Below are 129,122 nucleotides of genomic sequence, written 5' to 3' on the forward strand. Positions count from 1 at the left end.
TAATAAATATAGTGCTTTTTGTAGTAAAAAGTAGCACAGTAGTACTTAACTTCGCATTTGTTCTGTACTCTTGCTGACTACTTGAAGCATGTTACAGTACAATTTGCATTTCAACCATACAATCATGCAGTGCTTTATTCTATACACTTAAAGCACCAACAGATTTAGACCAGGAACCTTCATCCTATGGAGTTACACTGATAATCACTTGTTTTTATCTTATTTTATGCTTAGAAAAAATGAATATAAAAGTTATTTTCCCACTCTTATTTAATAACCAGAACTTACATTTAGTACAAAGGAATAGAGTGGAGTAAGTCACAGATCAGATAAGTGGTGCTTTTTGGAGCTCAGTCTTTATTACAGCATGCTCTTTGCATCGCTACACATTATCATATCTGATGTTAAGACTGCAGCAGGCAATTATTACATGTCTGAGTCATATTAAGATGTCAACTAGTGAAGAGTGAACCCAGAAAAGGACAGGGGTGGAATTCCTTACCCCGTTACCCCTGGAAGCGGAGGAATGAAAAGAATGGGGCCCATTCACGAAGTTCCACTCAAATGGTGCTCCTACACTAACTGAGATTGACACGAGGAAAGCGACAAGTTCTTTTCACACACACTGGCTCCTTTGTCCCCTTTACTAAGGGGCGTAATGCAGACAGTGCGCTCTGAAAATAGGCAGAATTTGATGCGCTTGTTTTACATAAGTGGAAACCAGTGTTTCTTGATTGGAGTGTGTGTGCAATTAGCGCTTTGTTGAATAATGTCATTGTATAAACTGCTAGGGCCATTTACTCGGCTGAGTGGCAGCCGTTTCAGAAAGACAGGAGGGGAGGGGTTATTGATGATATTCTCTCCAATCGCTACTTTGAAAGAGAGTAAAACACTTCACCCCCCCCCCCTCTGCTTTAACATATGTGCACATTTTGAGCACATGTATGCCTTGTTCTTAAGATAATCAATTTCAATGTGTCTTTCAACCTTAGGAGTAAGACATATCTGATGCTATCAAGGAGTGTCTTAATAACAGGACTGCCTCAGTCCACTCGCTGTGAAGCTCTCCCAGGTTGGACTTTCCTTGACCATAGTCCCAAGGCTGCAGTCATCCCTGTTGCTTATGCACCCTTTCCTTCTCTTCTGGTTACTTTCAGCTCTGTGCCAACAGTCACATTTTTCATGAGTCATTATATGTGCTAACTGTCCTTGATGTGAATCTCAGTGACAGTCAGCACTGTGACTGTGGTTAAGTTTACTAAACTAGACCAAGAGATACATGGTATTCATAAAGTTTTAAATAGTTCAATCTGAAATATTCTAATAAACTGAGATGCAGGATTTCTGATTTTCATGAGTTATAAACAATAACAAGCAAACACCAAAACAAACAGCGGCTTGAAATATTTCTCTTTGCATGTAACAAATACAGTTTATCTCTTTGAAATAAGGAACGAAAATGAACTTTTTCATTATTTTTAATTTTCCTTTTTTTTTTTACATTGACTGGTGTTGTGCAATGTAATAGTATTGAACATTTAAGATTAGATTATTATTATTGTGGTAACGCTTGCTTGTTAGCATCAGTGACGCCAAGCTTATTGACTGAATGGTGATACTAGAAGAAGTTGAGCCAAATTTTATGACCAATCAAGAATATATCCCAAATATTTATTATACAGTGTCCAGTTAATACTAAAACTGTGTCCTCTGGGACTGGCTGTCTAAATTCTTCCAGCAGATGTTTGTGTATTTACAGATGAGTGAAATATTTTACTGTCATGGCTTCACCTCGGCCAGTAGGAGCAACACAGAAAGTTGTCTTCCTTTTCTCCTTCAAATTCTTTCTCCATTTACATGTAGGGTCTGTGAACAGTACATAAAATGTTGTACATAGAAAACTGTACATTAAAAACTTTATGATTTATAAGGGAAAACAATCTCACATTTGTTTCTGATTCTCTACCAAGTTTCTTGTATGTACCTGAAACGTTCTCTTGTTAACGATGAGTTAAAGACACCCCCAAAACAAAAACCTCACAACATATTTAAAACCAAAAGTTCTAAAGTAAAACTACCAAACAGGACGTTAATCAACAACTGAATTTGGTACAATGATCCTATCACTGAAAGAACAATTTCTTTACTATAACACAGAAATGCTGATGTTGTTTATCACGTCTCAACAATTATCCTTGGATTTGTCTTTTCTTGTACTGTCATTCAAAGTTTGCCAGTTTTTTAAAGTCGTCATACTAACACTACGAACTTCAACATGATAACTAAGTTTGGGAAAATTATAGTAAATCTTAAATTTACGGATGTTAAAGTCTTACCAATACATCTGTTGGAGTCTGTAGCCTGCAGCATTTAGTTCAGTAGTAATTAGTTAGAAGCAGAACGTATACTAGAAGCACTGTGCAAGCAACTTTATTGCAAACACTTCAAAAGTCCTTCTATCACGTTAGGTGTCACTTTCTAAAACAAACATAACAGAGACAAGACTAAGCAAGAATTCATTATTATTTATCTTGTGTATATTTTACGCGTGTAGCTCCATTTATGTGCCAGAGGCAGAATTTATTAAATATGCCTTAAAATAAGGAAAGTGTTTTGCTTAATTATTAACTTTCAAATTTATTCTTGCTTTTAGTCTTGAAGTAAGCAACAGCAACAGAATTTAAAAATCTTAAAATCTCTTGTTTTTCTGTCTTCCACAGTTCTTAAAGGGAGCTAGTATGCTAACTTCAAGGTCCTTGTGTTTATTCTTGGACTGAAACCAGATTTATTTAGAACATTCACTTTCATTCACAGCAAGCAAAACTAAAAAAAAAAAAAGACCGTCTGAAACTGTTGAGCGGTCTGAAGTGTAAGCATTTGCCTCCAAGGGATTACACACTGACTTTCACTGACCTCGCTATTTACAAGTTTAACCATGTTTAATATGAGCATTCAGTATTGTTGTAGTATATACATGACAGGAACAAGTTGAAGCCACGAGGGAGACCCCAAGCGGCTTGTTCAGCCTTCCATATTTGGGGATAATTAAAATTTCCTGTCTTTATTTGTAGCCAGCTAAGCCCCTTCAAGTGTTTAGTGAGGCACTTCTGTGATTAACAATTAAATGTAGGATATAAACAAAACTAAGCTACAAAGAAGACAAAGAAACTATGGCTTGTGTCCAATTCATCAGTAGGGATAGGAATTGATGAGAGGCATTATAAGAGTCATTATTCAAAAAAGTAATTTATTAAACAGAACAGCTTTCTTAAAAGTAATGCAGTACATTACTTTATTACTTCCAGGAGAAAGTAATTTGTTATACTACTTGTTTCATTACTTTGGCATTTTTCTGTAAAATGACCTTAAATGCATTGTCTTGTAATTAGCATTTCACAATATAAACCTATAGGCTACAGTCCCACACACCAACACTATCATAATGAGGACACACATATGAGCTTTCTCTTAGGATTTAGGTGTGAGCACAAAGCTGATAACAAAAAAATCAAAGATGAAAACCAGCACAAGGAGGCAGAAACGGAGGCTGCAGCCTGACTGCTCATCAGTTTGTTACCTGTTGAAGTTCAGGGTCTGGCTGCAGGGCTGGGGTCAGCATTCACTCAGGTTTACCATCACTCTGGGTTCTTGCTTAGCTGTCTGTGTAGGTGCTTGCAAAGAGCTGAAGCTGTTCATATTTTTTATAGATTTTACAAACTGCATTGATTAAGAAACTATTTTTGTTGTGGATTGTGAAGCCCGATATAGGTTATGCATTCACTAAAACACTGAGCTCTAAAGTAGAATTAAAGAAGATATTTTCAGTGCTTACTGTTGTCTATTGTTCTGCAGGTTTTGCTATTGTAAATAGAAAAAGGTCTATTTGATCCATTAAGTGACTTCATCTTCACTCTAACCCCATACACTCATTCTGTGCAGCCAGAAACTACAAGAAAAACACATCCATTAATTACAGGTGACCTATTTGTTAACAGTTCCCATGATGAATGGGTTTATTTCCAACTGAGACTGTGCACATATCACATAAACAGAGAAGTCAGGCAAGTTCAGTGCAACCAAAACTCCAAACAAGTTAAACATCGTGTCAATGTGTCATCCTCTACTGAACGGTGTCTGAGCCCTGACGTGCGTACTCATATTTAGCAGGCATTGGTCAGTGTGAAATGGCCAGTTTTTACTGGTCAGACTCTCCCTATGATAACTGAATAAACATACTTATTCTGATAATTGAAACTAACATTACTGAAGTGAGTGGGCCCAGTGCCCCTCAGGCTGTGGCAGTGGGTTTTTTTCTTTTGTGCTGTTGTTGATTGCACATTCATTTTTTGTGTTGAAATCTGTAATAATTTTTTGAGGAAATATAGACCAACATTGTTTTTGTTACCTTTTATTATTATTTTCTGTGGGTTTAAATTGTTTGGGTGAGCCAAAGATCATTGAAGTTTAGATTCACAAATCTAGACGGTTTTCTTTTGATCATCTTAAAGGGTTTGAACTCCTCCTCTCCCTTTATACTTTTACAAAATAGGGGCCCCCAAACCGAATCTTGCAAGGGCCCCTGAAAAGCTAGAACTGGCTCTGCTCTTAACGCAATCTTAAACCTACCGACAGGCCGAGCCCATGGGGTGCTGGGCTGTTATTATTCATGCTTGATGAAAACTGTATTGCCAGTATGAGAAATGTACTACTTATAAATTAGTCTCTGTCTGTGCATATGGTAAAGAAGCTGGTGGGTTGTCAGCACCATGATCCTTGCAGTCCCGGGGGTTTTGTTGTACAGAAAACTCTTCTAAGATATGCATGAAAACACACTGACAAAATGCAAGTTCAAAATACCTCCCGCTTGGCACTGTATGCACAAATACATTTCCCCACAAAGAGAACTGGAGCGAAGTGACTCACACTGGTGCGAAAACACAGCGGAGAGGTGGGAGGATGACATCACAACACCCTGCAGTAGAACAAGTGCTTTGGAGTTGGACCCTATTCAAGCACGCACATAAGGGCACGTAGACACATACACCTATACACATATAAGTGCACACAGTACTCCTCTGCTGCCTCTCAATCACACCGGCCGCCCCCGCCACACGTGCACACGAATGCGCTCAGAACATTTCCTCACCAGAAATAACGCTGATTGTCCTGAGGAGACATTTAGTTGTTATGTTTTTGATTTCCAGCTCCACATGGGGTAGGGGGCGTGGGAAGAGGCAAGCTGGTGGTTGGCCAGGATGTGGACATGCTGTGATAGGATTTGGGGGCTTCGGTTAAACAAAAAACACACAAAAAGATGGATATGTATTTTTTCGTAAGGAAAAAGGTACACATCAAGCTCAGACGCTGATGTTAAGATGTGAGGCTCCACCAATCTTTTGTGCCCTTGTATGTGGATCTGAATTTAGCATATGCTCACCAGGAGCGGCTCCAGCTTCTGTGACGATAGCGCGAGCAGAAAGCAAGTGTGATTAATTGTCAAACATACATACTGCATTCAAATGCAAGAACATGCGATGCGATTGAAGGGCGGGGGGCTTCAAGATTAAAGCTTGATCTGTGAGACAAGTTACTGATGCAGTGATTCATCAACAAAAACATTTCACCGTGCTTCCGACAAGCTTTTTTTTCTTCCTTTGCTTTTATCAAGAATTGTTATTGAGGCTGACAAATACAAGATTGAGTCATGCAAACATGGTTGCTTTAGACCAGACAAAGTCAAGTCAATTTAGTAGCACTTTTGGAGTTTTGAATTGCTGTCCTCCTGAGGAAGAAAGAAGACAAAATCTGTTAGAAGTCATGAAACTGCAATATTGTCATTTATATTCATACTTACATTAAACCTGAATTAAATGAAGTAAGCCTAAAGTTAGTCCACTGCTCTGCTCACAATCTTTTCACTTCACACAACAGTGTATTTCAAGAAGCAAGGAGAGAATTTTATTGTATCTACAAATGTTTTACTTGACTTGTCTAACTATTTAACTATGGTGGCCAAAGGTCAAGTTTTGCCCATAAGAAGTCATACCAAAGTCCTTCTAGAAGGGAAACACCTTTTATAGTGTAAAAGGTGGGTGGAGCTGCGGTGACTCTGCAGTCTGAAGCTTAACTATTAGCATTTCTTCCCCTTTCATGTTTTATAGAGTCAGAGCTTACCCTGCTTGGGTGAAAAGATGGAGTAATAAGATATGAGCTAACACTACGAGCTAGCACGAGGTGTGGGTGCAACACACAGACCCACATATCCGGTGATTAGTGATAAATAAAAAACTAATAAATAAAAATACTTCCTCTTAGATGCATATTGGTCTGATAATGGTTTAAGGTCAGGACTGCAGGCAGGTCATTCATCTCTAATAACCCCTGGTCTGTGGGAGCGAGCAGTGTCATTTCGAGGACAGAGTTTGGTCCCAGACTGTGGAGATGTGGGATTGCCACTGGTAGCAGAATCTCATCTCCATGCATTGAGATTTCCTCCAATGATGACAAGTTGTTTTTCCAGTGAGGGAGATGCCGCCCCACACCATCACACTGCCTCCACCAGAAGCTGCTACCCTGTCAGTGCAGCAGTCAGCATAGCATTCGCCATATCCTCTCCATACTTTAACCCTACGAACCAACTCCTGTAGGCAGAATCTGGACTCATCGTTGAACATAATGTTCCCTTACATGTTCAGGTTTCACTGTACATGCTGCCGACACGCGAGTGAATGGGCCTGATGGTGAAGGGCAGTCATGGCAGGCATCCTGGCAGCTCTGTGAGACAGCCCACATACTCAGCTCTGCTGCTCAACCCACTAATGCGTTCTCCTTACATTTAAAGGAAATAAACAGGCTTTCCATTGATATATTGTTACAACAAAGAAAAATTTGACCAAGCATAAATTTCCTTGCTTTTTATCCTAAGTGTGCTCTGCTATGTGTACACACATATTGCTCGATTCATCAGACCTTTCTAGCAAACCCAAATTGGTGCTTCTGGGGTAATCCCAACAAAGCCTGAATGAATCCATGTATCACGTATTCCCTTAGTTTAAATTTCCACCTGAAAATTCACATTCTGTTTCTTTTTCAGACAGAGCCCTATACCTACTGTCACAGCCAATTTGGGATGAATCAGACATTTTATTATGAAATTACATGAGTCCAGGTGTAGCATCTTCCACTTGGCTTGGCATTAATTTGCAGTTTTTCCTTTAAATTAAATTTATATCATAAGATAATATTTATATCATAGTATCCGTCAATTTAACCACTTCTGCAGTAAAATCATATTATACATGACTCCTTTTCATCTGTTAAAGACCTTAAATGATGAGAAAAACACTCTTGTCCTTGGTTCTACCTCTGGTAGAGGGATTTCAGAATTCTGGGAGCAGTTCCCCTGCATTTCATCTAGAGAGGCCAGAATGTTTTTTTGCACCGTGATGTTAACATTCATTTTAAATTGAAGTGGTTCATGGGAGTCTTGGAAATTGTCTCGCTTTTGGAGCCAGCCTCAAGTGGTCGTTAGTGGAACTGCAGTTTTAGGGAGTTCATTTGACTTGATTTTTCATCCGTTGGCTGCCATCGAGAGATACTCCTGCAGACATGTTTGGGCAGTTATTTTGAATCATTCAGTGGTCACTAGGATATAAAACCAACAACAATACACTTCCAGACATTGCTGACTTAGCCTTTTTTCCTCTGATGTTGAACTATTTTTGCTGCAGTGGATTATTTGCAATTTCAGGATCATTTGCACGTCACACCTCTCTCTTAATGTCTATACTAATAATGATAGGCTTTTACATATCCAAAAGCTTGCAACTCTTCTGGTTGGTGAAGGCATACAGGCGCTTTGCTCCAGCTTGTATGTTTCCTGCCACTCTGCACACACCAAAGCTTTGCTGTTGCTCTTATTATGTCAAATATTCCCACTCCTTTAAGCCTCAGAAAGTCTCTTTAGCTGCTAATGCAGATCTGTGTTCAAACAATGCCAATAACAGTGTTTGCCTTTTGGTTTTGCATACTTAGCATAGGCTAGTTTGTTTTCTTATGAACAAATATTGATTTGAAGAACACATTTTCTTTTAGGTGACACTAGCTCTGAACCCAGCACCCACCAATGCTAACCACTGCACCACCAAACTGCCTGCTGAGTAGACGTGCAGCATCTGTAACACTGAAGTCATGTGTGTCCACCTGATGAATCCAAGTCCAAACTCTCCTATTGATGTTTTTATTCTCCAGCAAGCTCCAGTTATTATATCTGTCTGTCATATCAGGTGGTAAGTCTTTATGAATTTAGTGCTATTTCTGACTCCTACCGCATTAGATATAGTTGCACACATTACAGAAATTGTTACTACACATACTCAGTAGCGCAGCTTTAAATTAATCAGCTTGTTGAAACAGCTGCATGTGTTAAATCGTGAAAAGAGAACCATGAAGCATTTATTACTCACAGAGAAACGCACAGTATTTACTCAGAAAAAGGAAGGCGCATCAGTTATGGCATCAATTTACCTTTCTCATCGTGCTGCCTTTTTTTTTTTGCTTTCAGCAGCCTTCCCACTCAGTTTGTTTTTTAGATATTGTTAAAGGGGATAAATGGAGGTGGATCTCAAGAACAGATAGCTTTAAAAAGCACAGCGTAACCACAGGTGGCATGAGAAAAATGGAGGACAGAATGTTTCAGTGTTAGATCTGGCTGTACAAGAAACCTTCAACCTACACTGCTACATCTGAATGTGTGATTTAGAGTTTATTTTCTCCTCTGATTTTCTGGCTCACTGTGACCATAAAGCTTCAGCTCTGTTTGGAATGGATGCACTGGCGAGGATGCTGAGAAGTGCTGAGCAGAGGGAGGTGGGGGGGTCTGGCTGGGTCTGGCTTGGCAGGGTGCTACAGCAGTTAATTAAAGCTGCTGGGCAGGTATTTCGGGATTAGGAGTGGGTGTGTGGAAAGGGCCTCTGGTGGCCTTAGCATGAAGTCATCATCTCATGAGTAATAGTGGCTGTGAACACTTGAGTGTGCCGGTTGTTTCTCCAAATGCTTGTGGTTGTGTCAGTAGAATTTGCTTGATGTGGTGCGTCTCTTTGTTATGACTGGTGCTTGCTTTATGGCACTGATCGCTTTTACCAGTGAGACATCTCATTAATGTGGCGATAAAATGTCATTTTGCTGGACAGTCAATCATGGGCTTATTCAACTAGCGAGTAAACACTCTTATGTAATGGCGCATGTGATTATTTTCCCTACTTTTATTTCTTATCATCACAAATAATGTTGTCATTTAGACAACATTGGGATGATTATTATCGTTATGTAAGATTTGCTTCATCATCGGGAGAAAGTAGCCTGGAGGTATTCTGAAAACATCACAAGACTGTAATTTGCCAAATGAAGACACGAAGAGTAGAAAACAAGAAAAATAAATAAATAATTGGGGATTTGTGATCTTTAAAGAACACATCCACAGGTTGCTAGCTGACATGTTCAGTTAATAACTTTATTTATTTCAGACCTTCTGTCTAACTCTGGGTCACACCACCTACAGAAATACTCTGACGATTCAGTTGAATGCTTACATGATGGGCAGGAGGAGGAGGAGTACAGAGCACTGCTGGATTATTCTGTGGAGCGGGGTGGGAAGAAGTATTTTCTTTTGAATGTCAATGAGACTAGAGAGGTGGTGATCGACTTCAGAAGGAAGACGACGGCAGCACGACTCCTGTCTGTCCTGGGACGGGATTTTGATGTGACAGAGGAGCGCAAAGTACCCGGGCATCTACATTGACAGCAGGCTGAACGGGAATACAAACAGAGAAGCTGTGCACAAAAAGGGGGTGAACAGGTTCTACTCCCAAAGGAAGCTGAGATCCTTCTGTGTGTGCAGGAAAACGATGGAGTTTTTTTTTTCATCAGTGAGTTGTGATGAGTGCAGTGTACTTTATTGCAGTATCAGAGAAAACTGGCTCTGTGACTGTGACTGGCTCCAAACTGGACACCTTTGAAGCTTGAACAAATTGTTGCACATCATGTGACCACCGTCCACACCATTCACTGGACAGGCAGTGGATCACCTTCTATACCAGATGCATACCACAAGGACAGGAAATCTTTCATGCTACATGCACTTTATAATACAATATATCTGTCTGTTACTGTTATCTTATCTTTATATGTCCTGTAGTGTATAGTCCTGGGATTTTGCATCCTATCAGACTGAGGGTGTGCTTGGCGTGCAACAACAGATCTCGGGGCTCGAGGTTTCCCAGCAGCATGGTGTTTTGTAACAAGTGGATCAATGAATTTCACTTGACCTTTCAGGGGTTTTAATGTTGTGGCTGATTGGTATGTGATTGTTATACCTTCTTCCTCCAGGTGGCCGCAAAAATTGCAGTGACACTTTAAATCACAAGCACTTGATCTTTTGACCATGAATGAACTCTGTCCTCTGTTTTTATCAGGGAAGCTTCTCCGTCTTTCTCCTCCACCCCCACATTTCTCCGCACACATATCCATCCAGTTATGTCACTGCAGCTCCCAAACATTCCCTCATTTATGCTCACATACGCTGATACACACACACACACACACACGCGCGCACCATATGGTTGAATGTCAGACAGCTGCAAGACCTGAAGTGATGTGGCAGGGGATTGTGTTGCAGAAAATGATGATGATGAAGATAATGATGATAGCTTCTGCTCACAACAGCAAGAATGAACTGCCTCCGTGTTTGGATGTATACGTTTGTACGAACTGTGTGTGTGTCTGTGTGTGTTTATGTGTGGGTGCTTCGTGTCAGCGTGTAAGCCGACTTGCTATTCTGTACGTGTGTCCGTGTGTCACTCAGCCTTGTGATAGATACCGAGTTGTCACATCTATCAAGCAGACAACAGTTCCACATGCATATTCATCATTATGGTAATTTCACCCAAAGCGCTTTAATGAGTTCACAACATTAACAGCTCCGATGAGGTGATGAACAAAAGCTTTGCAGCTTTTTTCCCCTGTCCCTGTCACTGACTCATAATGAAACATTTATTTGGTACAGTTTTCTTGAGTGTGCTAAACAAATGTGTAGGGCATTGCTGTATAGTAAAGCTGTCACTTTTATTTATTTATTCCTTGTGGTTTAGGAATAATGTGGGTAAGGGGATGTTTCAAGTATTCAAGTTACATTTAATAAGAGTGACCACCAGATGGCGATTACATTCATATGTGGAAATTGACTCTGCTGTTTATCCGCTGTTGTAAATATTCCCTGTGTTACAGTATAAACGACACATTGTAAGGGCCTTACGGTCGAAGCAGGCTCTGGCAAACTAATGGGGTGAATCTGTCACCTAGTGGTTAAATTAGGAGGTGACACAAAAGCAGCTCTTGTTTCATCAGCAGAGATCTAGGGTATTGTTTATGTAACAATGCAACAATGTGAGTTTGGTGACAGAGAGTCTGGAGACACATTAAAGGAAAATCCTGAGTAAATCAGTGGAGACACACAACGAATGCAGATGTTCATGAGTGGAACATTGATTCACCGGATGGTTTGATGAGCATGAAAATGATGTGATTCAGATGTTTAACCCAGTTGAACATCTATGGGAGATTTTGGACTCAAATGTTAGACACAGAGAGATGTCTTTCAGCTGGCTTGGGATTGCTTTGATGTCCCATCAGAAGAGCTGGAGGAGGTGGTTGGGCAGAGTGAGGTTTTTTTGCATGCTTAAACTGCTGCCTCAATAACCTACACTGATGGATGGATGGATGTTTGACCACCCTACAGCAAGTGTTTTGATCCTTCCATCTTGGCAAGTCAGTCACAAGATGCACTGAACCTTTAGTGAAGGTGAACGAATTTGCTAATTTGTGCCTCCCGTGACACCTCCATCTTCTCGGGTCTTCTCACAATCCAATTTTATTTTAAGCAGTCACCTCAAGGCACTGGAAGGTAAGGACCATAAAATAATAGAGCCCCAACAATCAAACGACCCTCTGTGAGCAAGTACTTGGCGACAGTGGGAAAGAAAAACTCTTATTTAACGAGGAAGAAACTTCCAGCAGAACCTGGCTCAAGGAAGGGCAGCCATCTGCCGCGACTGGATAGAGATGAGGGGAAAGAAGAGAGCAGAGGGAGGCAGGACAAAATACCCACTGTGGAAGAGAGCTAGAGTTTAAGAATAACTAATGATTAAATGTAATGTGTGTATAAACACATATAGAGTGAAAAGAGGTGAGTGAAGAAGAAACAGTATGGGAAGCCCCCATCAGTCTAGGCCTATTGCAGCGTAATTAAGAAAGGGTTGAGGTTCAAGTTTATCACAGACCTCTTGGCACCAATACCACAGGAGACCTATTGATGGCCACCCATTTGCATGTAAACTTAGAAGGACAGCAGTGGGGACAGAGAATTTCCTTGGCAGATCCTGCATTTCATGGCAACCTATGCTATGGACTTGAAGATGGCCTCTAGTGTTGTTTGCCACATCCCCACTGAGTTCCTGATAAAGACTCTTAGGGTCCTGGCGATCTTGTATAGTTCTAGGCATTCCAGAATCCATGTGTGGGGCATTGAGTCATTGGCTTTCTTGTAGTCAATCTAGCTGGTGCAGTGATTGGTCAGTCTGGTCTTGCAGTCTTGGGGAACTGGTCTGTCTACCTGGAGCTGGTGTTTTGCTTCTCTTTCCTGCCAATTCCTTTTCTGTGCCCCACTTATGTGCTGAGCCACGTGCCTGTTCATCTTAGCCACTATGATACCTGACAGGAGCTTCCATGTGGTACTGGTAGTTGGATGGGACTGGTCCCTTCTGGGGCTTCTTGGGGATCAGGACTATCCAGGCTTTAGTCAGACATTCTGGGTGTCTCTTGTTGACTAGCAGCTGGTTCATTTGAGCTGCCAGATGCTCATAGAGTGCAATCAGCTTCTTCAGCCAGTAGGCGTGAAACATGTTGGGGTTGGTGCTGTCCAGGTCTTCATTCTGGAGACCCTTTCTTGGATATCTGCCACTGTGATGGTTACTGGACCTTGTTCAGGGATGTTGCTGTGGTCTGCTTTTAGATCCACTAGCCACTGGGCATTGCCGTTGGCTCCCATATGCCCAGTATTGCCCTGTCTCCAGCCTCGGTTGTGCTGTTCTCATATTGTTGCTCTGCCACTACCTTAGATGGTTCCGTGAAGAAGACCTGGTTTATTCTTCTACCTTCTATCTCTCTGGTGTACCTTTTCAATTGACTGGCCAAGGCTGTGGGTCTTTGCTTGGCAGTTTCCAAGGCTCAGATATGGGCACCTTGCTGCGTTTCTTAGGCACCTTTTTTATCGCACCTTTCTGCAGCTCCAATATTTGGTTAACTTTCCTCCGTGCTACCGTGATCTTGGCCTGCTTCTCCTTCTCCATAGAGGGTACTGCTCCTTGTCCCTGTTCATCTTGTAGCCAAGCATCTCACTGATCACTACTGCCGTTGTCTAGATCAGCTGGTTGGTTTCGGTGATGGTTGCAGTAGGGATTGTCTGTAATGCTGCAGTCCCATCTTCTAGTGGACTTTCAGAGGGTACTTCATGCAGTCTTGGTAACCAGCTATGGAGGATCCAGGTTTCCAGCTTTGCCATGATCCTTTCTTTCAGGTCAGCTGCTCTCGCAATCAACACTCCTTCTTCCATCACACTTGGGGTTGGTACCCTATCTCGGGTACATATATATAACAGTTATGAACAATGCATTTTATGTTTACTATGAAACATGTATCTGAGAATTTTAATTCATTGGGCACACCTATAATATGTATCCTTCAGCATTAACTATGTATAAATGATTGCCTCTTGGATTACGGTCAGAGAAAAAGGATGGATAGCTCTATTTTGTAAAAGGAAAAGAATAAATGAGCACACTCAGCAGAAAATACGTTTTTACTAACATTTGAAGGAGAAAAATGTACGTGCGTCTGGTTGTACTAAAATTTAAAGATTCAGTAGCTTGTGCAGCTCACCAGATTTTAACTGTAACTCAATGCCAGTATCATTGTGAGAGGTGCCATGCTACCAGTGACCACCAACACTTGCACAACAGATTGTCTCGTGTTTTAGCTTAATGTGGATTCAGTAATTAACATACTTGTTAAGTAACAAATGCATTAATACTTACAAACATCAGTTCACTGGCAGCATCCTTAACTTGTAGTTACTGGACTGTAATTGCATTTTTTTATGGTTAGGTTTATACACTAGCAACATCTGGCCAACTAGAGGGAAAGACAGTGGTTTGGTTTGATAAAGAAATTTCGAACACAATAAACTGTATTTCAGATCCACTTTAGATTCATTTTCTGTCTAAAGTGAGAGCAATTCAGCATATGATATGATACCATTGCCCACACATTGATAATGATATCACAATACAGCAATTCTATGTTACTTGATACAGTGCAATACCATCATCTGGTAAAAGTAAGAGTAATAATAGGCATTAAAAGACAAAAAGCAGGAAACGTGTCATTTCAGGGATTCTGATAATAATTATTAAAAAGGGGTTAAATGAGCAAAGGTTTTATGTTTTTGCCATTAAAATCTTGTCTTTAGTACCCGAACATTTAGCATAGTACTATGTAGTGCATCTCCAAATCATATTTAGTGATTACCAAGAAGACATCTGGGCACAGTGTCATATATCTGCAAGTATTTACTCATAAACATCAGACATCATTTCTTCAAGGTTAACATGTTGCATGTAATATAGTTACACAAATGCAATTAAAGTAGTCTGAAAGAAAGAGAAAAATAAAGTTCCTGAAAACAACACAGATACGTTGTGTATCTAGAGTGTAGTCCAGAACATCATTCGCTACGACATACCGCCGCTTCACATGTTGCACACGTTAACAATTGTTTTGATTAGCATTTAGTAATACTAAGTTGCAAAAAATGTAGCCAAAGTTCATCTTTCTGTGTCTACTCTCCAAACAGGCAACTCTGGTCAAATCCTTCACTTATATTACGGTTAGGTGAATATTAACTTCATTGAAGTTACAATAAAAAGAAAGGAAAAGAGTGTGAAACGCATGCAGAACCCTCATTCGTCCTATGTTAAATCTGTGAGCAAACAAAAGAAAAGGCATCTCCACTGAACTCTGTACAAAACAGCTATTAAAAGAACAAAATGATCGATACATTATCTTCACAAAGGGAATATTTCAGACCAACGAGAATACCCATGTGGACTTTTTATACAGCCCTCTACAGTGAAGTTCATGACGTACGCTTGCTCATGAGTCTATCAATCTACACTGCTTTTAAAAACATGGTATGTACAATGCAATAAGCAGTCAGCAATCCGCCTGTACTATAGTTTCTTCTATAAACAAACTCTATAAAATAATAAAAATACCTTCTGTTTGCTACAGGGAAACTACATTATTTTGCTCTCAATGTTTCCCTCGCCATAGACTGGTAAATCAGACCACTTGGATAATATTACAAGCTGCAACACTTCCTCTGTAGTCATGATATGCATGAAAACAATGCAAACAAAATGCAATAAAGTGGATGCATATATTCAGAATCATTTCACTCCGTTGAAGGAAGCCACTGCAAGTGCAAATAAAACCAAAAACGAACGGAAGAAGAAGAAAAACAGGGATGTAATGACCGTTGGACATCTCGAGTGCTGTTTTTGCAATGCATATAGCACCCTCTTGTGGTAATTTCTTGTACTGCAGCTAAAGCATTTAAAGGTAAAAAAGGTGATTTCAACCAATTCCTCTGTACTCTACATCTGTGTAGCTTATAAAGAAAACATTATCAAAATTTATTTTTACCTCTTATGGAAGTTTTGTGTCAATTGCCAAATTTGCAGTGGATAGAGATCGCATTTGGTTAACAAGACATGCTAAACTGTTCAGAAAATAGTGAACATTCAGTTGCAAGGAGGCAAACAGCCTTTGTTCAGCAAAATATTTCTAGTTTGACCCTTAAAACTGCTCTCAAGTGACTTGTTAGCACTTTTGGCCCTGCCCCACTAAACTAAATTAAAATACTAAGATGAAACACAGCTGATATCAAAATTACAGACAGGTGAGTCTCATCCTCAGGTGAGAACAAAAGAAAGAAAAGGAAACACATTTTTCCAGGAGTGTGCAAAGTGTGTGGCATGTGTGACATATGTTCAGTCAGGATTCAAGGTTTTCCTCTAACACCAGCAGCCTTTGCCTTGCTCCCCAGCAGCACTGTCACAGAGTCCCTCCTCTTCCTCCAGAGCAGTGAGATTGAGCTCGTCGTTAATGGACATCCGGAGTAGATCCAGGTCCTTTTTGTTTGCTGCCAGCACCTGCTCAGCCAGTCGTGTAAAAGTCTTTGGAGGAGACACAGAGACATGATGAGACACCAAGGAATTTCCCCCTGTGATGCAATTACAGGTACATGCATTTCTGTGCATGGCCTTGAGAGAAGTGTCTCCCCGTGTAACCTCACCTCTGTTATATTATGATTGGTGAAGGCACTTGTCTCAAAGAAGTCCATTCCATAAGCCTTGGCCAGCTGGAAGACAGATTACGGTGAAAATGGGAGCAATTCAATTTATTTAATTAAAGTTTTTTAACGAAATTAGGAGATGCTACTTTAAAATCTCTAAAAGAAGTGGTGACTATGAACTCCCATTAGAATAGAAATGCTCCATTAAATGGAAAAATACTGAGCACGCTGTGTTTCTTTAGTGACGGCTCCCTCTCCGAATAATCCCAGGTATCTAAACCAGCGGTCCCCAACCCCGGGTCGGTGGCCCGTTTGGTACTGGGCCACAAGAGTTGAGGCTTGGGTTTGAAAAGTATGGTTTTCAGGGTTTTTATCGTTTTTTTAAATCGATTTTATCGTTAACTCGGTTTCCCTGGATCTTTTGCTGCGTGTTATGAATAAATCTTCTTCTTCTTTTTTTTTTGGTACCGGTTTTGGTAGTGGTTTTATTTTGTTGCGTTTATCCACGACACCTTAAAGGCCGTACCGTGAAAATATTGTCGGACATAAACCCCTCAAAGGTTCTGATATGTCACCCATCTGTAGGGTTGTTCAATTATGGCAAACCTAGAACATCAGAACTAGAAAGAAATCAAACTTGGTCACCTGTCTGTAGTCAGACTAAAAATAGTCAATAAATAAACAGACATGAACTAAGAGAACTTGCCACTGTGAATCATTTTAAGTACATTTTCTGGGCATTTTGGGAATGAACCTATGAATCTACCTCTATTTTATTTATGTATCATTTAATCTAAACTGAACTCAAGTTCTGCTAGGTACACACAGCCATCGATGCCAGAGTGACCCACCTTGACGCCTTGCTCAGTGGCCACCTGCCTCTTGTCCACTTCATCTGACTTGTTCCCTACGAGGATCTTCTGGACCTTGTCAGGAGCATACTGCAGGAGTTTGCGATGTGGACATGAAGAGATGTTTACAGACAAGGGAGAAGAGCAGAAAACAAAATGAAAGCGATAAGACAGCAGAGAGCCGTTTCAAATGCCAGGAGAATGCAGAGAGCGAGACAGTGTACAGGAAATGAGACCTAGATTAAAAGCAAGTGGGAAGCGTGCCAGCATCAATAGGTGATATATTTGGAGAGACCCATAGAGGAAATTACATTCATAATGACTAAATTAATAGCATAAGATCACCTGGGAAATGATAAAGGGGAGCGGAAGACGAGAGAGCTTTATGAAGAAAAAGCGAACGCATGTGGAAAAACCGTGTTCTTCCCGATATTTATGACAAACGAAACACCGTAAACACGGAATAGCTGTCAGGTCAGTGTGTTTGGTTTCTATCACACCATGCCAGCCATATGTTCTTCGTCAAGCTGGAGCCTCTGCACACTCGGTACATTTGTTACTTCGGGCCTTTCGACAGTGTTGAAGAAAAATGTGCCTGATTTATCGAGTTCTTAAATCCCAAATCACACTGACTCACCTCGTCCACGTCGCTGGCCCACTTCATGATGTGCTGGAAAGATCGCTCACTCGTGATGTCATATACCAGGAAGATCCCCTGAAAAGAGATGGTCAAAGGTTTTAAAACAACAACAACATGCATATTTTTCAAGCACCTTTGAGATTCATGTCTACAAAATGTTCTCAGTTGCTTGAACCCTTTTTGGAGCATTTCATAACACGTTCCTATGATTCCCATAAACAAACCAGACTAGCACTTGGAAAACTGGCTGCCTCTACTGTGTTGTGAGCCACAGTCTGGAAGAGAAATCCACTCAATTGTTTTATAGCACAAAACAGGATAAAGAAACTTTCCTTTCAATTTCATTACCAGTTTCTGGTAAATAGACAATTAGGTTTCAGCCAGTTTAACCTCTTTAGCAGCCCAAAACAAATTTCATGCTGCTGCGAAAGGGCTACACACTCCTTTGAGGAAAGGAAGAAGAACATTTACGCCACCACTAGTCTCAGATAAAATCCTTTTGTTGTGATAACCTCACGGTAGCAGCTCCACTATGATCCCTTTAAGAGAAGTAACATAAGCAGCTGTAAGGATTAGGCAAGGGTTATTCTTGTAGCGGGAACAAATTGAATTTAACACAGATTAGACTTAAATTTGTACTGTGTGTGTGCAGAAATAATATTACATCAATTTATGGCAGAGTAACTGAAGGAGACTTAAGGTCAGCTACCTGCGCTCGTCTGTAGTACTGCTTAGTGATGGTCTGGTACCTTTCCTGGCCTGCAGTGTCCCTGCAAAACAAACATATATGAATATTCATTTTGTAATTATAATACAATGACACGGAGCGCAGGAGGCAGGTAATTAGAAGTGTTGAGGCTAAAGAGGACACTTAGCAAAATCTTGACCAGAGACCTTTTCAGCTTTTCAGACAATAATTTAAAAAAACTGTGGTCAGCGGAGCTTTTTTTAGTGACTCTTGTGCAGCTTTTGCGATGTCACAGTTAAGACTTCAGGTAGATGGATACATGTGAAATGTGGTTTATAGGCTCTCTAGATAAAATGCAAAAAAACCCAGCAGTTGATCTGTGATCTGGTTAAATAGATAAAAGAGTTGAGTGATTTTACTGAGTTTTATCATTTTTTTTGCATAAAAAGAAAATTCCCCCATGCATTTAGATTTCTACTTAATTCTACAACGTCAGTGTGACGCATCAGTGGTTAAATTTGGGAAAATGTCATCACTCTAGTTGTGAGTTACGACAGGGCACAAACTCCAGGTTTGGTGCTACAAAAACACTTTTGTGCTCAGAGCAAATTTACACCATCATCCTTTCAACAGCATCAAGGATTTAATATGCATGAAAGATGGGTGACTAAAATATACGTGCTATCTTCTAGGTGAAGTCAACGCAGGTGGGCTTTAAACCTGGATGCTATCTGAAGGCCGCCAGATGGAGATAGCTGTGGTTGCAAAAAGACATTTTATCCTATAGTCTGTGTTGACCTCTGTAAACACCTTCCTGCTGAGTTTTTGGACTCAATCATTCATTTTTGATCTGGGACACTGGATTAAAAAATATTTTGTAAATCTTGGTCATACTATGTCTTCAAATGGAGAATTATCTGTGGTTTGAAATCACTTGAGGCTTCAAAGTAGAACTTTCATCTGCGGTTGTGCCTTTGATATAATTATCTAACAAATAGCACGGTTTGTTGTGCACTAAAGTTTCTTTCGGCTTCTCCTGTTTAATTTTAAGAAACACAGATGACGTTCCCAACACAACCCTATCAGGATTTGTGTCTCCAGCTAACTGCAAACAAGGGAACTTGTGTTAGGCAAACGTGTTAACCACTACACTGATTTTACTTTATTTTATCACTAATTAGCAGTTATGCAATTTATGAATACACCTTGCTAACCAAGCTTGTTATCTCCACCCTTCAATCCAAATATGGTCCCTTTGTGCTCCAAAAAAACAGGATGGTGGCGGCCTTAATGCCTGACATGAGGTTTCAGAACAGTAGCCCACATATCAGTAGCTGGCATTATGGTTTACATAATACTTTTCTATGGCTAACCCTCCAAACAACGTACAGCGCCTTATAATAAGATTTTGTCTCTTCCCAGTTTCTTACCATATCTGTATGCGAACTTTGATACCATCTATTAGTAGTGTCTTCATTTTAAAGTCGACCCCTGCAAGGGAGAAGATACGATTAGGAAACACAGCATTACATTCACAGAGTAGCTTTATTTGACATTTCTCCCAGAGACAGGATAAATGCTCTGACTGTTGTCAGAATTGTATACCCTCTCCTTTCGCTAAGCGACTAACATTAATTAACCGAGCTTGACAGACGGAGGTTTACCACTATCTGCTCCAGCTTTGCAACATCATAGGAGAGGCACATCATCCCTGTATAATCAGCCTGAGACAAGGTCGAGCTGATGATCCAGTGAGCAGAGTGCTCGTTTAGTTCAGTCCTTTGTATTGACTGCGTGGGGGAGGGGTTGGGGGAGGGGGGGTGGAACAAGAAAAAAAGAGCTATATGATAACTGAGCACAGCATAACAGCAAACAGGAGGGATGGGAAGAAAGAAAAGAGAGCTGGGAAGGGGTTAAGTAAACAGTCACTCACGCTTCAGTGATCTCTGATCTATTTCAGACAGCTGAGTGTGATATTATTCACAGAAAGTCAGACAGGGGCAAGTTTATTTTCTATCAGGAGGACTGTCCATTTTTGAACATATATGAGTTTTGGTTTTTTTTGGCATTTATACTTTGCTTGTAATTGTGCAGCAATTTATGGAAACATGGAGAAACATACATGGAAATACAGTATATAAAGCAAAAACTAGGTTTTGCACAATTCTATTGAGCTTGAAAGTCAATATTTGGTATGACCATTTTAATTATTCAAGGCTCAGACAAGCTTTCTTGTAATTTCTTTAAGCAGATTCAAAACTTTAAAGCTCTACTTTGGATGTTGGCTGCCTTTTGTTCTGTTCTCTGTCAAGATGATGCCATAGTGCTTCAATAATATTGAGGTCTGGGCTCTGGGGAGGCCAATCCATGACTGACATTTGTGCACTGTGGCGTTTTTTATTTACCGTGCATGCATGCTTTTACTAGGTTTGTCTTTTTCATGATGAAAAATGAAGCTTTTGCTGCTTTCCACATCTTACCATGCTAACATATGCGAGGTTTTTCACTAATAGTTTTTTGTGAATCACATTCTTTGTGCAAAAACACTATTTCATTCAATTTTTCCTAGAATTAATGAAAGAAAGCCTTAAAATGCTGAGTTTTTGTTAAAGGCTTCTAAGGCCAAAATGCAAAAAGACACAATTTAAAATTGGTTCTTGGCTAAGTTGTCTGTTAACGCTGGTTCCCTTGAGTTAGGGCTCCTTTTTAATGCTCCAAAGACTCATAGGTAAGTCTTAAGTGGCTTAACAAATTAAAAGACTTTGCAACAGTGAGGTGCAAGGAGTGGACTTCAAATGAATGACAAAGCAACAAATGACCAAAGAAAAACTTTGAAAGAACTTCAGAAGCTGGAAAACTCTTGTTCAATATAGCCTTAAAAATTATAAGAAATTCTGGCTCCTTAGAAAAAAAAAACATATAAAGAAATGTGGGGAAATGAGGACTTTTGGATAGCAGTGTATATGTAATAAGACTGTAGAAGAAGAGCCTGAAGCCAGGATCTCAGAGAAACTGCAGTAAACTGAGTCCTGTTTTGATTGATTGATTGATCATACTTTATTCATCCCGAGGGAAATTGGGTTAAGGCTGCCAGCCGTGCCAGCGCAATACCCCCAAACCCCCTGAATATCAATAATAACAAACAACTGCTATAGTAAGTCTTTAACGTTTGGATAGGATACACTAAAATTCCCAAACAAAGCAATCGGATTTTACATTCAACTACATTCATTGTTTTCCTCATCTCCTTTCTCTATCTATAATCTCAGACTAATGCAGTTAAGTCAATACAAAGCACACCCACAGGATTCTATAGACCGCACTAATCCCTGGGAAATCAATTAACTGTTCATCCCAATTAACCTGACACTCAACACCCCTGTGCCACAGCCAGCATCACGCTCACAGAAAGAGCTACCGAGTCCAATTGATTAACAGAAATGGAAAACGTCCTGCTTGTGTTTTTTATTATGAGGTTCATTTTCTAAGACACTGACATAAGGAAAAGCTGGCATATCTACTACAGCTGGCCGAGCTTGTTTTCAGACTATACTTAGGCTAAGAAGGAGTCCAGTGAATGTTGCTAGAGGCTAGAGTGAACTGGCTTGACAGTAAGGGGCCTCATTTAAAAGTTATACTCAACCTTTGCCTTTGACCAGAGAGATTTCAGACTAAATGAAAGGTCAGCATCACAATCAGCAGCTTGCCGTGCCCGAGGCGTGAGACAAGAGAGGAGACCATTAAAAAAAGATGCTGTCTTCCTGCATTGTATTAAGCAAGTCAGATAGTCATTCATGCAAATTGTGATGATTTAAGCAGAAAATGCGGATATAGACAGAAAGCCTAATGGGCTCTGCAGTTTAACAGTGAATGTCTACAACTAAGAATCTGACCAAATCTGGAAAATCAAGAAAACTAAACTGACAAATCATTAAAGTCGAAGTTCTATTTTGAGAAAAGCAAGTCATGCTTCAGCCTACACTGTCTTCTTCCAGCTGCCAAAAAAAATCAACTTCAGTGGGCTTTTCATCCAGCCAGCCATTTTACAAAACTTATCCTATTGACAGGAAGAAGGGGTTTCATCCATCAAGCTGGAACTGGACAAGCAGGAACCTCTAAAGCTGAAAAAGCCAAAAAACCCCAACAAAAACTGCAGTTCCTAGAATGGCCACTTGAGGCTTCAAAAATGAGACAATCCCAATAGACTTTCATGTTAAATGGCCAACTTTACAGCAGAAAAAGTGTGTTTACAGCCTGGTAGAAAAATTGTTTGGGCCTCTAACGACAGTTTCCCTCAATTTAAAGTTGTTTTATTCACAACTTATTTCTCTGCACACTGGAGTTACGAGTGTGGTCGCCTTAACTTTCAGTTCACCTCTGCTAATCGAAGTTGCTTCTCCAATGTGTTTGTGCCTTTTTGAGCATTTAATGGAATAATCAGATTAATATTGATGCAGACCACCAAAAAGGTTTGTACTTCAGCTTTGCATTGTGAAATTATGTGTCTGTTATGTAGCACACATTAGCCTATATCTATGCCTTTTCATTGCATGTATACAGTTCACTTTGCTAACCAAGCTTGCTAGCATTAGCACCCCAGCCTTCTATACAACTGTGGTCATTTTTAGCTCTAAGAAAAACCTCTCAGCGGCCAAATGGTAACACTTAACCTTCGCTATGCAGAATTCAAAACCCATGCGTGGCATCACAGTGGCGACATTCGTCTTTTATATTAGTTTTGATTCCTTTATAACAACTGTGCGAAATGAGGCAAATTTAGTTGTAGGTGCAAAGCACGTAGAAACAAAGACAGCCTTCAACATAAAAATGTGTTTTCTGAGCTTCTTTTCCCTACAGTTTTTCAGTCTGTATTAGAAAACATGTAGAACGCCCTGAATACTGCTGTTCAAGGACAGAATTTTTAAAAAAAGCATGTGTATCTGCTGTTACAGCCATAAATGTTTTAATCTGCTGCAACTCTCTGCAATCGGTTAAAAAAGCCTTAAAAGGAAAAACACAAATACATTTGATTGACAGTCTGTTACTATTTGATATGTTATTGCTTTTTGTTATATGAACTGGCAAAGTCTATTGTCCTGAGGGAATATATGATAGAGAATAGAGCTGAATCGTGTCCGTGACTTGCACACATTTGAATTAGCGATATGAATACTGCATACTAAATCCTGCACTCAGCTTTTGTAGCTCTGGAAAAAAAAAAAAACATTAATCTTGAGGAACACCTTGAAAAAAATAAAAGCTTCTTGTCAGCTTTGCTTCTTCCCTTCAGAGGCACAATGTGCACAGTATGAGAGACAGCAGTTAATTGAACATGGCAGCATTTCACAATCAGCAGTTTGAGAGCCATGTAAAAACAAATGGCTACACACCCAAAATTGACTTGACTAATTACTGGGATGACTATGTTTGACTGTGCAAGACAGATTAGGCAGTAAAATATGTCAGCGTGCTGTAGGTAATGGTGACAGGCTCACTAACAGATGGATGGACGGATGGATGCTCTGGCACTGACACCCAGTCACTGGGGGATGGATCTGACATGCATGACTAGCATTACTAGCAGAGGACAGACAACAGCTGTCAACAGCTGTTGTCTTTCGGGAACACAAGGACAAGGGGCAATCCTTCTTTGGCAATAATAAACTTGTCATCAATCTGTATTGAAACACAATCTTATTAGGATTCTTCAGTACCCGTACCAGGAACATATAGAGGAAAAAAAGTTAGGGAAACTTTTTTATTTAAGGCTGATAATAACACATGAGGGATTAAAAGCAAGAGCGAGGATGTGAAAGCAAAACACGGGGTTTAGGGATGTCAAGGGAGTAAAACAGTGGAACATGTCTTTTTAAGATGGGTAAAATATCCGAGCCAGAGGAAAACTTCTACAGAATTTTAGAAAAGGTCCAAGAGAAAGGGTTGTCAAAGTGTTTTATGACTGAATACCAAGTTATGGAGCCAACATGTGACTGAGGACCAGAGAAGAAAAAGACACGTCATTAAGTTAGCATTTGTAATGTGTCTATTCATAGGAAAGGGGTTTATGCTAGTTTATAGTTAGTGAAGTAGCTTTTACATTCCTTGGCACCTGTTGTATTTGACAGTTGCAGGATGACTCAGTCTGCTTTAATGGGTTGGAAAAAAAGGTTATCCAGGAAAAATGTTGCTCTAACACAGTATAACAAAAACTGTGGATGATTAATACTGAACCCTTGGAGTGATTTTATAATAAAGGGTCTTCTAAGTACACTCAAGCCAAGTAGATGGCAGAAATGTACCTTACTAATAGATGTCAGCTACTTCAAAGAAGAAGGAGACAAATAAGTATAGAAATGCTGAAGGCAAATGCTGAATAGTTTAAGGAATCTCCACTTAAAACCTTTTTTATCACTACTAAAATGTCACATGTCTTAAAAAAAACTTATTTTAGAAAGATTTAATTAAAATGAAATCTGTTTAAGGATCTTGAGGTGTATGAGTGCATGTATGAAAAACTTCTGCAAAGCCTCCAGAAAGAGTTGTGTAAAACATATTCAATTCATGGAGCTTACTTCAGTCAGCAGTGGTTGAGATTTAACACTATAAGTTTGACAGAAGAAATATTTAGAGTTGCAAAAGTAGTAATCTCACAAACTTCTATAGCCTGTACCTAATCTCTGCTTGAGGGTGGCACTGGCTGTGCACTGTGAATCTTTTTATGTTAGAGGAGCCACTGAAAATGACTCTCAGTATGAAACGTTCAGGGTCAATTGGTCAACCAGTTTATATGATTAAATGGTTAGATTAAAATTCTTGTGCACCTAATAAATTTGTGTCATTGCTAGCACCCCAGATTTACACCAAATTGCTCCCAGTTCCATTGCCTACATTTCCAGTATATTTAATTTACCTATTTACTGTCCAAAAGTCTCGATTCACCCCTTCATTTTTTTATATTTTGCTTCCAAAGAGCTAGACTTATAAGAGACTTTATAAGTGTATAAGTTGCTTTTTTACTTTTTCTTGTTTGCTAAGCCACTTAAACACTGACCCATGATTCCTTCGAGTGTAAAAAGGAAACCTAACTCTACATATAACAGACAGTTTAGGAAAGAACCAATTCTAAGTGGTATCTTTGGGAAACTGGACAACAAGGCCTAAAAAACTAAACTACAGCAAATGAACACCATCTGGAAGACATTCAGAAAGAAGGAAATCATTGTCAATATGTATGCAGGAGGTCAGCAGAGAGGAACATCACTGAATCTCTATAGTTTTACATCTGTAAAACAGAGTGCAGGCTCTGTCATGGTTTGGGGCTGAATTTCAGCCAGTGGTGTTGGGAATCTTTTCAAAATTGATTAAGTTACGAACATAGAAAGTACCACCAGATTTTGTAATACCATAGGGAAAGCATACCATATGGAAAAATGAAGCAATGGCTCCATTTTTCAGCATCACAATATTCCCAAACACTTCAAATGCATTCAAAGCATACGTGGATAGTAAAAGAAGTCATGATGGAACACTATCAGTCATGGATTGGCCTCCCCAGAGCCTGGACCTCAACGTTACTGAAGCAGTGTGGAATCATCTAGACAGTGATCAGAACAAAAGACAGCCAACATCCAAATTAGAGCTTTGAATGTCCTTCAAGAAACCTGGCAAACTAAAAGACGACTGTAGTAGTAGAAATGAGGGTTGACTCAAGACAAAACGCTGTATACTGTGTGTATTTATATCTTTTTCCTGTCTTTTTTAAGAAAGACACATTAGAGACGTGACAGGAAGTGCAGTAAGAGAAACATGCAGTAAAGTCCCCAGCCATCTGAAACTTCCTGACAAATACGACCTCAACTATAGCCACCTCAGCTGACATAATATACTCATAAGATTACACTATCTGTGCTATGGGAAGCTGCAGAAAAGCCAAGTCTATGACAACACCTCTGTTTCGCTGATGACCTCCTTACAATAGGATAGCCATCTGTGCTGGCTGTAATCCATTTCTGACCCTTTAGAGTACGGAGCTTATCAAGCAGCAGCGAGCTACGTGTATAACCATAACACCACCGGGATCAGTACAATGTGGACAGCTGCTTATTGAGCTATGATATAGAGCAGCACAGGGCTGATATTTTATTGGTGTTTTGACAGCCAGGAGGTCCAATGAGGCCAGTGACAAGACTGGCAAGGCAACAGTGAGGAAGATTAAACTCAGCAGTGTGACTGAATACCATTACTAAATCATCTCTGCAGCTGCTCTTTGTCAGACAAGTGTGCACGCTCCAGCCCCCGAACACAGCTATCTGTGAAAATAAAATGAAATACCTCAACAAGAGAGGAAGTATTACTCATTCAGGTGTGATCAGAACTCTTGCTCCAATTACCGTGGCCTTGTTTGACTCTTAATATTCAATCTTTCCTTTTTTATTCAGCTGAAACTAGAAAGCTAAGTCATAGTTTCTCGTTTCATACATGCAGTGGCAGTTTTAATGACTATAGCACTGATTTTATTTCATGGTAAAGAGCCCAAGTGACTCACACTAACTGCCTATCGAACACCTCTTTTAGAAGGTGATGAATCTAAATATGCTGGAACAAAGTATTGTAAAAGATATAGGAATTTTTTTTAAGGTAAGGTGCAGTATTTTGTGAATACTTCAAATGCTTGTGTTAAATCTAATAGAAAATAATATTAAGGGCAAGTTTCTGTGGAGTCTAATGATTTAAAAGCATATTAGAGATGACCCACTATTTCAATTAGTGCATAACATAAAGGAATTAAAAAATGAACTGGACCCAGGCCAGACATGGCTAATTAAGGAAGTGTAAATATTAAGTTCATATTTAAAAGTAATGTGGTGCTATTTTGTATCTAGTGCTTAGATTTTGATTGCTGTGGACGTGTTAAGTGGTTTCCAGTGTTTTGTTTTGCAAAGAACAAATGAGGTTTAACATGGCAACGGTGAATACTAATGAAAAAAGGTATCTTGTCTCAGTGCAAGAAAGACAACAAACTTAACTCAGGAGACGCAAATGAGGACACGGATTGAAGCTTGATTTAGTCTTCTGTGGGAAATCCACGTCCAAACTTACAACGGAACTGCAAACCGTTTTTAATCCTACGCTGCAAACTTCTACGCCATCCAAGTCATTGCAGGTTGCATTGACCCGACGTATAGTTACACTTCTCACAAGGTGCACATCAGGTTACGTGGAAGATTACGCCATAAGCTTAAAAGGGGTTCCTGGGTACGTCGTAAGTTATAAAGTAGATTTCTGGCAAAAGATTTCTAAATCACACATGACGGTCTGCACTGCGTGAGTATTTTGCCTTCAGAAGTGCTTTAATTCTGCATGATACAAAACTTTACAAGTTGCTGGAAACTTTCCTTAGAGATTTTGGACCACACCGACATGATAGCGTCACATAGTACCTGCAGATTTGTCAGCTGCACATCCAATCATGATCAAATCTCCTGTTCCATCACATCCCAAAGGTGCTTTACTGGATTAAGATCTGATGAGCATGGAGGCCATCTAAGTGCAGGATGTTCCCTGGCATGTTCAAGAAAGATGATTGAGCTTTGTGACATGCAATCTTGCTGGAAACAAAAACAGAAGATGGCTAATCGACCATAAAGGGATTGAGGTGGTCAGCAGCAGTACACGCGTAGGCTGTTGTGTTGGTGCTAAGGGGCTCAAAAATTGTGCCAAGAAAATATCCCCCACACCATTACACCACCACCACCACCAGTCTGAACTGTCTATTCAAGGCAGGATCAATCTATGCTTTCATATTGTTTATGCCAAATTCTGACTCTATCATCCAAATGTTACAGCAGAAATCAAGACTCATCAGGCCAGGCAACCTTTTTTAGTCATCTGCTGTCAAATTTTGGTAAGTCCACAGAGAGGTATGCTCAGTTTCTTAGCTGACATGAGTGCCACCTGGTGTCCTCTTCTGTTGCTGTAGCCCATGTGAGGCTCGACGGGTTTTCACAGATGCTTTTCTGCATACACTGATTGCACTGAATGCTTATTTCAGTTACCTTTTCGTTTCTATCAGCTCAAGGCAGCCTGGCAATTCTTCTCTGTTCTCTGACTGTAAACTCTGGAGATGGCTTTGCATGAAAATCACAGCACTTCAATAGTTTCTGAAATACTCAGACCAGCCCATCTGGCACCAACAACCATGCAATGTTCAAAGTCCTTCAAGCACCTTTCTTCTTCTATCTGATGCCCTGTTTCAAATTCATGTCCATTGTCTTGATCATGTCCACATGCCTAAATGCACTGATTTGCTTCCTTGTGATTGGCAGATAGATACTTGTGTAAACGAGCAGTTGAACTGGGTTTTGTAATAAAGTGAGAAAGTGAGTGTATATATAGATTTACAATATGCAAAATTAAACTTCCAATGGTAATTACAGTAGCAGCATTAAAATGACATTAAATAACAGGCTGACAATATTACAGTGCATAGCCAATATTTTACACAGCACAGTATTGTGATGTTTTTATAGAAGGAAACTTGTTCTAAATTACAGTAATTCCACTGTAAAAATAACTGTTTAACGCTAGAAAACCTGTCTGCATGTACTTTACAGTAAATGAATACAATTTGACAGTTTTATACTTATGTATAACTGAAAACTACTTCCTGCAGAAATGGCAAGGACTGACCTGTCATCAAATGCCAAAAAGCATTTACAGGTCACGTGACAACAAAATGCTTTAAAAACACAGGAAAATGTAGTTCTAGAAACAGTGGACATGTTTTCCCAGCTATGTTTTTGTAGTTTTGGTCTGAACCAAGCCTGTTAGTTCAACAACATGTCAACATGACAATGTCCTCCACGCAATGCCAGCTAAACAACAACGGCTAGTTGAAATCCATCAAAACAGCTAGTTTTGATGGATTTCAGGTGTGGAAACACTTAAAATGCCCTGGACCAAAACCCATCTCCCACAAGTCACAGCTGACAACCTTAATTCATGCTCTTGTGGCTATATGGGAGAAAATTGACCGTCTTCAAATGCCTTGCAGCAGATTAACGCCTATGGAATAACAGTTTTCAGGTATCCACATACTTATAATTATATATTCATTATCACTGTTAAGGAGCTGTTAGTGTCTGCATGTTGTGATTGTAGCATTCTGAGTAACAGCAGGAGCATCAGCCTAATGAGAGGCTCAGGTTTTTATAGTGTTTTATGAAGGAAAAAATGAGAAGCTACGGGAGCAGCAGTTTTGGGATAATTAGGAGCGGAAAAATGAATGAGTGGACTGTAAAGGGATGTGATAAATAATGGAGTAACCAATGAGGGGGACAGGGGAGAGAATTTATATCCCTCTGTCAGTGTGAAGGTTGGGAAATGATTCATTGAACCGCTGAAGGAAAGCACTGATGGTGGTCACTCTTGAGCTCCTGCTCTCTCTTTCCCTTTGGAGTTTGTGGGCCCTGTTTATCAGAAGAATTAACTTTTAATTATTTCATGAAAGACCTCTCAGTGTGGCTTATAGGCACCACCTGCTGCCCACAGCTCCTCTGTCCCGTATTTTCACTGCCTGCCGGACGGCAGATTCTTAACACATCCAGCTGTGCTTGTGAACGCTGGGTATGGTGTAACAAAAGCACAAAAAGATCGATATATTCATCATTTTCAACATACACAAACAGCTGGGATTTTCCTTGCAGGAGACAAGAGAAATGCTTGCTGCATAGGCTGTAAGCATCACTCTCTCCAGGGTGGAAGTTTCCTGTGGAGTGCTATAGGTCTAGGACTTAAAATAGCATACTGCAGCCCTTGCAGCTGTATGCATGTGGGCATATATCACATCTGGCTGGAAAAAACATCAAGCAAGACATGCCTTTAAATGAATTTGAGCTTAATAGAGTGTGGATTATTTACAGGAGCATTATTCAAACTGATACAAAGGCATTCATTTACTAAAGGAGTCCAAAAATAAAAAGGAAGAAACAAATAGAGACGCAGTCGTGTTCTTATTCCCTTTTTATATTGGATCTTGTGAAGTAATATCTGCCTGTAAATTCATTGCTTAACACCGGATTCATGATTCACTGCCTCGACCTTATCTGGACAACATGTTCTGTGCGTCTTTTCACTACAAGAGTCAGTTATCACTCACAACCAGCAGGAGCATTTCCTGACTTTTTCTTCACCCACCAGCCACGGCAATGTTTGTATTCTCCCTTCTTCATTTCTGGCAAATTGCAGATCTCTCTATTAACTGAACACACACAGAGAACACAGCCTGCAGACTCTGCAGCAGCATGTGAGAAAAACCCGCTGCTTACTGTATATCCTTATTTCCCTCACCTCAAAGGAAAACACGGTAATGCGCCTGTCGAGACTCTGAATCCAAACTACGAAGCGCACAGCCCATATTAACTATGAGAATGAAGGCTGGCTCGGCTTTGCTGAGTCAATAGTCATCGACGGGGAAGTGGCAAATCTACGAGTTTGTTCTGCAAACAGAGAAGGAGCTGAACATGTCAGAGTCAGCCTTGTCAGTCACAGAGAGAACATCTGATTAGTGCATACCTGGATTGTGTAACTGATATTTAGTGAGTGATGTTTGCAGTTTTAATCATTTGACAAACTCTCACTTTACAAGATTTAACATTTTATTTCAAGACCTCACAGAATGGGTCACTAAATTTGTGCCAGGCATGAACTTTGATCAGAAACCACTTGCAGCCAATTAATGCACACCTGGTGACTCCAGGGCTCCAGTTTAACCGGTAACAAGGATGCTGATGCAAAACGTCCACTTCTCATATATATATATATATATATATATATATATATATATATATATATATATATATATATATATATATATATATATATATATATATATATATATATATATATATATATATATATATATATATATATATATATATATATATATATATATATATATATATATATATATATATATTTGGTTGTTGTTGTTTTTTTGAATGGCACTCGTTTGCATAATCAGTGCCAAGTGCTGGTAGTTGGTGAACTCATCTGCATGGCTGCCAAGTGTTGGCTCTTCCCCTCTCAGGGCTTCTCCAACCAATCCAATCACGCTTTTCTATTTCTGCTGTATGAATTCACTGCTATGGTTAAATAATAACGCAGCACTTCCCCGTTCAACCTTATTGGGTCTAATTGGTAAAAAATTAATTGGCCACAAAAAAAGGGACACACACACAAATAAAACGTTGAAAGAGGGTTAGGATAAATCAGGAAGCTGATTAACATGAAGTGCAGAAAACAGGTAACAAACGAGTCCTGCTGGCAGTGCAGCGTCTTACCGATGGTGGAGATGTGAGATGGGTGAAATTCGTTGTCCGTGAATCTGCATAACAAACATGTTTTCCCAACCCCAGAATCTCCGAGAAGCAGGAGTCGGAAGAGCACATCGTACTGCTTAGCCATAGTGTTGCACGTATTGTTGAAATACAAAAGCCGGAGTCAGCTAACTCAGCGATGGACGAGCGACCCCTCCCCACCTGCATCCCATATCTGCTCAGAAGCTCAGCATAAACGGCTCTGGCTTCGGGTTTGTTTTTTGTTTTTTTTTGGTTTTTTTTTGCTCACTGGTGTTGGGTCGGTGGTTAACAAAACAAGGATGCCCCAGCTTCACCGTCAGCCTCCAGCTTCCACTGGGCGCGGTGGATCGCTGTCAGGTGAGACTCAATGATAAAAAGACACTTCCGGGGATGTTTTTCAACATAAAAGTGCCCCTTTCCCGCTACTAGTTTTGAATCTTAACATGTTCTGTACACGCTGTTGGCTTTAAAAGTTTTGATAGTGACAACAAATTATATACCAGGCCAAAATTTCCCAGACTTTAGCTGTTTATATCTGCCAAAACAAAATCTAAAAATGTTTATGAATTACAAAACATAAAATGGTGATTTAATAAATTGTTTAGGAAAAGACATAAAGCTTGTCTTTTTTTTACTTTAGTAATCGTAAGGTATGGTGCTATTGGTGTCTTGCAGCACCTTTCTGGAATGCAGTAATATAACATTAATAACAATCAAGTCCAAACAATCATATAAGGTACTGCTACTTTGAGTAGATTATTATTTGTAGCATCTACAGGGCTAGGGGCCACAGAGATGGGTTAGATATACAGCCTGTATCTGTCCTGAGACAGGATCTACAACAGACTGTTTCAGCTGTACTGCTACAAGGACAGACGTAGGAAATCTTTCATACCACATGCAATAATTCTCAGCACTGAATATCACAATGTACAGTAGAATATACATGTCTGACAGAGAGTCATCTCTATAATACTAACAATAACAACAACAACAATAATAATTATAGCCCTAAAGTTTTACTCAGGACAACTTTACAAGACCGGGCCTGAAAAATAGAGTTTAGTAAATGTGCAAAAGCTTAATTAAGCCTCTTAACATATGTACATAACATCAACAAACAAATGTGCAGTTAATTACAGCCCTATTATATTGTATATATCGTAGTCCTAGGAACAGCAAGATACTGCGCAGGACCCTCAACCTCCCAGGCCTCTGCTAGAGGACCCGAGCCTGAAGGATAGCTAGGGGCGATAGGGGCGAGAGGGGAATTTGTTATATGTAACCGTGAAACCCTTTCTTAAAGGTGGTTGATTTTACCTTGAATAACTCTCATTTTTATTTTGAAGGCAAAACTGAACTATTTCCGGTATTTTTTTCTTGCCCCCCAGTAGTTTACCATACATACACATACCATAGATCAACGGCAGAAATATTACCTGCGGTTACATTGACTATCAGAATGCCAGTTAATTAAATTAAATTCAAATTGTCAAAATACACACGCTCATAAACACTTTACTTAAAATATATGTTTACCACTTTTTCCAAGCGGCACTGCTCGTTTCTTTACATTCTCGCGTTCAGCGAATGAAACGCCACTAAGACTTTTGTTCCCTTGGAGACGCCGTAGCGGTTATCCACGCAGTTTCCGCCCAACAGGAAGTGAGCGGAGTCCAGCGAAAGTGTGAGTGAACTGTCAAAACAAACCAATAGCGACAAAATTATCTCTTCACTCAGAGCGTCCGCACATCTAAAGAGGTCCCTTCACCACCATGGACAACATGCCTAACCCTCTGCGGTGTTTCCGTGAGCAGCAATCGGCAGAAATGTTCTTGGATGACGGGGTAGAGACGGTGACTTCTGTGGAGCAGGTAAGCACACGAGCGTTAGCTTTTCTTTTTTTTTTTTAGTAAGGCAGTGTGGCTAATGCTAACGTGCGGCTCTCCACTCTGGGTGTAGAAAAGTGCACAGAAACTCAGCTGCCATACACACAATGCGTTATATTGATAAAGTGTCGGCACTTTGATTCAAAAAGTAATCAGAAACTTGTTTGCGGGCATTAGTTCGCCGTGCTTTATCCATTTAGCCCTTGGATGGCTAGCTTTGTTCCTTAATGAGATTAAGTTTGAATGTAGCTAGCTGCTAGCCAACTAATTAAAATAGTTAAGCTTGGGTATGACATAAAGTCTAACTTTGTCTTTAGTTTCTTCCCATTTAAAACATGATAGCAGGAGAGGGCTTTTATTTTGAAAAAACCTTATAACACGCCAATTTCTGACAGCGTCTGAACATATCTGCATCCTGGGCACTGTTCTTGAAAGTTACTCCACTGCAATCATATTAGATCAGATCCAGTAACAGTTATCACTTCAGTCAAGGCACAAGTCAGAACTGCATTAATAAAAAAGGAATCTAGGATACAGACTGCCATTTTTGCTCATTTCTAAAAAGTTCATCTTTCATTGTTTTTGCGAGGGGGGGGGGGAGAGAGCAAACATTATTCTTATGTACATTTTTGCTATTTGGATTCCAGAAGAGATCTTTCTCTCAAGTCTGTGTGGGAAGGTGCGGCAGCTGCTGCAGCATGCACACACATCTCAGTCCAGGGTGTCAAAATCACTGATAGTCTCTTACAGTGGGTATGCACAATTCAGTAATTTATCAATATTTTAGTACCTGAATTTGTTCATACTTTAGGAACACATTTAAAAGTGCCAAGTGAACAAATGAAGCCCTGGCTGTCTTAGGAAATTGGAATGTGTCATTTGATAAAAGTTAAATGTGAAGGTATAGGCTTTAAAGTTACAGTATGTAAGGTCTCACTTCCAGAGGGCAGTAGATAGTAGCTTGTAGTCAGATGACTTCTGTGTTCTTATCCCTGCCAATTCAAGTGCGTAATCCTAACAACATTGGCTGCTGCAGGACAACAGATGTTTAGAAATTAAAACACCCCAGAATCACTTCAGAAACTCTTGCTACTGTTTATCTGTAGTGACTGTAGGTAGGTAGGCTGTCAGGCCACTATTTACATGTAAATATGCTGGGTGTCTAGTGTGTTTACTCTGAAGAAAGCTGTAAAACTTTGTGAAAAGACTCCAGTATGAGTTAATGAGTCAAGGAAGAACTCCACTGCCTTGATGGCAGCAATAGTGAGGCAAGTGGTTGAGAAGTTTTTTGTCAATGACACAGCTGTTAGCGGCGTTAGTGAAACTTTTGTGAAGTGGATATAACACTGTTGAACTTGGACACTTGGCAAATAAATTCTCATACCATGTGGGAATGTAATAAACTGTTTATCAGAGGAAAAACTGGATTTTCAGGATACTCAATGTTAGCTGACCTGATGTTAGCTTAACTAGCTGTTGTTGTTTAGCTGGCTCAGCTGCCTGGAGATGAGACAGTCACGTGTTTAATCTGCTGACAATTCGTAATATGAACATGTTTATTTATACATGTTACAGCACTGACTCCAGTTCAGGAAATGAGCTTTGAGGTGAGGAAGAGGATGAGGTGGAAATGAGGGAAGCGAGAGCAGTGATGGCGGATCAGGCAGATGAAGAAGAGGAGGAGAAAGATGCAATGAGAAAAAGATAATGAAAATATACAGGTTACAGGTACACTGTTAAATGGTCATATATAGTTTAAAAGAACTATTATGAGAACTATTTAGAGTTATGTAACTTATAAGATGTGCTATTTATGTTTCTGGTCTCTGCAAACATACATAAAACTCGATCAGGTGGAACGACAGTGTCCATCTAGTTGCCTTGTTGCTTTTGCTAATTTTGCTGATTTTTACCCCTTTTGATGACACCATACAGTTAAGAAAACAGTACAATCAGAAGTATATGCATATTGTAGCATATCCCCATAGCAGGAACAATAGTGACTATTGGTGATGTGACAAGAAATTTCACACGTTGCAAAGCCCTCAAGAGGGCCAAATCGGACCCTTTGGCTGGCCTTTTTCACCCACTTGTCATATGTTTTACATCCCTGGTCTAAATGAAGCTATACATGAACAAATAATGTCAAAAGTTACCCATTTGATTATGATAGAAGTTTTAAATATTCCTGGTTGCTAACTTTGATAAAGTAGTTCCTGCTCTTTCAGTCACTTTCCATAATATAGGTCATGTGTAAGGCACAAATATGAGGTTATATGTTTTGAATTGATTGAGTTGACAGTTTTGACCACGAAACACACGAGCTGTTAATGTTCAGGGGTTTACACATCAATCCATATGAACAGGTGTTTACATGTTTGCACCTTTTCTGGATTTTGTGGCTGATGCTAGTCCAGATTTTTACATAGGAAATAATTCTGTTTTCTGAAATGCCTGAAATCTGTTTTTTTCCCTCAAAATAAGCTTCCCAACAACCAATCACATTGCTGCTTTTTTCTCTTTTACTAGAAAAAGGTGGAACAATCCATTCAAGAAGTCATGAGTGTTTACAAGCAAATACACAGCTTACCACAGTAAGTATCCGCAGTGTGTTGTAGAATATATGCTTGCTTCAATGGAGCAGAGTCTGTGAGCTCGTTCAGGCAGACAGCTCAGCCCACTACAGCCTGTGATGTGCCTCGTTCTCCTCACTTCGTATATCAAACACCACCTTCAGATTTGAATGTTAATTTAACTGCAAATCCCCGTCTCTCCCTCTGACATGTTAATGCTGATGCTGCCATGTGTTGCTGCCAACATTTTCAATCCCTCCACTGTACCAACATCTACCTGTAGGCTCCAGAATTTTAATCATCTCCCACTAATATCTATGTTTATCCTGTTTGTGAGGAGTGATGAGCTCTCATTATAGATTAAAGACATTTTGGATATCCGCCAAAGGAAAAAGCACAGGCCTCTGTTAAATAGGATAACACTGACTTTTTGCCTTTGAGGAAAACGTACTATAATCCAAGTATGAAGCGTAAATGTATCAAATCTAGCTTTTTTATACCCAGTATAAGGATATCACCAGCACACCTACAGCTAGCCTCTGAGATAAGAATGACGTATTATTTGTAGGGGTGTACCAACTTGTTCTTTGCGTTTAAAATAGAGGAGAGGGGGTTGTTTCTCCTTTTGTCCAAGGGGAACAAAGAAACCTTCATGACAATTAACAATTTGAAGTCCTCCTTCACACTGCAGTACATTTTTAGAATACTGCAAATACAAAATGAGGAAAATGGATCACAGATGTAAGGATGTAGGTGATAAACACTGCCATCAGTGATTGGCAATTTATTTGCCAATGGGCCGATAGCAGACAGTAAGGAAAATGTCGACCGAACCAATTTTCAGTGCATCCCAAAGTATTTTCACTATATGTGAGATTGAGTCATTTATGGGTAATGTTGATGTTTGAAAAAGGAGGAGACAGGATGGGTTCTTTGCAGTTCTTTGTCGGGTGACTCTTCTGAAACAGAAAAGTAGAATTGCCTCGTGTCTTTATAAAAATCTCAAAATGATCCCCCGGCTTCCTACATTGTTACAGTCATTACCTGAAACCAGGACACTAAATCGGCCTGGTTATGACTTATAGAATTGACTCCAGAAAAGTGTGCATTTTCAGACTCATGCTGACAAGTAGGCCAGACTTTTTGTAGCCATAGCAATAATAATTGCCTATTCATCAGTCACTCATAAAGGTGGCTACATGAACAGCCATAATGAGGCATTTACAGGAACACTGCTTATTGGCCGTAGCTGTTATTATGTTTTTTTAATCACAAACACCTGCTGTTTGTTTGCTATTAGAGAAGGCTGCACTGTGAGGCACGATGGCTGTTATCTTAGCGGCGAGTAGATCTGCCCACGTAGTGTGCTTCTGCTATCAGCTGCCGTCGCTTCTCAATGAGGTGACTCATCTCATTTCTATGACAACTGCTAGATGTGAATGTGAGCGGTACTGCAACCAATGGAGAAATGCATTTTAGTACTACTAAAGAATCCGTGATATTCATCAGCTGAGGTCCTGCTTTTAGTGGTGATAATTGTTTTCTCAGCCTTGGCCGAGACTCGACCTCGAACAGATGGGAGGCAAGATTTAAACTTTTTAGATACGCTTTTCAAAACATAGTTGCAAAGTGCTTTACAAGACATAATAAATGGATCATATGAAATATAAAAGCAGTGAGTGATTTACAGGACGGGTTAAATAAAGTATTTAAAGAATAAATAAAGGAGGAGGAATAAGAACATTTTTATTATTAAAAATACTTTCTGTAAGAATAAGTTTTGAGGAAGGATTTGAAAGTAGCATCTTAATCCTCAGCGCCTCTGGTTAAGGGATCCACAGCTACAGGCTCTAACAGAAATGTCCCGTGGGGGGTACAACAAAGCAAGTTTGGCAAGTTGTTTGAGTTAGCTGGGTCGACAAAACCTATAATCAATGTAAGCAATCTGTAAAAATATCTTTTTGTTGTGCCTTCATTTTTTGTTCCACTGTTTGTTTTTCTTTCCTTCATTAGTTTATTTCTTTTGATAATTTGCCTTATTAGATTTTTCTTTCTTTGTGCTTTCTTTCTTTTTCTTTCTCTTTTAGTTCTTCTATTCTTTCTATCTTGTATTGCTCTCCTTCCTTTATTTACTTAACCATTAATTTTCTTCTTCATTTTTCTTTTCCATAGCTTTTGTCCTTTTATTTTGTTCTTTCTTTTTCCTTCCTTCATTTGGTCATTTGTTTTCTTTTGCTCTATTTATTTATTTGCTCATTCATTTATTTCTTTAATTTCTTCTTCCCCCCTATCTCGTTTAGTCATGTTTTTGTTTGTCCATTTAGTATATTTTGTTTTCTTTCTTTCACTACTTTTTGGTTTCGTTCTGTACACTTGCGTGTAGCCTGTCGAGCTCTCAGCATTTAAAAGGGTGGGTTGAACATATATTTGGTGTGGTGGGCAGACCGGCTTTTAGATGTGGAGCTCTGCTTCTGTCATGTAGTGATCTGTGACTCATTCTGTGTTGGTAGAAAGCGAATATTATAACAGGTGTAGCGAACACTGTGTGGAAAGGTCAAGCAGAGAATCAGAGTGGGTGGGTATCAGTTGTCATTGATGCAGATATATAGTCAGACTTATGTTTATGTAGCGCTGCAGACTGAATTTCCATTCAAACATTTAAAGATTAACTATGCGGCTCCTTAGTTTCTGTCATTCTATTATAGTGTTTTAAGGCATTCTTTCATTCATATGTTTATTTTTATTAGTTTTTGCCTTAATTTCCTATATATTATAATATGTGTGATTATCTACCTCAACTTAATTTGATGTTTATTAGGGACAAGAATATGATATGGACCAGTATCACATACCACAGCATTAATGGGCGGTTTGTGGTGCTTTTCCCTAGATGGATTTTTATGCCTAAAACTCTTAAAACTATCGACAACAAATAAAAAAACACAGTGCAGAAAAATATGATAAACATGGTGACTTTTTTTTTTCTTTCTTTTTTTTTTGTTAGTTTCATTGAGAAATACTTTAAAACTTGAAAGGCTAAGCTGATGTTTTGGTTTGCCTGGCTTTGGTTTCTTTTTTTCTTTTTGTTCTTAATGAGGACAGGCCTCAAAGCTCTCCTAATAGAAAGTGAATAAAAAATAAGGAAGAAAATAAACAGAAGTTGCTAATTAGACTGCTGAGGATCTGAATATCTAAAAGAAGAGTGAATAAATAATGCAGAGTTTGATCACTCTTGTGTTTCTCAGTTTTTGGGCTACCTGGTGAATAATTAATTTTTGACACATAAATCAATTTTTCTTTTTTTTAAATTTAAACTTACAAATGTTAGAAAAACAAGTGAATTGTGTGTCTAAATTTTTAAATTATGAGCACTGACACTTTTCTGATTTTGTTTTTAATTATTTTTTTAAAAAATTTCCAAGTTGTCTGACATTTAACTTTTTGTCCTGCGTTTGTTTTTCAGGCCAACGTTGTTGCGGGAACAACACTACCAGTATCTCAAGAAGGGCTTACGTCATTTATCAGATGCTTATGAGGTACAGTAAATTACTAATAAATAAAAGAAAACACGCACAAATTATGTGTTGTAGATATGTAGATGTAGTTTAAATTTTTCTTATAAACCTGTATTTCAATCAAAGTAGACGTTGTATTTACACTCATCAGCCACTTTATTCCTTTTGCGTTCTGAACTGAGCTGTTCAGTGCTGGAAACATTGCTGTGATAGCAATGTTAGCATCACACAATTGCTGCAGTTTTGTCTGTCGCACATCCATGATGAGAATCTGCTGTTCCCCCACAGCGCAAAGGTGCTCTATTGGATTCAAATCAAAATCAAATCACCTTTATTGTCACGTCACATGTGCAGGTACACTGGTACAGTACATGCGAGTGAAATTCTTGTGTGCAAGCTTCACAAGCAACAGAGTTGTGCAAAATACAATAACGTGCAACAAGCAAAATATAAAAATGGCTAATCTAAAAAGTAATAAATATATGTACCATGTATAAAGGTATATACATTACTGAATGTGTGTACTAAATATGTTTTTCTACGTGTGTGTGTGTGTGTGTGAGTGTGTATATACATGTTTTACAAATGAAATAGAGTAAACAATAAAATAAGATATATAAAATATAAAATATACAGAGGTAGGTATGTGCAAAACAGTGGCATTAATGTACAGTATGGAGTGCATAATGTTGAAGTTCCAGTAGTGAGGGTGAGGTGTCTATGACGTGTTCAGCAGTCTGATGGCCTGGTGGAAAAAGCTGTCTCTCAGTCTGCTGGTTCGGGACCGGATGCTGCAGAACCTCCTTCCTGATGGAAGTAGTCTGAACAGTTTGTGGCTGGGGTGACTGGAGTCCTTGATGATCCTCCCCGCTTTCCTCAGGCACCGCTTCCTGTAGATGTCTTGGAGGGAGGGAAGCTCACCTCCAATTATCCGTTCAGCACACCGCACTACTCTCTGGAGAGCTTTGCGGAGCTTGAGATTGAGATGTGATGACTGTGGAGGCCATTTCAGTACCATCAGCTCGTTTTCATGTTTAAGAAAGCAGTTTGAGATGATTTGAAGTTTGTGATCTGGTAAATTTTCATGCTGGAAACAGCCAGCAAAAAAGGGTGGTGTGAGATCCTAAAGGGATGGACATGGTCAGTAAGTGTTCTTCCTTGGAAGGAAAAGCCTCTGGACTTCTTTAAGTTTCTTGAAGACATTTCACCTCTCATTTGAGAAGCTTCTTCAGTTCTAAGAGCAACTGGTGGAGAAACCCAGATTTTTAAGCCCTGTTGGGAGTGTCCCTAAGAGGGTCGTGGAACTCCCATTGATCCTCTGCCTAATCACACAAGCCATGGTGTGAAAACGGGTCTGGGTCACAATCAGCCAAGTTTTCGGGTGAACTCATTGTGAGACCTTGCCCCACCCTATTATGTGACTTACTGAGATCAAATGGCCCAAAATGTGAGTGGGCGTTAAGGCGCCTGGGAAGGGATCTCGACACTGGATTGTAGATGGCAGACAGTTGGTGTTATAAGCTACAACTTCTGCTCAAAGATGGTCGTTCACAGTGGACATAGATGGCTTGTTTCACTCCTCTTTCAAACCATCTGTCTTCTCTGTCTAAAATGTGAACAGGTGCTCAGGTGGTATTAATTGGATCCCAGTGTGCCTACGCCACCACTACCAGCCCAAAGTGTTGATACAATGCAGGATGGAAATGTCTCAGCAGAAGTTGAGACTCATCAGGCAACGTTTTAGTTATCTTCTGTTGTCCAGTTTTGGCGAGCCTGTGTGAATTGGAGCCTCATTTTCCTGTTCTCAGCTGATAGGAGTGGCAGCCACTGTGGTCTTCTGCTGCTGTAGCCCATCTACTTCAAGAACCAGCTTGTTGTGTATTTTGCTTACCTGCTATCAGCTCGAAGTAGTCTGGCCATTCTCCTCTGACATCAACAAGGCATTTCCACACAGAGAACTAGTGCCGACTGGATATTTTTTCTTTTTGCGACCATTCTCGGTAAACTGTAGAGATGATCTCAAATACTCAGATCAGCTGGTCTGGCACAACCATCCCACATTAGGTATTTGCATTATTAAGCCGATAAGTGTGTAACTAACAAAGTGGCTGGTGAGTGTATGCTTAATATCGTGTGCTGAACAGTAGGACACCAACTCTCACTGCCTCTGGAAAAATGCCGAATTGTTATCCTCGGCTTTAAATAGAAATGCTGCAATTTTAAATTGGCCAAAAAAATATAGTTGTCTGCTTCTGGCAAAGTCACTGCTTTTTTATCTTTTACTTTTTTAATGTGTGTGCTTTTTGTTACTCTAGCCAGAAGAGAGAAAAGCTTTTGTGTTTCTCCTTTTCTTCAGCTCAGTAACTTCATTATTTCAGTGGAGTTTCCTTTGATCACATAAAAGCAGGCAGACAGCCAATTTATGTAGTTAAGTGTACGCAGTGTTAAAGAGAACAAACCGAGTTTGAATTATATGTAATAAAATCAGCACAAAAAGCATCACATAACTAATATTTGCATCATAAATGGCAGACATAATCATAAAGTCCATTTACCAACTGCAGAAAATGAGTTGGTGTGATGTCTCTGTGTGGCTCACTCCCATCATTTTCCTCCTCCTGCCCCTTCTGTGTCTGGCAGAATTGTTTTTCTCTCATCTGTGCCTCTGACTGACTGATCTCACAATCTCATTTATAGCTGTAATCGGTCATATGATGCCCATTTGATTTTGTGTGTGTGTGTCTGCGAGTAGTGTCTGGATGCTAGCCGACCGTGGCTTTGCTTCTGGATTCTTCACAGTCTGGAGTTACTACAGGAGCCCATTCCTGCTGCCGTCGCCTCAGAGTGAGTCACACACGACAACAGAGTGGAGCCAAATAATACCCGTGCACTGCCAAAGAATTTTGTTATTTATTGCTTTTTGCATGGTTCTCATAATTATTGCAGTAAAGCAGACACTACTGCAGTGGAAAAAGTGTGTGATGATAATGAGGACAGACACACAAATATTGTTCAATATTTACTATAAAATATTCACCCATTTGTTGAAGATCCCACCCACCAATAACCCGCCGCCCTTTCTTTTTAAATATCCATAAATAGTAAATGTATAAATATGGTATAGTTGTGATATGCTAGCTTTACTTAACAGTAAGTTAACAGTAAGGGTTTTTTAGTGGATTTCATTTTGGTTTATTTTTTTAAAGATTTCCACACAGCATCCTTGATGACTGCAGTTTTTTTTTTTTTTTGCTTTGTGCTATACAAAAGAGAAAACTAAAATCTAATATATAATAATTTTCAGGTCCACCTCCTGGTAGCTAGGCAAGTGGTGTTTTTCTGTTATGGTTGATTATTGGTGGTTAGCAGACGGCTTATAGACACATTACCGCCCCCTTCTGGTAGTAGTAGCAAACTCTTACGTTAAACGAGTCCCTAAAAAGGAGACAGTTTACAGTTTTGTGCAGGATATTCCTCCTTTCTGGCTCCAATAATGAATATAATGTAGTGTATCTTATTCCGTGTGATCTGAAATTACCAACCAGCCTATAGGTTCAGTGGTAAATGTCACAGAGTTAGGAACCTGAGGGTGTTTTCCGTCAGACTTCTCTGCAACCTGTAAAGGCCATTGAAAAAGAATGCAAGTTTAGGGCATCTGCTTCAGTTCTCAGAACCAGGGACTATGCACATTTGTATAATTCCTATGAATAAACCCAAAATTTCAACATATTTTTCTAAAATGGTCCAGGTGTGTTGAAACACGTTATATTGCTTAAAACAAGTTAGAAGATCAGACAGCATCTGTATAGAATACAGGTATACCAGCTTTTCCTATGTCTCAGGTTATACACAATAAAAAGAGATTATTAGCTCAATTAAAATGTCCTTTATACTTTATTCCTTACACTACAGTCACACTTTGGCAAACAGCAGTTGGATACTGAGGCACAAACAAAATGAGTGTGAACTTGTGATTTCGTTGCCTTTGAAACGGTTGCTTTGAAGATGCGGGCCAGGTCTGTGACCACTTGCGGTTATTTTTCTTCTTCAAAGCATCCTTGGCGTATCAAGATGGTGATGAAACAGCAATAAGATGGAGTTGGTCTGCAGTCATGATTGAAGTTGGCAGATACTTAAAATTCATTTGTAACTGTGACATATTGTAAACACTGCAATTCTGTTCCCATCTACCTACAGAAAAATTCATATTAACTACTTGATTTACAGTTTAGCTGGAACCCCAAAGTAGTGATGTAGTTCCTGCAAGATGGCAGTTTAAGTGCTCAGCAACCTTGCTTTTATATAAGCAGAATGCAACGAGTTGGCAGTCAGTTCAGTCGGATCCCCGATTGCAAAGAGCCACGTCACACATGGGATACACTCATTGGTGCAGACTGACTGACTGACTGCAGCGTGTCAGGAATCTGACTGTTATGAATTAGAAGGCGATCATGTGCCAGCAGTCCGAGTCAGACTGCAATTGTTTGTAAGGTTTCTCGCACCGGGCGACCTATTCAAGAGGCTCGCGATCACAAGTGGTCCACCACAGGTACAGGGTGTTGAACGCCAACATTATACTACATTACATGTACCAATGTTATTGTAAACTCCCCCTATCCTCTGGCTCCCTTCCTAAAACACAAGTCGCCGTTTTATAAAACCGAACCAGAAGTGGTAAGAGATGAAAGCTATTTATTAAATTACCATATAATGACCAATAAAATGCTTTTTCCAGTCCAGCTGCAGCATTGGCCAGGGCTTTGCTGTTAAATCATTCCTTGTCCTTGTTTCCATAGCTAACTTCAAGAAGTTCAATTTATCCTCTGTAATAAAAAACTCGCAGTAATAAAAAGCTGGGGTGTTGATGTTTGAAGCAGTGAAATGAAGGTTTTTCCAAGAGTTATTATGCCTGATAAGTGTGATTAAAAGTGATGACAACGTTGTGCACGACTGGCAGGTGTACTTTTAAACATGTTTATGCTGACACGGCTTCAAACACTGTTGCTCTCACTGCCACCAAAATGTCATTTGATTAAATTACTGCCAGTCAAAAGTAGCACTCTGCAAACCACGTAGCGAGTCGCCGTTCCAGGCTGCCAGCCCACGCTCTCATTATAACCGTGAGGCGTGCCAGCACACCGGCTGGCACTGCCCGGGCGCCAACGTGATGGCTTTGTGCTCACACACACAAAAACACTGGCCCTGTTCAACGATCTATAACAATGCAACCTACAAGAGATTGCTTTCTCTGGTTTATGAAGTGTACACTGTTCTCAGGTCAGTGTTGGCACCAGACTGGTTGGCCGAAATTAAAGTGGGCTTCCCTTCCAACTCACTTGGCTCAAGGCACTCTTACAGTTTTATTATTTTTCTCCATGGCGGAGGATGAAGAGGACATTTGTGAGAGAAGCAGCGTGGTGCATGGAGGCTGGAAAGAAAGGGACCTGTGGTAGAGTTGGTCTATGCGGTGTGACACGTCAGCTAAAGTGAAATAGCCCAGTGGAGCGTGTTTTATAGCCTGCCAACTTTCTGCATGTCTGAGATAGAAAATAGGAGCTGTGATGATTTAGTAAACGGAAATTGTCTGTGTAGCGTGTAGAAAAAGTGGTTTGTTCAAGTCAGGTGAAATAATTAGTGTCAAACTTTCAAACAGAAAGAAAGCTGTGGTACGTACATTTTTCTTTTGTATGTACTTATACAGACTGGAATCTGTATTGTACAGGATTACTTAACTCTCAGATGGCCAAGTGGAGTAATTTTTGACGCTATTGTGTATTTTTGTGCTTATCAGCCTCATACCACAAACTTTATCTATGAAAGATATTCTAAAAATATGCTAATGCAAGTAATTATGGTTTCTAATCATTTCTATGCAAAAGCAACTTGATCATCACCTTCATATCATTTTCATTGTCACATTGGGTATTAGATATCTGCAGCTGCTAACAGACCTTTCTACTGAAGGTCTGTTAGCCTTGGTTTACACCAAAACATTGCAATGCAGTGATTAGAAGCAGAAAACTGCAATAAGATTGAAGACTATAATGTTTAAAAAATACACTATCCATGCCACAGTAATGGGCCAATTACTGTTTTTAAAAAAAGCTATAAAACATGTAGGAGAACTCAGTGACAAATTACTGGTAGTAAATGTTTTTATGATTAAAGATGTGTAACTGCAACATATGATATGGCTGTGTTCGCCATTTCTTGACACCTCTTTGAATATTTGGTTATAAAAATAGTATTTAGATATCAGCATTATTTATTTTTTTTAGAAATTGTGTCAATATCTTGTGCAACTCAAGGAAGTGAGCATCAAAACTCATTATCTGTGCAAACATACATTTCTGCAGATTGCCTAAACGTGCCAAAAATTGTGAACCCTTTGGGTGTTGACACAGATCTGGGGGAGTCCTATGGATGCTGATGTTAACGTGTTTAAATAAATGTGTTTTTTCAGCTTTTTTGTAAAACAGTGAATTTGAAAATTGATTAAAAACAGTAATTATATTTTAGCGTTATTGCTGCTGGATTAGCTTTTACAAACATAAATGTAATTTTTGGCAATTACTGTTAATTTAGGGCAGCTGTGGGGTAGACCTTTGGGTGGTGGGCTAATACATTTGTTCAAACTATCAATGCAATTAATGAGTGTTTTATTGCTGCTGTGCAATTTCAGCAAGTAAGAAAGAGTATGCTGGCGTTTGTAGTACATTCATGTAGTACCATTTGGCTGCTCTTTGTGGTTGTCAGTTTGTATATTAAATAAATAATGAAATCATAACCTCTGTATCTTTGCTCTCCAGTGTGTGTCAGTTTCTGGCACGCTGTCAAAGCCCAACAGGGGGGTTCGCCGGGGGACCGGGGCAACACGCCCACCTTGCACCCACCTACGCTGCCGTCAACGCCCTCTGCATCATCGGCACAGATGAGGCCTATAATGTTATAGACAGGTATGATCACACAGTGTGCTGCTAGGGTGGTAAAATTTGACATTACAAACACAAAACAGCTTCTGTCAAAGCAGCTCAGTTTGTTTGAAATGAGCCATATGTCAGACAACCCCTAATTTATATCATGATATTTATTGGATTTCTTTTAGACTTGCATACTTTATTACAGTGCTCTTATTGTATCTTGGATATTTAATTGTATTTTATAGGCTATTTAATATTGTGTCCACATGCCTGTGGGCTTTAGATTGAAATTAGCTTGCAGTTATCCTGTGAGATGAATCTTTTTGTGCAATTTGTTCTCTCACAAATAAAGATGAAACTAAACGGTGGCTGTGTAATTGAAATTCATAATTTATGCCTTTAAATTTGTTTGTGTAACTGAATTTCCCTCCTATGCTATAACCACTATAACACATTTTCTTACAGTTGTAGGGGGTTGTCGCAGCTACGGATCATGTTAATGTTATTTAACCAGCAGCTCATTATAAGAGCGTTTCGAAACGCTGTTTACATGAGTTGTTTTTCTCCTAATTGACGCTGCGTGACGGAGAAAAGGTGAAGTTTCGCGTGTTTACAGTCGAGCAGCGATTCCCGTTTCTTCGCAGTGACGCAGATTTAGACAGCGGGTGTTGACTTTGCATTAGTGCTTTATTAAATTTGCAGCAGTTACTCTTCCACCCCCTGCCCTCTTTCTCCTCTGTTTATTCTTCACTCCATCTACAGCTCCTCCTCCTCTTTACACCATGAACTCATCCTTGTTTCTAATCGACCCTTCTCCTCCTTCTGTTTTGACTTTCTCCAGGGAGAAGCTGCTAGATTTCTTGTGGTCAGTGAAGCAGCCAGATGGCTCCTTTGTGATGCACGTCGGTGGAGAGGTGGATGTCAGGTGAGGCCCCAGAAGATAAATTCTGATTCCTCTATCCTTCTGTTTTTCTCAGGTTCTTTTTTATGTTTTTAGAATTTGCTTTTCACCACATAAGAAGATTTATATAGTTAATTACTTAGATGACTGCTTTGACACCAAACATCTTTGGTGTCCATACTGTGTTGATCATAGTACATCCTACTCAATAAGTGGGTCATTTTTGAAGGCTAATTTCCCCTTAAGCACACTCTCCTTTGTATTTATATTCTCCTGTGTTTTCTTTTAGTGTTGATAACAGGGGAAATAATGAGAAATGCCCACATCTCTTTTACATAAGAGTGGATTTATCTCATTTCGGTTGTGTGTGTGTTTTTTTTTCCTCTTTGAGGCTGCTATGTGGGGCTGTTTTTTTTTTGTTTTGTTTTTTTTGTTATGTTTTTGTTTTGTTCTTTGAGGTTCAGTTTCCTTTGAACAAAGAACTTCAGAAGGTACTTTTTCATTCTCAGAGGAGCCTGATATCTGTTTCCAACCAATTAGCATCGAGGTGCCATTATGTAGTACTGAAACTGTCTTTCTCTTAGGCAGGTTTGCTATTCAGTTTTGAGTCACATTTCTGTAAACTGTCAACAAACTTATCCTTGTTTTAAAAGTTTTTTTAGGGGTTTTACTTACAGGATTTTCTGAAAGACACTATTGATTTTAGTGTAAGTGTGGTCATATACAGTGTTATGAAAAGATTTAATTACCTTATTCATGTAATCACTGTTTTCTGCTATTAGCAGAATTAGCTTTTTTTAAAAACACATTTAATTTAATTACCATGAACAAGTCTGGCTGCTGTCACTGTTCACGAGCAGCACTAAACGTATTTTCCAGATGAAAGTACTCCAACAAAAAGTGGCTTATACATTCAAGGGGAACTTTTTATTAGGTACAGCTTGCCAGTTCCAGGCTGGATCCTGTTTTGCCTGTTTTGTTTCATAGATTCAACAAGATGCTGGAAACATTTTCCATAGATTCTGGTCCATATTGACATGATAACATCACATAGTTGCTCCACATTTGTGTTTTGTTTCGACATCATAACAGGGAAAAAAAAGTCACTTGTCCTTCTACAAACCTGGTTTAAGGTTTTTCCCAGCACACATAAGCACATCAGTTTATGCACATTAAAAGCAGCAATCCTGTGTTATCATATTTGAAAGAAATTGAAATCAAATAAATCCCAATTATTAAAACAGTCTTTCTTGCATTACTGGTGATTATTGTTGGTCTTTGGCTTGAACCTCTCAGTAGTTATTTAGTTAACACAGTTTTTGTGAACCCACATAAGTACAGCCAAAGTGTTCATCATAAAGAAATAAGATTATTTATGTGACAGTTTTGAGTTTTTGGACGATCTCTGCGACCAAATAAGCAGTTTTATTTACGGCCAATACCTGAGCTTTTCAAGTGATTCATTGACAATATCAAAGATTAACCTTTCTTGAATTTTTGTTTAGTTATGATTCCTCGCAGTCTCAACATTGCAGGAATGCAAAATATGTAACAGTCAAAATGACTGTGACTGAACAGCAGGGGAACATAAATGGCAAATTAGATGTTTATGTTTGGTCTGCTGGCAGCCTCAAACTACAGTAAGATAATGTTTAGCGAGAGCAGACTTCCTGCTCCCCCTCAACTTTATCGTGATCTTTATCAGCCTGATTTTTTTTTTTCTGCTTTTTTAGGAGTGCATATTGTGCAGCTTCGGTAGCATCGCTCACAAACATCCTCACACCTAAACTGTTTGAAAACACAACCAACTGGATTCTCAGGTACAACAACCGACCACAGCACTCTGAGTAAATTATTAAAGAGCATTTTTGTCCTGCTTCTTTACATAATCCAATGTATGGTTTTTTTTTTGTTTTTGTTTTTTAACTACATGGTTTACTGATTTCTAGCTGTCAGAACTGGGAGGGTGGTCTCAGTGGAGTACCGGGTTTGGAGGCACATGGCGGTTACACGTTCTGTGGTACAGCCGCCCTTGTCATCCTGGGCAAAGAACACATGCTGGATCTGAAAGCCTTGCTGGTGAGCACATCCTCCCTCCCCGCCTTTTCCTCTCTATTGTAACCTCAAATGCTCAGTCTGTGTCCCAACAGCAGAAAAAGATGCTATCATTGTCGGTCACAACAGGGGCTTTGTGCGCAAGTTTTATCGCTTTCAAAGTTGGGTGCTCAGTTCTATGACGAAGCTAGCAGAAAATGTCATTACAAATCAAGTACAATGTTGCAACTCACAACGAAATTTCATCTTCTGAAAAATTTGGAGAAATCTCTCTATGTCAGTCTTTCCTTCCCTTATTTGACAAACATTAATCTGATCTACTTATTGTTAAGCTGTTCTCATACTTTGCCTAAAAGTTTGTTTGGCTATCTTTGTGATTATATTTACTGACTTTAATGCATTCACAGGCCTCTAATTCCCAAGTTAAACATTCACAAAAAGTGCCAAACGTCAGGTGCTGGTTTAGCTCAGTAGTTGAGCAGGCAAGCAGATGATGCAAGACCAAATGCAGCAGCCTGAGTTTGATTCTGACCAAAGGCCTTTTGTTGGGCACCTTTCCTGTCTCCTCTTTACTGAAAACTATCTAATAAAGGCGGGAAAAGCCCAAAATTAGTCACTCAGGAACTGTCCTTGTCCTTGCATACATCGTTACACTACACGTTACTTTTACTGTGCACTATCGCACAGTAACACAAACTTCTAAAGTACTAAAAGGAAATAAGTATTCAGTGACTTCAAGCAACAAAATAACCACAGATTACATGAAGTGAGCAGGTCCCAAGTTAAAGAGTGAAAGTTACTGCTGATAAATATATAATTGATGTCACCTAGGTTACCATAGTGACTGTAATTCCCACTGGGCTTCAGTTTAAAAAAAAAAAAAAAAAAAAAAGCAGCCTACAAATGTCCAACTTTTACAAAATTCCTTATTCTGATGGTTTGATTATAATGTTTGGTTTCTGTGATAAATTACTCATAATTTGTTTGAAGCAGTTTCCAGGAAAACTGCAACCTGCTCTTTCTTCACTGACTCGTTTAAACTGGCACAATTACACAAACGCATTCGCAGAGTCCTTGTAGCTGTCCTCTTTACACAGGAGTAACTTAATAATGACCTGCATGTGAGCTGTTTAGGAGACATCTGTAAACCGGAGCTATAAAAAACACGGGTTACACTCTTCCTGAATCTACTAAAACTGCCGATGTTCCTTTTATGACTTCTTTATGTTGTTTTCCTGCACCTTAATGTGCTTCCGTGTATTCAATCACTCTTTCTGTACTGTAGAATAAACATCTGTGCATGTAGTTACTCTCGGAGCGCTCTGGAGGACAAGGTTTACATTAGTTTTTGTTTTGCAACTGTTGGATGCTTTGTTTCTCCCCTCAGGGAAATCTCATTTTCCTTCTTCCTTAGTAGTAAAAGGTTGGGAGCAGCTGCCCTTTAGCTTTGATGCAGGTTGAGCTTTTGAGTCATGCTCGGGGAAGCTGCAGTGGGGCAGATGCTCGCTGACACAAAGCTTGAGGTCATCCTGAGAAGATAAAATGATAAGGCTGTCACCAGAAGGCCAGTCTGCAGCAGTTTTTTAATTTATTGAGCTTATAAAACACTTGATGTCATCATCCCTTAGCTTTTATTCAAATACTATGTGATTACATTTGCATGTAACTGTTAAGTAAACCTGTTTCCACACCTGCTTGCACGCTGCTAAAAAGTCCCTCCACCTTTAAACAACCTTACAGTTATTTTCACCCAACACCCAGCTCAAGTGGCAGGTCAACAGAGCGCGCTCTCTAAGTTGTTGTGTGTCCGTCCCTCAGAGACGCCCGGCATATGGCTCTGACTGAAGGCGGTGGGTCAGCAAAGGTTGTAAGTTGAAACCAGGTGGAGAATATCAAAAGCAGCAAGACTTGCTGCACAACTCGAGTCATAACCTAAAAATTGTATGTGAGAGAATGCATAAATCATTAACGCTGAGATACATAGATAATTCACAATGAACAACTTTCACATTTACGTGATGTCATGGTTTATTTTCAAGGGGATCTATTAATGATCTTGTGATGATCATAGTCCAGATTCTCATTAGGAATTCATTAAATTCGTGAACAACAAGGCAAAAATGGTAAATGGCCTGTAAATGGCCTGTATTTATATAGCGCTTTACTAGTCCCTAAGGACCCCAAAGCGCTTTACATATCCAGTCATCCACCCATTCACACACACATTCACACACTGGTGATGGCAAGCCTCGTTGTAGCCACAGCCACCCTGGGGCGCACTGACAGAGGCGAGGCTGCCGGACACTGGCGCCACCAGGCCCTCTGACCACCACCAGTAGGCAACGGGTGAAGTGTCTTGCCCAAGGACACAACGACCGAGACTGTCCGAGCCGGGGCTCGAACCGGCAACCTTCCGATTACAAGGCGAACTCCCAACTCTTGAGCCACGATCGCCCGTGATATATAATACTAAAAAATACTATAAAATACTCATTTTACCGCAAGCCGCATTGTTTCTTTGCCTTGCATTTTTGTTTCTTTGGTAAAGGCAGCCACTTCTCACATGATTAAGACATTTAAAACCTTTTGAAGGTGCACTAATTAAAATTTGCCTCTGTGGCACGCAAACACCCATTAGTTCCCTCCTCCTTTGGATGACTGCATATATGGCCAGTCTCTAACCTTTAAAGGAGAGAGGTGGAGAGCTTGTTCATTCAGGTGACTCTCCTCCAGTATCTCCTGGGTGACTCTGAGGTGAGGTGTTCCAACATGTCCTAAGAGGGGGAGGGGGCAGAGCAGACCCAGGACATGCTGGGGAGATTACATCTCTCAGCTGGAATGCCTTGGTGTCCATGCAGAAGAACTGGTGGAGTGGGTGGTCTGGAAGACTCTGTTTAGGCTGCTCCCCCAATAACCTAGCCATTGATAAGCAGCTTTTGTGTTACAGGGCCTACGTATTGTCACATTATTAACTCTTTCGCCCTCGGACACCCACTAGGACTAACCCTTGTTTCTCTTTTCTGAACTGAGCAGTTTCTATCATATTTCAGGCCTGCTACCAGAACAAAACAACAGGTTTTCTGTGTGTGTGCACAAAGTTGAGAGCAAATTTGCTCCAAAGAGCACTTCAAATAAAAATGGGTTGCAGTTTACAGTTTCATCTGGTGTAGAAACATGCAGAGGTACAAATGGAGGCTGGAAATGTTACAAGCGTCACTGCTTCTGTTACCTCTTGAAGGCTCTGGCTGCTGGGCTGGGTTCAGGACACACTCACTCTGTTTGTAAGCACCTGCAAAGACAGCGTGCTAACACAAAGTTCAATTTTGCGTTTTCTGGCCTCGGTGTACTTTGTGCTTCACTGATACGTTCTTGTCCTTTTGTGCAATAAAAATGACAGTTATGTAATCTCCACTCCTCAAAAACTGCAGGCTGCTCAACTATTATTTTCTGCTCCATCAACATGAACGCCAGCTGCTTGTAGCACAAGTGAACAGAAAAGGGGACACATCGTGATGTTTTTTTTCTTAGTCTGCTCTTGCTGGTTATTAAAGAACACAAATGATATTTCTACAAATGCAGCAAAGCTTAACTTATGCAATGCACATCATAAATCAAATACATTGTGATAATTTGATGCAGTTTTAACACTCTCCACCACTGCAGCAAATCAAAGTTTCATATTTGTAGCCAATAAAAAGCATTTTTTTCATCTCAGCCCCCAGATGCAATGAAATTAAAGCTAAAGCAGTAGCATGTTTGATGCATCTATGATACCCTTTGACTTAATGAGAAATTATGTGAAAAAAAAATAACAGAAATTTGAATTGAAGGAAATTTGCATTGAAAAAAAAATAGTCCAAAATACTTAAAGGCTAAAATCAGCTGCTTTCGCCATGTTTTAATGCTGATTGGGATGACTCTTACAGTGTATACCCCCCACTCCACTACTCCACTCAGGCTAAAGGGACACAAACACATTGTAACATACAGTAATGCTTTGTTAATTCAGTGTATTTTAAATGTGTGTTTGTCACCTTTCCTCCTCAGCGTTGGGTGGTCAGCAGACAGATGCGATTTGAAGGAGGTTTCCAAGGCCGCTGCAATAAACTAGTGGACGGCTGCTACTCTTTCTGGCAAGCTGGACTCCTGCCTTTACTCCACAGAGCCTTATACAAAGAAGGTGCCTTTACATTTTGATCCTAAACTCTTAAAACAGTTCAAAATTGAAAGGTCTCATCACACCGCAGCATCAAGCAGCACGAGGAAAACAAATTTAACAAAGTGTGATTTTTGGTCAGAATTATTTGAAATGATAATAGCAGCAAGTCTCCACTGACTTCAACTGATCTGAGTGAATGTCAGTGAAACAAAGAGAGAATATTTTTCCAGTTTTAGTAGTTTTTCACCAAAAGCTCTTTGAATAGTGACTGATAGATTTATCGGTCTCAAAATCTTAAGGTTTGTCGTGAAGCATTCCTTCGTTTTAAAATGTAAATCCGAAAAGGTAAAGTAGAGAATATGTGGTTAGGAGATTATTTTTCTTTACATTTTGACTATAATTTGTATTGTTATTCTGTGTTTTTATGCTAAAACTGAAAATAGCCGGCATGTTTACATTTTCATGTTGAAAATGAGGTCTGAATTTTCTGTGGGATCATCCTGTTTTTTTTTTCCCCCTCTTGTGACTGAACTGTGTGTTTGCTCAGGAGAGTCAGAGCTGAGTCAGCAGCGGTGGATGTTTGAGCAGCAGGCCTTGCAGGAGTACATCCTCCTGTGCTGTCAGAACCCAACAGGAGGCCTTCTGGATAAGCCTGGCAAGTCAGTACCACACCATCTGAGCACACACACACACACACACACACACTACACAATTGTACAGCTTTACTCGTGCGTAGCATTTTAACATCACTGCCCTGTTTTATTGTCTTGGTATGTCCAGGTCCAGAGATTTTTACCACACGTGTTACTGCCTCAGCGGCCTCTCCATAGCACAGCACTTTGGGAACATGGACAACCATTACGAGGTGATCCTCGGCAAGGAGGAGAATAGATTGGTGAGAATGAAAGATATACATTAGTTCTTATCAGATATAAAAAAAATCTGAAACTTTGACAACTGTTGGGTGTAATAAATATTTTACAGAGAGGGCATGTTACTTGTTGGGTAGTGGATTCTGAAGCTGGTCTATACATTGAGTTAAAACATGTCATCCTAAATGAGCTGTTCTACAGTTGTGTATATACTCTACTTTCCTGTTTCGCTCAGAGTTAGATTAGATAATCAGTGCACACTCATATCTGTCTGACCTGCCTTGGCTTTCTGAATAACTCTGTGAGGTCTCAGTGATCATTAGTGAAGACCCTGAAGGGATGGTTGAGAAACACATGGATGTGCATCGCTCTTGCTCAGAGCTTTGCACCCATCGTTATCTGGCGGTCATCCTAGAAGAAGAATTACACGAATGCCATCCCTTCCACTGGTCCTTGACTTGTAAGCACCAACCGCATATATGAGAGCAGGTAAACGTATAGCAAATCAGTCTGCAAGAGTGGGAGCTGCACTCTTGGATACTGTCCAGGGCTGGAAGATGCAGGCTGACTTGGATCAGAAGCTCACTTTTCCACCAGAGATCACAGCACCTGCTCGTAGGCCGGGCCAAATCTCGTGGAACAAACGGTACCATTAAAGAATGTAGTGGGTGAAGCGCACGACCAGAAAAAGCTGAAATAGAATGAAATAGCAGGTGAAGCTGAAGAGAGCAACGAATGTACAAGCTGCTCCCTTTAGAGTTGGATGCAGAGGATTTGTAGTGACATCAACAACAAAGCTCCCAAAGAACACAGAGGTTTGAGAACAGGCTTTCTGATAAGCCATATCATAGCATAATCATGGAAGGACAGGCCCCTACACGGTATGTACCACCGGCAGATAGAGGAGGTGGCTGATATCCAGAAATCCTACCAGTGGCTGCACAAAGCTGGACTGAAAGACAGCACAGAGGCACTAATCATGGCAGCAGAAGAACAAGCTCTGAGTACAAGATCCATAGAGGCTGGGGTCTATCACACCAGGCAAGACCCCAGGTGCAGGCTGTGTAAAGATGCCCCTGAGACAATCCAGCACATAACAGCAGGGTGCAAGATGCTAGCAGGCAAGGTAAACATGGAACGCCATAACCAAGTGGCCGGCATAGTGTACAGGAACATCTGTGCCGAGTATAACCTGGAAGTCCCGAGGTCAAAATGGGAGACGCCCCCAAGGGTGGTGGAGAATGACCGAGCTAAGATCCTGTGGGACTTCCAGATACAGACGGACAAAATGGTGGTGGCTAACCAACCGGACATAGTGGTGGTAGACAAACAGAAGAAGACGGCCGTAGTGATCGATGTAGCGGTTCCGAATGACAGCAACATCAGGAAGAAGGAACACGAGAAGCTGGAGAAATACCAAGGGCTCAGAGAAGAGCTCGAGAGGATGTGGAATGTGAAGGTAACGGTGGTCCCCGTGGTAATCGGAGCACTAGGTGCGGTGACTCCCAAGCTAGGCGAGTGGCTCCAGCAGATCCCGGGAACAACATCGGAGATCTCTGTCCAGAAGAAGCGCAGTCCTGGGAACAGCTAAGATACTGCAAGCAGGACCTCAAGCTCCCAGGCCTCTGGTAGAGGACCCGAGCTTGAAGGATAAGCCGCCCGCAGGGGCGTGCTGGGTGTTTTTTTTTTTTTTGTTTGTTTTTTTTGTTTTTTTTTAATATATATATATACACACACACACACACACACACACACACACACACACACACACACACACACACACACACACACACACGCGTATATGTGTATATATATGACACTGTAGCTAACGAAATATGTAGATTTTTGATGGCATTATTCATTCCTAAAGGTCTGTGTCAGTCTTGGCTGAAAACTCTGCATTAAATCAGGTGGTTTCATTTAAAATAAAACAACATGTTTTAGGACGTATTTGCATCAAAAACTGAAATGCCAACAATAGAGCTCAAATATTATGTATGTATACAGGTTTTTACATCATGTCACGCTGTTGCAAACACAAGCTGCTCTTCACGAGTAGATGAGAACTAACTGTGCACAGTGACACGGCTGCTTGCAGAGATAATCGCTCATACGTGAATCTGCTTAAGAAGGTTGGCATTTTTTTTTTTTTTTTTTTTTTTTTAATAACCAGGACATGATTTCAACACTACATTTTATATGTATTTTATTTTGGGTTTTTTTTCTTTTTGAGCAGTTTTTGGTTTATAATCCCATTATTTTCAAGGAAAGTTGCAGTTTTTCTACAGCCAGTATCTCTAAAACTGGGAAACTTGCACTAAAACAACCTGGATTGATTAATGGCTAAAGCAAGAATATTTAAGTTTAACTGTCTCTTTAAGGTTAACTGCCGCTTTTTTTTTTTTCTTTCTTTTTTTTTTGGCACCCTTTCATTTCATCACCATGCAGTAAATAATTAAAGTACTGGTTTTCTTTTATCAGCCATGGTTTTATCTGCACGCACCTGCAAGAAGAGTCAAAAACGCCTCAACGCTGTTCCCATGCTGACTATTGAGTGCAGTGCAGTCAGGTTTAATATGAGCGAGCTATAAAATGAGAAGCTCTGAAAGATGCTCTACAATAAGTGGGGTTCAAAAAAAAAAAAAAAGTGAAGCTACTGAAATGACACGTGTGGTTGCTCGTAAAGGCCGTGGCAGTTGGTTTTGGTTTTGTTTTCCTGTTTGCTGTTGCATTACTGGCACTGACAGCTGTTTACAGTAAGTCTTCCCCCTGCACATGCATATGCATATCGGCTCGTAGGTTAAAACAGTAGCCAGGTTCAAACTGTATCCCTAAAGTGCCTGAGCTATGGTATTTTCAGCTCAGAGTGTAGTGGGTTTCTTTGTGGTGTGCAATGCTCAGATAAATCAATAAAACAGTCTTGGTGGATGGTGGCAGCTTCCTGTGATGAAAATGTTAAAACAGCATCATAATAGTGAAACTGCAGTTGCACCCACATCAGTGCTGCAGCTACATGCCACATAATGGGATATGATCAGAGAAAAAAAACATACTGGGACAAAAGAAATATCTCGCAGGTCTTATTTTTCTTCTTCTTCTGACTTTTTAGGCACCAACTCATCCAGTTTACAACATCTGTCCGGAGAAGGTGGCTCAGGCCCTGCAGCACTTTCTCCGGATGCCCGTTCCCGAGGTCAGCAGGCAGCCGGGAGGCTCCGGTGAAGACAGACCGTCAGACGCCGCCGCTGCCTCCTCATCAGCTGACCTTCAGTCCTAGTTGATCCTCAGCAGTAACGTCACTGTGCGTTTTTTAAAACAAAATAACAAAAATCAGCCAGCTCTGGGGATCGCCCCTGAGCCGGGAAGCTGTTGTCAGGTTTTTTGTGGACAAGCGGGATAGTCGACCCTCGCTGCAGACCAGGGCTGAAGTTTGCCCAAATAAAGGTCAACAGTTTTGCAAGGGCAGCCTCACATTCAGTTGAATATGTTTGTTTTTTCTTTTTTTTTCGCTTGCATTGTCTGTTTTCATTCTCTGAAATAAAGGTGGAACTTTATAAGGTTTCAGTAGGTTAATAAAACTTGTTAGAGCTTTTCTCATGATGGTGTTATAAAGTGCTTTTGATTGGTAAATGAGTGGAACAGCTGTTCAGATACATTTCAGATCTAATAAACGCGGCAGGTCGGTGAAATAAGCACCTGCAACATAATATCAGCATCATGTTTAGGAAAAAGCAGCAGACGTGAATGAAGCTCCACACACTGAGAAGCCGCTGTATTTGAAAAACACTGAGGAGGCTGAGGGTCAGTCAGGTGTTTTTCTGGGTTTGTAGGTTATATACATATTATATTCACCGGCCAATTCATTAGGTACACCAGTTCAAATGCTTTTGTAAAGCCACCAACCTTAGGGTAGCAACTTGGTGTATTTACACACACAGGCACAGTCAAAACAACCTGAAATTCAAACTGTGCTTTCTTTAATGCCACATACTATTCTGTCTATCCCTTTGTAACCACACTTGTATGGTGTATCTACTGTGTCACACAGCCGAAATCATCCCAAACTGGTTTCGTGAACGTAATGAGTTCGCAGTACTCAAATGGCGTCCGCAGATCTCAATCCAGCAGAGCACCTTTGGGATGTGTTTGAACAAGTGATTTGCATCGTGGATGTGCGGCCAACCAATCTGCAGCACCTGTTTGATGCTATCATGTCAACATGGGCAAAAGTCACATGTCCGATGTTTCCAGCAGCTTGTTAGAGGAGGATCTAACTTGGTACTAGTGTACTTAACAAAGTGGCTTGCGAGTGTATAATCGCACTCGGTGTAATTTCCCTTTAGCTTGAAGCTCAGCAAAACAGGATGCAGTAGATCTTCACCAGGTGTTTGTGTTGCCAAATTAAAAGGTAGCAAACTGTGTCGAGTCCATGATTACCTGTGATTACAGGACAAACGGGGACAAAGTACTAAGACAGCTACTTAACTCTTTCCCCCATAAAGACCACATTTTATGACCTCCTTTGTACCCTTAATGATGACTTGACACCTCAGTATGTCACAATAAAGATGCGGTTTGATGACCATTAGGACAGTTTCCAGGTTTTTCAGATGACAGCTGGATAATGCAAACCCACTCATTTTGTCCTATAAGCAGGCCTGAAGTATGAAAGACGCTCAGTTCAGGAAAGAGCATCAAGGGTTACTGCTAGTAGGCTTTCAAAAGGGTAAAGCGTTACTGTAAACCTTTTAAGGTCTACAGTAAATAAAATAAAATAAATCTATACATATTCAGGTTTAGTTTTTCTCATCTCCGTAGTTACACCCTCCCATTTTAGAAACTGGAGCTTTTGGACATTTGCCAGATTAGTCACTTCACATTTGAAATGATTTATTGCATCAGCTTTATAAAAGCAGCGCGTCTAGGCTCACTCCCTGCAAACATGTTATTTACAGAAACTGGGGAATGGCAGTTACAGGTGGATACTGGAGAAGGGAGAGTCGGCGCTTTAATAGGTCATCAAATTGGTACATGTGTGCAACTCAGGGCAAAGAACGTGACATACTAAAGCAATTAAAATATTTTAGATGCTTGTAGGCTTTTCTAAAATCCAGGGAGTGGTTAAACCGGAGAGCAGGAAACGCACACAAAAGTATCCTCTAAATACTGACCGTGAACAGACAGAGTAGGCTGGCGACTGGCACCTGGTTAAAAAACTACTCTCGTGTAAATATGGGAAATTATAACACATCCGGTAGACAAAGAGAAACCAGAAAAACCTGACTTCACTACACCTGAACAATAAATCAGTTAAATTCAGTTTGAGTCTTTTACGTTCCCGCGCACAGCTTCATTCACCCGCCTCCACACAGTTTTTCGATTGCACATTTTCAGACTTCTAGAAACTGTTAATGGTGAAATGAATTTTAAAATCTGAAAAGCAAAACATGGAAACCGTAAAGATGATGACACAGGTCATTAATGACTAAATAAGATTTCATCTATGATGGGTATTTCCATTTCAAGTTTGGTCTTAAATTTGATTTAGAGGCATAGCTTTGGACCAACAAGTGATTCCCAAAGAGCTGAAAATGTGCCATATATCGCATGTGTGCAGTGAGTCCTTAAAAAATTTGAGGAAACTGAACAGGTGGAGGAGCAAAGATGTACCAAGGCTTTCTCGTTTCAGATGAAATTTAAAATATGTCTTTATTCTTATGGCGTTGTCATGTTTAACTTTAAAAAAAAATAAATCTCCCAACATATTTTGGCACACAAGCCTTCATCAGGGAGTCAGAGTTGATCGATTCTGGGTCCCTGTGTATGAATTATTGTATAAATCTTTAACATTTCGTTTCATTTTTTGTTTGAAAAGACAGTGCCTTGGAGTTTTTCGATGTTTAGTGCCTCAAATAGCAGTTCCAACAGTTGAAATTTAGCGTTTCAGTTAATCCATCTACTGTTTGATAAAGTCTCAGCATATATGGTCTCATTGGAAAGGGAGCTGTCAAGAAGCCATTCTTAAAAAAAAAAAAAAAAAAAAAAAAAAAAAACTGAGTAGAGGCTCAATATCTGCACTTTCACACGCCGAAGGAAATGCTGATAATGCTTTCAGTGACCACAGACAGACAGCTAAAGGATAAAATAGTTTATTTTATAGTCTCATAGTAAAGGTAGGCCTCAACTTGCAAGACAATTGTTGGCAGTATGTACAACATACTTGTAATTTCCATGGAATGGAACTGGACAAAGACCTACTACACTAATAATATCCTTCTAAATAGAAATTAAATGGAAACAATATACATACACACACATTTCCTAGACACGAAAATGCTTCCTTTTTTTTTTTTCCTTGGAGGGGTGGATTCAGCAACATTGATTTTTACTGTGTAAAGCACAACACACCGACATGGACTTCTTTTGCTTCCCTGTACTGCAGGAGACGGGGGCTACTTTTTGAGATTCAAAACCTAGTTCATAACCTTGAAGAAAACTACGTGTGACAAAATCAGCATCATCCCATGACTCGTGTGTTTACTAAAAGAAATGCATAACATACTGTTTGAACTTGAAAACATCCAATTAATGGTTTTTTATCATATATAAAACGAGATGCCTAACGTATTCAGCCACCTAAAGTCATCCACTACTTCGAGCTAAAGGACAAAATACGATACAAGTTCAGGAATATTCTCCTTCAAAACATCAATTTCAACAGAACAGGTTTCTCTCTCTCTTTTCTTTTTTAATCATCTTGTGTTGACAAGCGTGTGCTGCAGGAAACGTCTGCAATCCAGTGGGCCTGAGGTGGGTTATCACTTTTAACATTTGCTCTGAGCATCTTCACATTCTTTACTGGAAAAAAAAGAAAGCTACAAATGTTTTATTCATTTTTAAAAAGGTAAACCTTTCCAGAATATTTTTTTATCTAGGTGTGTGTGTAAATTCTAAACGAGAAAAACAAAAACAAAAAAAATACATAACATAGCAGTGCTTGGAAGAGTACACCTGGCTCATCCTTCCTCCCAAAGGAAAAAAGATAACTTGGGGGAGGAGGAGGAGCTTTATGAGGGTACACACACACACAAAAAAGCATTGAGTCCTTACGTAGCCAAGCTGCCTCTTTTTAGGATTTGGATTGATGTTGCCAAAGAAGGGGAGGATACCAATGATGGAGAACCAAAATCAACAGAGAAAGAGGGATGGAGGAGGAGGGGAACCTGAAGCACTCTAGGTGGATTGAAGCAGTTGTCTTTCACCCTGCTTACATCCTCTCTCCCGTGGGTGGAGATTGGCTGGAGAGAGACGATTGTGGTGGCCGTTGTGAGGAGATTCGATGGCGACGAGTCTCCAGTGCGAGCCCACCCAGAGACGGAGGAGAGAGGATGACGAGGGAGGCCGAGGTCATCGTTGGCATGAAGGTAGGAGAGGTCGGTGAGCCTCGAGAGCTTTGAAGGCCGTCTCCCCTCTCGCCCTCCGCTGTGCTCCGCTGCCTCGACTGCACCTATTTTTTTTTCCTTTTTTAAATTTTTCGTTTTAAGACGCTCGGCTCTCTAGCTGGCCTCCACGCGCACCTTCTTCCTGGTCGGCGGCTCTTCTGCCTCCGACTCCGAGCTGGAGTCGGAGCCGCCGTCGAAAGCCGACACGGCGCTGCCTTTGGGGTTGGTGTACAGGCTGCTGTCAGATGAGGAATAGTTGGCCTGGAGCTGAGCTGAGCCCTTCACTTTCTCCAGAGCGCGGACTGCGTGGATACAAAAGAACAGAGAACTCAAATTTACAAAGAAGAAACGATTGGTCTGAGGAAACACTGCTGATCATAATTCTCTGCTTTTATAAGCTGGACAGAAACCTGATTAGGACGCATTCAAAGCACTAACAGATTACTTTCAGTGCGAGATCTTGAAGTAATTCAACAAATTTCAAACAGTCAAACTTAAGAGCGAATCTGAATCCTGGGGCCAGAATCGCCCCAGCAAAGACGCCAATCTGGATGGCATTAGAAAATGTGAAGGAGGGCATTTACTTTGGACTTTTACCTGCATTTTCATGAGTTTAACAACTTCTCTCATTGGTAAATAGCTTTCCCGTGGCTATTCATACTACACCAAAGTAATGAAGTAGTACATCAACTATTAGATGACAAAAAAGTTACAGCACAAAATTCTGTAGTTAAACTTCCTTAGACTGACAGAAAGGGCAGCTACTTTGGGCAGGCCCACTAAACATTAAATTGGGTTGTTTGTGGCTCACGATGTCACATGAGCTCGATCAAACTGCTCTAACGCCTGAAACTGGACTGTTTATTGAGCCTTCTAACAAACAAACAAAAAAACTTTTACATATATTACTTAATTTCTATCAGTTTTGCTACAGCTGGCATGTTTGTGCAATTTAATGCTTAAAAAGGGGGAAGGGAAATAAAAAAAAAAAATCACAGTGATGACGCAGAGGTCTCACAAAATTTTAACCTCCTGAGACCTTGCATCCTTATGTGGGAACACTGCACTCAGGATTTTCTGTATCTTACACTTCACTATGCTCAATGACGCGTATTATACTTTGTTAAACAATGGTGACTTTATGGTATTATAGTGTAAAATAAAGCCAATGTAACCACACACAAAGATGCATTTTCGGCTCAGTTACCAGGAGGGTTTAAGACTTTAAGAAAGAAAACGTGATCCATATACATATGGACAACATCCTCATTTTGCACATTAATCCACCATGTCTAAGCTACACCTTTCATTGAGTTTTGGAGGATTTTAGATACAGAGACCAGAACATGATGGTCCAAATTTGCTCAAGGTCTAAACAATGACAATATTTAGACCTTTGTCTCTCCCAAAGTCTCTGACAAAGGTTCCTGTGCTCAACAGTTAAAACCATTGTTGTCTCTTGGATTCTCCAGTAATGCTTGGTAAATGGACATTTGTAGGTGCTTTTGCTTTTCATGTTGAAAATCAATCTTGTTTCCATCATTCTGAGCTTTGCCAGGTTTGTCTAATCCTTCACTCTGGTTTTAGTAACCACCATCTTCGTTTACATGACTGTTAAGAATCAGCTTACTGGAGAAAGCCGATTGTAACCTGGTTACTGAGGAGCATGGAAATATTAGCCTTAGAGCAACCTCGGCCCTGGACGTAAATAGACAAGCACATCTCATACATAAACTTTAGAAACATGAGGGAGGGACGTTAGAGGGGCCATTCTCTTTTAGGTGATTACATGGAGGTACAAGGAGGCATGTTAATAAACGCTCAAACATAATGATAAGATTTAGTTTTTCCTCATGTAGTTGCAGATGATCCTAAAGTAAATTTAGAACAGAAAAGAGGGCAGACTTGTGCTTTTTCTAAGAAAAAAAAAAAAGAAAAATCTGTTTATGCGTGAAGAGAAGTGTGTTCTAAAGCTATTCACACACACTCCTTTATCGCCAAAACATTCAAACAAACATTTATTGTTCGGCCATCCACGCTTGCACATATCAGGTGGAAAACCTCACAGCCGGCCCAAACTAGCATTAATCAGCCCGCCTCTCCCCGATAAGAAGTGTTATCCGAAATCCACCCGTGCTGTTACCTTGTTGCTCAAGCAGAGCGTTCTGCCTCTTCAGGTCGTCGATGTCCTGCTGGTGTGTGTGGTTTTTCCGCCTCATGTACTGAATGTACTCTGTGGCTTTGTCTAGGATTTGAGCTCGAGACGCCTGTTTGGTAGACTGCTGTTAGTGACACATGCAAAAATTGAAGCAATGACGCAAGTATACAGAATCTTTATCACATTTCTAACACAGTAATTCTAACCCCTGCCATGATGCTACGCAGACTGGCCCCAGAGAGCAGCACACTGCAGACTCAAACCACTACAGGGTATCTGAGACAGCAGTGTGCATTTCTTTACCTAGCTTGCCTTCCTTTAACCCCCTGAAATCTGCTAGCACTTCAGTCTGACATGCATAAGCTTTGTCATACCCCTGACAAGTTACAGTCAGAGGCCTCTCCTCGATTACAGCAGACAACAAACATTGCAGCAGCCACCAGCTCAGATTACAGCTTTGCCATCATGCCTGCCTGGTGAGCTACTTGACCTGTACAAATTATGGCTGGGTATCACCGATTTAAAAAAAATCATTTAAAGGCTCCAACTTACTTCCTGTTTAAGAAAAACAAGTCTAATTTAAATAAAGTGACAGTGACAGCGAGAGGTGTCCACCACAGAGAATGTGATACAATCCCCTGTTGCTGGGGAAAAGTGTGTATTTGCCAGATGTGTATGAGTTTCAAAGAAGGTGCCGAACCAAAGATGCCTGCAGGTTTTTCTTGTGCAAACACTCGCTAACCAGTAGCTCCAGACAACTGAAGAAAGTGCAACACTCACTGGAAATGAGAACGCTTCCCTTAAAAGTAAAAGCTGTGCTGCAGAGCTGAAGCCAACATGTTTTTCATTGAATGCCAATGATCTGTTTCCTGCTTGTGTCACAACAGCTCGGAGAGTAGCTGGACCATATTTGTAGACAACTCCGTCACTTCCATTCAAACAACCGCAGCAATATGCTAGCAATCAAACCAAATGGTTGCCAAATGGTCAGGGAACAACCTAGCAACAGGTGAGTCACTAGCCGGTCTGTAAGCCTGCGTGCCTGGGTCTTTAGCAATTATTTTCCCAGCAACTGCAATCAAACCTCCAGCAACCAGTTGGGAAATACTCATGTATCCCTCACAACAGGCAGTTACCAAGTGGTCACTCACCACTCTAAGTGCAAGGCCTTATTCACTTGATCCTTTATTGCCATACACCCAAAATGGGCAACAAGTTAATTTCTCGTGGCTAGCAATGGCACGTTTACAAAACTTCAATTAAGGTCATGCGTTGCAAAGAACACGCCACTGGTATATATGGGGTTTAAGCTTAATTTAACCGTCTATACTGAGGCCATTATGTTGTTTATGCAAGTTGGCGTATCTGCACTGCAATTTTGCCACTCGAATAGCAGCTGTCAGTGGAACTTCTCTCTTCAGGTTGAGCTGTTCTCTTCCCGTCAGTTTGACAGATAGAAGCACAAGAAGTGCTCGTCAGAAATGCACAGATAGAAACGGCAATGACTGCAGTTACCTTTGTAGGGCGATGCATGTCTGGTCATGAGGTTTCATAGGATTTTGCAGTTACAACTTTCCCACAGGATAAATTTAATGCAAAAATTGAAATTCTGCATTACTCTCATTGATAAAGGTAAGCCAAGTAATATGGATAAATCTACGTGGACATGTGGAAGGTTAACACTGCTAACTGGACCTTCACCCCATCCACAGATGTGTCGCTGTCAGCGGAGGCAAAAAATGTCCATCAGATCCTCCAGAAATATCCTCCAGATGATATGGATGTCCCCAACTACTAATTTCATAACCCCTTCAACTCAGTGTTTCACCTGCAAAGGTGAAACGCAAACCCAAATATCTCCAAGTCTGATGGCAGTAGCTGCTCCTGGTTAGCGCTTTAGCAGCTCTACTGCTGAATTACAGCTCACCCCAAGAAACTCAGAAGCACAGGCTTTAAACCTTACTTCAACTTAAAGGCAGAAGCGGAGTGACATTTAAGGAACAGACGTGTTTCTTCTTTCCCAAAAAGCAGTTAATCAATGGAAAATTAGAATTTAGACTGAGGATCAAGTCTAAAAGTTCGGAAACAATAAGAGTGTGGCACCACCAGCCTTCCTTCCTTCCTCGATTATAGGCTCAACATGCCTGCACTGAATGCACTTTCCAACGCTCAACTATTTAACACGTCCACATACTCTAAAGCAACCAACACACTAGTGTTCATTATCTTGATCAAAACACTGCTTGAAAGAATTTTCCAAGATGCAATCTATCACATTTTTTTACTCTGCTTGTTTACGACATACATTACGGCCATTAGTGCAGGGGAAGGGCAGCTGTTGGGTAAGAAAAAAAACAAACACTACTCAAGCCAAAATACCAACAAAAAACAGAAAAAAGATCAGAATTACAGTCAAAACACTGCAATCTTCTGTTTAACACTAGAAGGCCAGAACCAATAGGAAGATGAAAAAGATGATTAATCATTAAAAGGGTTTGTTTATTTTATAATTCGTTCCATATTTAAAGAGTTAAGCCTTCTGGTTAATCTGCCTGTTTATGATCAGCACATTGGTCCAAGTGATACACCATAAACAGCCTCATAACCGTTTATGCTAGTGATCGAGGCACACTGATCTCAAAGAAGGCTCACAACTCCCAATCCGTACCTGAACAGGGGAAGTGCATACTCCTATATTTTCTGTTAATGCAAGTTTAAGGTCTAAAAATGGGCAAAATGTTTATTATCGGGAACTCTGACCAAAGACTGTGAACCTGCCCAAACCACAACAGACTGTCACTTGGTAATCTTTGAAACACAGACTCAAAACCACTAAAGTACACTGATTTGATACCCAACCATAACTTGTTTTGTTGTTTTAACCGATAACTAAACAACCGTATCCATGTGGTGATTCGGGACTGAGATAACTATAGCCGGGCGTCTTATTAGGCCATTTTGCACTGTGTGTTTCCTGAACTGAAATAAACCCCTTGTGCAGCCAGTTGCTGAACCAACTTTAAAAATTCTCAACGTCAATGATGTCAAAACAGGAAGAGAGCAACAAAATGTCCTCATAATAACTTCCCAATGCTGCTCCAAGAACTTAGACTGCATCACTGCCTTCCTGTTGCCAGTCTGCACCCTTCTACCATTTACCCTCCACTAATCAGCCTGCCCAATCAATGCCCTCCACATGAAGCAACAAGACATCTGCATCTCTGAACATCTACATGCTGATTTCTAAACATCATAAACAGTCAAATTCACATTATAGTATAAGCATGACAACATAAAAATTCATTCAAATTCAAATATTTTTCATACATGAGTGTGTGGCATTTGTGTGGTAGGCAGACTTACAGGCTGAGTGTTACCAACCTTTTCTCCCTGCAGGGAGGGTACCGAGTCCCGGAGGCTGTGAAAGCTGTCTTTGATGTGGTCCCTACGCTTGCGCTCCAGCGCATTGTGATGTGCCCGTTTGTCTGCCTGCAATGACAAGAGTCACAGGGCCTTGAGCCGGGCAGCAGAGCAGCGTGGGTAGAGGGACAGCGGGTGTCCAGCCGTCCCGGTCAAACGTTCACAAGCCGCTCTGCTGCCAAGTCGCACTCTGCAGTAAAACACTGCTTTGTGCTTTTAATTCAGTGCAGCCATCATTATTATTAACCAACCATTACAGAGGAGGAGCACTATATCCCCAGTAAGGCATCAAAATTCTTTTCCAAGTCTTCAATCTATAATAAAACACTGAGAATGCTAGTCACACATTTTAAGGCCATCTTCAAACTGCTCAACAGCCTCAACTTTTAAAAATTCATTTTACTATTAAAGATAAAAATCCTTCTCCTTTTCACTAACTTCAGAATTTATGAAACATAACCCTCATTTCTTCTTTTTTAATATCAACACACTTATCTTGTCATTTTAAAGAAAATCATATTAAAACAGGGACTGCAGTTCACTGAAACTCATGCAAATATTTTCGCTCTGTAATCCAAAAGATAATATGTAAGTTTTAACCTCACAGTCCTCAACGGATTTCAATATCAGCAGCCGATACGACAGATTCTACACAGAAGGCCAGATCTTAGTGTAGACCGTCATTACTCTGATATCACAAATTTAAATATGACCAAAGGTGAGAAAATTTACTTTTTAACTAAACATAAGGAAGAAATAAAACATTTATAAAAATTATAAAAAATTTATTAGACCACTAGTCATAAAAACTATTAAACTAATATTTTAGAAATCATCCAAAACTTGTTTAAATCTAAAAAAATATATTATTTATTAGGCAAACAAACTGCATTTGTGTTTTTTAATACCTGCATTTATGCCGGCACACTGTACTCATCTGAGAAGTCCGAAATTAAGAACATCAGTCAACCACAGAAATCTAAATAAATAACTTTAAATTTTGCAAATTAACGAGCTTGTGCATATTGGTGGATTAACAATCACAGAAATGTGAAAAATTATTTTGGTAATCACCAATACTGTTAATCTAGTGTGGCATAAACCTTACATTGGATAGTGGTCTAATAAATTTGCCAAGCACTGCAGATGCATTATTACATCCTAACCTGCTAACAATGAAATGCAACTTCCAGCTCCCTCTTCATCCGCTGCAAAACTCTGTCTAAAATACACCAAAATATGGAGAAATCTCTAAATTTGAACATGAAAACTAGTCACTGCAAACATGATGACAAATAATAGTGCCAGCTAACTCCCTGATGAGAAAGTAAACAGTTCAGCCGTCATGAACAGAAGTTGTTTTGCTCTCCAGCCGTTGGCTTGCTGAACCCTTTTTGGGGTTCGGCTTTTCACCGTAAATTTGAGGTTAATTTTAGGCTGCTGTATAAACTAATATACAACGTTTTTCATGTCTTTTGTCAAATCAAATAACTAGCTTAACTATAACAACCCAACACCATTAACAAACACCAACTAAATACAGGCACATAACTAGCTGTTAATTCAAAACCACACATCTGAACTGCAATTAAACTACAGGCATAAGACAGCTGCCATTAGCACATGACCAGAGCACTGATCAGCATGTAGTTCGACCTGTTTTTAGGCCAAACAATTACAGCCTCCAATTAAATATGACTCCTGACTAATCCACGCTGTCACGAGGCTGTTCATCCACCATCACACAGCTTCAGAAAGCAAGGGATGTGACTAAAATATTAGCAATGAAAACAGAACAATATTTGTGGTCACACCAGTTTCAGGCAAAGAGAAGAGGAGACAGAAGTCAGGTGACCTTGTGTCATCTGACTCATTTTGTCCATGGATTACAACAAAAGCCAAAGTGGCCACGAGTGAGACAAAGAGCAGGTTAAGACAAGCCTTCAGCTGTGATCTCGGTGGGCGTAAAGCGTGACTCAAGTAATACTTTAAGCAAGTAAACATCCTGCTGGAGGTCTTAGCAAGAAGATAAATGCTGCAGAGCATGAACACATCCTAGACACCCTGAGTGTCACTGAAACTGAAACTTTAATTTAAAAAAACAAAACAAAAACCCACATATATACCCTTAAGGCTACCCACAATGCATATCATGTGACTCAGTGGCAGCTGCTCCTACAGTGTGTTGCATAAAACAGAGACCAACCAGAAAGGAGAAAAAACCACCAGGACCATGTGCCTCATTGTGCCAAGCACTCCCTCCATTAATCCTGGCATGAACAAACACATGACTGCTATTGATGGCATGTGCAATTACCAGTCTGGTGGCTGCATCTATGGATGCTTCAGCGACGAGACAATAGATACAGAAAGTACACGTGGTTGACTTTCTCATTCAACGGCAATGAGGGGAAGACTGTATTAACAGGAGTAAAGCCCCGAGTGTGTTAGACATTCATTTCTTATAGAATTCCTGCTTGTAAAAGCAAGCGGTGACTTACAGACAAGCTATTTAAAACACTGGAACTGCTTTAAATACAGTTACTAATCATTAGGTTTACTTTCCCGTTTGTAAATGTACTGTTTATTTGGCGAAACTCAGAGCTGGACGATAAAACGACAAAAGAAATGCCCGTGAATCAAGTTTTGCTCAATATAAATACGAGATATGGTCAACATAAAGCTGAAAAACCTCATTCCAGCATGTTTTGACAGATAAGACAAAAGACCAATGAGAACAAGAACACAGAGCCACGTCAGCATAGGCTGACATAGGAGGTGTAGCCAGTAGCACCACATATGCTAGTGTTTGGGCTACAGCAGTACACGTGAGTGTGACTGAGATAAGACACAAAATAAAAAGTTCAACGAAGACTCACGGCACAAGACTCAAGCTACGAGGACTTTGCTGAATGTAAGCGTCCGATAACAAGACACGATGCCAGTAAGCACCGTCCATAATGTTGAATTAAAGGAACTGACCATTGTTACCCTGGCCATTAACATTTCTCCTACTTTCAAAGCTCTACATGGACTGTAGAGCGACGGCTGAACAGCTGTGTCATTCTTCGCTACCACACTGGCTTTGTGGTCAAGTTGCACATCTGATCCATATAAGCGTCACTGCCCACTTTGTTGCGACGACACTTTACTTCTTATTCCATACTTTATGTGTTGTAACCCGTTCCTCTGCTTCAGGGAACAGACATTATAGACATAACTGTTCGCTTGTGCCTTGGAGCACAAGTGGCCATAGACTATCTGAATGTTCTCCTTTGCTTGCATTTGAAAGGTTCTTGAATTGGTACAGACAGTCTGAATCTATAAAAAAAGAAATAAAACACTTTGAGATTTTATATCTGATTAATATCTAGGTTACATTTATTTGAAACTGACCAAAGATTTCAGTTTTCCATTTTGTTTGTGTTCTTGGTTATATATCTTGGTGTGAATAGGAACCTTTAAGCTTGACCGAAATTGTGAGTCGATTTATAGCACAATTTATATTTCAGACTGATAAGCAAGAAATTATTGTTTTATGACTTTCTTTCCCATATCACCCAGCCCTAGTTAAACCTCACAATAAACTCCAATCCAATAATCGCATAAAGCTACTTTTGTTTCCTCATTTCTTTCCATTCTTTTAAAATTAGCAAAAATATGCTTTACGGGCGGATTTTGACAGGCCTGTCACGCTTCTTCAAAGTCTTCGTTCACTATTTAGTGCTGATTTGAACAAAGTTCCATCACAGATATATACTTTGGTGCCTTTTAAGTTACTCTTTGGCAATGTAAGTCGCACTCTCAGGAGGATGATAAATATTTACAAAAACCATCAGAATTTGAATTTACAATAAATGTTTTAAAAACATATAAATGTTAAATGTTCACGCAAAGTTTCATTGCACCAGTTAAAGAGGAGACAGGGTACATAAAGACATTTAAAACCACTGCAGTTTAAAACAGTTTCAAGGTCTGCAGTAGTGACTTATAATAAGTGTAAAATGTAAGTACTTTTTTTTTTTTTTTTAAAGGGAAAAGTGGTTCTGTTTTAGACAGTAAATATCACATTAGTAATGATAAGGTTAGTCATTTCATGAAAAATGAGTTCATTAATTTATTAATACCACCCACCTCATGACCTCAGAGGTAAATGATTTTTAGTGGTACACCAACTTCAGTCTGTTTAATTGAGGCAAGATTTTACCTTCAGCCTATGAATATTTTAGATAATTTAATATTTTTACAAGCCCCAAAGCAAAAAAACAAAACAACCATATCTGAGAAGGTCTAGAGGAAACTTAATTATTTAGATTTATATGAAATGACCCAGCTGTCTGCACTACACATGCTCTAACCTACATAATTATAATTTATATTGAACACTAATCTAATGACGAGTAGCCGTTAATATGAAACTGCTTTTTTACATTACAAATTGTAATTAATCTGAGTACCAGTGAGGGTACTTTTTATTACTGTTAAATGTGTCTTTGGGAAAAGGAAAGAAAAAAACAAATCTTAAATTCTGTTTGTTCTTGTTGTTTCTTTTGAAGGCAAAAAAAGAGTGAAAATAAGCTGACAGAAAAGCTTGTTTTGGGAAAATTAAACAATATAACTGCCCCCAAATATCGAGATGTGACCCCACAGTACAGACAGAAACATAAGGAAGCATGCCTCTTTCTGAGATCAGATTAAAGGACAGACACCACACCCTTTACATAAAATATCCACAAGATCTCCACGTATGTACTGTCACGTAACCTGACATACCTTTCAACAACTCTGTTCCTTCAGAGAGGCAGGACTGCAGCAATTTTTCCTTCATTTCTGACTTGTGTAGGAAATTTTAATTCCAAGTGAATCCACTTTAAAGGTTACATCATGCACATAATTACATTTAACTAGGTCGCCAACACTAAACAGCTGCTATAAACACAGCAATATCTGCATGGTCAAGCCGTCTTGTTAAGCACATCAGGCTCCACAAAAAACCAGGTGTCCTATTACCTGCTTGCAACCATTATCACTTCACTGTAAAGCTGATATGTTCTGCTGGCGGCCTACGCCAGCTGAGCTTCTCCTCCGTTCTATTCATACCTGATCATGAGACATTACATAACACCAGCAGGTGCCTAGCTGCTGCTTCCTGGCCATTTCTTGACCAACTCACCTTCCCCGCACGAAAGCCTACGCTGCTGTCAAAACTTTTTGCGCTAGTATCCATGGAAACGCCACTAAAACAAATTCTCCAGCAGGTGAAGCAAACTTGACAATTTAAAAAACGTCCTCACTAGGAACTCCAAAACAAATCACATTTTTCCACTTGTACATTTTCTAACCATTACACACTGCATACCATACATACATTAAGTGCTTAGCAGCCTCTTTGCTCCATGACTAGACAGCATTCAGTCTCTTATCTCACCTTCCAAGACATATCTACAGACAACAGCCCCACTTTCCACATCACTATTCAAGTTTTGAGAGCTATTCCACGTCTGCCACACTGCAACCATCATTAAATTTTATTCCTATCTCTGTTTGCACAGCTAAAGGGGTGAATTTAGCTTTTTTGGAAACATAAATTGCAATCTGGGAAGTGCAAGCCTGAGAAAAGACGAGCCACAATCTAATTAAAAAATAAATAACTGAGAGCATCTGAACAAGCTGACAAAAGTATTCTTGGTGGTAAATTTACTTGCCTGTAGATAATTAAACCATGAAGAGAGACACCATTCTGTTCTATTACTGCTGTTTGGCAAAACAAGAAGTGGGAAACTTCTTTTTATTCTTCATAAAATAAAGATATTTTTCCACACATCTGTGAGCACATCTGCCAATGTTGCAACATTTTTATACACTTGGGACCACTTTTTTTTAAGTCATCTGACAAACATCCAAAATTATGACCAAGGTAACACTTCAATAACTGTGCAAAGCACTGGTGATTTTTGTCTAAAAGCAACTTGCCAGGTTTTTCTCTAAAGCTAGCTTTTCTCTAACTGTCTGAAGCAATAAGTCTGGGTTTTCCTGCAAATAAAACTGACTGCGTTAAATATATTTACTCTTTTTTTTAAATGGGGTTTAATCTAGTTCAGTTTAAATGCACCCACCAGAAACATAAAAATGTATAAACTTCTTGTAAGTAAGGCAACCATAAGCAGACCAATGGGACTTGCTTGCATAATCAACCCCCAAAGGCCCATTTTAAGCAAGAAGAAAAATATTCCTACTGTTCAGCAGAAAACGAAATATTTTCTGTATGCATGTATAAACTATACAACACAAGCAGCACACTAAAGTCAGTATTGATCAAAAAATAAAGAGAGAACTGCCTCAGGTCTGTTGGGGGGAACCAGCAAAAAGGCTAATCTTCATATCACTTCATGTTAAAATGTTAACACTAATATTTCCTAAACGGCTCTTCTGCATTTTAATTCTGGTTAGCTGACAGACGGGGAAACATGGTGTTTTTGTGTGCACCAACCAAATCGTGCACGGTGGTTTTTTTCCCCCCCTAGCTTGTATGCATGCAGCTATACGTCATTCATTTAGGCTGCCAGCCTTTTAGTTGCCTGTAGAAAGAAGATGGCTCTAATCACCGTCTGCAATACAGGAAAACATCCCGCTGCACCCTTTCCTGACACCAAGCCCTGTCCGAGGAGATGCAGCAGCCTCTCTACCCTTCACGCCCCCCTCTCTGCATCTGCATCATGGATGCCGAACAAAATGTAAACGCGCTCTCTCTTTACTCAGATGACCTACATGTGTGATATGCAAACCTGATTGTGAGCGGAATCCCCGCGGAGGGGAGCAAAAAGCCTGGGGTGGAAGAGGGGGGGAGACGACTCAGGCCACTAACCTGCTGTTACGGAGCACAGAAGGCTTTGTGTTAACCGGAAAAAACAACAAACACGCGCGCACACACACAAAAAAAGCCTCTGTAGGGATAAAGCTTTGGTCTAAATATAGATGTCGTGTTACAGTCTCCCTATGGTCGGGTATACACAGGATGGGGGATACCCTGCAATACACTGAAGCCGGGGATTATCGCTTCACTTGCAGAGATGCATGAACAACTACACGCAAAGCTGTGCAAAAAATACCGTCCACACACACACACACATATATAAATAAATTTAAAACATACATGTGTTTTCATTGAGATAACCGCACTATCACATTCTCTTTTATGACTAGCCCCCACCACCCAAATAGTGCAATCTGACTAATATACCAAAATAAATAAATAAAAATTAAATAAGCAAAGTGGTTATGAATAAGTTAACTCAGCAATAATCAGAGACACATTTTTTGTGTCGACAGTGGACAAATCCAGCATTACGCACCACAGAGTGATATCTCGGTGATTCTTCCTGCAAAGAAACAGAACAAAAAGTACAATTGTAGCCACAATTCTTCGTAAAGCTCCACAATCTCACTGTTTTCGCTGAAGAAAAGTAAGATGATTAATCAGATCAACAATGAGCTGACGCAAGAAAGCCTACTGTTTCTTATCATTTAGCTGGAATCCCGATAAAATTACTCTGAAGATCAGAGCTAGCCAGCTTACTGCCAGCTAGCGCTTAGCCGAGGAGCTAGTTGAGCTAAAAAAATTTCCAGCTGGCGGAATAACATCCTTAAAAAGCAAAAAGCAGCCATACTCACGTCACTATCGACTTCGATGTCATCGTTATCACTCATTCTTCGGTTAAATAGGCTAGTTTAAAGGGACGGGTGGCTAAAAAAACAACATGAATCAGCTTAGCACCGAGCGGCGCTCCTATACACGGACAGCTAACAGCTCACGTTCTGTTTGGACGGAGCCGAGGTGGACTCTACGGGCTCCACGTGACTGCACTCCACACACGCAGCTGCCGCACCGCTGTACGCATGCGCAGAAGCAAGAGGGCTTTTGGGAAGTGTAGTCGATAGGATTGTTTTTCTTAATTTCTCAGATACAAATTAATATTTGTGGAGCATTTTACTTCAAGTAGTATTAATAAAGTATACAATTTCCCCAGGATGAGTTAAGAAAGCAAGATACAGAAAGTCTGAATACCGTTGTAAATGTAAGCAGTTATTATTTCTAAACTACAATATCCAGGAGGGATTTTGCTTGTATACTACGTCACAGCGTCTTTATTTTTCTGATTTGCATTCTGGGAATTGTGGTTGGAGTCGTATTTGTATGTCAGAAGAGCTAAACGGGCCATGGCTGAGACACGTGGATTTCAAGAACATACTGAAGAAACATAAACTCTCACATGCTCAGGCCCAGCTACAGCAGCCTACAAATATACACCAATCAGGCGATTCCTTCCTAGTATGGCTCTCCTTCTTTTCTGTTTTTCGTATTTAAAAAAGATCCAGATTAGATTTAATGTATACAATTTAAACATTAAATATATGGATCGGTTGAGTTACAAATAATGCATTTTAAGCTGTTTTGATATTTCCAGTTGATAGTTTGTGGAGACATGTTATATTTGTCTCTTTGTGGGAAGTAAATGTGGGTGGCTTTTTATTTCTTTTCATCTTGTTTGTGTTTTATGTGATTCGTTTTCCTTTTACGGACCATGAGTCTGAAATAAAGATTGACTGAGTCCAATCCAAAAACTATAACTTGTGATGTTTTCTTAGATTTTTTTTAAATGATAAAAAGAATTAAATATCCTTGGGTTATTATTTGGGAAACACAAAATAATGTTAATGATACAACTGATAAACTAAAATTTAAGAAAAAAAACAATATAACAAAAAGCACGGACTGTGCAGAATAAACTAAGCCTATACAACACACACAGACCTTTCTGTAACACTAGTGGAATAAATGCAAATAGGAGCTGGTCTCTGCACAAATAATAGCAAGAGTAAGAGCAATAATCTGCTCTGGTGCTTCCTTTTTTCACTAAATTGTGCTGTAGATAAGGAGCTTAGACTGTGGATTATTCTGCACTGCAACAGTGGATCAGTAAATTTGTTTTTTTTTAAAAATGGCTGGGAGAAGCCGTCTCCATTCCCCCACCAGCAGGTCAAGAGGCCACATCAGCTGCAGGCAACATCCTGTTTGCTTTCCCTGCTGCTTTACACCTGCACTGACCTTCATCCTACCGTCAAGCCAGTCTGGATCATCTGCCTCTTCTATCTCCAAAAGTTGAATCTGTTCATCTGGACGTAGCGTTTTGTGGGAGAAACGTTTCGTCACTCATCCAAGTGACTTCTTCAGTCTCAGCTGACTGCAGGTTTCCCCAAACCTTATAAACAGAACATTTGCATAATGACTGAAACCAGCCCACTGAAGGAACAATGGGCTGTGAGGTCAGTTCCTTAATCATAATTATGCAAATTCCCATGACCATTGATCAACAATCACTGACCAAAACCCACTGATCAAAGAACACTGATCAATGGCCATGAGTACCATTCACAGAGAGTTGGGGAATGGATGCAATCACAGCATTGTAAGATGGCGAAAGATGTACCCTTAGGCCCCCTCCTCGATTCAGAGATGGTCTTTCCCTCTTCGCGTAAATGGCCTCCTTGACTCCGCGCTCAAACCAGCGTTCCTCCCTGTCCAGGATGTGTACATCCTCATCATTGAAAGAGTGTCCACTGGCCTGTAGGTGTAAATAGACTGCGGAGTCCTGGCCTGATGAGGTTGCTCTTCTGTGTTGTGCCATCCGCTTCGCTAGAGGTTGTTTGGTTTCCCCGATGTATAAATCCTGGCAATCCTCCTGGCACTTAACAGCGTACACTATGTTACTCTGTTTGTGTCGGGGGACCCGATCTTTGGGGTGGACCAGTTTTTGGCGCAGCGTGTTTTGGGTTTTAAAAGCCACAGAGACCCGGTGTTTAGAAAAAATGCGTCTCAACTGTTCCGATACTCCTGACACATATGGGATCATTACAGGTTTTCGCTTGGGCAGCGGTTGTCCTTCTCTCCTGGATCGGCTGGAGCTTTCTTTAGGTGCCTTTCCAGCTTTGACAAAAGTCCAGCTGGGATAACCACATTTACTCAGGGCCTTCTTGATGTGCTGTTCTTCTGCCTCCCTGGCCGCTGTGTCATTGGGGATGGTGTTCGCTCTGTGTTGTAGCGTCCTGATGACACCCAGTTTGTGCTCCAGTGGATGATGAGAGTCAAACCTTAGATACTGATCCGTATGTGTAGGTTTACGGTACACGTCAGCCTTTAGATGTCCCCCATTACTGATGGAAATCACACAGTCTAAGAAGGCTAACCTGCCACTTTTCATATCCTCCCTGGTGAATTTGATGTGTCGGTCCACCGAGTTAATGTGATCCGTGAAATGTAGTACGTCCTGAGATTTGATTTTCACCCAGGTGTCATCCACATATCTGAACCAATGGCTTGGTGGTGTTCCAGGGTAGGATAGCAAAGCCCTCTTTTCCACTTCTTCCATGTACAAATTGGCCACGATGGGTGAAACTGGGGAGCCCATGGCACACCCATGTTTCTGCCTGTAGAACTGACCCTTGTATGTGAAATAGGTGGAATGAAGACACAGTTCCAAAAGCAAACACACTTGGTCGATGCTGAGAGTGAAGAAGTCACTTGGATGAGTGACGAAACGTTTCTCCCACAAAACGCTACGTCCAGATGAACAGATTCAACTTTTGGAGATTTACTTTCCTGGATGATTGAGAATGCATCAAGACCATCTACAATTTTCTTGAATCTTATTGTATGTCCTGCAGCAAGATGGCCCAACAGGGCCACCTAGAAATATGATCAGTAACAGCATAGCCTTTTTAATAGAAGACAACACAATAAGGCCAGGCTTTAATAATGCATCTGCTGCCGTGAAGCCTCTCCGTCTTCATGCATGACAGCAAGAAGCCATCAAGCTGTGTATGTGCACCGAAATTGGATTTAAATTACCTCGAGGGATGGGTTATGTTACAGAATAATAAGATGACGAAGTAGATATAACAAAAGTCAAAATTTTCTGCTGTCTCTCCACACCCTTAATGCTGTTTCTCACAGGCCTGAGGTGAGTTATGAAGTGTGGAGCACCATTACAGCTCACAGTGTTCAGGCTGCAGGAAGGTAGATACACTGATTAACTATAGTGGGGAGTGCAGAAGCAAAATCTAGTAAACTCCAGGTATAAGGAAGACTTGGCTGTAATTACAGCTAGAAAGGCTGATCTGTCCAGACTGAGCCACCTTCCCCTCCCCCCCATGTCTTTACAAGATCGGCCTGCTAAACCATTAAAATGCCCTCCTTTTGTCCCTTTGCAGCATACTGGCATACTGGAAGAGCCCCAGTATGCAGACACCATTAGAGATTTTTTTTGTCCTTCTTGCCATTGTTGTTGGTGCATCACTTATGAAAAGGAGGAAGGGGGGAGCACTGCAGTGCCAGATAAATGCTTGAAAAGTTTCACTACATCCTTAAATTGCCTTAGATGATATTATTGTAGATTATTGTTGTAAATTTTAATAAATCAATCAGTTAACTATACATTATCAGTGTTAATCTAAATGGAGCAAATAAAATACAGTATACTAATGTAATATGAAACATGTGACTGTACTTAAAAATAATCCAAACTCGTTTCCTGAAAAATAAAACAAAAAAGATAAAAGTAAATAAATAAGAATAAGTAATGTCATCCACAGAGAGATAAGCATGTTTAGGAACAAGTAGGATTGTAATTAAATCATCAACAGCTGCAGCAATAAAGTGTGATACACTTATTGTGATCCAATGATTCAATTACGAGCCCCTCAGTACTTCTCTGACCTGCCGCACCCATATACACAGTGTCACATGCTTTGGTCCTCAGCTATGGGTCTGCTTTCTGTCCCTCCAACCCTATTTTATTTATGTATCTTTGTTTTTTTGAACTATTTTTCAATAGATATACAAATATAAGTTATTATTACAATAATATGGTGTTAAGATTAAATATATTGTGTGCTCTTGAAATACTTGAGTAAGATTATTAATTTTTACATAAGTAGAAAACACAAGTACTTTTATAACTTCACAAAAAAATCCAAAAAATCATGTTTTAACTCTTGCGAGGCACAACCTGAAAAATAGGACTCAGGACTGCACAAGAGCAGTGTTTTCGTAATCAATTTTCTGCCTAAATTTTATTTATGATTACGTATTCTGATTTTCTGTTTCCAATTCCAATTTCATAGGCACTAATGTACCCCCATACAGAGATACAGGCTCTTGAACTGAGCACTGATAACAAATTAGATGGTCTTTAGTTGAGAGGACGTGGTGTCCACATTTTTTTATTTGGAAAACATTTTTGCATCATATTCACATATTCATAGCCATTATTCTTGTTCTTTTTTTGGGTCAACATTGGCAATGTTGTTTTTGGATTCTTGTAGTCCTGCCTCCCTCGTTTCATCTTGTCAACAGTCCATCACAATGTTCAGTCAGTGATAGTCCATTTTATTTATGTAGTCTTTGTCTCTTGTGTCTTGTATTTTGTTTTACTTCCCCCGCCTCATTAACCTTGATTACCGGTAGTTTCAGATGTTTTCTGGTACCCAGATGTCTCCCCTTCCCTTGACTGCCCTCAGTGTGTCTGTGTATTTAAAAAAATCATAAGTTTCTATTTTTCCTTTGCTAGATTCTGTTTGCCTTGCTGGTTGGACCTACTGTATACTAACACTCTGGCGTTTTCTTTACTTCTGGGCTTTGCACTTTGTTTTCAGTCTGTATTTGCGTCCTCACTCATAACCTCGTGACATTAACTTTTGTGCTTAATACACACAGAGATTCCTCTGGATTCTCTGAAACTTGTGGTAGTAAAATGTGGTAGTATTTTTCATGAAATAATAAAATGTCTCAGTTTAAACATGTGGTATATTTTCCATGTCATGTTATGAATAAAATATGGGTTTATGGGTTTTTGCAGATTGTTGCATTCTGGGTTTCTTTGCATTTTATACAGCATCACAACTCTTTTTGGAATTCAGGCTATAGTATCACCAGTGTAAATTTAATAGGAACATTTTGTTTGCCATTTCGAAAAAGTACAGTTATTTTACATTATCGCTGTTTTCCTCATTATGTAGAAAGCCTTTGATCAATAATTAGCCCTGCAATTACTTATAAGAATTAGCTTTTGCGGTCCTCATTATTGGATAAAAACATTCTTTGGAAATGTGGCAAATGATTAAAATGACATGATATTAAAAAAAAAATTGTACCATGTTAGGCTCTAATGCCACAATTTATTATATATTTTTATTTGGCTGGATTTCTACATGCTTTGCAAATATTCTAATTACATTTAGATTTAATGCTGCTCATCATGTTATATTAGCGAGATAGGACTTGTGTGCTTCAGCTGATCTTTATTCTGTTTTTTGCAGCAGTAACAAAAACAGTTTCTTCAGTGATACTAATTAGCATTTTAATCTTTCAGGCAGGCGCGTTATGACTCACTGTGCCTATCTCACAACAGAATGCAGTCTGTGCAGTATGTCAGCTGTAGATCCCTTCAAGTGATTTACAGTAAATGGTGTTGACTTTTTTGGAAATGCCAATCACTGCTCCTTCTGCGTCATACTGGGACATCTTGCCAGTTTGCTTCTGTGGAGTAGTATTGTGTTCCAGACTTTCTTTTTTATTGGCACGACATCCAGTACCTTGGATTACTGTGCTTAAAGAAGCACCTTTATCAACAGTATCTCACAGGGTCCATGTGTTTTACTTAAACACCATTATGCATATGAAATTTGTTCTATATACATATTTGAAAATTTTAATCAGTGTATTGACTCCGATTGAATGTATCTCACTTCTATCTGCATTTCAAAATGCTTTTGTTATGATTTTTCTGTTTGCTTCTCAAACAACTGGTCATGCAGGGTTAAGGGAAGGACGTGATTTTCATAGCGTAAAAGGTGACACAATTGACACAATAGGCCTGTAGGGTTTGGCCTGTTGATCTGTTGTAGTTGGCTGTTTAGCAGTTATTTTGACAATAAATGCAAATGCCACCCATCCATTCTCTTCCGCTTATCTGGTTTAGTCTATTCTAGCTTCCATAGAGGAAGAGGCCAGATACACCTGAATCTATCCCGCCACACACAGGGCTAACACTATATAAAAATAAACTAAATGAACTAAATAAGCTAAATGTTAATGTATTATACCAAAATCTCAGCCCACACCACTTTATAAGCTACCTTTGTATTTATGTGTGTATTTTCTTCTTTTCAAATAAGTAGAGCTACTCCACATCCTTACCACAAGTCTATTGGCAACAGTGGAAACTCATCTTTATCATGACTATAACCGAAAAACATCTTAAAGCACAAAGCAGGACGTACTGTAGTCATTTCAGAGCTACTTCCATCAGTTTTGGCATAGAATTATGAGCTTTTGAAAGCCAAAGAGGAACTTGGCATCAGTATTCAGGTAACAATCTGTCAACTGTACATAACTTGTGATCATGTGTGGAGTTTGTACCTGGCAGATGCTAATCTGCTGGCAAGCCAGCAGGCACAAAGATATCATCGCAAGTATTTTTAGCAATAAGCAAGACTGCAGACTCCTAATGACAGAATCATCTGTTTGCATTTTTAATGTTCTGCTTTTGATAAATTCTGACATTTTAAGCATTAAAAGTCCATTTCGGGTGCATCATTCCTCATCTAAAAGCGGAGCCCCACGAAGACCTCTTCTTTCTGTATGTTTGTTCAGCCACTCGTCATCTGTTGAGGAGATTTGTTTTTAAATATGCAACCCCCTGGATATGTTAAGATCTTGTTTCTCTGATTACAGCTTTGTGTTCACACAAAGGGCTGCAAATTCTTTTTTTAAATTTATACTCTGTGACTCATTGTGGTCCATAACCAACGGGGCAAACAGAAAACATCTTTGGGAATCTTCCTCAGGGATTTCCACAATGTCGACTCTTTCACAGATGTTCATCTTCAAAGACACAATGCCTCTCGCTTTAAAGGGCTAAGCTAGCAAGGACACACAAAAACAAAACAAAGACACTTTTTGACTTAGTAAAGTTAGAGGAAGTTATTAGTTAACAGTTCATTCAGGTATATTTTTTTATTTTTTACATTTTCATTACAGAAGCTCCTGGATGAGCTTCACCTCTTGAGGTGCTGAAGTCAGTTGTGCACTAGATGGCACCTCTGGACAACCAGAAGCCTCCAAAGCTGTCTGCATAATTCAATTCAATTCAATTCAATTCAATTCAATTCAATTCAATTCAATTTTATTTATATAGCGCCAAATCACAACAACAGTCACCTCAAGATGCTTTATATTGTACAGTAGATCCTATAATAACAGACACAGAGAAAAACCCAACAATCATATGACCCCCTATGAGCAAGCAATTTGGCGACAGTGGGAAGGAAAAACTCCCTTTTAACAGGAAGAAACCTCCGGGAGAACCAAGCTCAGGGAGGGGCGGGGCCATCTGCTGTGGAAGAGAGACAGAGATTAATAACAAGTATGATTATGATTCAATGCAGAGAGGTTGTTAACACATAGTGAGTGAGAAAGGTGACTGGAAAGGAAAAACTCAATGCATCATGGGAATCCCCCGGCAGCCTATGTCTATTGCAGCATAACTAAGGGAGGATTAGGGGTCACCTGGTCCAGCTCTAACTATATGCTTTAGCAAAAAGGAAAGTTTTAAGCCTAATCTTGAAAGTAGAGATAGTGTCTGTCTCCCGAATCCAAACAGGAAGCAATAAGTCAGACTTGTTCCTGGTGGGTGTTGGACTCCACCAGGGCTAGTCAAGTGGCTTCCACTTGGGTGGTCTCAGAATCTCATCTCTGCTTTTCGCAGATGATGTGGTTCTGTTGGCTTCATCAGGTGGTGGCTTCCAGCTCACACTCGAGACGTTCAAAGCGGTGGGAATGAGAATTAGCACCTCCAAGTCTGAAGCCATGGTCCTCATCTGGAAAAGGGTGGAGTGCCCACTTCAGGTCAGGGATGAGTTACTGCTCCAAGTGGAGGAGTTTAAGTATCTCGGGGTCTTGCTCACGAGTGAGGTGAGCGGGAGATCAACAGACGGATTGGTGCTGTGACTGCAGTGACGCGGACACTATACCAGTCTGTCCTGTGACAAGAGAGCTTAGTGTAAAAGTGAGGCTCTCGACTGAGTGTTCGATCTACGTCCCCATCTTCACTTATGCTTTGGGTAGTAGTGACTGAAATAACGAGATAGCGGATATAAGCGGCAAAAATGAGATTTCTCTGAAATGTGGGTGGCCTCACCCTCGGAGATAGTGTGAAAAGTATCTGGCAGGGATGCTAGATGGAAACAAAAATCACTGCCCCACCCCCTTCTGCCTCAGATATTTGTCGGTAATTCTGATATTTTAAGCACTAAATGACCATTTTTGATGCGTTATTTTTCATCTACAAGCAGAGCCTCACACAGGCATGTTTTTTTCTGGATATTTGTTCAAAATGCAGCCCCCTTGTTTCTTCGATTACAGCTAATCAACAGGATACGCAGAAAACATCTTTGGGGACTCTTCGAGGAATTCCACAGTGCTGACTCCTTCACAGATGTTCACTGTCAAACACAATGCATTCTTATTTGAATGAATCAGCTCAGCAAGGACCCACAAAAACAATACATGGACACCTTTTGATTTTCTAAAGTTAGAGAAAGTTATTCGATAATAGTTCAGACTTTTTTGTTTGTTTGTTTCTTATCACTTTTCATTACAGAAGCTCTCAGAGGAGGATTGTCTCCTCTTAAAGTGCTGTAGTCAGCTGTGCACTAGATGGCACCTCTGCGCAAACAGAAGCCTCCATGTGTCATTTGCAACAGATAACAGGAGCGTCAACACAAAAGAGTTGATTTTATGACAAAGAGACGAGAGACGAGGAAAGGAAGAATCTGGCCCAGCAGGTAAAGCAAGGACTGAATACAGCGATATTTATATCTGTCAAGTTTAAACTGCAGCTGTTCATTTCTTGGAAATCATCTTGAGGATTTTCCTCATTTCTTCTTTTTTTCTACTTTCTGCAGACTGACCTCTAGGTGTGCAATTCTCACCTTCAGCACAGTCAAAAAGTAATGCTTGACACCTTTATGGAGCTTTGCTGTGCTGTAGGGGTTTTTTTTTTTCATACATGTTCTTGTTTATATGAGCAGAAAACAGACATGTGCAATCTTGTGAAAGCAATTTGTGTGCACACAGCATGTGAGCATGCCAGCAGGGAGGATGTGGTTGTCATATGGAGATGGAGGCATGCTGGAGTTTGAGGTTTGAAACAAGCAAATTCTGCATGTTGTTGCGCATTAATGCACAGATTAACCAGATTTAAGTGACTTTCAGTGAGGAATATGCTTTGTTTAGTTAACTATGTCATGTTAAACACGTTTTATCCAAGTGTTTTTGGTTAAATGTCAAGCACTGTACTTTTAAATCACTTTAAACTCCTTCACAAGGATATAAATATTTCTAGCTTAAATTAACTCAGCATTTTTTTAAAAAATGCCTTCTTTTCTGAAATCTTTCTGCAGACTCTAAAGAAGTCATTTTTTTAATCACCGTGTATGCAGCACTATGTGTGCTATAAAATCAGCATGGTATAAGGTGTGTAGGCTGCAGCAGCATTACCTCAAACACTGTAAGGGAATTCGAAGGAGTTTCAAAGTCTGAACATCTACAGCACATGTAATGATTACATTAAATGGTCTCAGGCCCATATAATGTGTACTCTGACCTATACAACTACTATCTCAAAACAGGGATCTTATCATAGCTGTCTGGCAAAGTAAACAAAGTAGAAACCGTTAAGAGCGATTCAGTGAGGAATCAGACCTCTTTATTTGATTCTTTGACCTAGTTTTTTTTTAATTTTTTTCATATATTTTATTTAAGTGAACAAAACTAACTGAAATTAAACACCTTTTTCAAGAGGAGTGCACCATAAAGCAGCTTCAACCTATCGAGGATTTCTCTGCATTAACTAGCTCAATAAAACCTAAAATTATCCAATTAGAAAACTTGGATTCCATCATAATTATTAAGGTTTGTTTTTGCTTCAATCTCTGTGTGCGCTCACATACAACAGAGCGTTTGATGGACAAGGATACTCCTTTAAAGATGGCAATGTTCATATTCAGGGCTGAAAGCGTCAATGGTTTCCAAGAGGAGTAATGGAGGCTGTCTACATCCACTGCGACTGACCATCGCTGAACAGAGACATTGTCTTATGACAACAGCTATCAGCCATCCATGATACAATCATGAGAACCTTTTCCACTCACACCTAGACTCTAGTGATCTCAATAAGTCACATGATAGGGTGGGGCAAAGTCTCATAGTGGTTTCACCCTTAAACCCCTAGCATGTTAATGAGCCATGCCTTGTTTCACACCTTGGCTCATGTGATGATCCACATGATCACCAGTAGGTCAACGACCACCTCTAAAGAGGAAAACCTACACTAGGGGATTAATGGGCCTCTCCTCCTTTGGGTTTTAGGACTGAAGAAGCCTCTTGGATGAGAGGTGAAACATCCTCACAAACTTAAAGAAGGCCAGTTACCGCTTATTTTAAGCTCTCAAGATTATAATGACCTGGATGACTGAGACCACACAGATGTGTTTAATGCTTCATGTCACTCTTCTGTCACCAAAAATGAACAGAATGAGTGCTAAACAAAACAAACCTTTCATAAAAAAAAAACACTAAAAATAAAAATGCAGGTCCTGCAAATAAGGCAGTTCTTAATCTTAGTTATAAATATGCCAATATACATATCATTTGCAATCTGACACATTCAACCTGTTAAACCTTAACCTCCATATATTTGGAGGTTAAAGTTGCTCATTGATTGACCTGACTTTGGGATCAATACCTCAGTACTTCCATAACCTCTTTATTTTGCTTCACAGTGCATCACTCTGACCTAATGAGCAGCAAACATAGTACCAGCTGCAAAAAGCCAAAGTCAGCTGTCACTGACTGCATTGCACACAATACTATATTCAAATAAAGCAAGACTCAAGGTTAAAACAGGTACAATTCCAACCAAATTCACCATAAATATAAAAACAGTCACACTGACTGAAATTTAATGCACCTCTTCTGTCCTCAGGATACAAAATTTTTTGAAGGAGCCTGCAAAAGTCAGCCTGCCCTATCATTTGGTTTTCCGCTCACAGCTCTGATTTGAAGGCACCATGGACCACACAGTGGATATCATCTCTGATCCAGATCCGTGGCTCAACACAACAACTGCAAACAGCACGTCCAGTTACAGGCCTACCATGTCACCAGTAATGGACAAAACCATCAACATAATTATGATAATCGTCTTATTCGTAACTATGGTTTCACTGGGATGCACCATGGAGGTGTCCAAGATCAAGGTGACTACAGCAAGTTCAGTTTCATATGTGAACTAAATGTAAGGAGACAATCTTATGCTAATATGAACCTTACTTCTGCTGTTTCCAGCATCATATGAGGAAACCTAAGGGGGTGGCTATCGCAGTCGTGGCCCAGTATGGCATCATGCCTCTCACAGCTTTTTGCTTAGCTAAGGTTGGTACTGATGCAAAGTGAAATAAGATTATAAACACTGCAGTAAGAAAGGCACATGCAATACAAAATATTTTTGTACTGCATGTGCCTAATTGTCATTTCTAATGTTAGTAGCGCTAAAAGAGTTTAAAAAAATTCTCCAATTAGTATTTTTTCTTTTATATGATTTATTTTTCTATTTTTTCTTTTATATGATTCTGAATATATAAAATGGTCATTTAATCTGTTTATTGATTAAGAAATTATTGATTGACTAACAATGACATTAACTGCAGAGGAATCATCAGTAATTAAAAAAAGTAATTAAAGAAAATGCTGAAGGTATTCTTAGTGCGCATCTGTTTTCTTCACACAGAATTGCTGTATTTGTATTTCCACATACTTCACCAGCATTTGCGTCATTATCAGATCTCGCTTTTGTTGCTTTTGCAGTATCCCATATGAGGTTACTATGATTATTGCGTTACAGCTGTTTAAGTTGGCTGAAATAGCAGCTGTGGTGGTTCTGATCTGTGGCTGCTGTCCTGGAGGAGCTCTCTCCAACATCCTGGCTCTGGCTCTGCAGGGCGACATGAACCTCAGGTACACAAACAGAAAATATTTAGCTACAAAACTTTTTTTTTGAAACGATTAAACGCACAAAGACATAAATCCTTAGAGAATATTGGTCTTTATTTTACTTGTATAATTCAAAACCCCTTACTGCTGGACGAAGTGCATTCCTAAATGGTTTGCTAAAGTCTCACATTTTTTAGGTATCTTCTTCTGACACGTCTTAATCCAGATGCTTTAATTTTCTTTGAAACAACTTTAAATAACACAAAAGTTAAAGATACAAACCTGAAACCATGTGTGTTTATTTAATTCACTTCTTGGAAAAGATATGCAATAAACTGTGTTTTTTTAAGTTAAGCAACCTCATCCGTCTTGTTATCATACCGCTGATAATCATAATACACCGTGCGGTCTGATGATACACATTATTAGAAATGAATGTCTTACAGATCATCACCAATCTGGTTGTTACACATTTTATCATAACAGAGCGATATCTAGGCGTTATACTTTCACTCGGCTAGCCTTTCACCTCGTCTCTTATCTCTCCCTTATGAAGCAACAGGTGGTACTTCAGGCTTCGAGACAGTCCTCCTTTATCTGATATGTGAGGACCTCCTTTGGCCTGTTGCTCAGATACATGATCAGTGAGGACAGACTGAGGGCAATGAGGGCAATGAATGCAGATTGTTTCAGTCACTACAAGCTTGTTATCCAACCAAGTGCCTGGAAGAAAATCGTTATCTCACACAACCCCACTATTTTTTTTTATAAATTAGATGTTTTGTTTTGTTTTGTTTGGGAACAAGAAAATGACCACTGACAAAACAGGAACTCTGAACAACAAAGGAATGTTAACAAGAGAGTAATGGCATGTACTAGAGTTACACAACACAGTGTAGCAGCCAACCTTGTAACAATTTGTTGGCAAGCATGTCATGGTCTCCCAAACCAGCAAAAATAACACAAGCAGAGGTTTCTGCAGGATATGAGGGATTTCCAGTTAGGTAGCGTTTTGGAAGTAACGCATGAGGTTCCCAAACGGCGAGCTGCTCACAAGAAGAAAAGTGGGAAAACTGGACTGTGTTTTTGATTGCATGTAGGAATAAGAGGAAGATCCACTTTGTGTTCTTAACAATTAACAAGCTTAACAATCCTAAGGACTGCTCTTGGCTTCCCTAGGCCTCATTTCTTAATTTACATATGATATTCAATTCAATTCAATTTTATTTATTCAGCGCCAAATCACAACAACAGTCATGTCAAGGCGCTTTATATTGTAAGGTAGACCCTGCAATAATACATACAGAGAAAAACCCAACAATCATTTGACACCCTATGAGAAAGCACTTTGGTGACAGTGGGAAGGAAAAACTCCTGTTTAACAGGAAGAAACCTCCAGATTATAATATTTTCAATTTTCAATTCACTCTCTGTAAAGAGGAATTAAAGTCCAGAGCATTCAATTTCTGGTAAAACGGGAATGTCTTGCAGTGGATTTTTTGCCCTTTTGCCTTGAAACCCTAAGTAATGTACACATGGCTGCACAAATATTCTTCTTCTACTATTTCTTGTTGTTCTTCAAATTAAGTAATTTTTCCTTCTCATTGCTTTGCTTAACCTCAGAATACTGATACTGAATCCACATTATTTATGTTATATGTAAACACATCTGAGACAGAAATATACTCTTTCTGCAGTTTAGAAAGAGACAGTATATTTCTTCCACATTGGCTTCTCTTCATTGGCTCCGTTAATTACAGAAATGGTAGTTTTTACTTACCACTGTTGCCAAGCACTTGCTCATTGGGGGTCATCTGATTGCAGGGTCTTTACCTTGCAATATAAAGCACCTTGAGGTCACGTTTGTTGTGATTTGGCACTATATAAATAGAATTGTATGGAACCTCTGGAACAGTCAAAATTTCTGCAACCTGGTTGTGTTGTGTGTATGAAATGTCTTGCACCATGTTAAATTTTGAATGCATTTTGTCAACATAATGCTGACAAGGAAATTTTGAGCATTATGGTGCTACAAAAAGATAAAAGCTGTCACGGTCTCACGCTTATCTTTTTCTTTCAGCATCGTGATGACCTCCTGCTCGACGTTGCTGGCTCTCGGTATGATGCCTCTCCTGCTCTACCTCTACTGTCAGGGTTTCTCCGACCTGCAGAACGCTGTCCCTTATGTTGAAATTATGATATCACTGGTCATGATCCTTGTGCCGTGCGGCATCGGCATCATCATCAATACCTACAGGCCGCAGTACTCGAGGATCATCACAAAGGTCTGTGCATACTCACAAGAGTCTGAAGGTCGGACAGATCACTAGAACTGATAAACAGTGTTGATTAACTGGCACAGAGTTCAAAGCTGAGTCTTTAAAATGTAAGAATTTACTGATTCATTTTTCTTTGCATTGACAAACAGCTGTAAATCTCAGGCATTTACAGCTTTAGGATGAATTTATTGCTCCTCCGGGATCCCAGTTCCCAGTCACACATTGATATTTCTTTCCAGTATTGGCTTTACCTGACATGAAGTCAGGTTAATAAATGTCTTTTATCAATGTTTCACAAAGCATCAGTGAATCAGATGTTTATCAGTACATCACCAGTTAAAACTTTCTTACATCAATTAAGTATTTGATTTTGTGTGTCACATGTTTTAAATGAGTTTTTCTCATTTTTCTCACATCACATGACTGCACAGTGAGTCCTAGAGTGTCCTTTGGACCAGGGTGGTATATAGGTAACCAGGTCAATGTGAACCAGTATATGTTTGTGTTCTGGTTTTTGGATGATAAAGGATCTCTGTATCACTTAGAAATCAGAAATCAGGATTCACTATTTGTTACTGGATCGACTTTGGTTTTGATCTTTTCATTGGATCTGTTGACAACAGCGTCAGGTCCTTAAGTTTTTCAACAGTCATATTGTCAGGATCCTGGCTCTCTCGACCCAGTGTTTTCTTCTGTCTCTGTGATTTGGTATTATGTTTTATGTATAAAGTTCACTTTGTTAGTCTTAAGTTCCCTCCTCTCCAGTATGTGTCTCTGTGTATTTCCTGTTTTACTTTGAAGGTCTGCGTCTCATGTTAGTGTATTCTGTTTTGCTTCCTTGTCTCATCGTGCCCAATCAGTTCCCCCTGTGTTGCCACCTGTTCCTCTTTCCCTCATGTTCCTGTCTGTGTATTTATAGTGTGTGTCATCTCGTCCTCGTTGCTGGATCGTCTGTTTAATCTCCCTGTGAATTCTCCCTGCGCTGTTCTCCCTGCTCGTTGTCTCCACTTGTGTTTTCCCTCGCGTTCAGGTTTGTTGTTTAGGTTTTAGTTTTCCCAGTATAGCTTATTTCTTTTCCTTTTGTTTGTTATCACTCAGTCTCAACCAAGCCCTCTCACTTCACTGCAACATCTGCATCTTGGGTCCTTTAATAATTTACACACGGCTTGCCCCGCGAAACGTGACACGTATAATTTTTGTAGTTTTGCATCTGTACGCCATCATGGTGGGTTTTAAATCAAGCAATCGAGATGTGACTCAAGTCAGACTTTCAGCTTTAATTAAAAAAAGTAATTTCCTTAACTGTTTACTACTGTGGTCAAATACAAGTTCAGCACTTCAATCAACTCGCAATGTTTTATCTGCCGCATTTGTTATGAAGTAAAAGGGAATAGGACTCATTTTGCCTTGAAACTGCTTGTCAGTCAACTGTTAAATTGATATGGAGTTGATTTGTTTCATGTCCTGCTGTTTGCAGGTAGGACTAATTATAATGATGATTTTTATCGTGGTGATCGTCACCTTAACCAACATCGGAATCGGAAGAGTCATGCTGACTGTGCTGTCTCCTCCGCTATTGGCCATCGCTGCTCTCATGCCTTTGATAGGCTACTCCTTTGGATATGTCCTCTCTGCGATCTTCAGACTCAACCAGGCGTAGGTTCTTTGGCTTAACTCAGTCATCGATGGACTTCGGGACAAGTCAAGGCAGTCACATCAAAGATGAAAGAATTATGAGGCTTTCTGTATATATTCATGACTCATGAACATGTGTGTCTGTCACCAGGGAGCGGAGGACCGTTTCTGTGGAAACAGGCTGTCAGAACATCCAGCTGTGCATCACCATATTGAAGATAGCTTTCCCCCAGGAAGTGATAGGCCCTCTGTTTCTGTTCCCAATGATCTATGCGTCTTTTCAGGGGACGGAGGCATTGGTGCTCATCGTGCTGTTTAGGTGCTACCAAAGATTCATGAAAAAGGAGAAAGGTAAGAGGGACATCAGGTTATCTAAGGCCTTTTATGACACAAGAAAAAACATAGGGAACAAACAGGGAGAGTAAACAAGAAAAAGTTCAGCCTTGACCCTTTATAGTGCTGATGATTAATAACAGTTTTTAGTGGGCATTAATCTAAGCAAGGCAGATTTGATGTAACCTTTTATTTTGTAGGTTATAGAAACCAATCTTGAACCTCTAATGACAAACCCTCATTCGTGTCCTCATTTAATGGTATCAAAACTGACCTTTTATAAAGGTACCAAAGAACATAGAGGGGTGTTTATTCTATATAATTTGTTCATCTGAACTGAAGATATTAAATATAAAACAGACTGGAGTCTGAATTACAAGTATGAGATCTTAGAATACCTTTTGTTAATTTTTAATACAAAGACTGTTGTTGGATAGTTAAAGGAAGGGCCAGTTAATGCTTTTGTCATGCTGAAACAACGAAACAAGACTTTTCACCTTTAAAAAAAACAATTTCACTAAAAATATAAAGTATGATGCACAAGGTACTATTACAACGAGTAAAGCCTTGCATTTGTGTTTGTGAAAAATTTGAGGAATAATGTTAAAAATACTTTTTGATGTGTAGCGCAAAGGAAAGCCTTTCACAACATACTTTTTGACTTCTCATTACAGAAAAGCACAATTATAATTTTTCTGTCCTGTCAGCCAGCATGAAGTAGCTCTCTTAAAGACTGTTGGTGCTTTTCCTGCTTCCACGTGTCAAAATGGGCTTATTTTTTTATGTAGATGAATAACCAGACCATAGAGTTTCATATTTAACCTCAAGTTGATCAATTTTTGTGCCAAATCTTGGTTTATGTTTATAATGGGTCTGCTTATCTGACTCACAGAGACTTACCAGCCTGCGGTCACTGAAGAGGAGCTGAAAGAGACGACTGAGGGGACTGTGTGACCTCAATCACCACCCATGTATTTTTCTATTAATGTGAACTTTTACACCACAGCGGCTCCAGACGAAGTAAACAAAACTCCTACAGCTGACTAAACAAGCAGAAAAATGTGCAGCTGTATAGCTTGTCATGATTTTTATACTGTATTGTGATGTGAAACCTCTAAGTGCATTAGAAACTTCAGTTATTTCAGTTTTTTATTGGTTAAGTCTGTTGTCTTTCTACACCATGCAAACATCATCATAGTTTTGACTGAAAATAAAATCCTCATGTACAAAAATGTGTTTTTCCAAACTCATTTAAAAACTACATTTAAAAGTCTGTAATCTACACACAAATCCCAAATAAAAGCACAGCCACGCAATATAATGCAAGAAGGAATGGCGTTCTTTAGTCAGTCGTAAATACGGCCATAAAAAGCATGAAAATATGTGACTGCAACATGATAATTGCAAACATGTGTTGCTACTAGTGCATTCAGAGCTTTTATTGTCACCAAGAGGGCTGTCTTCATAAGCTGGAAAACAAAAAACAACTTGGACTTCTTACAGTGGAAGAATCTCTTTCTTTAGATCCTTGGAAAAAAACTCATCAAGTTCAACAAGAAATAATCGGTTATCATCAGTAAACTAACACGTGTTTTTCCATTGCACAATGTGACTGCAATTTGATGATTGATGATTTTGCTGCTGATCTGCAGAATGTAAATAAGACCAGAGAGATGGTGATGAGCTTCAGAAGGAAGAGGACAGCTACAGAGCCCATCACTGTCCTGGAACAGGATGATGCAGTGGTGTGACACAGGTATCATAGAGTACGTGTATACAAACGGGGTGAGCAAGGAAACTAATTTCTTAATTTAGAGGAGCTTATTGGGTAATAGTTGATCTTTTTAAAATTTTTATTTACTTATGTATTTTCATGAAAGAAGATGGGGAGCTTTTTAGGCACTTCTCAAGGTGCTAAACTCACCTGTACACCAGATGGCACCTCTGCACAACCAGAAGCCTCCATGTGTCATTTGAAACAGATGAACTGCAGCTGTTTATTTCTTGGAAATCATCTTGAGGATTTTCCTCATTTCTTCTTCTTCTACTTTCTGCAGACTGACTTCTGGGTTTAGGTGTGCAATTCTCACCTTGGGCACACTTCAGAAGTCAGTCTTGACACTTTTATGAAGCTTTGCTGTGCTGTGTTTGTATTTTCATATGTGTTCTTGTTCATATCGACAGAAGCAGACATGCAATCATGTGAAAGCAATTTGTGTGAGCACACCTCAGGGAGGATGTGGTTGTCATACAGAAAATGGATCAGATTTAAGTGGCTTTTATTTAGGAATATGCTTTGTTGGTCAACACTTTTACTAACATGTAATGTTGGGAAGCAAAATGTAAGTTTACAGCACCACGTGGGCAGCATTATTTGTCCTATACAAATACCTTTAAATGAAGGTTTCTAGTTTCTAGTATATGTATATACTAATATATATATATATATACACCTATTGATTCAATTAAAATTTTATTATTTCCCCCGTTATTATTTTTTCCTAAGCTTTGTCTAACTGAGTAAAGGTCTCATTGATGTTAAACACGTTTTCAAGAGTGACCTGAGAGCTGCACCATGAAGCAGGTTCAGCCTATCCAGGCTTTCTTCATCTTGCTGGTGAAGCCAGTGTTGCTGGCTCAACAACACTTAAAAACCCCAGTTATCAACTTGTTATTACTTGTTATCACTTGCTTCATGCTTCACATAAAACAGGGTGGCCTGTTGTTGGACTGTCATGTCTGCAACTTAAAAGAGACGTGACAGGTGATAGAAGAAGAAGAGTATGAGAGACATCAAGACAGCAAAAATGAATGCAGGACTGCTTTTTCTGGGCTGCTGGTGGGGAGGTGATTCCAGGTGAAATCATTTTCTACATTGAATATTCACTATAATACCTTAAGTGTCTGAGTTTTATTAACTGTAATACCAGCAACGTACAAAATATTTGTCAGAAATCTTTGACAAATTAAAAAAAAAAAAAAGTATATATGCATAGATGGCATTTTTGCAGAGGGTGTCAGAATTTATTAATAAAAACATCTCTTAAGCAAGCATTTCGAGAGCCTTCTGACCTACTGCTGTACACTCTGGTTTAACTGCTGTACTGTGGAGGACAAGAGAAAACTGCAGCGGGTGGTGAGGGTGGCAGAGTGGGCAACCGATACTTCACTAACCCCCCCCCCTCAGGGACATTTATACTGGCAGACTTCAGCAGAAAGCCAGTATCATCATCAAGGACCCCTCGCACCGTGGACACTCACTCCCATCATCTCACAGCAGACTGCAGTCTGAAGAGTATGTCAGCTGTAGATTCCTTTGAGTGATTTATAGTAAATAATGGTGACAAAATTGGGTTTGAAGGCCTGATTTACTCCTTGAATCATACATTTAATTTATCACTATCTGTAGTCAAAAGTTACAAAAAAGCCTTCAAGTACCAGATTGTTTTTTGAAAAAGACAAACTCAAAAAGGAGAGACAAGAATGGGAGGTTCTGGCGTAAGCACACGGACTCAAACACAATCAACGACAGGCAAGCTGCTCTGGTCTTTCAGGAGCTTTCAATTCATTGTGATTTCCACTCATGACTTCACATATAATATCCAAGCACAGCACACACACAAACCACTCCAGCTGTACAGATACCAAAAACAATATGTAGATTACTTGTGGTCGGAACACCATATATGTTCTGAGATGAATAAATTACTTATAAATAGATGAGACATTATTTGAAATCTAAAATAAAGTGTCTTGTAGTGCTATTGTATTATAATATTCTATTTTATTTTAGTTTTATTTGGAGGAGGATGGTCTCCTCTGTAGGTGCTAAAGTCAGCTGTGCACTAGATGGCGCCTCTGGACAACCAGAGGCCTCCGTGTGTCATTTGAAACATAAAACAAGCGTCAAAACAAAAGGAGTTAATTTTATGACAAAGAGACGAGAGCAGGAAGAATCTGACCTAAAAGGTAAACCAAGCACTGAATACACCTGTAAACATATCTGTTAACTGTTTATTTCTTGAAAATCATCTTGAAATCATCTTGAGGATGTTTCCTCATGTACAAAAATGTATTTTTCCAAACTCATTTAAAAACTACGTTTAAAAGTCTGTAATCTACACACAAATAAAAGCACAGCCACGCAATATAATGCAGGAAGGAACGGCATTCGTTAGTCAGTTGTAAGTACGGCTATAAAAAGCATGAAAATATGTGATTGCAACATTATAATTGCAAACATGTGCTGCTACTACTCCATTCAGAGCTTTTATTGTCACCAAGAGGGTTGTCTAAGTAAGCAAAATTTAAGTTTACAGCACCATGTGGTGTTTATCACTATCTGTAGTAAAAAGTTACAAAAAAGCCTTCAAGTACCAGATTGTTTTTTGAAAAAGACAAACTCAAAAAGGAGAGACAAGAATGGGAGGTTTTGGCGTAAGCACACAGACTCAAACACAAGCGAGGACAGGCAAGCCGCTCTGGTTTGTCAGGAGCTTTCAATTCATCGTGATTTCCACTTATCGCTTCACCGTTGTCAGGTGTCCAGCTAAAAAACAAAAAAACAAAATACAGTCCAGTTATGTCTTGATTATCTTTGGCTAGATCACTCTGACCTGAAAATCTGTAACGTATCACTCCTTGTCAAAATATTTCCCTCTGAACTGCAGTGTGCTCCATCTGAGAGGATGTCGCTATTTTTCCACTTCATGAACTACATTTCCTTGGATGATGTCCACATATAATATCCAAGCACAGCATGCACACATACCACTGCAGTTGTCCAGATACGAAACATAATATGAAGATTACTTGGGGTTGGAACACCCTACATGCTGTGAGAAGAATAAATTAAATGGTAAATGGACTGATTCTTATATAGCGCTTTTCTACTCTCACGGAGTACTCAAAGCGCTGTATACAACATGCCTCATTCACCCAATCACACCCATTCTCACAAGCACTTTATCTATACGTAGTGCTTACTAAGTACATTCGCACACATTCATACTCCGATGGACGCATCGGAGAGCAAGTTGGGGTTAGTATCTTGCCCAAGGATACTTGACATGCAGACTGGAGGAGCCAGGGATCGAACCACCAACCTTCCGATCAGTAGGTGACCTGCTCTACCTCCTGAGCTACAGCCACCCTAAATTACTTTTAAATAGATGGGGCAGTATTTGAAAACTAAAATAAAGTGTTTTGTAGTGCTACGCTAGTTCATTTTTTTTCTTTATGTGGAGGAGGATGGTCTCCTCTCTAGGTGCTGAAGTCAGCTGTGCACTAGATGGCACCACCAGAGGCCTGAAGAGGTAAGAGGAGTGGCAACACAAAAGGAACTGATGTTTTGACAAAGAGAAGAGAGCAGAGCAAAGGAAGAATCTGGCCTAAAAGGTAAAGCAAGCACTGAATACAGCTGTTAACATATCTGTCAACTGTTTATTTCTTCAAAATCATCTTGAGGATTTTCCTCGTTTTTTCTGCTTTCTGCAGAATAACTATTAGGTTTAGGTGTGCAACTCTCACCTGCAGCAAACTACAGAAGTCAGTCTTGACTCTTTTATGAAGCATTGGTGGGCTGTAGTTTGTTTTCATACAGCACAAAATGAGTAGAAAACAACCATGTGCAATCTTGTGAAAGCAATTTGTGGGCACACAGCATGTGGACAAAGGAGTGTGAAGTTTGAAACAATTAAATGCTGCGTGTTTTTTCTCAGTAATACACAGATTAACCAGATTTAAGTAGCTTCCAGTGAGGAATACGCATTGTTCAGTTAAGCATTAGTTAAGCATGTTGTACCCAAGTGTTAAAAGTCAAGTAAAAGATTCACTGTATTTGCACCGTACGTATGTATGTTAGCCATCAGTTAGAAATGGTGAAGAAAGTGAACTATTAAATCACTTTAACCCTCTGGGGTCCAGGGTATAATTGGCCATGTTTGACTACTTTTGATTTTATCTCTATATTTCACCTTTAAAAACTGTTTATCTTGCCTTGTTTGGTATCATTATTTTCAGCACAACCTCAGATATCTGAAATTGGAGTTATTTTTTCATTTTGACATACTATATTAGCAAAATTGATCAGGGGTGGATCTAGAGAAATTTTCTTAGTGTGGCATGAGGGTGGCAAAGAAATCAAATGAGGTGGGAAAATCAAAGCCTTTTTTTCTGAACACATATGCAGGTGGTTACATATGGTTAAAATGATTCAAATGCAGTAAGTATACATGTATTTCATATAAATATAGTCTATAACTTAATTATTTTCTGTAGCCCACATAATTAAACACTTTAGTTACATAAAACATGTGAGTTTTGATCTTATGTACTGTATAGCCTGTATAATAAATAAATATATAGCCCAATAAGTATAAAATCCAGAAAGCTACACAACATGGGGCGGTTCATTTACAAACTCAAGTCTAACTTAGGTTTCACTGTTTTTTGTTAGAAAAAAATCAAATTGTTTCATGCTTAAATTACACAAAATTTCAGAAATCTGCACTGTCATGAACAAAAACTTTAACCTAATTTTTCATGATTTGTTGGATTAACTCTCTGAGGTCCAAAATATAACCGGCCATTTTTGACTCCTTTTGATTTTACATTTGTATTTCACCTTCAAATTGCTTCATTTTATTGTTTTTTTCCCTTGCCTTATTTGGTATCATTGTTTTCAGCTCAACCTGAAACGTGTCTGAATTTAGTTGTTTTTTCATTGACATACTGTATTAACACGACTGATCTGAAAACACACAAAAAACTTAAAATCCTAGTAGTAGTTTTTTTTACTGTAAAAATCACACACATGTTGAGTAAATTATTTTTATAACTTGAAATGCAAATATAAATTGTACATTTTGAAAACTTATGCACACATTTTGTAAACATATACAACTATTTATCTAAAAATGCAGCCAATACACCTGGTGTTTTTTTATTTTCTACAACAACTTAAAATATTACTTTAACTAAAATGAGAGAACAATCAGGTGTTGCAATAAGATGCCCCACAAATTATCTGTGCCAGTAAAAAAAAAAAAAAAAAAATTGTTTGTCCACCAAAAGACAGAGGCGAACACCACAGGGATAAATCCCTCCTATAGCAACAAGAGGAGGTGTATCACTCCGCTGGTTTTCTACTTGGTGACATTTTGTACATTGCAATGTGCCTTTGTGACATTCATTAGTGCCCTCACTGACACAAAAACAAAACAACAACTACACAACAGACTAACTACACAAGACAACATAACACACTAACTATACACTCCACCGTAAACGTTGCAAACCTCCCACATCTAAAAACTCTCTCTCTCTTGCTCTCTCTCTCTCTCTTACTCGCTCGCTCTGTCTCACTGCCATTACCGTCACTCCCGAAACTTTCACCTCTTCCTAAACATCCAAATCCCACGTATTGACTTTTTTTTTTTTTTAATTGGTCGACATAGTACATTTTTACACCGATAGAAAGAGGTGGCTTTTTTCCCCCCTTTCTTTGCTGTTTTCGCTCTGTCCTTAGAAAATGCTTTAAGAAAAACAAACCCCCCCCCAAAAAAAATATGACGACAGTGTTTAGAAAAAAGGATGGCTTTTATATGTATGTATATATATATATATATATATATATATATATATATGTAGATACACACATATATATAAGGGTCTCCAGTATGAAGAGTTGGATAGCACCAGGCCCTGATATGGTTCACGCCTATTGGCTGAAGAAGCTGACTGCTCTCCACGAGTGCCTGGCAGCACAAATGAACGAGCTGCTAGTTGACGAGAGACACCCAGAATGGCTAACCGAAGGCCGGACAGTCCTGATCCTCAAGGACCCCCAGAAGGGACGGGTCCCTTCCAACTACCGACCAATAACCTGCCTCAGCACCACGTGGAAGCTCCTGTCAGGCATCATAGCGGCTAAGATGTACAGGCACTAGGGTCAATACATGAGCGGGGCACAGAAAGGTATGGGCAAGAATACCAGAGGCGCAAAACACCAGCTACTGGTAGACCGAGCAGTGAGCCGAGACTGCAAGACCAGACTGACCAACCTGTGCACTGCCTGGATTGATTACAAGAAGGCCTATGACTCAATGCCCCACACCTGGATCCTGGAATGCCTAGAATTGTACAAGATCAACAGGACCCTGAGAGCCTTCATCGGGCACTCAATGGGTATGTGGTGTACAACACTAGAGGCCAACTCCAAACCCATAGCACAAGTCACCATCAAGTGCAGGATCTACCAAGGAGATGCCCTGTCCCCACTGCTGTTCTGCATAGGCCTTAACCCCCTCTGTCATGAACCGGCTGTGTGGAGGCAGGTGAGGACCCAAACGCAAAACTCACAGAAACAGAAGATGAACTCAAAAACGCTGCTTTATTGCAGGTCTTACAAAGTAACAGAACTAAACTGGGTAAACTAAACTGAGGACCGAGGGAACACAGAGAGACACACAGGTTCGGGGAGGAGACATTGACGACGCGACACTGAACAGAGAAAGACATGCACATAAATACACAGAGGGTTAACGAGGGAAGTGGGAGCACACGGGGAACACAGCTGACACAGATAATCATAACGAGACATGGCAGGGGTAAACAACACTGACGGGAGACTATCAAAGTAAAACAGGAAGTACGCAGAGGTGCAGACAGGAGGAGAGAGAGGACGGAGAGAACACAGGCATAGCGGGCTGGGGAAACATGGAATAAAACACGAGGGGACACGGGGTTCACAGATACAGAGGGGCACACAGAGGGTAACCAAATAAGGAACATTTTAACTGAACGACCCAGGAACTAATGCCTAAATAAAGAGAAAAATACAAAATGCACAAAAACTAAGAATACTGGGCCAACATGGCCCAGGACCATGACACCATCAGTGCGATCATTGACAAGACTGGCTACTGATACCGAATACGGAATGGAGCAGTTGTCAGCCACCTCCTGTACATGGATGACATCAAGCTGTATGCCAAGAGTGAATGAGACATCGATTCACTGATCCACACCACCAGGATATACAGCAATGACATCGGAATGTCGTTCAGACTGGAGAAGTGTAGTCGGATGGTAACAAAGAGAGGGAAGGTAGTCAGAACTGAGGGGATCGAACTACCAGAAGGCAACATTGCAGACATAGAGGACAGTTACAAGTACCTGGGGATCCCGCAGGCGAATGGGAACCATGAAGAGGCCGCTAGGAAAGCTGCAACCACCAAGTACCTGTAGAGGGTCAGGCAAGTCCTGAGGAGTCAGCTGAACGGTAAGAACAAGATCCGGGCCATCAACACCTACGCCCTGCCCGTGATCAGGTACCCTGCTGGGGTAATAGGCTGGCCAAAGGAGGAGATAGAAGCCACTGACATAAAGACAAGAAAGCTCCTTACCATGCATGGAGGGTTTCACCCCAAGTCCAGCATCCTGAGGCTGTACACTAAGCGGAAGGAAGGAGGCCGGGGACTGGTGAGTGTCAGCACCACAGTCCAGGATGAGACAAGAAACATCCACGAATACATCACGAAGATGGCCCCAACTGACAGCGTGCTCAGTGAATACCTCAGGCAGCAGAAACCCAAGAAAGAGGAGGAAGGCGAGGAACCATCATGGAAGGACAGGCCCCTGCACGGTATGTACCATCGGCAGATAGAGGAGGTGGCTGATACCCAGAAATCCTACCAGTGGCTGGACAAAGCTGGACTGAAAGACAGCACGGAGGCACTAATCATGGCACCACAGGAACAAGCACTGAGCACAAGATCCATAGAGGCTGGGGTCTATCACACCAGGCAAGACCCCAGGTGCAGGCTGTGTAAAGATGCTCCTGAGACAATCCAGCACATAACAGCAGGGTGCAAGATGCTAGCAGGCAAGGCATACATGGAGCGCCATAACCAAGTGGCCGGCATAGTGTACAGGAACATCTGTGCCGAGTATAACCTGGAAGTCCCGAGGTCAAAATGGGAGATGCCCCCAAGGGTGATGGAGAATGACCGAGCTAAGATCCTGTGGGACTTCCAGATACAGACGGACAAAATGGTGGTGGCTAACCAACCGGACATAGTGGTGGTAGACAAACAGAAGAAGACGGCCAAAGTGATCGATGTAGCGGTTCCGAATGACAGCAACATCAGGAAGAAGGAACACGAGAAGCTCGAGAAATACCAAGGGCTCAGAGAAGAGCTCGAGAAGACGTGGAGGGTGAAGGTGACGGTGGTCCCAGTGGTAATCGGAGCACTAGGTGACTCCCAAGCTAGGCGAGTGGCTCCAGCAGATCCTGGGAACAACATCGGAGATCTCTGTCCAGAAGAGCGCAGTCCTAGGAACAGCTAAGATACTGCGCAGGACCCTCAAGCTCCCAGGCCTCTGGTAGAGGACCCGAGCTTGAAGGATTAACCGCCCACAGGGGCGAGTGGGGAATTTTTATTTTTTATTTTTATATATATTTTATCATAACTCTGGATTTACTGGCCTGTAATTAAAATTTAAAAACTGGTGTATACTTTGAAGTCCGAACTTTCAACACGGGCTGAAAAAGAGAGACAGTGTGGCTGCACCTTGTTGATGTGTCAGCTTAAATCAGTCATGTGATTTTGAGGTGCAGCGTGTCCGTGGACCCCAGAGGGTAAATTAAACTCACCTTCATTCCATTTCCACAGTGCAACAACCAACCACCTGTGTGAAATCTGAAATTCCCATGGCGTTGTTCAAACTGTGCCCCTGAAAACAAGAAAAAAAAGCCAGTCCCATGCTATGGGCTGAACCATTTGGTAATGGTGGAGGGGGGTTACACTATGCAATATATTCAGTTTTAGCATTTATATTCATTGTTAACTGTAACTACCCTCAAAGTGTTAATGCTATCTTATTTTAATAAACAACACTGTCATATGCAAAACTAGGGTGGCACTTGGGGTGGCAAGAGATCATTTTAGGGTGGCACTTACCACCCCATGCCACCCTTCTAGATCCGCCTCTGCAATTGATTTAAATTCAGACAAAAAATTTAAAATCAGAGTAAAAAAGTTATATATTTTACCGTAAAAACCACAAACATGTTTAATGAATCATTTTCATAACTTGAAATGCAAATAGAAATTGTACATTTCTTAAAATTATGCACACGTTTTGCAAACTACAAAGTTAAATGGTACTATTTACCTAACAATGCAGCCAAGGCCTCAGGCATTTTTTATATAACCATTTAAAACTATTTACAAAACAATCAGGTGTGCTGCATCAAATAAGAAGGCACACAAATTATTTATGCAACTCTAAAAAATAGTTTCTGTCCACTATAAGACAGGGGAGAACACCACAGGCCTAAACCCTTCTGGTCTGACAAGAGGAGGTGTATCAGTCCAGTTTTCCATGTGGGGACAGCGTTTACACTGGAATCTGCCTTTGGTGGCTTTTTTTGGAGCAAATGTGACATTCACTACATGTGAATACTCACTCTCTCTCTTTCTTTCGCTCGCCCGCTTTCTCTCACGGGTATCACTCCTAAAACTTCCCCCTCTTCCCAAACAACCAAGTGTCACATGTTGCCTTATCATTTTTTGATTGGTTGACATGGTACACTTTAACACCAATAGGGAAGGAGTGTTTTTTCTTTTTCTTTTTTCACTCACAAGCGTAGAATGTTTGCTAGCGCTGTCCGTAGAAAATGTTTTTACTGTTTCTTCCCGCTGTAAACATCACTGTTTTGTTCAGAAAAAAACATCGCATTTATTTTTTATCATAACGTTTTACATGGCCTATTGACACAATTTAAAAACTGGTATATAGTTTGAAGTCCACACTTTTGACCCAAGTATAAATGGAGATTCTGAGTCGCTGCATCTTGTAGCTGTTTCGTCTTAAATCGGTCACGTGATTTTGATGTGCTCGCTCATCCGTCGACCCCAGAGGGTTAATTAAATTCCTGCAGGACATGTTCTGTTTCTGTCATGATAGGCTGTGTGCAGCAGGCAGGAAAGGACCCAAACGCAGGACTCACAAAGACGGGACGTAACTCAAAACGCAGCTTTTATTGCTGGAAAAACTCCTCACAAATAAAACTCACAGAAACATAACAAAACTCTGACGATAGAAAGTGAAACACAGGAACTGAGCAACTAAACCAGAGTACAAGACAAAACACACAGCACACGGAGGGTAACAACATTAACGACGCGACAGAGACCAAAGGAAAACACAGGACTTATATACAGAGACACATAATCAGGGAATGGGAAACAGGAGGGAGACACAGCTGGGAGAAATTAGGGCTAACGAGACAGGGGGGAAGTAAAACTGAATACACTAACATAAGACATGGACCTTCAAAGTAAAACAAGAAACAAGAAACAAATTACAAAGACGCAAACTTGAGACAGAGAGACAGACTGAAAGAATATAACCCTTAATACAAAATCTAAGTTTACAGCACCATATATGTCTCGAAAGACATTCCAAAAGAACTTTGACAGTTTGCAGCACATGTAACTGTGATTTCCAAAGCTGGCAAAATTCTTGTAATGCAATTAATTTTAAGTGGTACCTAGATTCTAGGTGGCCTAAAGGAAAGGAGACAAATTAAACTGTACGTAATTTTAAGTATTGCATAATATCTTGTTAATTTTGTGGAAAATCCCCCCATCTTACATTGTAAACACGTTGTAATTTTCGAGATGTGGGCTGTAAAGTGGAGCAGAGTAACCTTGCTGGTTTCTTACAGGAAAGGAGACCCTCCATGAAATTAGACAATACTTAAAATAACTTATGCACGACTTAAGTTTATTTACAGCATTATTATTTCGTTGTTCCTGTAAAAACATAACCCCTTATTCTAGTCTGCTTACATTTAAGTATTTAAGTGCAATTACATTATAATTTTAAATGTAACACTTTGAAATTCCATTTGATTACAGGGGAATTTCCCCCTTAATTGCGAGCCATATTATAAAGTGCTACTACTACTACTACTACTACTTCTTCTGCTGGATGAAGGAGACTCTTGCTTTGCCAATCCTTGCCTTGACGTTTGCATCAGTTCCACTGGTCGATGATGCTGCCTAGGTAGGTAAAAGAGTGTACTTCCTCCCGAGGACTTCCACTACGGATGATTAGGTTGTTATTATTGGACTTGATTTTAAGGATATTGGTCTTCTCCTTGTTGATGTGGAGTCCAACCTGTGCTGATGTGGCTGCCAATATGCTGATCTTTTCTTGGATCGGTTGCTGGCTGTGGGACAGAAGTACAAGGTCATCAGCAAAGTCTAGGTCATCAAGTTGACTCCACAGGGTCCACTGGATTCCATTCCTGCGTTCGCTGGTGGAAGTTTTCATAATCCACTTGATGACGATGAGTAAGAGGAATGGGGACAACAGGCATCCTTGTCGGACTCCGGTCTTCACTTGGAAACTGTTGGTAAGTTGCCCTCTGTGGATGACTCTGCAGGTCATGTCCTGATATGAGCTCTTGATCATGTTGATCATCTTTGCTGGGGTGCCATAATATCGAGGAGCTTCCAAAGGACCTCTTGATCCACACTGTTTGTGTGGATGTCGATGAAGTTGATATACAATGATGAGTTCCACTCCAGAGACTGTTCCACTATGATGCGTAGTGTTGTGGTCTGATCTGTGCATGATCGGTTGTGTCAGAAGCCTGCTTGGTCATCTCGTAGTTGTAAATCTATAGTGTCCTTCATCCGCTCTAGAAGGATCCGATTGAAGACCTTGTCTGGTACTGACAGGAGTGTGATGTCCCTATAGTTGTTACAATTGCTAAGGTCACCCTTCTTGGGGAGCTTGATTAGATACCCCCCTTTCCAGTCAGTCGGTATCTCTTCTTTTTCCCAGATCTTCTCAAAGAGTGGATGTAGCACTCCACTGATGCTCCACTGATGCTTCCAAATCTACTTTCAGGGCCTCTGCTGGTATGTTGTCAGGTCCAGCAGCCTTTCCATTTTTCATTAGTGTGATAGCCTTCCTTATCTCTTCTCTGGTTGGCCTATCGCAGTTAATGGGTATATTTTCGTTGGCTGGACTGATGTCTGGTGGATTTGGTGGTGCTGGGCTGTTCAGGAGCTCCTCAAAGTGTTCAGACCATCTTTTCATCTGTTGTGCTAGTTCTGTGATGACCTTTCCCTCTTTGTCCTTGACAGGTTGTTCTGGCTTGCTGTACTTCCCAGACAATTTCTTGGTTATGTCATAAAGCTGTTTCACGTTACCATTATTAGCTGCCTGTTCTGCTTCAGCTGCCAGTCCATCTATGTAGACATTCTTGTCATTTCTGATGCTCTTCTTCACTACTTTGTGGGCTTCTGCAAATTCCGCTTCAATATTATGAAGTGCTATCCGTAAAACATCCAGTTGTCAACTTCGCTTATTAACGCAGGCTTCTTGATTCAGTCTCTGTGCATGCTCATGTAAAACGGGGTGTTTGAGTGTGAAAAATTATCACAGCAGAACACAACACAGGTCCTGAGGACAAGGCAGAAGACCAATGCTTCGGAAACCAGGGATATGTTTTAAGTAGTCCAGAGTGTACTGTTGCAGTTGTTGTTTCATTCCCAAAGTGTCAGCTGTTAAACTTTAAACTCAATCAATTTGAACACAAAGTTCTTAGAGGGCATTCAAGTCTGACACTCTTACAGAGAGCACACAGAGATTTTAAAACAGCTTTATTTCTTTCAGTTTTGGACAAATTAAAGTAAAATCATTCTCTGTATTGAATATTCTTTACTACAATGTTGTAACATATGACTGCTTTGATAGAACATTAAACCAAGCACAAAAACCCAAAGTACATATATATACATAGTACATAGTTCTTCATTTATTTCAAAAATTTATTAGCTTCTTTAGGTTCTATTACTTAAATACAGCTCAAAAAATTGCATCTGAAAATGATCTTACCACAGCTCAGAATCTGTATCATAAGCATACCTCAATAAGATAGAGTGTGAACTTCCTGCTACAGAAGTTTTCTTCAGTAAGTTTAAGGATGAAACTGAAAATCTTAACACAGAATTTAAACAAACAAAGATGCTGGTATTCTGCTTAACTCTTACTCTGCTCTCTGACCTTCTTCATGTCCATCTTTGGTTTTTCACTCACAGCTCAGGACCTTGTGTTTCTTCTGATTTGAAGGCACCATGAACAACACAGCAAACCTGACCTCTCATCAAGATTTGTGGCGCAACATGACGGCTGCAAACACCACCTGGGTTCACCGTCCTGTTGAGGACCCAGTGATTGGCAGTGTCATTTCAGTAGTGGTTATAGTCATAGTCTTCATCACCATGGTTTCACTTGGATGCACCATGGAGGTGTCTAAGATTAAGGTGACCAAGAACAATAGTGAATTCAAAGGTATATGTGGTTTGTGTATATGCAAAAAAGTATTGTGACAAAGCTTTAAAAAATTACACGTAAGCAGGATTTTGGAAATGTCCGTATCCCTGACAACACATTCCAGTTCCCCCAAGGAATTGCTGGCCATGTTGAGATAAAAAGGATAAAATAAGTAAATATGGTTAATGTGAACTTCTCAACACATGTCTGCAGCAAACCATGCAATCCATTCATGAGAAATGACACAGGGAAAAAAGTATTAAATACATAAACATGAAGAAAAGGAGAAGCAAAAAGCTGTGGAAAGTCATGACACCAGCTGAAATCAGTAAATAGAAAGCAATCCTGCCGCTTAATGCAAATTAATTTCAGCTGGTTCAGTCCCAACTGAGCCTATAAAAAGTAGTGGTGTGTGATACTGCATATTTTGGTATCGATCCGATCCCAAGAAAATACGGGCCAGTATTGCCGATACCGATACTTTTCAATAAATAAGGTGGACGCGTCATTGAATTGCTAAATCTCAATTAATTTTCATGACCTTAAGTGTTTTTTGTGATGTTTCCTTTTTTATTTCATAAACAGTTTAAACCCAGGACATAATTAGGACAAAGTTTATAATTAAATAGAAAAGGCTTTATTATTGTGGCGGGCCGTGGTCTGTGATGCCGCTGCAGGTGAGATGGCCTGCACGGCATCTACAATCACATCTCGCCGGCTTAAAACCGTTGCTCTGCTTCTGTTGTTTTTGTTGTTGATGTATACGGCTGGCAGCGGGAGAACTGCCGCCATTGAATGAACTGTTACAGCAACCGTGTAATTATTGTGAGTAATAAATGATGCTGTGAAGCATGAAAATGCCATCAGGTGTGCCGTGCACTTTAAGATTTTAGAAAAATCTTGAAGTGCACGCAAACCAGTAAACAAATTAAAACAAACACGTACTATTGAGAAACTATAACACAAAAATTACAATTAAAATTCTCAACAACAAAAACAACTGGTGAAAATATAATTAATATGTAAACAACTCAACAACCCCCAATGCCTCTAAGTCACATCATGTAACAGCGCAACATCTAAACACAAGAGGGGGGAGGAGGAGCAAAATGTGCCTGCCCTTCACTGACACAGGAGCGGCGAGTCCAGCGACCTGGCTGTTTTGTCTCTGCTGAAAGCACAGCATTGCAAACAAGAGCAGAACTTAAAGTAAAGAATCGATCTCACCAGGCTAGTATCGATACGATACCGATGCCGACTTGGTATCGACACAATCAATATTTGGATCGATCCGCCCACCACTAATAAAAAGGTGTCTCATTCCCAAGGTGTCACACAAGAAACATCTGATGAAGGGTAAAACTAAAAAGATTTCTCAAGACCATGGCAACGTTATTGTTGCAAAACATAGTGATGGCATTAGTTACAGAAGAATGTCTAAACTACTGAAGGTTCCAGTGTAGCACTGTTGGGGCCATAATGTGGAAGTGGAAAGAACATAATTTCACCGTAAACCAGACATGACCAGATGCTACCAGACAGACGAGTGAAAAGAAATATCAGAAGAGTTCAAGTCCAAGAGTCAAGGACAGAAATACCTGGAATCAGCAGGTGCGATTGATTCAAAGAAAACAATAAGTAATGCATTCAACCGCCATAGTCTGTAAGCACCCTCACAATGCAAGACTCCATTACTGAAGAGAAAGCATGTTGAAGCATGTTCAAAGTTTGCTGAATAACATTTAGACACATCTGTGAAATACCGGGGGAATATAGTCTGGTCTGGTGAGACCAAAACGGAACTCTTTGGATGCCGCAATGCACACCATGTTTGGAGGTCAAAAGGCACTGCACATCACCCCCAAATCACCATACCAACAGTGAAGTTTAAAGGTGGGAACATCATGGAGTGGGGCTATTTTTCAGCATATGGCATTGGCATGCTTCATATAATTGAAGGAAGGATGAATGGAAAAATGTACCAGGACATTCTTGATGAAAACCTGCTGTCATCTACCAGGATGATGACGATAAATCAAGGGTGGACGTCCCAAACACAGATCCAAGGAAACTCTTTTAGTTATGGACATGCCTGGTTTAAATTTCTTTGCATGTGTGGATTGGATGAGTTGTTAGTGACATCAGCCTTTGAAATGATGTCAGTACCACCTTTAGAAATATATTCACTTAGAAAATTGGTAAAGTGTTTAATATGGCACGGTGTCACCTGAATGAGCTGGAATCCATAAGTCATACGATCACTGCGGGATCACTGAGAGTTGAAAAACTCGAATTCTTTCGTCTGTAATAAAATGAAACGTTTGGCTGCTCTACCAGGTGTAACAATTAAGTTTAACATCCAGACATCCATGAAAATGGAATTTATTAAATTTAACAGAGTTAGAAGTTAGCAGGGAGTTGGCTCACTAGTTTCCATCTAAATATAGTCCTGACTGAGGGATTTCTGAATCAAATTAAGAAGTACAGCTCTGCTATCACTTCTGACATAAATGAAGACAGGAAAGTAAACAGCAGTGATGTTTGTAGGGTTACTGAAGTTTGGCTAGCTGGTATAAAATGATGTGCCACGTGATCGCTAGCGACACAGCTATGGTAGCATAATATAAACAGTGAAGCTGGGGGATGAACGCTTACTTTTTTCCACTCGATAGAAGTTAACATGAGGATTCTCGATGGTCAGGGACAAATGCAATAGCATGGCAGGATGCTGTAAAGAGATCAAACTTCAGTCAGAAGAAAAACTGAGATAATCAATCCACAATACGAGGTTAGTCATTCATATACTGCTACATGGGCTGGGGTGTAGTTAAAAACACAAAAGCCTTATTAAACGCAGGGTAGTTGGAGCCCGGAAGTAGGATTCATCACGTCATCACTTAAAGACCGGATAGGTGGCAAGAGTGAGGCAAGACTATGCTTCTCTGCTCCGACTGCTGCCCCACAACCTGATAAGCATCAGGAAATGGAAAGAGGGAAGGAAGGACAGATAATTGGAATAAAATCTTTAAATATTTGCAGATACAGGCTTTCTGAATAATACCTATTGCTATGAATACAGAATATATGAAAGTTTACCTGTTTGAATTGAAATGAACTTTTTCATAGTAATCTAACTTTTTGAACTGTGTTTATAGGTCCAGGGATATTATTTATGATCAGTTTTCTACCTTTTTCTGTTTCCAGTATCACCTCATGAAACCTAAGGGGGTGGCTATTGCAGTTGTGGCCCAGTATGTGATCATGCCTCTTACAGCCTTTTGCTTGGCTAAGGTTGGTGTTTATGTAAAGTAAAATAATTAGTAAATAATACACATACAAATACAAATCATACACGTTTATTTGTCTTCATATAAAGTTACAAATACGGACAGTGAGTTATGACTTGTGTCCCACAAAGTTTTTTGACAGGGATTCATAACAAAAATGTGAAAATTACATTAACTGACTTAACTAAAAAGAAGATTAATATTAAAACAAATTAAAAAAAATAAAATAAAAGGCCTAAAAATCATTCCATACCTCTGTTTCTACCATCAGCGTTTTGGCCCCAGAGCGCGCCGCTGCCTGCTGCCTTGTGCTTTTCCGACCCTGGGACACGGGCCCTGACAGCGCGCTGTAGTGGCCGTGACCACTGGCGACAAAGAAAAACTGCTCTTCATAGAAGACTCGCGCTCCGGGAGACGTTTCCTGGTCGACTCCGGCTCCCAGAAGAGCCTCCTTCCCCTGTCCGGCGCCGACGGTTTAGCAGCGGGCTGCGGACCGCAGCTTATTGCAGCTAATGGCTCTCCCATTGCAACGTTCGGGGAAAGGTTCGTGACTGTTTGTTTTCATGGTCGGGTTTTCCAATGGACCTTTGTTGTTGCCGCTACCTCTGTACCTATTTTGGGTACACCTCGCTGGCACCTCGATTTTTTCACAACTGACATTCAGCACGTGGCTAGGGGAAAAATATTTTTTGGCTCTATAAGGCAAGGCAAGTTTATTTATATAGCACAATTCAACAACAAGGTGATTCAAAGTGCTTTACAGAGACATTAAAAACAAAATAGATAAAAAGCATGATTTAAAATTGATTAAGACAAGCAAACAAACAAACAAACAAACAAAACAGTATATAAAATCAAAAATCAAAACAGTAGATAAAATCAGTAGTTAAAATGTAAGTTTTGGAATTTAAGCTTAAAAGTGTGGATTTGGTGCTTTATTCAAAAGCAGCTGAGAACAGGTGAGTCTTCAACCTGGATTTAAATAAACTGAGTGTTTCAGCTGATCTGAGGCTTTCTGGGAGTTTGTTCCAGATATAAGGAGCATAAAAGCTGAATGCAGCTTCTCCGTGTCTGGTTCTGACTCTGGGAACTGATAAAAGACCGGATCCAGATGACCTGAGAGATCTGGAAGGTTCATATTGGGTCAGGAGGTCACTGATGTATTTTGGTCCTAAACCATTCAGAGCTTTATAGACTAGCATCAGAACTTTAAAGTCAATCCTCTGACGGACAGGCAGCCAGTGTAAAGACCTCAGAGCTGGACTGATGTGGTCCACTTTTTTGGTCTTAGTGAGGACTCTAGCAGCAGAGTTCTGAATGAGGTGTAGTTGTCTGACTGATTTTTTAGGTAGACCTGTAAAGATGCTGTTACAGTAATCAAGCCTACTAAAGATGAATGCATGGACTAGTTTTTCCAGGTCCTGTTGAGACATCAGATCTTTTATCCTTGAAATATTCTTGAGGTGATAGTAAGCTGATTTTGTTATTATAAAAAAGAGGATTTAAAATCCTCATCACATACAAGGTCTTAAATCTTGAATCGATCTTTAAGACTTCGTAATACCATATCACCCTAATAGAGAACTTCTTCTCTCAGACTGCAGGCTTACTTGTGGTTCCCAGAGTACAATGTACAAAGAGTACAATGGTTCCCATTGTACAAAGTACAATGGGAGGCAGAGCCTTCAGCTGTCAGTCTATTCCTTCTTCTGTAAAACCAGCTCCCAGTTTGGATTTGGGAGACAGACACCTTCTGTACTTTTAAGATTAAGTTTAAAACTTTTTGACAAGTTAGGGCTGGATCAGGTGACCCTGAATTCTCCCTTAGTTATGCTGCAATAGGTCTAGGCTGCTGGGGCTTCTGATGATGCACAAGTGCTTCTTCTTTACTCACTATGTGTTTATACACCACTCAGCATTTAATCATTGGTTATTATTAATCAATGGCTTGTGTCTTTTTCCTAGTTACTCCTCTCAACCCCACCTGGTCACTGCAGATGGCCACCCCTCAGTGAGCCGGGTTTTGCCAGAGGTTTCTTCCTGTTAAAAGGGAATTTTTACCTTCTGCTGTGGCCAAAGCGATTGCTCATAGGGGTCATTTTGTGGCGAGCTCAGACAAGAAGGAGACAGAGAATTCTGTTTTGACCTGCTCGTCCTGCCTTAGCTGTAATGCTAAGTTACAGGGAACAGAGCCTTTTATTAGTAACGCCCCTTCACACCTCAGCAGTGAGAGGAGGTAAACAGGCACAGCCATCTAACTCACAGCCTGTTTTGCAAGATCTCGCAAAACAGGCCGTATCCTTTGGAGGCCGCCAGCTCAAAGTTGATGAGCCAGGCCAGCTCAAAGTTGATGAGCCAGGCAACGAAGGCTGTCCCAATTCGAAGGCTGCTCCAAATGCGTCCTTCTTGGCCCAACCTATCCCAGAATTCATAGCGCGGCCCAGCCAATTCCAGTTTCCAACAGCTACTTAGTTTTAATATTACTCTTTCTGGGTCAAAAAATAAACTTTTAAGATATTTTCAGGCGAGAATGTAGCTGTGTAAACTTAAAATATCTGCTCGGTTTATCAAGACATCACACATTTGCAAAAATGCTCCGACGTTATGGAGACGTCTGTTACCCACCAGTTGGAAGTTTTGATAGTTCCCAAAAGTTTTGCGAGATCCCGAGTTACTTTTACGAGATCTCGCAAAAGTTTTGCGAAATCTTGCCAAAGTTCATCTTCATTTTTTTGTCTTCCATGTCCCTTGCGGGGCTCCGTATAGAACACATCAACAAACAGGTATACAGTCCCATAAGTCCTCGTGTCAGCGGCCCCTCCCTCTAGCGTGCTACATAGTCCCCCACCTGAAGGTGTCAGGTGGGGGACAACCCCATCACCCCATACAAAGTCATTCAAATGTCCAAGGGCCTTCTTCAGGCGAGTCGGCTGATTAAGGCCAGTGGGGAGAGAATCATCCTGATCAGAACACGTGATACCGCTGGCATCCCCTCCTCCAACCACAGGTGGGGCAAGTGGTCCATATGGCGAGATTCTGTCCTTGTACAACACCACTGTGTGCCCCTGCCCAGGCATGCAGATCGGGTGCAGCACCTCTGATATCCGTGCCAAGAATTCTGCCGGCCCCTGCAAGTGGCTGCACAACTTGGGGGACACCCCCTTCTTGCGAACAGGGCAGTACACCCAGACCTTATCTCTAGGCACAAAGGCTCTACCCTGGCACCTGATGTCGTAAGCCCTCTTCTGTCGCACTCCTGCACTGGCCAGGGCCTGGAGGGGGTAGTCATGGGCCACCTGTAGCTGCTCCTTCAGCCTCCTGAAGTAGTCCATCTCTTGCCTTCCAATGATCTCTGGCTCGGGTGGGGCCCCAAGCACCAAGTCCACCGGCCTCCAGAGCTCCGGCCCAAACATCAAGGCAGCAGGCGTTCATTAGCTGGACTCCTGGACCGCTGTTCAGTATGACCAGAGGGCCAGGGGCAAATGTCGGTCCCAGTCACGCTGGTGTTGGCTGGAGAGGACGGCGAGCCGAGTTGCCAACGTACTGTTGAACCGCTCAACCAGGCTGTCGCTTTGTGGGTGGAGTGGCGTGGTCCTCGTCTTCTCCACCCCATGCCATCGACAGACCTCGACAAAGATTATAGATTCAAAGTTAAGCCCCTGGTCACTGTGAAGCTCAGCCGGGAACCCCCAAAAGGGCGAACATCTCATCCACCAGCTTTTCTGTGGTTATAGTTGCACTCTGATCCAGCACTGCGTACACCTCAGGCCACTTTGTGAAATAGTCCCTGGTCACCAGCACATACCGGTTCCCCGACTCAGTGACGGGAAAAGGCCGTAGAACATCCACTCCTGTTCGTTGCATGGGGCCCCCACCAAATACTGCTGCAGAGTGGCATGGAGCACTGAGCTGGGACCTTTTGCACTGTGCAGGTGTCACAGCAATGAACGTGCAACTCCACATCTCATCTCTCTTCTCGCCCACCATCTCCGGTACATGAGGCTGTCAACCAGCTCAAGGTTCTCCCACTGGGAGTGGTAGGCCTTCACCTCAAGCCATCCGTGCGGTCAGCCTTCAGAGCTGCTCCTTCACCGCTGCTGGCTCAGTGGCTGGCCTTCTGAAATGTTCTGCCATGGACTTTTGTGCCGTCGACCTGACATCCCTGTCCAATTTGGGGGCTGTGGCATCTCCAGTCAGGTCCTCACCTGGGCCAACGTAGCGTCAGCCTCCTGCTGCTGCCTCAACTGCTGCGTGGTTAATGGGAGTAGTCCTCCGTGCAATCTAGGATTTTATTGGCGGAACATTAACACATTAACACATGAATGTGCAGGTGTCGCGAGTGCTTTGTGGGAATTCCCTCCCATTTCCCTTTTCTGCGCATCTGTGCAGAGACACACACGACACACAAATAAATCGAACAGCAGCAGCATGGAGTCGGTGCTGCGGCGCTTCAGCGGCACGTTCAGCTACTCTAAGCAGCACCTTCATGATTGGTTTAGGCCACGATAATGTTGTCTGCTGTTGGCTACACAGAGTCTTTCAGAGTTGCGGAGACTTTTTCTTTTTACTTGAACGGCTGGTCGCACTGGTGCAACCTAGAATTTTTTTAGTTGCACCATTGAGAAATTAGGTCACATTTGAGACCAAATTGGTCTCACTCTAGAGCCCTGCGGTCGGTGACCAGCCTACCACAAGCGGCCCAGACGTCCCCGGGAGCAACCTAGAATTTTTTTAGTTGCACCATTGAGAAATTAGGTCACATTTGAGACCAAATTGGTCTCACTCTAGAGCCCTGCGGTGGGTGACCAGCCTACCACAAGCGGCCCAGACGTCCCCGGGAGCACACAAGGTCGTAATAGGGAAATGGTAGACCCTGCATCTACCATGGCCTGGCAGGGCCGGTCCTCAATGCAGCAGTTCAGATAGAACCCTTTGATGTGCTCAATTCGGCCTACCACAGTGCATCTTCCTTGGAGAGGGGCAGGCAGCTGGAGCAGAGATCCCCTCACTAGACCGCTCCACCGCCCTTTCCCTGTGGCTGCATAACGCTGCCCTTCAGGGTGGGTACTGGGCAGTCGCGTGCCACGTGGCCAGGCTCATCTGGTAGCAGTGGTCCGTTGGTTCACAAGGACGTCTTCAAAGTACTGAGGGCTGGAGTTGGCAAACCTCAGCTGCCTCCTCTTTCTCGTCGCAGTCTGCGGCCCTGGTGCATGGGTAGTGTGGAAGAGTTCCTTGTTGGTTAGGTCGTGAGGAGAGCACCAATTCAGCTCATACAGCCTCCAGGAGTGCCTCACAGAAGGGACCGAGGCATGGCAAGGTGGACATGTTGATGCAGCCACTATGGAGAAAGTGCTTGCAAAAAGGCATACAGACTGAGCTTCTCCCAGGCAGCTGGTGGAAACTCCGGGCATGACGAGCATGCAACTGCACATCCGCTGCAAAGGTGCCCAGGCTCTCCCCTTCCTGACGATTCCGGTTGGCCAGCTGCTCCCTGCTCTGGTCAGTGGAGCGCCACTGCCCAAAAAGTACTTGCAGTGCATCTCCCTCTAATGCTAGCGCCAGGTGCGTGGCTGCCTCATCGTCACTCCAACCACTGTGCCTTGCCGCTAGCTGGACTTGTGAGAGGTAGGGCTCTAGTGAGGTCACTCCGTTGTACTTTGGTATCTTAGCTGGTATTTTGGGCATGGTCCCACATAGCAAAATTGGTATGGCCCCGATCTGGCCCACATACCGAATGACGGCCCTTTGGTGGTCCAGATCTGGTTTGCCAGAGGTGGCCCACACATGGGCCAGCACAACGCCAGTTGCAGACACACTGGTGGTTCTGTGCTGGCCCAGGACAGTTTCAGCTATGGCCCCAGATGTCAGCTTAATGTGTACCTTAATCAAGCCATGTAATAACAACATGTGCCGGAACATAATACCGCAAAAGTAACATGACGAAACTCTGTTCAGACAGTGAATGGAAGATTCTTTTATAGCGCTCTTCTACTCTGCCGGATTACTCAAAGTTCTTTATACAACACGCCATATTCACCCAATCAAACACTGTCTCTTAACTGAGTGCTTCCTAACTACATTCATACACATTCACACTCTTGATATGCAGACTGGAGGAGCCAGGGATTGAACCACTAACCGTCCGATTAGTAGGTGACCTGCTCTACTGCCTGAGCTACAGCCACCCACTGGCAAAGATGAGTAAACCGTCACTAGGTGTTGGATAAAGTGTACACTCACAAACCTGTCAAATCTGCATTTGAAACGTTGGCTACCATAGCAGTATAGTATTGCAACATGGCATTTGGGTCTTCTAACTAAAATAGGAAAATAGGAACATAAATAGTGCCATCATTGTCAGACCTGGCCCACATCTGGTTGACATACACTCTGCCATGACACCAGTCAGTCAGAAGTGCCAGCTTGATGCCAGATCTGGGCCAGACCTGTTTTCTATGAGCCTGGGCCACATATACCAAACCAAAATCAAGCCAGATATGGCATGCCATCACATAGACAGTGCCATCTATGCCAGGCCTGGCCCATATCCGGATGACATACATCTTATCATGCCAGAAGTAAACCAGCAGTGCCGGCTTGATACCAGATCCGGGCCAGACCTGCTTGCTATGTAGGGCTGCATGCTGCTGGGAGCTCGGCATGGCCGTCAATGGAGACAGCACATCAATCAGAGACACCGCACCATGAAGCGCCGTCTCAGCTTGGTCTAGTCTCTGAATCTCTCTCTACGTCCTGGTAGGGGTGACCCACTTCTGACACCAATGTGGTGTATCAGATATGATATACTATGATTATTTGGGTTTTCTTTGTTTTCACTGGATTATTCTAGGGTCTTTACCTTACAATATAAAGTGCCTTGAGTTGCCTCAATTCAACTTGAGTTGAGTTGAATTGAATAGACAACAGTCAGAAATGATGAGGATGGAACAATCCCAATGGCTTCTACCTGAGAAACCATTCCTGTTTTGAGTGTTGTCTTATTGTTGCCTCTCTGGCACACCTGTTGTTGATTTCATCAACATCCAAGCCACTAAAATCCTACTTAACTGACCAGAAAGAGAGAAGTCAAAAAGTCAAAAGAGAAGTCAAACACTGATTTATTCCCTCTCTTTTTGCCTTTGTTAGGTAGGGATCATTATAATGCTGATTTTTACTGTGGTGACCTTGATCTTAACCGCTATTGGAATCGGACACTACGTCCTGACTGTGCTGTCTCCTTCACTCTTGGCCATCGCTGGTCTCATGCCTTTGATAGGCTACTGCTTTGGATATGTCTTTTCTGCAATCTTCAGACTCAGCCACAGGTAGGTTATTTGTTTAATTCAGTCATGGATCGATATTAACGCTATCAATGATGAGCTTTTGAACATGTATACATACATATATATATATGTCTATATATATATAGATATATAGATATGTATATAGATATTTTGTAAATAATCCTTCCATGCCTTCAGGGAGGGGAGGACCGTTTCCATGGAAACAGGCTGTCAGAATGTCCCGCTGTGCACCACCATATTGAAGGTAGCTTTCCCTGACGAAGTGGTGGGTCCTCTGTATCTATTCCCGACAGTCTACATGGTGTTTCAGTTGTTGGAGGCAGCGATGATCATCATGCTGTTTTGGTGCTACCAAAGGTTTAAGAGAAAAGAGAAAGGTAAGAGTAACAGCAGGTTTCAGAGGTTACATTTTAACACAAGCCTTTTATGACACGAAAAAAAAACCCTAAGAGTTTACAGATGTCTGGCTGGTCATTATTTCACAAAAATTCTACTGTGACTTGATGTAGTGTGGGTTTGGATATTGTGGACATCTGAAGTGGGCAATGCTAGAAAAAAGTTTGAGAGCCACTGGTTTAACTGGGTTAACTCACTAAACTACATCCAGGTCTCAGTATCTCAGATTGGGGGGTTTGCATTACTGAAGTTGCTATATTTCAGATATTTTAGATTAATAATTTTTTAATTTTGCGTTTGAAAAAACAGTATTTTTTGCACTACACAAAGTATAGAGCAGAAAAACACAGATATATTCTCCCCAAAGTACTTTATTGTACCTTTATGGGCTTGTAAATTGGGCGATACCTTCTAAGGTACTCCTGTTGTACCATTTCATGTTGTAGGTTATGGAGACCAGTCTTGAACCACTAATGACAATTTTATACTCTCATGTACTGGTACCCAAACTGACCTTTTAAAAAGGTGCCACGTTAGATACAATGTAATTTGTTCTATACATTTCATTATTAATAATGTATTTGCTTTGATTGTTAGTCATTTGAGTGGTCTCATTGATCACCGAAAGCATTATGTGCCTCATAACGCATAATCAAGTCTGTCAAATGGTATTAAATACTCAAGCACACTTGAGCCTCAATTGCAGGTATGAGACAGTTAAATGCAAATTTATGGCACTCTGCATTTAATCATTAGTTATTCATTATTATTTACATCTGGCTCTCTTAAATAGTAGTATTCAGTTCAATTCAACTTTATTTTATTTATATAGAGCCAAATCACACCAGTAGTTACCTCTAGGGACTTAATATATTATATATAATATATAATATAATGATATTATTTTATACGTAATATACAATACCCTATATTTAGGATATTGTATTGTAAGATCTTACAATAATACAGAGAAAACCCCAACAATCAAACATCCCCCTACAAGCAAGCAAGCAAACCTCACCAGCAGGCTCAGGGAGTGGCAGCTATCAGTTGCGATTTGTTGGAGTGGGGTGGAGGAAAACCTAGTTTACGTTGTTCTTCTAGACACAGGAACTTCAACACACACAGTACATTACTGAACACACAGCCTGGTTGGAAGCAGGAAGTAGGTGGAGCCACGCCAGTCTTGACTGGTCCTAATTTATAGCCAGCTCCATTCAGTCATCAACCAATAGTCAGCCTCCACCTGGAACTTACATAAGCAAAAAAAGCAGCAGAGAAAATGAACAATTCCACCATCAGGTGTGAAGGAGCGAAAACAATACACAAAATTATGACAGGAGTTGTAACAAACTACAAGCACCAATGAGGAACAGAAGCAACAAAAAGGTTTCTGGCTAAGAGTCTCTGCTGCCTGTACTTATTTTCCATTTTCCACAAAAAAGGCAAAACAAATTCAAAAACCTCCATCAAAGAATAACTTTGTGATTTTTTTTTTCTAGGTAGATGAATAACCAGACCTTAGGATTTCACATTTAACCACAGGTTGAGTAACTTTTGTGCCAAATCTTGGTTTGTGTTAATGCATCTGCTTGTCTGACCCACAGAAACTTACCAAGCTGCTGCCACTAGAGTGGATCTGAAAGAGTCTGATGTGTGATGTCAATTACCACTCATATATTTCCCTATTAGCATGAACTCTTACACCAAAGGGGCTCCAAACGAAGTAAACAAAAATCCTACAGCTTACTAAACAAACAGAAAAATGTGCATGATTATTATACCATATTTTTATCTGAAACCTGTAAATGTATTAGTAACTTCAGTTATAAAACACTAATGAAGACAAAATACAGTTTTAAATAAATGTTTGAAAATTCTGATAAGTCTATCTTTTTCCTACATCATACAAACACAAAGTTTCCACTTAAAATAAATAAATTATGTACATAAATGTTTTTTTTCCAAGCTCTTGTCCACCAAGTACCAACAAGTATGACTGAGAAAGAAGCTACAGGAAATGCCAGGAAACACGTCCACCATCTCATGGATTGCTACATTACAGGCCCCAGTATGATAGATGAGCAGAGCTCTGTCTGATTCGGTGATATGCACTACATGAGCTCCACAGAGCACTGTCCGGTTTCCATACATGTTCACCTCGTACACCTCAGACTTTCAGTAGAACTCAAGGTTGTGCTGCCCACAGAAACACTGAGGATTCTGCAATGCTTAGATGTAAACATGATGGACGGGAGGATGAGTACAGCCCACTAGTGGATGATTTTGTTGAGTGATGTGAACAAGACAAGAGTTGTGGTGCTTGACTTCAGAAGGAAGTGCACATTACGTAGACCATCACTGTCCAAGGATAGGATAATGTCCCAGTCCTCCACTAGGTACTCACAGGTACAGGAAGGCAGAGCCATCTCCTGCAATTGATTGGGGTGGAGGGGAGGAGGACAAAACAAAAGATCCAACTGGTCATGGAAAATGTCCGCCCCTCTCTGAGTTCTGCTAAAGGTTTCTTCCTGTTAAATGAGAGTTTTTCTTCCTACTTTAACCAAGTAAAGTAGAGTAGACATATGGACACATTTTGTGTTCAGTGTCAAGGAAAATTAAATGACATTTTAAATGACAATGGGGAACAGTGGCAATAAAAAACGTTCTGGCAAAGAGTCTCTGCTGCCTGTACTTGTTTTCCATTTTCCACAAAAAAAAAGCTAAACGAATCCAAAAACCTGCATCAAAGAATAACTTTGAATAAAAGAATAATTTTTTTTTTCTAGGTAGATGAATAACCACACCTTAGGATTTCACATTTAACCACAGGTTGAGTAACTTCACTGTGTGATCATGTTTTGTTTTTGGCAGCACAGTCAAAAAATAATGCTTGACACCTTTATGGAGCTTTGCTGTGCTGTAGTTATTTTTTCTTCATAAATGTTCTTGTTTATATGAGCAGAAAACACACATGTGCAATCTTGTGAAAGCAATTTGTGTGCACACAGCATATGAGCTGCCAGCAGTGAGGACGTGGTTGTCACATGGAGGTGGAGGCACACTGGAGTGTGAGGTTTGAACAAGTAAATGCTGCATGTTGTTGCTCATGAATGCACAGATTAACCCGATTTAAGTGACTTTCAGTGAGGAATATGCTTTGTTTAGTTAACTATGTCATGTTAAACATGTTTTATCCAAGTGTTTTAGGTTAAATTACAATTTACTACTTCATAGTACACCTACGTTAATTGTGAATCAGTATAGTATATTATAATGATATCACTGATGTTGTATGGTGATAATGATGGCAATAAGAATGTAATAGCACTCCATGTACTTTCCCTAGAAAACGTTGGTATTGCCCAGTGACTTGTTATGCAGCACCATTAGCAGTATGTGTACCATCTAAAAGAAGCATGAAAGGTTTCCCGCTATTATAAGAATGGCAAACATATCATATATCATCTACATGCTGCAGAGTGCTTTGATCATCATTGATTTCTGATTTGGTGATGTGCACTACATGAGCTCCAGTCTGGTGTCTCTATTGTTATTCACCTTGTACACTTCAGACTTTTCAGTACAACTCCAGATCACGCCACCAAGAGAAACACTGACAATTCTGCATTGGTTGGATGTGTGTGGGACTGGCGGTAGGAGGAGTGCTGAGCACTCTTGGATGAGTTTGTGGAGTGGTCTGTGAGGAATCATCTGCTTCTAAATGTAAAAAAAATCAGAGAGACGGTGATCAACTTCAGACGGGAGAGCATGATGATGTGGTGGAGTACTTGTATTTGAGTGTCCACAGAGTGGGTGTACACAAACGGGGTGAGCAAGGAAACAAATTTCTTAATTTAGAGGAGCTTATTAGGTAATAGTTAATATTTTTTCTTTTATTTACTCATTTATTTTAATGAAAGTATTTCCAAGAGGAGGAGCTTCTTTAGCACTTCTCAAGATGCTTAACTCACCTGTGCATTAGATGGCACCTCTGCACAAGCAGAAGCCTCCATGTGTCATTTGAAACAGACAAAAGGAGTAAGGAGTGACAGCATGAAAGGACTTGATTTTATGACAAGAGAAGACTAAAGGAAGAACGTGGCCCAATAGGTAAACATAGCATTATATACACCTGTAAACATATTTATCAAGTTTAAACTGCAGCTGTGCATTTCTTGAAAATCATCTGGAGAATTTTGGTCATTTCTTCTTTTTTTCTGCTTTCTGCAGACTGACTTCTAGGTTTAGGTGTGCAATTCTCACCTTCAACACAGTCCAGACGTCAGTCTTGAAACTTGTATGAAGCTTTGCTGTGCTGTGTTTGTATTTTCATATGTGTTTTTGTTCGCTTCAACAGAAACAGGCGTGCAATTTGTGTGCACACAACATGTGACCATGCCAGCAGCGAGGATGTGGTTGTCATATGTGCTCAAATTGTGGTCATAAATCTTGTACATGTAAATCAAATGCATAATTGTGAACTGAGTTTTGTAACATTGTAAACCAAAATATCTGAAAATTTTATGATTGTGCATTTATAGATGAGAATTTGTGTGTGTGTAAAAAGGATTTGTGTTTGTAAAAAATATTTACACATGTTACAATTTTTTTTTGTTAAGGTCTGCTTAAAGATACAAAGCAAAAGAAACTATGTGTAAAACTCTGCGTTCAACTTCCCGGGCTGTGTGTGACTCTCGACTTACCACTATGAATTTTGACCCAGTTTTTCTTCCTTTTAGCTGATTGGTCAATGTCATGTCAGTCACAAATTTAACAATCCAATCAGAGAACAGATAGGTTTGGCTGTCGGTGGGGTGCTTTACTGAGCTTCAGGTCCTGGAAGGGTAATACAGTTTGAAGTTGGAGGATCTCTATATGAATATCCCATAAGGCTCATACAAGCTAGGTCCCTTAACTTTCGGTAGCTGTTGAAAGGATAAAGTTGTGCTGTACCATAAATACCATTATTACTTTAGTATTACTTTAACACAAAGTCAGGGCTGACCAGGGACTATTGCTGTGAGTCACACTGCGCAGCATAAAGGCCCTTTCACAACGGACATGCTCACCGCTAACTCAGAGTAAAGGATCCAAAATTTGTTGTGCCGGCTGCTGCGCTGTGTCGTTTTTTTGCAGCAGCTTTACGTGTACTAGATGCTCCTGCTCCTTGTCATTTCAAAGCATGTATCTCTCTGACTTTATATCCTCTACAAGAGTTTGTGTTATATTATCTTCAAATAAATATTATAAAAACATGTATTCGTCATTCATAACGAAGAAAGCTTTGTAACTATCCCGACTAGTGAAGAGTAAGGAGGACGCATTTGGAGGAGTCTTTGAATTTGGACAGCCTTCGTCGCGTCGCTGTGATGTAATTGCCTACAAATGCGGCCTTTGAAGCATGCTGCCCCTGAATTTGGACACAGTCAGAATCAGAATAAAACGCGTTGCTAGGACTGATCGGAGGCAAATTTAATTCCAAAAGACCACCCAATAGAAGCCTTGATAAAAGTGTGGTTTTGTGCAAACTGTGCAAAAAGGAGTTTGCATACCACTGAAACACTTCAACCTTACGGTACAACCGAAAGACTATTTCACGTAAAGTTCAGCAGCTCTATGATACTGAAAAGCAAGCAAAATTAGATGCATTACAGACAGCCCTGCTAATATGGAGGAACTACACCAGGAGCAAACAAGAATGGGGCAACAGAAAGACCCACTCATACAGGATTTTTCCTCATGGTGGTGAGAGATGTCATTATGGAGGCAGATGAAACCATGGTTTTATACGATGTTACATCTCTCTTCACTTGCATCCCGAGTCACAGAAGCGTTGGAGGTAGTCCATTTAGATGAGTCCAAATGGTCCCAATCTCAGCAACAGGACCACTCTCAGCACCGGCCAAGTGTGTTTTTGTTTTGGAAATGTGTCTTAATTCCACCTATTTCACATACAAGGGTCAGTACTACAGGCAGAAACATGGGTGTGCCATGGGTTCCCTAGTTTCACCCATCGTGGCCAATTTGTACAAAGTCATTGGTTCAGGTATGTGGATGACACCTGGGTGAAAATCAAATCTCAGAACGTACCACAATTTACGGATCACATTAACTCTGTGGACCGACACATTAAATTCACCAGGGAGTATATGAAGAGTGGCAGGTTAGCCTTCTTAGACTGTGAGATTTCCATCAGTAATGGGGGACATCTAAAAGCTGATGTGTACCGTAAACCTACGCATACGGATCAGTATTTAAGGTTTGACTCTCATCTTCACCACAGTCTATTTACACCTGCAGGCCAGTAGGTCACTTGGATGAGTGACGAAACGTTTCTCCCACTGAAAACACTACGTCCAGATGAACAGAATAAACTTCTTGAGATAGGGTGAGAAGTTCGGCCATCAGGGAGGGGCTCAGTGTAGAGCAGCTGCTCCTCTACATCAAAAGGAGTCAGTTGAGGTGGTTCAGGCATCTGCCTCCTGGGCATTTGTCACAATTTTTTTATTATAAAAAAACATATATATATATATATATATATATATATATATATATATATATATATATATATATATATATATATATATATATATATATATATATATATATATATATATATATATATATATATATATATATATATATATATATATATATATATATATATATATATCAGCTGGATAGCGTAGTGGTTAAACTACACGCCTTTGGAGCAGAAGATCGCAAGTTCGATTCCTGCCTGGGCGCCTGTATCCAGTAAGGGTCCTAAGGCTAGACCCCCTATGCTAAAAGTGAGCCACCGCAGACATGAGCGAGACAGATAAATATGAAGGCATGCCGGCTCGGACGTCGCCCGGATCAACAAGGTCCGCGTCAGGTGTTGAGGAACCAGGGCACCCTGACGACAAGTGGGCTACTGGAACAAGAAGGCATCGGTGGAAAGAGACGAAAACAGGGCGTTGTTGGAATGCTACTACGCAAGTAACCCTGGCGGAAGGGGTTACATGAATAGGATGAGGGACCTATGGATTCTTCGATACCCAACATCCACAATGACGGCGAAACAACTAGTAGCTCAGTGTTCCAACATTCGAAAGAAGGGACTGCTCTCACAGCTAGAGATTGACGAGGTACAACATAAATGCTACGGCAAGGAGGAGTCAGGGCGCCAGGTCAGGGGAGATATCATCACCCCACCCGAGATTGGGTACATAGCCCCAAGTGCGATAGGAGAAGGATCGTTGAGTGCGAGAGGAACTGACCTGAAAGATAGGATCATGGCCAAGCTTGAAACCTGGACCCCCCTAGCCGGTTACCAAGATTACGTGAAGTACCCTCAGAAGGTCTGCTAGATGATGTTAATGCAGCACTACGGATGATACCTACAACCACGATTACCGACACTAACAAGCTGATCTACACTACGGCAGCAGTGATCAGTGAGATGCTTGGCTACAAATTGAACAGCCACAAAGGGGCAGTACCTCCATGGAGAAGGAGGCTAGAGGGCAAGATCAAAGTAGCACGAAGGGAGGTTAGCCAACTAACGGAGTTGCAGAAAGGCGCGACAAAGAAGGTGCATAAGAAATACAGCAAGCTGTCCATACCTGAGGCCTTGGAAACTGCCAAGCAAAGACTCACAGCCTTGGCCAGCCGCTTGAGGAGGTACACCAGAGAGATAGAAGGCAGGAGAATAAACCAGCTGTTCTCCACAGAACCAGCAAAGGTGTACTCTCAGTGGCAAGGGAACAATAACAGAACAGCACCACCAAGGCTGGAGACGGAGCAATACTGGAAGAGCATATGGGAGAAGGACGCAACCCATAACGGCAATGCTCAGTGGCTAGTGGATCTGAGGGCAGACCATAGCGACCTCCTGAACAGGGTCCAGTAACCATCACAGTGGCAGACATCCAAGAAAGGGTCTCCAGTATGAAGAGTTGGACAGCACCAGGGCCCGACATGGTTCACGCCTACTGGCTGAAGAAGCTGACTGCACTCCACGGCGTCTGGCAGCACAAATGAACCAGCTGCTAGTTAACGAGAGACACCGGAATGGCTAACCAAGGTCGGACGGTCCTGATCCCCAAGGACCCCAAGAAGGGACCGGTCCCATCCAACTACCGACCAATAACCTGCCTCAGTACTACATGGAAGCTCCTGTCAGGCATCATATCGGCTAAGATGAACAGGCACATGGGTCAATACATGAGCGGGGCACAGAAAGGGATTGGCAAGAATACCAGAGGCGCAAAACACCAGCTACTGGTAGACAGAACAGTCAGCCGAGACTGCAAGACCAGACTGACCAACCTGTGCACAGCCTGGATTGATTACAAGAAGGCCTATGACTCAATGCCCCACAGCTGGATACTGGAATGCCTAGAATTGTACAAGATCAACAGGACCCTAAGAGCCTTCATCAGGAACTCAATGGGAATGTGGCACACAACACTAAAGGCCAACTCCAAGCCCATAGCACAAGTCACCATCAAGTGCGGGATCTACCAAGGAGATGCTCTGTCCCCACTGCTGTTCTGCATAGGCCTGAACCCCTCAGTGAGATCATCAACAAGACTGGCTACGGATACCGACTACGGAACGGAGCGGTTGTCAGCCACCTCCTGTACATGGATGACATCAAGCTGTATGCCAAGAGTGAACGAGACATCGATTCACTGATACACACTACCAGGCTATACAGCAATGACATTGGAATGTCATTCGGGCTGGAGAAGTGTAGTCGGATGGTAACAAAGAGAGGGAAGGTAGTCAGAACTGAGGGATTGAACTACCAGAAGGCAACATTGCAGACATAGAGGACAGTTACAAGTACCTGGGGATCCCACAGGCGAATGGGAACGATGAAGAGGCCGCTAGGAAAGCTGCAACCACCAAGTACCTGCAGAGGGTCAGGCAAGTCCTGAGGAGTCAGCTGAACGGTAAGAACAAGATCCGGGCCATCAACACCTCGCCCTGCCCGTGATCAGGTACCCTGCTGGGGTAATAGGCTGGCCAAAGGAGGAGATAGAAGCCACTGACATCAAGACAAGAAAGCTCCTTACCATGCATGGAGGGTTTCACCCCAAGTCTAGCACCCTGAGGTTGTACGCTAAGCGGAAGGAAGGGGCCGGGGACTGGTGAGTGTCAGCACCACAGTCCAGGATGAGACAAGAAACATCCACGAATACATCACGAAGATGGCCCCAACTGACAGCGTGCTCAGTGAATACCTCAGGCAGCAGAAACCCAAGAAAGAGGAGGAAGGCGAGGAACCATCATGGAAGGACAGGCCCCTGCACGGTATGTACCACCGGCAGATAGAGGAGGTGGCTGATATACAGAAATCCTACCAGTGGCTGGACAAAGCTGGACTGAAAGACAGCACAGAGGCACTAATCATGGCAGCACAAGAACAAGCTCTGAGTACAAGATCCATAGAGGCTGGGGTCTATCACACCAGGCAAGACCCCAGGTGCAGGCTGTGTAAGGATGCCCCAGAGACAATCCAGCACATAACAGCAGGGTGCAAAATGCTAGCAGGCAAGGCATACATGGAGCGCCATAACCAAGTGGCCGGCATAGTGTACAGGAACATCTGTGCCGAGTATAACCTGGAAGTCCCGAGGTCAAAATGGGAGATGCCCCCAAGGGTGGTGGAGAATGACCGAGCTAAGATCCTGTGGGACTTCCAGATGCAGACGGACAAAATGGTGGTGGCTAACCAACCGGACATAGTGGTGGTAGACAAACAGAAGAAGACGGCTGTAGTGATCGATGTAGCAGTTCGAATGACAGCAATATCAGGAAGAAGGAACACGAGAAGCTGGAGAAATACCAAGGGCTCAGAGAAGAGCTCGAGAGGATGTGGAGGGTGAAGGTGACGGTGGTCCCGTGGTAATCGGAGCACTAGGTGCGGTGACTCCCAAGCTAGGCGAGTGGCTCCAGCAGATCCCGGGAACAACATCGGAGATCTCTGTCCAGAAGAGCGCAGTCCTGGGAACAGCTAAGATACTGCGCAGGACCCTCAAGCTCCCAGGCCTCTGGTAGAGGACCCGAGCTTGAAGGATAAACCGCCCGCAGGGGCGTGCTGGGTGTAAGAAGTATATATATATATATATATATATATATATATATACTCAGAGTGTCAGCACCACAGTCCAGGATGAGACAACGAACATCCAAGAATACATTGGGAAGATGGCCCCAACTGACCGAGTGCTCAGTGAATACCTCAGGCAGCAGAAACCCAAGAAAGAGGAGGAAGGCGAGGAACCATCATGGAAGGACAGGCCCCTGCACGGTATGTACCACCGGCAGATAGAGGAGGTGGCTGATATCCAGAAATCCTACCAGTGGCTGGACAAAGCTGGACTGAAAGACAGCACAGAGGCACTAATCATGGCAGCACAAGAACAAGCTCTGAGTACAAGATCCATAGAGGCTGGGGTCTATCACACCAGGCAAGACCCCAGGTGCAGGCTGTGTAAAGATGCCCCTGAGACA

General features: G+C 40.7%; 4 protein-coding genes and 1 long non-coding RNA gene across 18 annotated transcripts; 3 read left to right on the top strand and 2 right to left on the bottom strand.

Annotated features, from left to right (window-relative positions):
- Positions 1-14,476: 14,476 nt before the first annotated feature.
- Positions 14,477-32,235, bottom strand: rab15 (RAB15, member RAS oncogene family). 3 transcript variants are annotated; one of them, XM_031730237.2, is made up of 7 exons: positions 31,988-32,235; positions 20,078-20,138; positions 18,669-18,729; positions 17,957-18,034; positions 17,320-17,409; positions 16,469-16,534; positions 14,477-16,349 (listed from the first exon to the last, which is right to left on the bottom strand). In XM_031730237.2, the coding sequence occupies exons 1-7, from the start codon at positions 32,109-32,111 to the stop codon at positions 16,188-16,190; spliced, it is 642 nt and encodes a 213-aa protein (XP_031586097.1). In that variant the 5' UTR covers positions 32,112-32,235; the 3' UTR covers positions 14,477-16,187. The 3 variants fall into 3 exon arrangements, with proteins under 3 accessions (XP_031586097.1, XP_039455347.1, XP_039455346.1); XM_039599413.1 differs by lacking the exon at positions 20,078-20,138; XM_039599412.1 differs by lacking the exon at positions 16,469-16,534.
- Positions 32,236-32,251: 16 nt separating this feature from the next.
- Positions 32,252-58,443, top strand: fntb (farnesyltransferase, CAAX box, beta). 2 transcript variants are annotated; one of them, XM_031730235.2, is made up of 13 exons: positions 32,252-32,362; positions 33,746-33,879; positions 36,424-36,488; positions 39,931-40,003; positions 42,735-42,826; positions 46,792-46,938; positions 47,744-47,827; positions 49,537-49,623; positions 49,753-49,882; positions 53,906-54,038; positions 54,565-54,676; positions 54,798-54,912; positions 57,999-58,443. In XM_031730235.2, the coding sequence occupies exons 2-13, from the start codon at positions 33,781-33,783 to the stop codon at positions 58,164-58,166; spliced, it is 1,305 nt and encodes a 434-aa protein (XP_031586095.1). In that variant the 5' UTR covers positions 32,252-32,362; positions 33,746-33,780; the 3' UTR covers positions 58,167-58,443. The 2 variants fall into 2 exon arrangements, with proteins under 2 accessions (XP_031586095.1, XP_031586096.1); XM_031730236.2 differs by lacking the exon at positions 32,252-32,362 and adding an exon at positions 35,470-35,622 and having other exon boundaries at positions 33,621-33,879.
- A 2,579-nt stretch (positions 58,444-61,022) lies between these two features.
- Positions 61,023-75,766, bottom strand: max (myc associated factor X). Of its 8 annotated transcripts, none has more exons than XM_031730239.2 (5): positions 75,581-75,765; positions 75,262-75,288; positions 67,853-67,978; positions 64,475-64,598; positions 61,023-62,633 (listed from the first exon to the last, which is right to left on the bottom strand). In XM_031730239.2, exons 1-5 carry the CDS (start codon positions 75,614-75,616, stop codon positions 62,446-62,448), a joined length of 501 nt encoding a protein of 166 aa, XP_031586099.1. In that variant the 5' UTR covers positions 75,617-75,765; the 3' UTR covers positions 61,023-62,445. The 8 variants fall into 8 exon arrangements, with proteins under 8 accessions (XP_031586099.1, XP_031586098.1, XP_031586102.1 ...); XM_031730238.2 differs by having other exon boundaries at positions 64,475-64,613; positions 75,581-75,764; XM_031730242.2 differs by having other exon boundaries at positions 67,871-67,978; positions 75,581-75,762.
- Positions 75,767-84,748: 8,982 nt separating this feature from the next.
- slc10a1 (solute carrier family 10 member 1) lies at positions 84,749-93,564 on the top strand. Of its 4 annotated transcripts, none has more exons than XM_039599265.1 (9): positions 84,749-84,811; positions 86,810-86,933; positions 87,013-87,286; positions 87,375-87,461; positions 87,931-88,043; positions 90,100-90,304; positions 91,776-91,954; positions 92,085-92,284; positions 93,159-93,564. In XM_039599265.1, exons 3-9 carry the CDS (start codon positions 87,098-87,100, stop codon positions 93,218-93,220), a joined length of 1,035 nt encoding a protein of 344 aa, XP_039455199.1. In that variant the 5' UTR covers positions 84,749-84,811; positions 86,810-86,933; positions 87,013-87,097; the 3' UTR covers positions 93,221-93,564. The 4 variants fall into 4 exon arrangements, with proteins under 4 accessions (XP_039455199.1, XP_039455201.1, XP_031586117.2 ...); XM_039599267.1 differs by having other exon boundaries at positions 87,080-87,286; XM_039599266.1 differs by lacking the exon at positions 84,749-84,811 and adding an exon at positions 85,104-85,169.
- Positions 93,565-107,482: 13,918 nt separating this feature from the next.
- LOC120433353 lies at positions 107,483-120,449 on the top strand. The gene is made up of 6 exons (XR_005608512.1): positions 107,483-107,616; positions 110,831-110,917; positions 111,185-111,456; positions 118,060-118,238; positions 118,395-118,594; positions 120,221-120,449. It is a non-coding gene; the product is annotated as an uncharacterized LOC120433353 (long non-coding RNA).
- Positions 120,450-129,122: the final 8,673 nt, after the last annotated feature.

Source organism: Oreochromis aureus, linkage group 15 (assembly GCF_013358895.1).
Source record: "Oreochromis aureus strain Israel breed Guangdong linkage group 15, ZZ_aureus, whole genome shotgun sequence".
Taxonomy (NCBI): Eukaryota; Metazoa; Chordata; class Actinopteri; order Cichliformes; family Cichlidae; genus Oreochromis; species Oreochromis aureus.

Bases quoted from the DNA above. Each gene is read 5' to 3' on its own strand.
- rab15 (XM_031730237.2), bottom strand. From the start codon at position 32,111: ATGGCTAAGCAGTACGATGTGCTCTTCCGACTCCTGCTTCTCGGAGAT. The intron at 17,410-17,956 runs GTGAGTCAGTGT...AAACTCCTGCAG, and splicing joins GGGCCAGCGACGTGGACGAG to TATGCTCCTGACAAGGTCCA. The intron at 16,350-16,468 runs GTGAGGTTACAC...TCTCCTCCAAAG, and splicing joins CCAATCATAATATAACAGAG to ACTTTTACACGACTGGCTGA.
- fntb (XM_031730235.2), top strand. From the start codon at position 33,781: ATGGACAACATGCCTAACCCTCTGCGGTGTTTCCGTGAGCAGCAATCG. The intron at 36,489-39,930 runs GTAAGTATCCGC...TTTGTTTTTCAG, and splicing joins CAAATACACAGCTTACCACA to GCCAACGTTGTTGCGGGAAC. The intron at 54,677-54,797 runs GTCAGTACCACA...TGGTATGTCCAG, and splicing joins CTTCTGGATAAGCCTGGCAA to GTCCAGAGATTTTTACCACA.
- max (XM_031730238.2), bottom strand. From the start codon at position 75,616: ATGAGTGATAACGATGACATCGAAGTCGATAGTGAC. The intron at 75,289-75,580 runs GTGAGTATGGCT...GTTTCTTTGCAG, and splicing joins ACATCGAAGTCGATAGTGAC to GAAGAATCACCGAGATATCA. The intron at 64,614-67,852 runs GTAAGTCTGCCT...TGTCACTAACAG, and splicing joins AGGTTGGTAACACTCAGCCT to CAGTCTACCAAACAGGCGTC.
- slc10a1 (XM_039599265.1), top strand. From the start codon at position 87,098: ATGGACCACACAGTGGATATCATCTCTGATCCAGATCCGTGGCTCAAC. The intron at 87,462-87,930 runs GTTGGTACTGAT...ATTGCGTTACAG, and splicing joins CAGCTTTTTGCTTAGCTAAG to CTGTTTAAGTTGGCTGAAAT. The intron at 88,044-90,099 runs GTACACAAACAG...TTTTTCTTTCAG, and splicing joins CAGGGCGACATGAACCTCAG to CATCGTGATGACCTCCTGCT.